The sequence below is a fragment of the Cyprinodon tularosa genome, unplaced genomic scaffold (assembly GCF_016077235.1).
Source record: "Cyprinodon tularosa strain WSP-4 unplaced genomic scaffold, ASM1607723v1 ctg387, whole genome shotgun sequence".
Taxonomy (NCBI): domain Eukaryota; kingdom Metazoa; phylum Chordata; class Actinopteri; order Cyprinodontiformes; family Cyprinodontidae; genus Cyprinodon; species Cyprinodon tularosa.
The window spans coordinates 1,649,534-1,773,786 of NW_024039104.1; the positions used below are offsets into that span (position 1 = coordinate 1,649,534).

Below are 124,253 nucleotides of genomic sequence, written 5' to 3' on the forward strand. Positions count from 1 at the left end.
GATCAAAAGGACCGTCGCATTTCCTGTGTCAGAATATATGATCATGAAATGTATTATGTTAGTACAGGGGCCATAACAGAGGCCAGGCCAGGACCAGAGCCCATGCTTACAGTCTTCTAAAAGCTCACTTGCACTAAGTACAGAGTGATCTGATCTGTGACCTCAAACATTGAAAAGGTTAATATAAGATGCAAATTATAATAATTTTTGGGAAAAACAACAGTTTCCAGCTCTCCAGTTCAGCAACAACTGAACTGGAAAGCTCCTTCATTGACAGACTGCTGCAACCTAAATGCACCAGGGAGCGTTATCATAGATCCCAGCGGCTGTAAGACTTAATAACCACAACTGTTCCCAACAACCTCAATAAAATGTTACATTCATGCTGATTTTTGCAGTTTCTGTCTTAGTCAGTTAAATAACATGCTGCTGTCATTTTTCACAGCTCTGATGTTGCTATTTTCAAATATCCATTACTGTAAGAAATGCCCACTGCTCTATATTGGTTAGTTATTCCCCAGGTGCACAGTTTATATTATAAAAACACTTTACTGTGCAGTATTTATTTGTTTATTTTTATTTATTTATTCATTTAACTCTTCACTTTTATGTTATTTTTATACACTTTTTTCTAAGGTTCACATTTGTGTGACGACTTTTGCTATAATTGCATACATTGTGGGACAATAAAATGATTTTCTATTCTATTCTATTCTATTCTATTCTATTCTATTCTATTCTATTCTATTCTATTCTATTCTATTCTATTCAAGAACTTAAATCCATTCAAATTACAGTTGGTGGCGCTAGTGTACCGTTATGTTACTTGTCAGCCCCCAACAAAAAGCACACGAGGAAGACGAAGAAGAACAAAACAGTAGAGAGTGATTGACTGCCGCGTAGACGATCTTTGAGAGTGTGTCTCCGCGGTGCATTATGGAGCGTGTTCTTGCTGCTGTCCTCATCACCCCGGCTGGCTAGCATGGAGGGAGGCTTGTTTTTGGAGTAGAGCAGCCTCAGCTTTTAACTCATTAGAGCCGATAGTTACCAGGAGCTGTCCACATTATCTTGCTGTTGTTTCTGTTAGTTTATCAGGGTAGTAAGTGGTAAAAGTTAGCACACACAGGCGGAAGTAGGAAACATTTTGGAAAGATTGAGAGGGAGAGCCAGTACATGTACACTGCTGAGCTCTTATTGCAATACTTTAAACTCATTTTTACTACCTGGAAGCTTTGAGATCAAACAAGTTTGGACCACTTAATACCAATTAATAAATGCAGCATTAATAGATTTCTCCTGTATGATCTAAAGCATGTCAGTCTGTGTGAAGCTGCACAGACTGCAGCTGCTGGGAAGCTGCATGAACTCCTCCAGGATGGCATCCTTTGGGAAACCAGTTTTCAGCTCCTTCTGCTCTCTAACCTCTCAATGTGTTCAGAATCAAACCCTCATCCTCGGATCTCAGCAGCTGAACCTCGCAGTGCTCAGCAGAAGACTCTGTGATGTTGGTTCTAATCCCACATGGTGCCAGAGGGCAGGTCTGCACAGATGGAGTCACTCTGCTGGACTCAGGAAGGAGATCCTGCTGCAGGGAGGAGCAGCCTGGCCAGGTAAGATTTACACAGATTACCTCAATTTACCTTGATTACAGGAACCTGTAACACATAAAGGGTCTAATAGCCGGAATTAGTTTAAAAACATCTATAAATCTCCCCTCTGCCAATGATCACCTAAACTCTTAGCAGCATATCACTTATTTAGTGTCACTTTACTAAATTTATTATTATTGCATGCCTTATTTAAGTATAAGATATATGCTTATATCTTATACTTTATTTCCAAGAAATAATTCCCTAAAAGTCTTGATAAATAGATGGGAATACGCAGGGTTCCTGCAGATCCTTAAACAGTCTTAAAAGGCATTGAATTCTTCAAGGTAAAATCAAGGCCTTAATTGGTATTAAAATGTCTTAAATAAGTCTTTCATAGGTCTTAAAATTGTTACCACATCAGAAATAGGATTTTATTTTTGTAAGCCACATCACACATTAAAATACTTGACCGTCCTGATAGCGGAACCGATATAAATGATGTTGTGGCCGGACCTTGGGGTGATGTGCAACTAACTTTTTATCTGGACAACATGGGGAAGTTTTAAATTCAAGTGAAAATAGGCTATTCATCTAAGAGTTTCCTGCATGGCTAAAAGCACTGCCAGGGAATGTAGATGAAGCACAATGGGAATCAAGGCAGTGGAGACACATGTGTGAGGCGTGAAACTCAAAGCATCAAAATTAAGTTATGGAGAAGCAGCAGGTATTGCTCCGTTCTGTTCCACCCTTGTCTCTGCAACGCCTCCACAGCATCTCCCAGCGCCAGTAGAACCAAATCTCCCGATAATGTTTGGCCGTACGCCGACGATGAAAGTAGAGGGATTGAGTAGGGAACAAAAAAAGTTTGTGAATTCAGCTCAATAGTTGTTAGAAATAGTGTTGCACCGATACCAGTATCGGACGGGGCCCCGATCCAGCACTAAAACTGTGGTATCTGTATCGGCGAGTACTAACAAATACGACCATTTTGAGAGCCTAAAGTTTATTCAACTATTGTTGTCACCCATTCCAGATAGGCAATAAAACTGGATTCACTTTGTATTAGTCTTTTTCCTGCTTTACAAAGGTAGGCAGCAGCTTGATAAAGCCATGATGGAAATTATTTTACATCCAAGTAGTATGCAGTTCTTCATACACACATCAATTTCAAACAGATGTTATTGGTATCGTCCAATACTGCACAACCAGATATCAGGTATCATATCGGGGCCAAAAAATTGGCATCGGCGCAACACTAGATACAAATATATCTGTTATTTGTGCGTTTTTAGCTTTCTTCCTTTATGGAAAGTTTTTAAAAATTTTAAACATATCTACCGGGCCAGACAGTAATGGTTTATGTTAAAATAAACATTAGGGGTAAATTTATCGCTACCAGGTTTTGATTCTGTTTATTGTAAAGTTGGTCCTAAATTTTTGTTTTTAAGTGGCATTAAAAAGTCTTGAAAAATCTTGAAGTAAACTTGCCTTATGCTGTAGGAACCCTGGTACGTCTTTCAAAGTTTTTTTGAGTTTTTTTTTTAATTTGTTTTATGTCTCTCCAGCTTCATTCTGCAGTGTTTGCTTTATAAATTAGGAATTGTGAATAAATGAAAAACTAACAGGCTTGAAAAACTATAACATTAAATAACTAGTCTTGATTATGTTTATTTTCAAAAACAAATGCAAGCCCTGTTAGAGTTAATCATCGCCTCTACACCTAGTTTTCAGCTGCTTCCTCAGTAGTTATTATGTTGGAGCCAGAATAGGAGATTTTGTTTTGCTTATAGTGTTTTGGCTCTGACCAATGAATCAACTAGGCATTTAGATAAAACAATAAAGGAAGTAGTGTAGTGCTGAATATTATATTCGATTTTTAGCATCTTATTAGCAGTCTATCACAAGACAATTAATAGACAATTTAATAAACAACTCACAGTTGACAGAAAATCCCAAATATCTTAAAACTCTCTTTTCTGAATCAAGGTCCATATCCACAAACTGACTTTCTGCAGTCATGCAGATCTATCATGTGCTTATAACATGGATAGATCTGCATGCTTACAGAGCCAGTCTGTGGATATGGACCTTGATTAAGAAAATAATATTTAAAAGTTCTGATGACTGAACTGAAGCTGTTTTAAACAGAGCAGTGGATTAGGATTCTTTTTGTGTTTTATTAAAAATAAAAAAAAGGTTAACTGGGGATAGGGGCTGCAAAGACGAAGGCAAAAACACCAAATCATTTCTGAGTGATGGATCAGCAGTTCGCCTCCTCACCAGTTTCCACCCATGTTTTGTATCGCATGTGTAGCCTTTTTAACCTGTGTTAACCAATCATTTTACATAATATATACCCAACCACTGCTTATTATTACTTTTTCTTGATTTTAAATAATTTTTGATGGAGATTTGAAGTGTTTTTTTTTTATAATTATTGGAAATGGTACAAAAAAGCATACATATAAATGTTTAGACTGTATTTTTTTTATTTTTTTGCATAGGTGATTTAAAAGAAAGCACCTCAATCACACCTTATTATTGCTCATCTATGGCTGCAGATGTGTCTTTTATAACACAGCTGTGCTTTTCCTTCCCCAGTGTCCGTGGCACGCTGCAGAGCGACCGATGCTCCTCTGTCCAGCGTGTCTCCAACCTTCATTGTGGTGAGATAATCGACACTTTGAACAGTTTGTATTATAGCTGTTGCTTCTGTTGTGCTTTTAAACTCCACACAATGATTGAGAATCACTCATTGGACCACACTGATGGTAGATCTTGAAGATTTCCGTGTTCTTTGGTGAAATAGATTTAAAAGCAGAGTTCCTCTATTGACATCCTGATCGCTGAATATCAGTAATGATATTTTTTGTTTATTTGACAGATGAAGTTTGATCAGGAGGGAAATGTCACGTCGTTTGGTAAGTGTTAGAAATTGTCTTCCACGAAGACTGTTAATGTAACTTATTGAACTGCGCTGTGCTTCATCAGGACTGAGCAGTGAAGTTATTCAAATCAATGTTTATACACATTTATACTCCATATTTGATGAACCCAGAAATAAAGACTGTTGTTACATCCTAAACTTTCTCCTTTTTTATGTTTTAAACTGCATTTTGTTACGTTGGGTCTTCATTTGATAAAACAACACAAAGTAGTGCCTAATAATTAGGAGTGTGGGAAAAAAATGATTTGACGATATATCATGACAAAACATTTTTATCTAAAACAATGATAAATTGGGAAAATGGACTACCTCTGCACTGCCACTCTGGCAGAGGGCGCCATGAGCCCTTTTTCTGTGCGCCGCCATATCTGTCACCATATCTGTTAAGTCAGTCACAGTGGAAGACGTGGACTGAATCAAACCCCAAACAGCATGGTTACAAGAACAACTCAATAATCAATATCATCTTATGAACATATACAGCACTTCCTTTTTTATTTATACATTTGATTTTGATAGCTGGGGAAAAATATTGCAATATATGGTGATACTGCAATATCGTGATAATATTGTATCGTGACACATATCGTAACCTAACACCACTGCTAATACTTACCCCTAGTAATAATAGCAGTAGTAGCCTTTTTGCACATTCTCCTCCATGGATGGATGGATGCCTTAAAGCTGCAGCCTTCACAGTTTTTTAATTGAATATAAGTGTAGACTTTGACTGAATTAATAGAACAACAAAATAATTAGATCCATTCTGTTTTACTGAAGGTTTCAGATTGTCTGTCGGTAGACGACCCGGCATCCCAGTCTAAAGCTTTTTGCTGCCTTCAACTCTGAACAGTTTCTCTCCCTTCTGAAACAAAGCATTCCCACTGCATGATGCTGCCACCCTCATGTTTCACAATGGAGATGGTGTATTCACTTTATCTTATTTGAAAGGGCTTTGTCTTCTGCTTGTTTCCTTTTCCACCACGAGACTTGTGGAAAATCTTTTAGCTTTCTTTCAATATTTGCCTTTTTCTTCCAACTCTTCCACAATGAAGAGACTTGTTAGCTTAGCCTGGTGGTTTCAGTAGACGGCGATGTTTGGTTAGGAACTGTCTTTTATTCATCATTTTTAGATAGAAAAGAGACTACAAATAAGTGCATAAAGCACCTATTCAGGTTTTTTTTTATATTGAAGCTTTTTTTTTGCTCCACTTTGTGTTATTTTTAATTTACATACAATTCCAATAAAGTATATAATTTGCAGTTAAATTATGAAACAGTCTTGGGAGCATAAACATTTTGTACGATGCAACATATATAATACTAGTATCTGAAATAATATCTCCTTTAATGTGTTTTTATTTGACAGAAAAGAAGAAGACAGAACTTTGTCAGGAGCTGCAGCTTCAGGCCAGAGACCTTCGCTTCCAGCACAGCACCAGCCTCACAACCAGAAACAACTGCATCATCATACGAATGGCTGTACGTAGTCCTTTCCTTTCTAGACATTCTTTCTCAATCCATGTTTATCTGTTTACTTCTCAGATACTCAATACCAAAAAAAGGTTTACTACACCATAAATGTTAATGTCAGGACGTACAAACCTTCATAACTTGAGAAACATCATGAAAGTAGGTGGATCAACACTCTTTAGTTTGACTCACAGCTATCTCTCCACCAGAGGGCAGTCTTGAGAAGTAGAATACGCAAAGCCTGTCAAAGGTCATCATTTTACAGAGATTTCCCTGCAGCTCATTTTTGGTCTGGACCATTTTCACATTGAGGTGTCCACACTCGCTGCCACAACAGGGGAAAAAACAGATACAAAGTTAGTTTAGAAATTATTAGAATGAAGCATCTATCAGGGACAGAGATAGAGGGGGGGCCAGGGGTGGCCATGGCCACCCTTAGCCAATCATTGATCACCTTTACCATTTATTTGCCTCTAACAGCAAAACATTTGAATTTTTCATATATTAAAAATTACTTGACAACAAATGTGACAGAATGTGAGTGTTTTATGGTGTAAAGAGAAACTGTGTCTCTGCAAGTCATCTAGGAGTCTTCAGTGAAATCATAAATAACTATTTTAATAAAAACTTATTAAATGATAAATTTATGTAGATATTAGTATTTGTGAATATCAATTTTATGCACAATAATTACTGATAAAAGTAGGTAAGTATTGATGATGATGGAAAAGATGTTCGCCCCAAAATTCAAACCTGAAAATTTTTTTATCCACTATACATTTTATCCAGAAAGCACAGATATTTGAATATATTCCTCTATTTGTTAGCAAATTAGGTGGGAAAGTATAGAAAATATGGTTGTTCTGCTCATTAATTTTCCTGTTGGAACAGTGTAGATTGACCCTGAGGTTCTGGCCCCTATCAGCTTTTGGCCCCCCCTCAGTGTACATTGGTTAATGCCTGGCCACCCTTATTAACATTTTCTGGCTACGCCTCTGGCATCTGTTTTTAAAAAAACTGTCTCTGCTAGTTTATACAGCAGTGCCAAAGAAACATATACTATAGAGATGTTTTAAGATAAATATCTATTCTCACGTGTCTTTGTTGGCTCCTGTTCCAAACGCTCTGCACTCCACACACGCAGCAAGCTCCTGGCAGAAGCCCTGGCAAGCGGGGCAGTCCTCACATGTCGGGCCACTGTACGGAGGATCACACTGACACTTGCCGCAGTCACATAACCCTCTCCCACTGCACAGTATCTGGTTCCTCCCCAAACACGAAGCGGTTTGCATGGAGCAGCTGCAGTCCTCACCGATCCAGTCACTTTCACACTGACACCTTCCACATTCACACCTCCCGTTGCCTCCGCAGAGTCTGTTAGGCAGAAAGGCTTCAATGGCTGGGTGTTTGGGATCAGTTTGGAAAAGGCAAGAAATTAAAAATAATGATTTGTTGTTTTATACAAAAATCACCTGAGAACGTTTTTGTTTGCCCAAACAATCCCTTTGAAATCAATTCAACCGAAAGTTTTTGAATAAATTGATTGAAAATGCACTTTATAGCAATAGCTATGTTCTTGCATGGGATACTTTTCAATTTTAAATAAATCTACTTAAAGGTACACTATGCAACCGGTGTTGATTTTCCAGCGAGGCTCCCCCCAGAGGGCGAAAGTAAAAGTGCACTGTCGTAAATATGCACAGCTGTTCTCCTGGTTTCTCCGTCAAGTCAGGCGCGGTTGTTTTGAGCTTAGCAGCGAATGACTAACGCTGCGTTCACACTGGACGTAGCTGGCACGACAGAAGCAGCGAGTTTACATGCAAAGTCAATGGTTGATGCGCGTCAAGGCGCAGCAAAAGGTCCCGCGGCGCGTTTTGAGCTGCAGGCGCAGCACGTCTGAGCAGCTGAAGCAGCGCGTCGGGCTAAGCATCTGACGCAGGGAGAGAGACACAGCGCTGATGATCAGAGGCTATGATCACTCCTCTTAAATAGTTTATTGACGCCTAAATTAACTTAAAATGCAGAAATCTGCCGGCAAAATATGCAGTTTGGATTATTTAGATGAAAAACACCTACCAGCTGCCGTGGTGAACCGCGAGGAGGCAACCCGGCCAGAGGCTGCTGATGAAGGGATCCCTACTTTCGGCGCATCCCTGGTATGTGGGGGTCTGAGCGGCTCCGACAGAAAAAATATTGAAGGCAGGATAATAATCTGAATGAACTGACTGCACTGATTACGTTTTCAGGTGTATTTTCTCACTTAAACACATATTAAAACTACTTTATTCCCACTGATCACAGCAAATATAGCTGCAAGGCAGAGAAAGGATAGTGAAGCTCCGCCCAACGCGCCTCAGACACACTTTTGCACCACTCAGCCAGAGCAGCAAAGCTGCTTCAGCCGCGTCAGAACTAACTGGTACAAGCAGCAAAAATGAAGCAGCAGATGCGATTTTGCATCTTTTGCTGCGTGAACGTAGCATAACTGCACAAAGATCGCCACTGTGCTAGCAACGAGCATGCTTTTAACTGGGGCGTGTAGCAGTTCTTGCCGTAAAGCAAGACTGACTCTCACGAGACTTCTGAGCCTGTGGGTGCGGGTCGGTGCTCCTGCAGTTGCAAGTGCAGTATTTCCCCCACAGACCACCAGGGCGGCCAAGAATACCTTTGTTCAACCTGAAATGACTCATTTAATCATCCATAACGTTATGGAACACATTAATTAACTGAAAAATGTTGCATAGTGTGCCTTTAAAATACATTTATTTCTAAATAGGGCTGCAACTAATGATTGTTTTGCAAATTGATTAATCTGTCGGTTATTTTTTCCTTTTAATAACCTGATAGCAAAAAGTTCCTTTAAGAAGAGTTTTTATGAAATTAAACCAGTTGAAGCTAAAAGATTTTCACTTGAAATCTGGATAGACAATAAAGGATTTTTATCTTAAATGCAAAATGTTTACATATTTTTTTTTACAATGCATGTATAATTACACTGCTTTAAGTGGGATCTCTATCAGCTGAAGTCATCGTTTAGTTTTTATACTCTATATACTTTATACAGTTAAGGATAAATTAATTACTAAACTAGTTGACAATTATTACAATTAATCCAATTAATTGTTTACGCCCTAATTTTAAATAATTATTTAGTTTGAGATGCTGCTGCTATAATTATGTGATATGAGGCTTTTTGCAGATATTTATAAGGAGTTACCATAAAAGGATCCCACACTGTAAAAGTGGATATTTTTCATCCTCATCAGGAGTACTCTACCTGTTGTTGAGGTGTGGACAGTTAAAATTGCTGCACTCGCAATATCGTCCACTGTACGCCTCCTTTGGATTTTCCCTTTTGTTGCACTCACAGATGCCCTCCACACAAGAGCCCCTGCCGCTGCAAACTGGCTCGTTCGGCCTGGAGCGGCACCGCTCTTCGTCTTGGTAGGAGACGGCATCGCCTTTAATCTGGCAGCTGACTCCAAAATAAGGCGTGTGGCATTCGCAATAACCATTGACCAGAGCCCCGTGGCCGTTGCACTCTGGGCTGTTTTCAGCACAGTTCCCGGTGCAGTTACACTCACCTGCAGGTAGGAAATTTAATTCAGTATGAAACATGAACCCTTTAGATCTAGTTAAGAAGCAGAGATGCTCTCAAGGCTTACACATCAATGATATCTCTAGCTTGAAGCCCTCGGAAAACCCTCTGGGTGTTATGAGAATAGACCAGGGTCCTTTTCTGTTCTGGTTTGAGGTTCCACTCTTACTGGGACACTGGCTGACTTCCACACTCACCTACATCAGAAAATGGCTATTAGTACTCTTAAAAACCCTTTACACATAAGTATATATTATCTATCTGACCTGTAGGTGTCTTGGGTTATCTGTGACTATGTTGCTGAGGGTGACATTAACTTCAGCTGGTGCGTTGCTGAGGTCCATAATCAGCTCTGGTGTAGGATGGCCTGGTGCTGTGGAGATGGTGAGAGAAATGAGCTCAGGAACTCCAGGCCTCAGGTAGACGGAAACCTCCTGGGGCTCCAGAAAAACAGCTCTGGTATTATGCATCCTAGCGTCCTGGTCAGCCCTAGAAAAAAATTAAAAAATCATTATTCAATAAGTACCGTACCTGGGGGAACCGGGCACACTATTATTACTTAAGGGAAAATTATGCTTTAAAAACGTTTAACCGATATAAACCTGAAAAGAGCAACCTGTGTATCAATTTCCATATAGTCTGAAGCCCCAAATAAAACCGAGTCACACCAAAGGCCTTCAGAAGATTTTTGGAATAATCGTCAACTAATTTAGTGATCAATTAATCGTTAACTGGAATATAGAGACTCTAAAATATGCCTTTAGCTTATGGAGAAACCCACTTAGAGCAGTAATTATATTAAAATTGCACAAAAATATATAAACATTTAGCATTTATGATAAAGGACAGCTCTATCTAGAACCCATCAACTGGAAAAGTTTCACCTGGTTTAATTTAATAAAAAAAGGTCTTCTTTAAGGAATCTATTCAATCCTTTTTTTTTCTTTTTTACTCAAAGAAAAAATGAACAAAGTTCTGACTGGTATTTAAGATCTTAGTAAAATGCATCTCTTTGTAATAATGACAATAGTAAAGTAGTGTGAATAGAGGTTATACAAATCTGCAGTAGGGGTTATAAAAGCTCTTTCAGAGTTTTTCTGATGATTTATTTTTTCCAATAAAAACAATCAGGACATGTTTAGTTTATATCTCACTTGATATGCAAGTCTGTTTTCCTATGATTTGTGCAGCTAAGAAAGACAAAGACAATTTGTCAATGGAATAAGATAGTTCATGCTTGTAATAAAAATAATAACTCTATTATCTTACTTTAGGTGCATATTTGATTATTTTATTCTAAGGAAAGACGTTATTCCATCGGCAAATTCCTTTATGTAGCTGCTTAAATTAGGGACATACCGGGTATATACATAATTTAAGACATTTCTACTGATTTTTAAATAAATTTTGCAGTGTTCTTTGTGTCCATTCATCATGTTTAGTTTTACTAATCCAGGATAACATAGGTAGCATTTGATTAGTGCAGGTTGTATGTTCAAAGAGGAAGTTACAAAGGAGCTGATTTGCTGCTGTCACATAACTAACTAGTAAACTAAGGTTTGCTGCACAAGTTATGATGCTTACCGTCTAACATTCTTTAGCACCCACACTCTGCCAGTAGGGTTATAAATCTGGCTTCTGGGACAGCCACTGCTCTGCAGGTGCTCTGTTGTTGCACAACGAATGCTAACACCTGGAGATGTACACCAAGCACATTCAGAGCCCGCCATGATGCACTGGTCGCAGCTTGAGGCATATTTCAGACACCTCTGCTCTTCAGTCCAGCTGAGACTGAACAGGAGCAGCAGCAGCCAAAGGAACAGCAGCTTCACAGCCATCCTGCAGTCACAGAGGAAGGTTGGATTGATGACCTTTCAGCAACAAAATGATCCAAGAAAGCTATCAAAACTGAAATAAATCAGCATTGTTCTGACCTAGCCATACATAAGAACACAGGGACATTACCTGGCCTGTTGACACTTCTTCCTGCTTTATGAGAGCTGTAGGATCTTTTTCTGCAGAATGTAGTGCATAGATATCAGGAACCCAGAATGCAGAATTCGTTTCTCACTGTTGCTTTTGTTTTCTGAGTCTCTGCTTTGAACATTGACCTGTTGAAGATTTTATTGATCTGGATGCTCACTGCAAATATTTACAGGTTGGACTCGACTCTTTAAAGGACATACTATAAAATGCATTGATTGCCATTATACAACACATTCACAACAAACAATAACATGCAGAAATCCCACCATGCATACGTGTCTGTTTTCTGTATGGTGACAGAGCATGTTTAACTTTTCTCTTTGTAGTCTTTGAAAGTCATCGTGACCCCAGAGTCTCTTCTGGTGTTGGATTTTCGTGGTCTGGGTCTGGAACGGTGGCTGGTCCTGGAGCTGGCCCCACAGCTAGCATCGCAGACACACTCTCTGCCCTTTGAGTTCAGAGCCCTGGAGGCCATCCTGCAGCACAAGGTTCCACATGCCTCAGACTCTGTTTTAAGATAACAGGAAGTGTGTGTTTATGCATGCGTCTCATGGATCTGCATCAACAGGTTAACACATTGCAAACCCGACTGAACGATTTGGAACCTGTCATAATGGACACTTTGGAGTACCTCGTGGATCCTAAAATCCTTTCTGCTGATAGGAGTAAGCTGCATATTCTGCTGCAGAACAGCAAGAGGTAAAGTACTTGATCACAATGCAATGATGGAACTAAAAAACGTAGGTGTTTCATCTTTTGGTTTGATTCATTATCTTCTGTCTGGCAGCTTGTCAGAGTTGGAAACAGACATCAAAGTTTTCAAGGACTCCTTGCTGAAGATCCTGGATGAGGACGAGATGATTGAAGAATTGTGTCTCACAAAATGGACAGATCCAAGAGTTTTGTATGTTTCTATGCCATCTTATTCAAATCTCTGAATGCTTAAATCAATGACTGTGGATTTACATAGAGCTGAGGCGTTGTTTTGGCAGAAAGTTTAAAATGTATCTACCCTGCTAAAGAAAAATGAAAGGTGCATAAGAATAAATCTGAAATGTGATTTTATCCCCCAAATGATAAACACTTGTCTGTGTGTCTGCTTCCCAGTGAGGAGAGCAGTATGGGTATCGACCACTGTGAGGAGATGGAGCTTTTACTGGAGAATTACTACATGCAGGTAGTGGCTCTTTGCAGCAGAAAAAGGGAATATTTAAGCAAATGTTTTATTGATTCATGTTCTGTATCGATAAGCGTTAAAAAAACAGAATCAAATCCACTTAATGTTCTAAAGATTAATAGTCTCTGCATCCACATGCTGTATAAAGTCTCACTGAAGTTAACTGAAGCCAGCCTATCTACCGCCTAGTTGATGATTGAAATTAATAATGATTCCTTTGGGGGTTTCTTTATATGAGAAACATTTTTAGAGGAACACCACCCAAAGAATATGTCCATTTCATACCTTTAGACCAGGGTAACCAAATAAAAATCAGCAGGGTCCGAATAAAGAAAATCAACAACCAGTTAAGGTCTGGAGACATTTTTAATTATAATCTGTTACTTTAGACAGAATTTAACACTGAAATAAAATGAAGTGTTTATGCATCCACTGATTTAAAAAAAAAATATATATATACATATATATATATAAATTGAAAATTTTCCATTTTAAAATCTAAATTGTTTTTTGAAGTAGAGAACAACATTCTTTCAGTTTGGTATATAGAAAATTTCCTGTCTACGGTAACTTTTTTTTATAAAACACATTTTTTTTCTTTCCTGTTTATGGCTTAATGAGAGAAATGAGCTTTAGTTTGACCTGCAAGGCTTTTAAACCTGGGTTTGATTGGAGACAAAGCCATTCTCAAGCACCTATCAAGATGTTCATTTAGAGCCTGGATGGATATTTATTTTTGATTCTGTTCATGGTGGAGAATCCTGCTTCACAGCAGTAGGTTGAGTCAAACATCCTCAGAATGTGCAGGGTCACCTTTAAGCATGCCATTTCATTTCTTTCACCAGTTCACCGCAGTTTTTTCCAGCAGTCCACACTTTCTCTCCTCTTTTTCTCATCATCCTCTCCTTCTTTCCATTGTTTGGCTTGCCACAGGTTTGCCTAATGTGTCTAAAGGTAGCTAGCATCAGCAGCCCTGACTGACACAGCTCATTAGCTAATGCTGTAGCCTACCCCTCTGAATGTGGCAGCGGGAGGAATATTGATGATGAATCAAAGAGACGGTTTATATAAATGGTAACAAAAGAGCCCAGAAAAACTTCTAAAGAGTTTAAAGGTGAACTTGAAGCACAAGGAACATCAATATCTGATTAAACAATATCTTATTAATCTGTCGTTGTTTGAGCCAAAGTGGACATAATGGGAGCTGACCAAGGAGGACACCATATCTGGAAACAAAAACATCTGATCGGAATTCAAACAACATGTTGGCAATCCACAAAGCTATATCCCAATAACAGATGAGACAGAATTTGAATTTTTACTGCACATCAGCTCTATCTTCACAGACAGAAAAATAAAATGTATCAAGAAAAGAAGACTGTCCCTAATGTGAAACATGGTGGAGGCTCTGTTATGCTCTGGAGCTGCTGTGCTTCATCTGACATGGGATGTCTTGAATCTCTGCAGGGTAAAATCAAATCTGAGGACTATCAAGGGATTCTAGAGAGAAATATGCTGCTCAGTGTCAGAAGCCTGGTTTCAGTTGCAGTTCTTTAACAGGATATTGACCCAAAACACACAGCTAGAAACACCCAAGAATGACTAAGAGGAAAACATTGGACTATTCGGAAGTAGCCTTCTATGAGCCCTGATCTAAATCCTACTGAGCATCTTTGGAAGGAGCTGAAACATGGCGTCTGGGAAAGGGACCCTTCAAACCAGAGACAACTGGAGCAGTTTGCTCATGAGAAGTGAAAATACATGCTGAAAGGAGCAGAAGTCTCACTGACAGCTACAGAAAATGCTTGATTGCATTGATAGACTCAAGGTTGTGTGCAAAATATAAAGTTAGGGTACCATTGTTTTTGTGAAGGCCTCTTTCATTAGTTTATTTTCAGTTGTAGATTTTCATACAATTTAAAAATATATATTATTACTTTTTCTTAGATTCAAGTTATGCATGTGACCATCATGGTTTTTCGTTCTTAAATGAGGGGTAACAAAAATTCTGTCCACGTTTGCAGTGCCATTCTTTCAACGCTCTTGAGTAAAGCAGTTTTTGTATGCTTTTGCTCTGGGAAAGCAGCAGTGGATTTCAAGGAGGCACAATGGTTGGTGCTAAAGAAAGATTACAGATCCCAGTTAGATAATAGCAAGCTGTTGAACACCCAGCTGGTATCCCATTCGGTCCAGCGCCGAATCATGACACTAACAGTTCTCAGGACCTTCATAACTTCCAGAAAGCAGTTAAGCTCTTCTGTTTTGCTTTTTATTAACCTAAATTTATTTTTTAGGTCATACCAGATATTTGTTGTGTGTTCTGAAGCAGGAACTCTAATGATCTTCCCTCTTCACGCAGGCTGAGGAGCTTGGCAACAAGGCTAGAGAGCTAAAGGGACTGATAGACGACTCAGAGAGTGTCATATTTATCAATCTGGACAGGTACACACCTTCATTGTACATTATTTTTACATTTCACATGCACACAAGTCTAAAGAAAGAGACATAAAACTTAATTTTATTTTCATTTTGCACTTAATCTGTTTCCTTTTCTTTTTCTTTGACTCTAAAAAATAGTTGAAAATATTTGAAGATATATAAAGATACTTCTGTTTTTCTCGCTGTAGCCATCGTAACGTGATGATGCGTCTGAATCTGCAGCTGACGATGGGTTCCTTCTCTCTGACCCTGTTTGGTCTGATCGGGGTGGCTTTTGGAATGAATCTAACCACAGCATTTGAAGATGTAAGTCCCTGCGCTGTTAAATGTTTATATGTTACATTGTTTGAAATCCAGCCTGTAAGTGTGGGCCTATCTTTTTCCGTCACAGGACCCTCGTGCTTTCTGGCTGGTAACTGGCTTCATGTTTTTGGGCAGTGGGCTGATATGGAGACGCCTCTTATCGTTTCTAGGACGGCATCTAGAACCTTCAATCCCACCATTGGTAATCCAGATTTAATACACACACTACACTCTATTCTATGTGTTTTTAAATGCCTTCAGCTTTATGAATTTATGAATATGCATAAGAATAATGTGTTTTGCACATTGTGTTATGTCACGACCACATCTTGGGAGTAATTCATGGGGATGTCATGCAATAGACTGACACAAGCTCATTTAAAGTTACTAATTAAATGACTTTTGAAGGCTAGTTTTATTTGGGAGTTGCTGTTATTTTATTTGAAAAAAGCTTTGTGTTGATCTATCACATAAAACTGAAGCAATCTGGTTCTTCCGTGACAAAGTGTCGAATAATTTTAACACTTTATTTCCATCCCAGGCAAGATTCCTTTTTATACTCCTATTAGTTTCTGTGCAGACTTGTATCTTGTTATGCCATAGGAATGAATGTTTTTATTCCTCAAACAGATCCCTCCCATTTGGAAAAGAAACATAAAACCATCAGATATGAAGCCTGGAGTCAGATGAGGTCCTGTTTCAACTTAGAAAAAAAGCGAGCAGAGCCTGCAGCTGTGAAGACGATTGTATCACCACGTCTAAAACGGGAGTCAAGATACCAGGAGTCTTGTCTCTTTGTGTCCCTCTCTTGTATTAGTAGAGGTTGTGTCCATGTTACTCTTTATTATTGGGTTATTTTTGATCATCAAATTGATATTTCCATAACTGATTTTATTTAGACTAAAGACACATAGAATATCTCTGAGTTTCTGGTGTTAAAGCCATAGAAGATGAGTGGCAGAGCTGGACCTGAAACAGATTACCAACCTAACCACGAAAGGAGCTGTATTTCAAAAAGAGACTCGTTCAAGAAAACATTTTTATTTATTTTAATATGAAATTTAAGTAGACATGATAAAAGTTTAATGTCAGCCTCTAGCTTATACATAAAGAAAAGCTTTATTTTAAACCAGAGTGTTTACAGTGCTGCACTCACTGCTTTGGAAAGAATGACTTTATCAGATGACAATCTGGTATGTGCAGTGATTGCCAACATGTGTCATTAAAATGTTCTAATGTACAACAACTGGTTTGCCTCATTTCTGATTAAAACAGTGGCTAAGCAGCCTCACCAGTTTGTTCTGAGTTAAAAAGATTAGCAGAGTATTTACATGAAGTAGTTTAAGACTTTATAGCTGCTGATGACTTTGATGTGTCACTAATCGTATCCAGTATGCTAATGGTAAAACATCTGTGGAAACATGAAAATCTCTTTGATTAAAAGGTTTTATCACGTTAGATACGTTAAACCTGAACTTTGCCTTAGAAAATTGAAAGTATTGACCAAAAGTTACTTATGGCTAAATAGCAGGTAATTTTGGAAGCTGATTACATTGTTATTATTTTAACCTGTCAGGATGATTATGTTTGTAAAAAAAGTTAGTTAACGAAGAAAAGTAGTTGCTTTGCAGTAAGTTATAAAACAAATATTTTAATATGTTAAAAATATTACATTTGTGTGATTATCAGGGAGGACATGCAGTGACATTTCATGAAGTTGAAAAAATATATTTAAAAACAAATTCATCTACACTATTTTAATGGTTTGGATTAAAATATTCAATAATATATGCCATTATAACAGTAATTATTTCTATATATTAAAACTGCTGATTTTGGATAACCAAATGTAATATTTTAGTTTGTTATTTCGTTTATTTGCAGTCTTTGAAGTTGAGTACCCTATGTTTTAGTTCAGATGTAATGTGTTCCGATTAATAAACACAGTTTATTATCAAAGATAATACCCTGAGACAATATACAACCATTTTTTTTTTTTTTTTGGATTATGGTTTAGAAATTATGGATGAAAAGCTATTGAAACTACCCTGAACATTTATAGTTATATATTTGCCTCCTTTTAAACTATTAGCAGAGATAAAAACATTTTCCCTGCACTGAGAGACCTTAAGAACCAATGTATGACTTGAATAGAATAGAATTTAACTTTATTGTCATTACACTTTTACAAATACAAAGCAGCAAAATGTAATTTGTATTTATCTAGGTGCTATACAGGATATTAATATTTATTTACCTATATACATATATTTACTTGAATGCATCTATTTATATATAAATATATATACAGGCTTAGATATTTCAAAAATCAACCCATCCCATCAATACTTGGTAGGGAATCCTTTTGCAGAAATGACTGCTTCAGGTCGTGCTGAGAAATGAAATCTTCATCTCCATAAAGCTTTTCAGCAGATGGAAGCATGATATGCTCCAAAATCTCCTTGTAGCTAGCTGCATTGACCCTGCCCTTGATAAAACACAGTGGACCAACACCAGCAGCTGACATGCCACCCCAGACCATCGCTGACTCTGGGTATTTGACACTGGATTTCTGGCATTTTGGCATTTCCTTCTCCCTAGTCTTCCTCCTGACTCTGGCACCTTGATTTCCAAATGACATGCAAATTTTGCTTTCATCTGACAAAAGGACTTTGGACCACTGAACAACAGTCCAGAGCTGCTTCTCTGTAGCCCAGGTCAGTTGAATGTGGGACCTATAGCCCATTTCCTGCACACCCCTGTGCACGGGGGCTCTGGATGTTTCTACTCCAGACTCAGTCCACTGCTTCTGCAGGTCTCCCAAGCTCTGGGATTGGCCCTTCTCCACAATCTTCCTCAGGGTCTGGTCACCTCTTCTCGTTGTGCAGTATTTCTACCACACTTTTCAGAAATCTCTTCCATGTCATACCCACTTGCTTAAGGGTATCAATGATGGCCTTCTGGACAGCAGTCTTTCCCATGTTTGGGGTTTTGAGTGATGAACCAGGCTAGGAGTTTTAAAGGCCTCAGGAATCTTTTGCAGGTGTTTAGAGTTAATTTGTTGATTGAGATGATTAGGTGCATAGCTCGTTTAGAGACCTTTTTCATGATATGCTAATTTTGTGAGATAGGAATTTTGGGTTTTGAGTTGAGCTGTATGCCAAAAACATTATTATTAAGACAATAACAGACCTGAAATATTTCAGTTAGTGTGCAATGAATCTAAAATATATGAATGTTCAAGTTTTATCATTACATTATGGAAAATAATGAACTTTATCACAATATGCTAATATTTTGAGAAGGACCTATATTTTTTTCACATCCTAACTACTATTCATCGCTAGAGGGCGCGGTATCTGTAGAGACATACCATCTGGAAGCACGATGTGATAAACCGGTCTAATTTATGATTGTTTATGATATTTCTGTTTTTGTTGGTGTAAGAGGCTTAACGGGATTTACTGCCTGTGTCTTTGATCGTTTTCCCCCCAAATAGTTCAGCTTTTATACTTTAATGAATGTAACAGGTAACTTTACTGAAGCGGCGGGTTCTTGAGGTTCGGGAGAAACTGTAGAGTGTTTTTTTTTTCTTTTTTATTTCAGTTAAGTTGCCAAGTGTTTAAAAATATTTAGGTCGTCAACCAATTTCAGAATAATAAGCCAACCCAGCACATTGGTTAATGATGAACGTCACGCCGCGCTGACGTCATCGCGTAGCCACGCTACTCAGCCTGTCCAAACATCTCCGCAGTGGAACTTTGCCTCACAACGACCTGGGGAGTTGTTCCAGACGGAGCTGAGATTTACGAAAACTTCACATTTTTCAGAATTAATTCGTGACGAGAATTTACAGCAGTTTCATTTTATTATCCTCCTCCAGAGAATTTTTCATTTTTATCTCTCTTCTGAGTTTAAAGTCAAAGTTTACATTTTTTTTCCTCCACTCTTTTTTCTCTTTCGTTTCTTTTGGTCGTCAAGATGAAGAATCTGTGGGTTTTGTTCCTCGTCGGGTTGTCGACTGGGTTAATCAGCGAAAAGGTAAAGCCATTGTTCTGCTTTCACGTTCAGTACAGCTGCATAGTTACTGATAAAGTAATGACCTTTTTCTCATGTTTTCTTTCCGTTTTAGCCGTTAAAATAAGTTAAGAAAACCTCATTAACGTTTTTTTTTCAGTTAGTTATTTTTTTCCCTTCAAACTTTCTTACTGAAGGTTAATTAAAAAATTTTCAGACCTTCACAAAGTGCTTTTTTTTTCCTCTCCCTCCCCCCTCTATTTTAGAGCTCACTTTCCCAGTTATGTTAATATAATCTTTAATTATATATATATTTTTGGGGGGGGCGGGGTATTTTTTAAATTATTGCCACAAATAACAAACGGTTATAAACATTAACATGGATTACGTTATCCAGTGGTAATGTGAAGAGGACTGATACTAACACAGATGTTGGTTGATAATCCTGTTGTGGATTGGAGCCAAGTTCAAGCTTTCCACCAGCTGGTGTCAAGTTCACAGGTCTGAGGAGCCTCTGGCTACAAGCTTTGACATTTAAACCAAAAGCTAGAGCCCCCAGCGCCCCTTTATTATACTCATTGTTTATGATCAAGATCAAGTAAGAAATCAAATTATGAATAAAAGAAATGTTTGGCTTAGATTACAATAAGGATCATTAAATTCCCTGGGTTGAAGTGACAGATCTCCCTTTATGTTAAATGTTATTTTACTTTTCTACAGATTTACATAGTTGAAACACCTGGAAATAAAAAGCCAAAACACATCTGTTTATTCTCTATTACTAATACAATTCTAAAGGAATTACTTCACTTCCCAAAAATCTTACGCAAGAAAATATTTCCTTTAGATTTCAGAACTGTACATTGTGAAAGAAAGGGAGCCGAAACCTGAAACCATGCTGGTGAATGAGAGGTGGGAAGCTGCTCTAGGATTTGGGGGAAATGCTGTTTGGATTTTATATATATATATATATATATATATATATATATATATATATATATATATATATATATTAATAGCTGCTTTACTTTTAAAGCTGTCAAACCTCAAATTGGTAGTTTTAAAATACTTTATAGACGTTTATAGCAGGGATACACTTTCCTATTTTAAATGTTGCTGCTTTGTTTGTTTTTTCATTCCTTTTTTTTTTTTTTTTCTTAAATCCCACAGTTGGTTTATGAAACCTCTAGTGGCCCCAACCACTACTTTGGAGCCCACTGCTCAATTACTTCTCTTGTACAGGTTTTGCTGTTTAATTTTGATTCATTGGCCTGAAAAGAGTTCAAATTGGATCATTTTACTCCTGTTGCTGCTGATTGATGAACTGTAAATCTTTTACCGGGAAAAAAAAGGTCTAAAGGCTTCAACCAACTGCATTTACTTTGATTGTTCATGCATGTTCTGATAATAAGATATTCTATTAAAGCAGATAGAAAAAACTACACAAATTCTGTTTTAAAATTGAAATAACATTGAACTAGTAAAATAACTGAAGTCTTATATTATTCAAAAAAGAAAACATGAATGGCACAGAGACAGGATCTGAAATCTGTGACTGTAGGAGGTGCTGCTCTTATTACCAGTCATCAACAGCAACATATTAAGTATCATATGTCCAAAATAAAAGCTGAATATGGATGAGAACATATAATAATTGATCATATATAATATAGTACCCCGCATTGGGAAACACCCACCTTCACCATATATGGCGTTTGACATCATAAGTTGATTTTATAGAAATAGTTGAGGTCATGACGGAGGTACAATATATGCAGACTCATTTGGATGCTTATTGATCAGCGATTTTTATGTAACTGAACAAAAATAGTAACGAACCATAAATGAATTTCTTATACGCGTCTGGATGAAAATCTTTGAAAATTTGCTTAAAATTATATAAAAGTGGCAACATATTTACTGCTGCAAACTTGGGGAAGAACTAATTTTCTACCAGGTTTTAAACCGCTACCTTTGTTATACATTACAGTGGAAAAAAAACGTAATCCGTGAAAATATTCAGGTTGCCCTAAAGCAAAGTGGAAATCTGTATTTTCCTTAAATCTGCCTGATGGATGACTGATTTTATTTAATTTTTTCCAGGTTTTTCTCAGAGGCACCAGAAACGGTATTCTCTTCGGTTTCCTCCTTACCTCACATCCCTAATACAAGCTCCAGGCCTAAATTACTGGGTGTGATGGGTTGCATCATATATATATATCCCTGCTTCCCTTCTCCTTGTGTGGTTGAGTTGGCTGAAGTGTAATTGGTTCGTCAGCTAGTGATGCTGGTCTCCTCTGAAAGCAGAAAACAGAAGCAGGCGTTTTTTCGCTCATGCCAGCATGTGGGCCGGTAGTTGTGTCATTTTCTGGATGGTTGACTCACAGTGAGTCCTTCTGGGCTAGTCCAGGCAAGCACGTTTCTGCGTGGAGCACATGTAGTTTTCCACAGATCCACACAAGGAAATAGGAAGACAGTGACACATTTTCACGCTGTTTTTCTTTTTTTTAATGAGTCTCTTTCTACGCTTTAACAGCCGAATCTCAAAACAGTCATGTGGCTGTGAAATTACTTTCCCACTGCTCAATAAAAGACTTCATGCACTGTAGATAAAAGTTGACTCATATTCCTTGCTGTGGTGTGCTTTTTCTGCAGTTTCAGGTTTTGTTCTCAGTAATAGTCCAATTATTGTTGTATAAAGGGGAGACAACCACTGTTTGAACTTGTTAACATTTCCAGTTAAAAATGTGCAACCATATACAGCAGATTGTCTTATTTCCAAACGATTTATTTGCCTTTGTGGACTTGGACCTTTGGATCACATCTTCCCTTTATCACTAGCGCCACGTTGAAACCTATAAACAACAGTTAATGTCACATTTTAGATGTTTGGAAAAATACATTCAACTTAAACATCACAAAGACTTGGTGAGCCATAATTACTCTGTATTTTTTTTTTCATTGCTGACCCGAGCTGTTAAAAAAAAAACAAAACAAAAAAACATATGCCTTGATGTTGAGGAGGGGTTAAACATTTTGTTCTTTGTAGGCTTAATCAAACATACACCCTCTTTACACAGCATTGTGTAAAGCAGGTATCTGGCTGACGACGACAGGCTCTCTGTGTGCTTTGGCTCGTTACACAATCTCCCTCTTGTCCCTACTCACTGGCCTCCCATCTCCCAGGAGAAATATTTAGATATTACCCCCAGAAACACATGATATGGGGGTTGCTCGATTTTATAACTTACTTACCCCTGCTGAATGTTTAAATAGCTGTGCTGCTCTGCTCCAGCTGTTTCCAGTAAACTGCCTTCGGTTGGACAAAGTTTTAGAAAAACCACACTAGTATATACTGGATGTATGTTCTGTATAAGTGTGTTTTCCAGATGTTTGACCTTTGTGACACATCTTCTAGTAAACTCTGACAAAACACTTCCCTTACATGGGATTCACTTGGTTACATTCTGGATAAAAAGTCTTACAGTGTTTCTTTGATTAGTAGAAAAGACAGTGTGTAATATTAAGTAGTGTTCTGATTCTCCCCTAAATTGAACCTTTAGATACCGATTTTAACATTTCTTTTGAAGGATTGCCTTAACTGACTGACTAATGCCAAGTTTCAGATTTCTTTAGGCTGTCTGCCAATTTTCTCTCTAACTGGTGATGACCTTTGTTATGTTTGAAAATGAAACTTTGTAAACGTTGACTCTAGAGGAGAATATGTTCTGGAAATCCCTTCACAGTGGAAGTGTAACAGTAAACAATATGATTAAAAGTCAGGCCTAATTTACACATCAAAGTAGATGATCTTAAGCTTTATTTAATTTTCATCGAGCTAGAATCAATTGCTATGGGAGCATTATATTTATTTTAGTTTATAAAATCATTTTATGGTCTTCAGTTTTCAACTGGCTGATCACTGCTCAGAGTGGATGAAGGAAAAAGTAGGTTTTCTGACAGGGAATCATTATTCCTTCTGGTTTCTTTTTATGGGTCATCACATATGTGCAGCATTATTGGAGTAGCAAAATATAAGGAAAGCAAACAATTTCAATGTTTTTTTTTTGTTTTGTTTTTTTTTTGCGTATTGCAATGATTAGAAGTTTGAACTAATCCACATTCACCCTACCTTTTTTCTTTGTGATGTTTGCAGCACTCTGCAAATTTAAACATGTGATTTGTTTAAACCAGCTTCATTATTAATTTCAGTAGCACTTCTTTTTCAGTCAGACTTGAAAAGGTTCCTCTATTGAGGTCGTAAATTCAGTGTTTTGCAGAGATATTCACACCCACAGAACCATCTCACCCTTTGCCACATCACAACCACAAACCTCATTGTGACGCACGGTAGTGGCAGCATGCTGTGGGAATGCTTTTCTCCAGCACCAACAGGGGAGCTGTTAGACTTGAAGGGAAGAAGTTTTGGATCAAATAAAGGATAATCCTTTAAATCCTCATGGAGCATTGAGACCGGGTTGGAGGTCTCCCTTCCAACAGGAGATCACTAAACCTACTGCCAGAGCTATGATTCAATGCTTCAGATAAAAACACAATCTACTGTATTTCTTTGCATGTTCCAGTATAGTGGGACCAGTGTGTCCAGATTTTAAAACTTAAATTCCATTCAACTGAATCTGAACTCATTTATTTTTTAGATACAAGGAATGTCAGAAACTCTCCAAAAGTCATTGCTGCAAAAGACTGCTGGACAAAGTATTTACTCATTGGGGCGGGTTACAAATGTGTGTCACACTTTACTCATTTTTGTTAGTAAAAAAAAAGAAAAAAGAATATTTGATTAAACCCACATGGGCTTTCTCTCTCTGCACCATCTTTGACTACTTGTTGTTGGGTTACTGAGGCTTTATCTCCTTGCCTTTATCTGCGTAGCCGCTGATTTCTAAAGCCTCCAAATCATTTTTAATCTGTGGCTAAAACTCTATGAAAAGAGAAGCTTCCTGTTATTCTTAATGTTGTGCATTACAATGTAAAGTGGAGTTTATATGCAGGAGCGTTAGGTATGCAGTTACTGTCCTAATGAGTTTCCAACTGTGTCTGTAGTTGTTTCTCTTTTCTCACCAATCTGATGTTGACAGGGAACCATTTTTGCATTAAGGTCTCTTTTTAATGCTAAAGTGAAGTCCTTAACAGTAGTATTAAAATGTAATTGTTGCCCTGTCACACCTTTGTTGTCTATAGCACCTGTCTAATCAAACAGATAACTTTTTCTGTTCCTCTTCTTCCGCTCTCTCCCTTCCCTTTCTCCAGGCTTTCCCCTCTCTAACTCGGCACCTGTGTTAGTGGAAGCATAGTATACATACCAGACATAGCTCAAGTCTCAATGGACCATATTCATCCATGTCTGTGTGTGTGTCTTTCTGTCTTAACACCAACTGTGTGATTCGCTTCCTCCTCCCTTCACTTTTTGATTTGCGATGGGGTCCAGGCGCTATCATCGCTCCGCTGCCTGGGCTCTTTACATGTTAGGTTCTTCAATGCTTTTTTTAGCACATCACTTTTGTTTAGTGGTGGGTTGCTAGGAAGGTTTCCAAAGCAACAACAACCTCTCTGTCTGCTGTCTTTGAAGCTGCTCTATCTCCTCCTCTCTCCCCCACTCCTCTCCTCAAAAACACTTAGATCTTAGCTGTCTGGCTCTGGAGAGTATCACAAAATGCGATCATGACACGTGAAATGAGTCTGAATTCAGCTCAGACCTCCTGTTCATGTAATAGAGCGGCTTCCACACACCGTGGTTTCTCTCACAGTCAGCCGTGCATACTTCCAACATATTTGGCCCGTATACATCATTGGTTAGCAGAGGTATTGTTTTACCCTAGAACTGCAGATGGTTTCAATTAGTGGGTGGAATAATGGAAGTGTGAATTTATATGCATCAGTGTCTCTTGTTTCCTTTTCTTTGCCTTTCTTTGTTTGTCTCCCCTTCAATAAGTACTTTTTTTTTTCTGTTTTCCAGCTTGTTGTCTTGTCCCAGGCGACTAATTTCCAACAAGATGATCTTTATATAGAGGAACCAGGATCAGGTGATCTCCCTGTGGATGATGAAGATGGAGATGATTATGGATCTGGATCTGGATCAGGGTCTGGAGACTATGGTAAGAGACTTTTATTACTCTCTTTTGGTCTCATGTCAATGTAAATTGTTGTAAGCAATTAAATCAGTTTTCTGCAGTGAATAAGTTTATAAAATGATGTTAAAGATGGAGTAGTGAAGACATTTTTAGTAGTTAAACTTATAACCATGGACAAACTAGATGTAAAATTTAAATTCATTTTGTGATATTTATTGTGATAACAATAAGCGTGACAAAAAGATGTCTAAAACAGTTTAGGGGATTTCAAAAGTTATAAGTTGGAATTTATCCATCACAACTTATCAACATTTTTTTTATCTGCATCAGAAATGTTTTTTTTTTTCACAGTAAACAATGTGATTAATGCTTATCAATAGTCCAACACAATATTACTGAACAGACGGTATTTGTCACACTTGGCCATTGAAAGGATTTCTACTGAGACAGAGTCCATTTTCTAAGATTGGGTCACACTGATGTGAACCCAGTTCAGCACCCTAGAACCCAGAAGTGGCTGACAGCAGTGTGAATTAGTAGTGTCAGGATACAGCTTTTTCATTTCCAACATGAAACAGACAGAGCTTTGATTACTGACGAATACCAATACTGACTTTGTAGCATGAAATGGCTTGATCAAGTGATAGTAGGCCAAGAACAGTAGCTTTTGACAGCTGACACCATTATTATTAACCTTTAGGTAGGGCCAGACACCTCGTAAAAATCTGAATAAGAATTGTGAAATTGCAATTTGGTTTTGCCTTACTCTAACCAAAAGCATGGAGATGTTTTGCACCAGGGTTTCAAGACATTTAAAGTGTCCATTGTAGCTGGACAAAGAGTTATAGTTGCATGGAAAAGGGATTACTTCCATTCACATGAATAGATAATAGAGTTCCATTTGGTTTATACATGGGCTGTCATTAACCCCACTCTATAAGCAACAGTGATATATAAATGCACATATGTATGTTGCAAAAGGTATCCTGAGATTAGTCATAAAAATAAAAGAAATCATTTTAGCAGAACAAATCATATATGCAACTGTAATCGTTCACATTAACTGTATTTATTAAACCAAAGACTGATGCCTATAAAGGGATAAACTTGCTGTTGGAGATTAAAAAAAAAAAAAAAAAAAAAAAAAAAAAAAGAATTTCTAACTTATCTGAAATGATCATGAAAATAGATTGAATAAACCTTTGCGTATGAATCTAACTGATTGTACCGATAATATTGGATCAGTGCATCTCTAATTACTCCTTCTTAAAGGACTGGAGTGAGAAAGTCAGTGTCATGATGTAATGTGACCAAAACTGAGTCTCTCTCTGATTGGAAAGTTGGGTTTTCTAATACTGTGATTTTAGTGCAAATGCTATTAAATGCTTGGCCTTACCAATGGGTTACTACAACTCAAAGCAGAAGTAGAGCATATATATCAGAGATATGCGGCTGATTCCCATCATCAATATCTGATTGGGATAGGACTAGGGTTGTCAAAAGTATCGAAACTCAAAAAAGTATCGATACCAAAATGTTGTATCCGGATACAATACTAATTTTTAAAAGTATCGATACAGTGCCACCACCAGTGGCACCTAAGCAGTCATTCATCTAAAGTGCAGAATAGAGGACAATGCACAATCAGAACACTGTGTGATTGAATAATTCTATGCACTTTTCAGTTTCAGACTTTTTTTTTTTGTAACAGGTGCAGCTGCTGAGAATTATTTTTGTTTTTTAACCAGTTTGGCTAGTGTCATTGTTATGTGTGCAAAGCATAGCCAAGGAAGGAACACTTAATTTAAGTTTTTTATCAAGCTTGCTTAATATTGTGCACAGCATACAACCGTTATTGTATTTATTTTTTGTATTTTATTTATTAATGAAAATTTTCTGTAGAATTTTGGAGTCTTTGTTTTTATCCTTGTGGTATCGAAAATGGTATCGAGTATCGAATATTTTCCTTAGTATCGGTATCGAGTTGAAAAGTTTAGTATCGTGACAACCCTAGATAGGACATCCCTAGTGTGAATGCATGCTGGTCCCTAAAGAAGGTCCTAAAGAAGGATGGGAGAGTGTGTATAGTGGACATTTCCATTTGTGACTGCATGATCTAAAAATCTGGGTGTGAAATCAAATATTCCAGCTCAAGATGCGATTTTTCTCATTATTACATTACATCACATGTAAGGCTTTAACGTGGGATATTCATAATCGGCATGTTTTCACTGTATCTTCATGCATTTTGCTTTTAAAAACCAAAAGAAGTCATTTCCTGTAGATAAACAGATCCCAATTTTTCCTCTGCTTATTTTTTCCTACCATGAGTAGTGGTTAGAATTTTTACTTGTATTTTTTTTTTTTTATTAGCTTCTTACCACTGATTTCTTCTTTAATCACAGGCCTCAATATTCTCTCAGATGAAGATGACATAATCAACATACTGAACTTCACCAAGACCAGCATTTACAAAGAGGTGCTGCCACTTCCAGTGCAGCCAACAGTAGGCTTCTCTCCCAACCCACCAACCACAGCATCAGATCCGAAGGATCCAGAACCTACGGCGGAAGACACCCACACTTCCTTATCTGATGACAGAGACGAGTCTGTTGAGGTAAAGCCACCTCACACATCTGGTTTTATTTAAATAAAATCTTCTGAAGCACATGTTATGAGATTTGTTCACTATTTGAAAGGTTTATTTTCACCGTATGTTTTCTTCTTTACGACAAGCCATTTAAAGTTCATCACTGAGGAAATGTCAGTTATTCTGTCGAAATTCAATGCATTATCTTCCTTCTGCATTGTGCAGCATTTAATCAACAGTAGAACTGACACAGTGTCAAATAAATAAAATAAAACACTAGATAATGTATCAGTTTGTTTACAGATGCATCATGTCTGGTATCTTTGTTTTCAGATCCCAGGCGGACCAACCGTCTATGAATCCCTCATTACCAGTGCTACGCCTGTCAGTTCAACTACTGATTTCATTCTTAATGAGATGGAAGATTTAATTGAGGAAAAAAGTATCGACACTGTTGAAAGCGAAGCTTTTCCCAATAATGGAAGAGACAGCCGACGACACGGTCTCAACTCTCCACAAGAAGTCACCTCTGAGAACCTGTGGGAGAGGACAGAGGTTCTAGCAGGTGAGGATGGGTTTTATGTGTTGCTCATATTTCAGAATGTAAAGAATGGCTCTAAATATATACATATATTTTTTAAAGCAACTTTTTATGAGAAACGTAATTTTTCCCATGATCTCTACTCTTTAGCTGTGATAGCCTGTGGAGTGGTTGGATTCCTCTGTGCCGTTTCCCTCCTCCTCCTCCTCGCATACCGCATGAAGAAGAAGGATGAAGGAAGTTACGTTTTGGGAGACACCAAAATGTCAGCGACAGCTTACCACAAAGCGCCTACCAAGGAGTTCTACGCCTGAACTGACCAACAGGGACTATCTAATCTGGAGTGTGGCTCCTGCCAATCAGGACTAAATATGGATCTTTAAACAGCTGAAGAAGATTCCTTCAGATGAAGTTCAAAGTGTCTGCTCTCTTGCAGTACTGCAGATATATATATATTTTTATGCATCCTCATCTTTCCCATCTGTTTAATTGCCATCTTTATTCTGCTTTCGCTACTTAATGCTCAGCTTTCTGTGCATAAAAGGGTCATAAGGAGACAAATGCATTCCTCCTAAAATGCATTTGTTTCTCTCCTGGGAAGGATCATGGCATAAATATTCATCCAGCATAGTTCTTTCAAAGGAATCTTTACTTTTACTATCCAGCTGGACTATTCTAATTTTGCCCACTACTCAAATCCAACACTGTGCCTCCAGACCAACACAGCTGAACAACACTGTATGACATTGTCCCTTTTCTAAAGGAGCTCAACAAGAGGAGGATGAAAGAAACCTGAGGAAACACGATTTCAGTTGTTTTACTTTCACTTCAAACGGTACTACATACATTAGTATTACAAAGGTCTCATTGAGTTCATATTTGCTTTGTTACTTAACATCTATGTATTATATTTCATTTTTTTTGTGTGTATTCTTCTGTTAAAATTCTTATTTTTGTTATGAGAACGAACCTTTTCATAAGCTGCCCAGTATTGCCACAAGAGATTTTCTTACTCTGCAGGTTTAAGTGCGATGTTCTTTACTGTTATTCATTTTCTTTCTCCCTGCAGATATTTGACACTTGTAAAAACTGACCAAATATAAACACCCTTTAACTTTCTTCTAACTATGCTTATTAATGTCTTCAGGTAATATTTCTGTAAGCCAAGAGATTTCCATTCCATAAAGGTCTCTCAGGTATAGCATGCTTTGAGCATTTCCTATATTTTCAGGATTATCCCACTTGGTGACTGAGTTCTGCAGGCATGTGGGACAGGTAGAGCCAAAGCTAATGACTATAATTCAGAACCCACAGAAGTGACCAAAGTGTGTGGTGACAGCCAAAGTACATTCCTTCCTGACTGTCCTGTGCAGGCAGCTGTGAAAGAGAGTTTGGAGTTAAAATAAAAACTTCTCTTGTTACTTATCTTTCTACTGTCAGCCATTAAGGCCTGTTTCCCCATCTTTAATACTCTTTTTGGCTAATATGCATGTACATAGGTTCTAAAGGCTAATTACCTGATTTTTAAAGTTTACCTCAAATGGCCAAAGAAGCATAGCTTCAGTAATAATATAATATAATACAGGTAACAGCAATGACAAAAGGGTGGTATTCTTTTTTTTTTTTTCTTAACATAGATATAGACACACACCCAGCTGATGCAATACTTTAAATATGTATGGATTTTATTTACTTACAAACTATAATACGTTGAGGATTTCACAGATGCTTTTTGGAACATTGATGCCTTTTTCAGGAGGACTAAGATCAGTGATTGTTGCAGGATGGAGCAACTAGAGTCACGCATCGTCCTCAAGGTGTCACCAAAATTGTGGATTTAAGGCTTTATATGGATCTAGTAAAAGAAAAACAGTTACTGAATTTCTGTGTTGGTAATGTCTTGTTACAGTTTTTTTTGTTAAGTTTTAAGTCGAAGGTTGTTTTTATCTTCAGATTTGTGGGGGAGATTTATTTAGTTTTTTTTTTTTTTTTTTTTGCAGTTTGTGTTCATAGAAATGACACTATGAAGCGATCTAAATGCAAACAAAAAACTACCTATTCACTGTGGCTGGGATAAACGGGAGGATGTGGTCACCGTGGTGTCTAGCGAACATTTGAACCATCAGTGCCTCTTGCAGTGCTTTCATTTGCTTTCATCTGCTGTGCTGTTACAGTATTATTGTCAGGCTTTGAACTTTGAGCTGCACTCCGTCAAAATTTGAGGGCAGCTCAAAGTTAGATGTCACTGTGACTGGACTGTAGAAAACATGGTCCATTGAAAAAAGATTAGCATTTGTTACAAGCTTGTTGGTTAAGAGACACAGTTATGTATGTTTCAACTTAAACAGCAAGTAAATAATTCTTTGAATTACACATAATTTATATTATAATATTCTCTTTTAAAATTACCACATTTAGCTGGTTATAATCTAGTTGACAGATGTTTCAGTCTTGATTTGCAGCATAGAAAGCATTTATCTAAAATTTTAGAGAATTAATGAGTAGACCACGAAAATACAGCATGTTAAGAATAAAAAGTGTCCTTTTTGTTGTTAAAGATAAATGTGGTCAAATGAACAAAAGAACAACTGTGAGGACCAATCAAGCGTCGAGTGGCGGGAAAGGCAGATGAATTGTGGAGGAGCTGTGTTCTGATAAATTTTACTGCTTAATAAAAATGTGACTTTAATAAAAAGTTGAAAGTGGCTTTATTATTTATTTTCTGAATAATTCTTAATTCTGCACCCTCTGGATCAGGATATTATTCTGGAAAAGCACTGCTTTTTTGTCAAACCTTAATGTTTAAGAATATCTAACACATTTTATTCCCAAATATAACGAATAAAAAATATATATTTTTAAATTATTCCATTCATTTACATAGAAAAGCTATGCAAATCACAAGACACAACAATACATTAACATGGTGGTGGAGGTATGATGGTGTGATTCCAAATTCCAAGGACAGCAGCAAACAAAGTGGGCAAAAAAATCCTCCTCATTCATATAAAAGACTTGTGACCATTATCATTGTTAGGCTAAGGGTGTAAGAACTTTTCATTTTCCAAAGGACAAAGTTAGTGTAGATAACTTTAATAATTTTATTTTTAAATCTGCATCTTATATTTACTCTGTTTATCTCATACTTATATTAGTTTTACCAGCTTTAATCACTTTGTTGATCACCTTTTTAACAAATGTGTTTCTAAAAAAAAGTGGAAATTCTAAAGTTTCTTTGTTAACTAAGTAAACAGCATTTAGATCATTCCTAAGGATAAGGAGTCTTTTGGTACCTGGTTGTATAAATAATGGGGTAAATGGTGCCAAAAGTCTAACTGTCCCATGTTCGAAAGCAAACATCCAAAAGTAAATTACAGGGTTTAAAAAAACTGCACATAAGCTCACATTGTATAAAAGTAGGTTGTGTGAAACGACGTTAATTTGGGTGGAACACTATAAGTGATTGCAGAGGAATGCTGGAGATTAGTGGTGAAGAAAGCTGGAGGATGTAAACCGCAGCTTGGGATGTGGGCTGATAAGTGCTGTGTTTTTTGCACTGCGGCCACAATCCATTCCAAGCACTGGGCATTATTATGGCAACTGAAATGTTTACAAGTAGATTAAGGCTTACATATTTAACTGTGAAGCAATTACTAAGAACCTTCACTAATCCAGAAGTACCAACACCATATTGAGTTAAACACAGTCTGTTGCATATTGTTATCATGCCATTTTAAAGTTTTCTTCAATTCAACAAAAGCAAATGTTTTAAATTCTTACTGATTATTTTGTTTGTAGAAACTGAAAATGCATATAACTGTATTTAGCAATCACTCACAAGGAATACCATCCGAACAATACCATCCGAACAAGCTAGTCCAACCCAGTTATTTCAATGATTCAGATGCAGCTGAAATAAATTGCGTTTATTGCAATACAACTAAATCTAAATGAACACAATACTGTAAACGTTAGATGATTATTTATAAATAGAATTCCACTTTATTGTCATTACACTGTCACAAATACAAAGCAATGAAAGGAACTTTCTGCATTTGACCCTTGCCCTTTGGGAGCATTGGGTTGCCATTGCATAGCACTCGGGGAGTATTGTGGGGTTAAGGGTTTTGCTCAGGGACCCATAGTGGCAGTCTTTGGGAGTGGGTCTTGAACCCAGAACCTCTGGGGCCCATGTGCAATTCCCTAACCACTAGGCCACCACTCCCCCACTTAGGTACCAATGAATAATTACCTCTTCTAAAGAGTGCCATTTTTTTTTACACATTGTTGACTTTGTAGCAATAGCTCATTTTAAGCAAGCTAATGGCGACAGAAGACAGGAACAACTGTGCTAGTAAGAAAGAAGCCACCAAGGCAGTGGCAAATGTAACCACAGGATATATATCCATATTTCAGGCACGGCTCAAGGCGCCATTATTCTCCGTTTCTTCATTTTTAAAGGAAAAGTTCGGTCACATTCAGAATTCAAACTTCTGAAAGTATTTTTGAATATAAAATTATTGCATTCTGTTCAATAAGTGATAAATGTATTTAATTAAGAGTAATTTCATTTGAATGTGCTTTACTGGAGACATCCATGTTTGTGAAAGAACACTACTGCTACCTTCCAGTTTGTGACGTCACGGTGCGTTATCAGCTGTTGAGCAAGTCCCAGTGCTGTATCTGGTGTTTGTAACAACGCGCTATTATCCAAGTCATCTTGGAAACATTGTTCTTCAAAATGTTGGCTACATATGACGTGTTGTCTCTCTGGCCAGAAGTTCGATGGCAAATCCTCTTCAAGTTGGTAAACCAATGACAGATCTGTCCGTGAAGGATCATGAATTAGAAAGGTGAAATCACTCCAATTTTTTTTCGGTTATACCAGATGTATTACAACATCCAACTGCCATGTACATGGGCATTGTCAGTTGAACTATAGCTCTCGCAAATTTCAATGGTTTATTTAGCATTCACTTATAAATTTTAGGTATAGATAATGAACCAGTCCTTGCTGGCTGGGTTTTTCCTTTAACACAGCAGTAAGATTTAGGTGCATAAAACATGAAGTTATGGAAAAAAAGTGTTTCCTTTGCAGTTTTACGAAATATACTAATTTTGATACAAAGTGAAACCACCTCATCGAAGCGTAAAACCCCTTTTTTTTTAATCGAAAAACTGGAGGTTTTTTTTTTAAAATAGCAGTGTTTCCATTCACCGAATATATTTTCTGAATTACAATTTGTGCAAATTGATTGTCAATAGAACTGTAGCTACTGGCTCCTCTCAGAGAGGAGACACTGCCAAACAAAACGGAAACAAAAGGGTTTTTTCTTTCTGCTGTACAGAAAAGTAAAGAGAGTATACAATTACACATAGAGGCACATAGTGAGGAATGTATTCAAACGAAAAACTAAGATATTGCTTAAAGGTATTTGCAGCAATAATTATGACTTCAACCAGAAAAGAGACACATTCAAACAAAGAAGCACAGAGGCGAGTTTACACAGGAAAAAAAGTACACAAAGTCCATGGCAGTAGTAGCCATCTCAGTCTAGTAAGGGAAAAAAGCATGAACATTAAGTCAATAGAACGCTCCATGGTAAACAAAAAGCACACATAGTGATGGCACCAAAGGGTCCATGACTTATTTAAGTAAAGAGATACAGCTAAAGCATGAAGCCATGAGCCAAGTGCTCATCTACTAAATTGTAGTATCTTCTCCTTGCAGTACTGGTTTCACATGTAAGGAAACAGAGATTACACTTGTAAGTCATAAATGTATGACAAACTGCTGCTCTACTTTTACTTTTGTTTCATTTTCTGTTTGTTTTTTTTGTTACAAGAAACCTACTTAGAAAATTGAACAAATAATTTGACTTTTTAAAACTGTAACGAGATAAAAATGCATTGCATTACTAACACACTAAACACATAACAAAAAGAGAAAAAAGGGAACATCTTCTGGGAACACTTCTTTTCAACAAAACCCATATCTTTAACCTAATCTGAGTTTAATATAGGAAAAGAGGATTATATAGAAAAAAATAGACATAATGGTTATACTTTTATTGTGAAAAACCTCACCGGAAGTTGAGCTGTATGTTAAAACGTACGGAAACAGATAAGGCTGCTGTATCTCTGCGATTCATCCGGTAAATCCGAACTTCTTGTGAGATATTGAAGATAATAACCGCAATGGTTTGTGATTACAGCCTTTTGTTACGGTGTCTGCCTCGAAAATCAGTGCTTAAATAGATACCGAGCTAACACTTTACTGTTTATCATCTTAGTGAAAGTAAAAGCTTTCTGTAGTTAAAAACAGTAAAACATGAAGCCCATCTCTGTTCTGTATCGAGTGTTTTAAAGCTGTAATTACTGTGTCATACTGTGAAAATGCACAGTTACAATAGATGTAATATCGAATATTGTTTTTTTTCTAAAGTATTTTTAATCTCTTTGACATTTCTGCAGATGGAGTTGAGACTGTCTTGTCTCCTTTCCTTCTTTATGCTTCTCTGGCTTTCTGACAGCCATCCTCTCTCTGAGCGCCTTACAAGTTCTGCATCTAATACAACCTTAAAAAAAGGTAATCCATCTTACTTTAACGGGTATTTTTATGGAGAAAGTCACAAATCAGGGGGATCTTAATATTTTATTTCATTGTTTAAGACACAAATTAACAAATAGGTAAAAGTAACCTGCAACCTTTTAGCCACTTGAAGAACATGCCTTTCACCAAGGCAACATAGGCCTATTTAAACCTTTACTGTGTTTAATGACACCATAAAAAGCCAAAAACTACCTTTAACCCTTTAACGCATTGCATGGATGTAATTTTTATTTATTTATTTTTTTTTCAAACACGTGTTTTGGTCCCCTGCAGGTTTTACTATCCAAAAACAATGTTTTGCTACAGTACGCAGACATTTGTCGAGCACTAGGACCAACTGGGAGACCTCAGCTTAAGCTGAATCCCGCTTCCATCAGTTTGGACCGCCCACAAACTCCTGATTGGACCACCGTCCTTTCTTGTCTGATTGGCTGTCGACACGCTGAAGTTAGTTATAGGGGTGTAACTAATAATCGTTTTGTATCGATCCAACAGCCGACGATCCGATGCATTGACACGTCTGCAAGAGTATCGATTCATGCTTTTCATTCTTCCGGTCTGTTTTGATCCATTTGCTCCTGGACGTAATTCTGACTCCCGCGCTGCGGTGAGGCTAAACCGATTTTGCCCTCCTACCTCAATTCCTTTATCCACTACTCTCGTTCCACTTGCAGTATTTTTTGATGCAAGGCAGAATCAGAATCAATAACACAGAGGCATTATTATTTTTCAGTGAATTAGGTTTTCATTGGCCTAGGTGGAGTACAACTTTGCTACTTCTGTTATTGGCTGTTGTTTCTCAAATAAAATGCATAATGATATTACAGCTTTCATTGATTTATTTCAAATTTGAAACATTGTCTAGCCTGTAGGGTAAAACAAAAACATTTCCAATTAATCAAATCGAATCATTCTTGAGTATCGAAAATAATCGCATCGTTGGGTCAGGAAATTGATACTGAATCGAATCACCATAATGGGTGTGATTTACACCCCCAGTTAGTTATATTAAAAAATACTTGCGTACCCTCAACTTTTGGAATCAAAGTTTTGTCCATGATGCATTGTAATGTTAATTTAAATCCCCTATTGTCCCACAATGGAGAAATCTGTCCTCTGCATTTTAACCCTTCCCCTTGTGTGGCGCCCGGGGAGCAGTGTGGAGTTAAGGGTTCTGCTCAGGGAGCCAGAGTGGAGGCTGTCAGGATTGAACCGGCTACTTGCAACCTTCTCAGAGAAGAATCGTACTGCTCTAACCCAATAATGCAATATATGCTGATACATGTAGCGTGGCATTTATCAGTACTCGCACCCTATCATTAAGCAGTTTCTAAAACAACAACCTACTGCATTAAGTTGTCGGTTTCATAAAAGTTTGCATCCAATTGTTTTCTGATCTATTTCAGATCCCTTTTTATCACATCAATCAGGTTTTGGCCCACTGCAAAATTTTGATTTGTTTCCCATTAAAGCCATTTTTTAGATTTTCTCCTATGTTTGAAATTATTATCCTATTTATGACCCAATAAAGCCAAAGCTGGCTAACGCCCAATTTACACTTAGCCCAGCTCAGCCCTGCTTAATTTAGTAGTAGCCTTTTACCAATAGATGTGCTGTGAAAGTTGCTTCTTGTTGATGAAATCTTTTCTTTTTGGGATTGTATCATTTTGGACCATCAGACTGTCAGGGCTGCTGTTATAGAGCCTGTCACTTTATGCTACCTCTTTACTCACCAATTACATTTAACTGTCCTGAATATTTAACAACAGTTTCTGTCTCTTTGGGAATACATCCACATTGTTGTTGATGTTCTATGTATTGTAGAAAATCTTTTTGTAATTTTAGTGAAATTCCTATCATTAAGACCCACTTTGAGTGAACAACTTATGGTGTTTTTGAATCCAGCCCCAGATGTAAGAGCGGAGGTGGGAAGATACTCTGATGTGGCCAAACAGATCATTGAGCTAGCAGTCTTTGGCGCTGCCCAGAACCGCTCCTACAAGCGGCTGGCTGACTTTACCGACACTATAGGGAACCGGGTCAGTGGGTCACAGAACCTGGAAATGGCTATAAAATACATGTACAAAGCCTTGAGTCAGGATGGGCTGGATGTTCATCTGGGTGAGTTTTAAATGAATGACTAAGATGTTTTATAAACACTTTCATTAAGCCTGTGTGGTTTATTGTATTGTTTGTTCTTTTCTCTTGTTTCCTCTAAAAGAACCAGTAAAAATTCCTCACTGGGTAAGAGGGAAGGAGAGTGCAGAGATGATTGCACCCAGGGCCAAGAGCCTGGCTATACTGGGACTGGGCAGCAGTGTAGGAACACCTCCAGAAGGTAGAGATCAGAATTTATTAAGCTGAGCTCCTTTGTGCTTCAGCACCCTCATCATTATTCATCCCCCATTCATATCTGTTCAGGTATTAAGGCTGAGGTGTTGGTGGTTCAGTCTTTTGAGGAACTGAAGCGTAGAGCCAGCGAGGCGGCGGGGCGGATTGTGGTTTTTAACCAACCATTTATCAGCTACGGAGAGACAGTTTCTTATCGCGCTTTCGGTGCTTCAGAGGCAGCTAAAGTGGGAGCTGTGGCCACACTCATCAGATCAGTAACTCCTTTCTCTATTAACAGGTAGTCAACCCTTCTACAAACTATTGACTGTCCTAAATGCAGATACATTCACATCACCGTGTACTGCCTTCTAGTCCTCACACAGGATGGCAGATCTACCAAGATGGAGTGAAGCGAATCCCCACAGCCTGGATCACAGTGGAGGACGCTGAGCTGATGTGGCGTTTGGCTCAGAATAAACACAATATCGTAGTCAGACTCGAAATGGGAGCCCAGACTTTGCCGGATGCTGACTCTTTTAACACTGTTGCTGAGATAAGGGGCTGGCAGCACCCAGAGCAGGTAGCTATCACTCACTCACATGTACCTGCATGGCTCCTTTATCTCTGTAGACCATCAGACTCAAACCACACTGTTTTTATTTCTTATTAGAGGATTTGTGTGTAGGTAAAGCTTATTTGGTAGATTATCTTAGTGACTTCAAAACCCAGAAAATATTTTTATAGTTAAATAAGTGAATAAGTTGATTTAGCACATTAGACTTGCATCTCCAGGTTGTGTTGCCCAAAGATTTCCCAAACTGTTTGGGTAAGCTTTATTTTAAAGTTGCAAAAGTGTCTGATCTTTAGGGGAATCCGGATACCACAGAGTTATATTATAAGCAGTATAGTTTAAGTTATAAAATAATGTAAATTGGCAGGAAACTTTTTTTTACATTTCCATTTTCTGGCAGCTTTTAGGCAAACAACACAGTGAGTCTGGTTGCTTTAAAGTGTCAAAGCAGATTTTCCCTGCAAAAGAGGGAGAACGGGATTTTCCTCCTGTTGCACGATGGACTTTATCTAAATAAAAACACAACTGAATATTTATTGTTGTTGCTACATGGTGGACTGAACAAAATTGTTGTTAAGAGCCATTAGAATTAAGTGCAAACTGCTGGCCAGTATTTCAGCTCAATGAAGTGTACTTTATAGCTGAGCCACCCCAGTGGAGCAGAGGAAAATTATTCATAGAGGTGACAGATTTAAGGTCTCGACATATTGGAGCTACCCAGCGAGGGCCAGGGCATGAATCTGCTAGAGAAACCATGGAAAGAACTAAAGATTAAGGTGATGGCAAGGAGGCTCTCCATCATTAAAATGCATTTGAAAACACACACAAAGTGTTTCAGCTGGTCATAAGAAGTGTTCAGTGCTGAAATGGCAATAAAGATATTACTGTTTTTAAGAAGGGCATGAATAACCAACCAGCCACTTTAATCAAAAATAGAAAAATAAATATACATTTTTCTCTAAATTAATTCTCCTTTTTCTTTTTTTTTTTTAAATAAACAGCGGTCTCATTTCCAAACAGAGACAAACTTCTTACTTTAATCGAAACTATTTTCAGGCAGTCTGCTAGAAGGTAATAATAATGTGGTGCTGAAGTGTCCTAATTAAGACGAGGATCAGTGGTTTTTTAACCTCTTTTGGCTTTTTAAACTTTCTAGAGGCAAATAAAACCAAAGTTTAAACTTTATTGATTCTTAAACCAGATGTGTAAAACATACTTTAAGCATAAACCTACTGTGAAAATAGCTGTTTTTAGAATAGACAAAAATCCCTCTGAAGATCTGAATACATCTCAGTACTGAGTGCTGATTTATGAGAGTAACATATCAAATGCTTTATTTAAAAAAGCAGAAACCAAAAAACAGTCTGATGTTTTAGGGAACCAATGCCTGGTAACAGTGGTGGGATATTTATGTGTTTTTAATGCTGAATGTCAGGACCAATTGGTACATCCATTTTACATAAAGTACCATGATTTATTTGTGTTCCTTAACCTAAAGAGGTCCTTAAATGTTAAAAGTGGTGAGTAGGTTTTAGCCTTAACAAATGACAACAACCCTGCAGTATAACAGTGGACATGAAGGGACTTTTTGTTAAATGAGACCCTGATGTGTCACAAGTGTGAAGTTTTTACTGTGTGATCTGTGTTATGTTGGGGACTGTTTTATTGTGTTTTGTGTGTGAATAATTGAAAAGGGAAACATTTAAATCGTGCAAGAGCATCGTGCTTACCATTGAAAGCTATTATTAGAAAAGGATTTTTTTGAAAGAGTTTTAAAAAATCATCAGTTTTCTCACAGAATCATTAACCGTTTACATGTTGTTTAGGTTTACCAGATTCAGTGAGTTGATTTTCTCTGTCAGATAGCAATAGAAATCCTGCACTACTTGGCACAGTGCAGTAGGCTTGGTCTTAAAAACACCTCTTCAGAACAAACAGCAAAAAATTCATAAAAGTGTTTAATTATTATATATTTAAAATTCCTTTATATTTTTTTAGCAGTGGTGTATTTCCATACATGATTTTTTAAATGTTTTTTTTTAAGTATCCATATTATACAGACATACATTAATTCAGGCAAATAAACTAATTGCGAGAGACTCAGGAATGCAGGGGTGATGCTGATGCTGCTTTTCATTCCTAACAAAAATGGCTAAGGGGCTTAAAGCCAATCATATCTAGAATATGATACTTTTAAAAGTTCAGACCTCTGCAAACCTAAGCAAAATATTATTCGTGTTAAACTGAATACACGCTTTCTCTTTCAGTTTGCATTTAGAGAATAATACTGTAGGCAACCAGTTTTTCTAATTAAACCTGATTGTCTTGTTGAACATGCGTGATCCCTTGCTCTGAATCACAAGCCGGGCCGGTTTCCTGGTTCTTTTGTAAAGAAGGAAAGACTAATTAGATAAACAACGGCTGATATTTATCAATCTGGAAAACACTGAACAGGAATTTCCCCCATAAGTGTCGCCTATTCTTCAACAAGAATCAGCAAATGGTAAGTATTCAAAACAGCTGCAAATTATCCCTGGAAGAGACGTTCCAACAAGCCGATCATAAGATCGGTCTCATCATACCGTCCTCATCAGGCCCCACTTCATACATTTTTAACATATTTAAAACGAAAGCACTTCCAATTTCTCTTCCCCAGTCAGATTAAAATTAACTGCTTGAAATAAAAGACATAAAAATGCTTTGCTTAAGAGATGTCTTGTATATTAGAGCTGTTGTCGTTCTTGAGCCAACATTAAGTCCATCTTGGTAGGAAAGGGAACTGAAACACATGGTCGGGCTGACATCATGTCTGGCCCTGAAACTTTGTGTTCCAGCTCTCTGTAGCAGCAGTTGTGGCTGGACTGTGTGTGTGTGTGTGTTTGGCTGTGTGTGTGTGTGTGTGCGAGAAAAGAGAAAAAAAGAGAGCACTTGCTTAAAGAAAAATGTACATTTGAGGTTTTGTGAGTCATATCCAGATTTAGGTTGCCCTTTTAATTCCTCCTAGACTGCTGATGTGTTAAAAAAAATTTTCCACCCCCTCAGTGTCCGCCTTTTCCATTTTTCTTTGAAATGAAGTTTTAGTTGTTTATCCCCCTTTAGCAATGTGTGCAGCTTATTGTGCATGTAAACAATCTGCAAAGTTTACACTAAAGGCTGCAGACATTTAATGTTTTATCTCTCTGAATTGTTAGCTGTTTAGGATCTCTGCACTCAATTGTTTAACTGCTAATAAGCACGTATTTCATCATTTTTACAACCTTTTTCCTCCTTCAACTAAATTAAGGCTTGCAGCTCATGCTTGGCTTCTGACATGCTGCTAAACGTTAGCCAGGTTTCACAGTTGGACTGAGCCTGCACCAGACTTATCTAGTTGGGGAAAGTTGGCATAGTTGGACAAAAATCTTCTAGGGTGTGAAGGAGTACAGATGTGTTCCTTAATTCTCTGTATGTTTTGTTTATTAAAGGTTTCTTTTCCTCTTTTTGTGCCTTTTTTTGGTGGCTTGAAAACAAGAAACATAGTCTTTTAAATGTCCCAGATCTCAGTTTGCTTTGATTGCCTCTTCAAACTCTGTACTCTCTGGTCCTTTATCTGTCACAGATGTGAGGCCCTGAGTCTGCTGAAACCGCTTTGTTACGATTAACTCCAAGTCTTTTGAACAGCTCTAAATCTAGGAACTTATGTATGTTCCTATCTTTATTTCTATACATAACAATATCTGTGTTGGTGGATCTACAAGACAGTAAGAAAGCTTAGCGAAGCCACCAACACAAGTGAAAGTTGGTGACGTTTCGACTTTATGCAAGCTGAGCATCAATGCTAAAACAATCCATCTAAAACACTGAGCTCACAAATATGATTTGTGCTTAACCTTGTCCAATGAGACAGTAAACAATGTGTGAGAAGCACAGCCAGATGCCCTACCTGAGGAAGTAATGTGCCGACATGCAAAGTGACTGAAAGAGTTATTTCTAAAGTGTAAATTGTTTCAGCTTCCTGGCAGAAATTGTTACTTCTTGTTTTCCCCAGAGTGCTTTGCATTGCAGGCATTGTCTATAGCATGATGTTAGAGATCAGACACAGTTGAAAGACCCCCCCACATAATCAGTGTTACTCGTGAGGGTTTAACTTATTAAAGCACTTTGCACTTAGTATGAATCCTGCTTAAAATAAGGAAGTTAACATTTAAGCTGTCAAAGCATAAATAAGAGGGAAAAGCCCGTTTCTCCCAGCATGTTATTTGGTCATAAAAAAAGCTGAGGGTACATATTTAGCCCAAAGGAGGGAAGTTATAATACATACCGTCATTTGTGCCTCAGACTCAAGTTTTAAAAAAAACATATGTAGAAAAGCTAAAAGTACAGTCAACATCTCTCAGATTGTGGCTCTATAACTTTGTGTGAAAGAACACTCACTCAGCTTGATTGAAGGCAACTGGTTTAAAAGCAAGATTAGTAGATTGAGCTTAAAAATAAAGATAAAGATGGGAGATAAAGTACTGTGTTTTTACAAAAGTCTGCTCATAGGGTGTTGTAAAAAAGGAAACCACAGATCTGAATGCCCGAGTTTTCTCAGTTAATTGCTGTAAGAACATCTCTGCCACAAATGAATAGCCCATAGCTGACCGAAGAGCTGCAGACAACCATAAACCTCTGGCACTTCTTGCCCTTTTTTTCCCTCTGCAATTCTAGCAGCAAAGCAAAGACTCAGAAAGTTTCTTTTTAAAAGAAATGTTTTGACTTCTGAATTGTTGTCCAGATAGCAGATAGTCAGGTCAGCATCTGCTTTTTGTAACCTGCAGCATAAGGTCAGGATCAGCCATCTGACAGGAGGTTCTGTCTCACTTTCAGATTCCTGAAGGAGATAATAACATTTGCAATTATGCTCCTCTACCATTGGGATCTTATTTGAGGGATTGTCTTCTCTTCGTTCTGATTAAAATCTCAGTTTAGGAAACAAATAGTGAATAAAATGTATATCCTGTTAACTGGCCACACAAAAATAACCAAAAACCATTTTGAAACACCTGAAAAAGCATTACTGACTTAAATCCACTGCTGTTGTTTATCCCTTGGGAGGGTCAAGCCTGCCATACATGGAGGCACCACATACATCCTTAGAATGGTAGATGACAGTCAACGGGATGTTGTTTGTTTTAAATATAAGATGTAGCCATAATGAAAAATGGACATAATAAGTATTAGGTAGTGTTTTCTTCCTCTGTGAAGTCACCCGGAATGTGCATAGTTGAAACTGCTGCAGTGGCTCCTGTTGATGTTGACGCTGTTTATCTACACACTCTGACAGGTTGTCCTATTGAGTGGTCATCTTGACAGCTGGGATGTGGGCCAAGGCGCCATGGATGATGGAGGTGGAGCCATGATATCCTGGGAGGCTCTGTCACTTATCAAGGACCTAGGTAACCCTTGGGGAAATATAGAGATGGAAACAGATAAAAGTAGTCATGCTCATGAGTTTTGTTGCAACCAATCCTCCCTCTGATTAATTATGTCTGAGACTGGGAATACACACAAGCCCCTAAAGTACACTGAAGACCACTGTGAGCAACACCAGATGTGCACGCCGAAGCCAACTTTATGTATTAAACATATATATATGTACATATATACCCATCCATTTTCTGCTGGTGCCTATCTCCAGCTGTCTACAGGCAAGAGGCGGGGTACACCCTGGACAAGTCGCCAGTCATCGCAGGGCAACACAGAGACAAAAAGGACAACCATTCACGCATACACTCACACCTAAGGAGAATTTAGAGAAGCCGTTTAACCTAACAATCATGTTTTTGGACTGTGGGTGGAAGCCAGAGTAACATGCAAACTCCATGCAGAAAGACCCTGGGCCAGGAATTGAACCCACAACCTTCTTGAGGCTGCAGCAGTGCTACCCCCTTTTCGACTGAGCATACATACATATATGTACATATATACATATACATATATGTATATATATACACTAGGGATGGAACAGTTTATGAAAACCGCCCGAAGACGCGCCAGCAGCACTTTATAGGTCTGCTGTATGGGACCACTTTGCATTTAGAGTGACCTACGATGACGGCGGAAAGAAAGTTGTGGATAAAAGTGCAACAGTGTGCAAGCATTGTGCAACACGTTTTGTTTATGCTAACAGCAACATGACCAACATGTCATGCTAACCCCGAAATCCCACATACTCCATCAGCGCTCCGCCCCGCTGCGCTCCAGACCGCCTGCGCATAACAAAGCCTACAGCCTCCACTGTGGCTCCCGTCCGCTCCGCTCTGAGTTCCTTGGAGATTGTACAGGGCATGCGCGAGATTATTAAATTCAAAGCAGCAAAACATGTGGAAATGATCCAGGGTTTCTGCGGATCATTAAAAATAATTACAATTCATACATTTTTTTGGATTTTTTCCTTAATTTCATAAAAAAAATACATCATTAATTTAACAATAAACATATACCGAACCGAACCGAAAACCGTGATCACGAAACCGTTAACTGAACCGAACCGTAGATTTTGTGAACCGTTCCACCCCTAATATACACACACACATACACTCATCGGCCACTTTATTAGGTACACCTGTCCAACTGCTCGTTAACACTTAATTTCTAAGCAGCCAATCACATGGCGGCAACTCAGTACATTTAGGCATGTAGACATGGTCAAGACAATCTCCTGCAGTTCAAACCGAGCATCAGTATGGGGAAGAAAGGTGATTTGAGTGACTTTGAACGTGGCATGATTGTTGGTCCCAGAAGGGCTGGTCTGAGTATTTCAGAAACTGCTGATCTACTGGGATTTTCATGCACAACCATCTCTAGGGTTGACAGAGAATGGTCCGAAAAAGAAAAAACATCCAGTGAGCGGCAGTTCTGTGGGCGGGAATGCCTTGTTGATGCCAGAGGTCAGAGGAGAATGGTCAGACTGGTTTGAGCTGATAGAAGGGCAACAGTGACTCAAATAACCACCCGTTACAACCAAGGTGGGCAGAAGAGCATCTCTGAACGCACAGTACGTCGTACTTTGAGACAGATGGGCTACAGCAGCAGAAGACCACACCGGGTGCCACTCCTTTCAGCTAAGAACAGGAAACTGAGGCTACAATTTGCACAAGCTCATCGAAATTGGACAATAGAAGATTGGAAAAGCGTTGCCTGGTCTGATGACTCTCGATTTCTGCTGCGACATTCGGATGGTAGGGTCAGAATTTGGCGTCTACAACATGAAAGCATGGATCCATCCTGCCTTGTATAAACGGTTCAGGCTGGTGGTGGTGGTGTCATGGTGTGGGGAATATTTTCTTGGCACTCTTTGGGCCCCTTGGTACCAATTGAGCATCGTTGCAACGCCACAGCCTACCTGAGTATTGTTGCTGACCATGTCCATCCCTTTATGACCACAATGTACCCAACTTCTGATGGCTACTTTCAGCAGGATAATGTGCCATGTCATAAAGCTGGAATCATCTCAGACTGGTTTCTTGAACATGACAATGAGTTCACTGTACTCAAATGGCCTCCACAGTCACCAGATCTCAATCCAATAGAGCATCTTTGGGATGTGGTGGAACGGGAGATTCGCATCATGGATGTGCAGCCGACAAATCTCCGGCAACTGTGTGATGCCATCATGTCAATATGGACCAAACTCCCTGAGGAATGCTTCCAGCACCTTGTTGAATCTATGCCACGAAGAATTGAGGCAGTTCTGAAGGCAAAAGGGGGTCCAACCCGTTACTAGCGTGGGGTACCTAATAAAGTGGCCGTTGAGTGTTTGTGTGTATATATATATATATATATATATATATATATATATATATATATATATATATATATATATAGAGAGAGAGAGAGAGAGAGAGAGAGATAGATAGATAGATAGATAGATAGATAGATAGATAGATAGATAGATAGAGATATGTATATAGTTTTGCTTGAAAGTTTACATACCCTCCCATTGAAGAAAATGATGAATTCAAACTATTAATAAAAAAAACCCACAAAACTAAAAAAGATATAATAAATAAGAATGTACTGAATGATAATTTATTCAAATAAAATACTGATTTAAAGAAATAATTCTAAAAAACCAACTGTCCCAGACAAATTAACGTACCTTGCTGATCAAAAGGGAACCAACTTATCTGTCAACAGGTGTAGTCTGAACATTTCCTGAACATTACAGAAAATACCTGATTTCACTGAGTGTCTTAAAGTGGGGCCAGTGTCTATCTCCAGCAGTCTATGTCAAGAAGCGGGGTACACCCTGGACAAGTCGCCAGTCCGAGTGCAAAAAAGAGACACACAAAGACGTACAACCATACACACGCAATCACACAGGACAATTAAGAGATGCTAATAAACCTAACAGTGCTGTTTTGGGACTGTGGGAGGAAGCCAGAGAACCTGGAGAGAATCCATGCATGAATGGGAAGAACATGCAAACCCCATGCAGAAAGACCCCAGGCCGGGACTAAAACCTGGAACCTTCTTGCAACACTTTTCTGTCTTTAATGGAAGGGCATGTAAACTTCATCTGTATATATATATATATATATATATATATATATATATATATATATATATATATATATATATATATATATATATATATATATATATATATATATATATATATGTATATATTTACTGTAACTCTTTTGTCTCTAACTTTAACTATTTAATTACACCCTACTTTTGCGCGTCTACTACTACAGATTATATAATAGTTAAAGCATGTCAGGATTATCATCCATAAGTAAAAAAAAAAAAAATGAAACGTCACTAGAATATGAATACATCTGATTTAAACTGAATCTATTTTTCACATCTGTCCTTTTTACTTCTCGAGTAGTTTTCCAAATATGCCACTTTAAGAGCTTTCTGGACGCTGTTTAGATATGATTAATCAAACTAAAACTTCTTTCACAATCAACACTGGATGCTTGAAATGTAGCCCAACTCTCCACAAGCTGTGAGATCTCCTTTGATTCCTCACCTCTAAGAGTTACAGCCACCATATCTGAAAATGTGCTGATTGACCCATGTTTGCATTTTTTCCTCATCATGTACTTGAATTTAGCAAAAAATAGAGAAAAAAAAAGAAAAGTCACACGGAGCATGTTGCTGCTCTGTGGACAGTTGCTACTTAAACTGAGGCATAATACTAAACTGTTCGTTTTAAGTTTTAAAATGAATGAAATAGATTCTAAATGATACAGAAAATGTGTTATTATTATAATTGTTTATGTTGGATTTTATTTTAATAGATTTTCTTGTGCATTTAGCAGTGCGCAAGTGTACAGCTTAGAGGGAACACTGATTGCAACCAAAAGTCTCAATGTACTTTCTTGGGATTTTATGATAATAATAATACATTTTATTTCAAGCGCCTTTCAAAACACTCAATGACACTGTACATGTAAAAACAATAAGAGATAAAAAAACCCAACATGTCATAGTTAAAAAAAACAACACAAACTAACCACAGGAAAGTATCAAAAATTCCTAGTGAAAAAGCAATCTTGAAAAGTTGGGTTTTGATTTGAACAAAGATAAAGACTCGGTATTGCAGATGTCAGGGGGGAGTGAGTTCCAGAGTGTGGGTGCTCTGCTCCCCATGGTGCTAAGACGGGAGAAAGGAACAATGAAGTGAGTAGAAAAGGATCTAAGAATGTGAGAGGGATTTTAAATAGCAGGATTTTGAATTGAATTCTGAACTTGACAGGGAGCCAGTGGAGCTGCTGTAGGACTGGGGTGATGTGATGGGAAGAGGGGGTTCTAGGAATGATGGAAGCGGACAAATTTTGGACTGCCTAAAGTTTGTTTAAGGATTTTTGAGGTAGACCAAAAAGAAGAGAGTTACAGTAATCAATGCAGGAAGTTAAAAGACTATGGAACCAGGGGAGATGAAGGGGGGAAGGCGACTGATATTGCGTAAGTGAAAGTAAGCAGTGCAAGTTAGGTTGTTACTGTTAGTGAAGAAGGGCAGCGTACTATCAAGGATGACACCCAGACTCTTGACCTAAGATAAGGGGGAGATTATGTAGTTATCAAGTGAAAGGGAGAAACTGTCAGCTTTGGATAATGTCAATTTGGTTCCCATAATTCAAGAAAGTTGGAGGTGAACCAGGATTTTATTTTGGCTAAACAGAAGGTTATTGAAGGAGGTGGGAGTGAAAGGTTTGGCTTACAGGAAAGATAGAGCTGGGTGTCATCTGCATAGCAGTGGAAATTAATGCTGAATTTCCTGAAGATAATGCCAAGAGGGAGAATGAGTAGGGTTCCCAGGTCAGAGCCTTGGGGAACACTGTTTGTAACTGGAGAAGAGGAGGAATGATAGGACTTGATCTGAAAAAAACTGAGTGCGGCCAGAAAGATGGGAATAAAACATGGGTAAAGGAGTGAGTAATGCCAGTTGTGGATAGTTGATGGAGAAGGGTAGACTGGGAAACTGTGTTAAAGGCTGTGCTTAGATCAAGGAGAGTGGGAATGGAAATTAGACCAGAGTCAGCTGCTATTAGAAGATCATTGGTTAATTTTAAGAGGGAGGTTTCTTAAGACAGGGATGAAAACCAGACTGCAACTGTTCATAAAGGTTGTTGAAAGTTAAGTAAAAGTGAAGTTGAGAAGCAACATTTTTTCCCCCTGTATTTCTGAGATAAAAGATAGTTTTGAAATTGGGTGGAGATTATTGTAATTGTTGGGATCTGAACTAGGTGTCTTCAGAATAGGAATCATTGAAGAGTTATATGAAAGAGAAAGGAGTTCATACACATGACATAGAGAGGAATTAGTTGATAATTGAGCAAAAAGTTTGGTATACTGTGTGTGAACACATTTGGATAAGTCTTACTCAGTTCATACCTTATAAATGCACCTTCTGGTGCAAATCCTACCGGCAGTACCTCTGTACGACCTTGGTATAGCTGAGACAGAACTTAGCAATAGATTTTCAAGTCTTGCTGCAGATTCCCTGTTGAAATAGTGTCCGGACATTGCCTGGGCAATATCTACACATTTATAGGCTTTGATTGTTGGCTTTCTGAAAGATGAATCCTTCTCAAGTCTTTTGCAGCCTCTAAAGATGCATTCACACCAAATTTGGTGAGTGGAGCAAGTGATTTCCACGCTCAAATGTTGTGTTAGTTGTTGATGCAAAGGACACTTTTTGGGCGATTCGATTGGCAACGGTCGGACATTCAGAGAGAAGAAGCAAGGCGCAGTATATATGTGGATAGGGTGCAGCAGCACTATCAGAAGGCTTGCTGAATGAACTGTGAAATTTCACAGTAATTGAAAAATCCCATGCAATTGACCAATCAGAGACTGGACAAGGTTGTGATTTAGGAGCACGTAGCGCAAAGGAAACAAATGTTTCACTCTCAGACGAGGTGAGTTGAACAGAAAACTGGACCTGGTGTTACACCATATTCTGTGCAACATTGTATGTTTTGACCCATGTGGCACAGAATATGGTGCAACACCAACAAGAAGATGAACAATCCACCTATTTTATGAAACAAGCCAGGCAGGATTACGCCTTGGTGTCTTCAACAACCAGCTGAAATGTCATATAACTGACCCACGGTGATCAACATAGAAATCTCGCCGTATTCTTCGTGTTAAGCTTTGTTTATCATCACACCAACTCTGAACAAATTCTCCTTTCCTGCTGCAGAAAACTATTCCCATAGCATGATGCTGCCAAGACCATGGTTCTTTGTGTGGAAGTTGTGTTCAGGGTGATGTTAGTTTGGTGTGGCTCAAAGAATTTATACTGACATTTTATTACCAAAAGAAGAACTCTATTCAATAATAAAGTAATACCTTGAGGCAGATGGGAGCAATAGATTTTATTTTGTAGTTTTTCTTTTTATTTGTAAGAAAAATATTTTTTCTTCCACTTTACTATGCCCAACTTTGATTAAGTCTCAAATCAAAGTATTAAATCTAAGCTTGAGGTTGTACTTCACTAATGGCAATTTTTTCCAGAAGTATTGAAACTTATTTCCTTATTATTCATCTTTCAATTAATGTGTCTTTGCCAGCATATCAAGCTCAGAGGACAATTTCAGCTCAGACATGTCAATATCACTCTTTATTTCTGCCTTTGCAAGCTTGCAGTTTAAGAGGAATGACCTTTACACACAGTGCTGGGGCTGGTTTGGGCTAGTTTGTACTATCTGCCGTCTGTATAGGGGATTCACCTAAGGAGCTGGGTTTCAGTTGCTTTTAGAGGAAAAGTACATGACAGCCATTATAAAATCTCGACAATTACAGGGGATTTTTGGAACATCTATCTAACAAAATGGTGTTGAAATATGACAGATATTTACTGGGAAAAATGCGGGTGAAATAGGAGTCTATTGTTTTTCATGGGTTTCTTTCACCTCTAGCATCTCCATTGTTTGACTTCGACTGACCTCATTTATAAGCGTAAAAGAAAGGCTGCTATCAGCAAAACCTTTAGAATGACTTCCCATGTTTTATTCAAGTATTACAAAATAATGTGAGCCATAAGGAAGAAACAGCAGTCTCATAGCTTGAGGATCAACTTATTGCACTTCCCGTTTGTCCATTAATACCAGAGAAAGTGATGCTCTATCAGATTGCATAAGATAAGTAAGACTGTATCATCTTCCTCTCATGCATCCTCACCACACTAAAGAGAGCTTTACTGTTAATCCAGGCTTCTGCTGCAGAGTCCCAGCAAAATGAGGTGAAGAGGAAGGGAGGAATTTCCTCTTGATTCCTCAGAAATTTCTATTCATCTGCTGAGCTTTCAGTGCCCTCTGATGGGGTGTTAACGCCTGAGAAGAGACGTTTCAAGTTTATTATATTTCATATTTTAGCAAAACTTCAAAGTTCCTTCAGCATTTTTTTTTTCCAGTTTGATTGTTTGGGTGGAGATGAAAACAAACATAGACTCCTCTTACAGCAGTTAAGACAAAGATTTCATCACTAGGCAATCAATGAAGATGGATCTGAAGTCTTTGCAGGAATGTAAAGGAGTAACTTGCTGCTACAGCGTCATTCAGGACCATCGAATCAGCTCAGATCATCAAGCTAACCTGCATTTCCACATTACAGATGGATTTGATTAGACTGAAGAAACCTGTTGATCATTGATTCGTGAGGTGTGGCAGCAAGAAAACACTTAGAGCAGGAAGGACAGTGGGGCTTAATGAGGACCAGGGTTGGGGAGCTCTGTACTAATAACCTCTGGCAAACTAAAAACTGGACCTACTTATGGATGGCATTCAGCTGCACCTCTAATATTTGCATCTTTAGACCTGAGCTGTGGATCTCCGCAGCTTCTCCAGAGTCACCATTGGCCACTTGTCTGGTTATTTACCGTCCTTGCCCGGCCTGCAGGTTATGGTATACTTCCATATTTTGATATGATTTAAACCTTGCAGCATTATTTTCCAACTCTCTCTTTGAACTTCTTCAGAACAGTATGGTCACTGGTCTGATATGTTCCGCAGTCTTTGTGATGCTGTTCTCCAACAAACTTGTGAGGCCTTCACAGAACAATCAGTTATAGACATGAGCTATCAGTGCATGAATATGTGTACATACAATATAAAGATGGTCCAGAGACCCATGCCCAGTCCAGTACACCCAGTAGACGCAATTTAATCAAACTGGACTAAGACAGAAAGCAGGAGCACCAGTTATAAATAAAACTCCATGCAGCAGCAGTTAACCCAAACTCAGATTCAAACCAGCCTATAAAACTCCAGGTCTAAGCATTACACTGCTATAAATCTCAATTTTCTAATATTCAACATATGCTCTATTTAATATACATTTTGATATTCTGCTCATTGTAAATACATTTGATATATATAATATAAAAACAATTTTTCCAAAATGTAGAAAATAAATGTGATGAATGCGTTCCAAGTGACTAAATGGTATGTTCTTCTGTTTAAAGGTTTGCGTCCAAGAAGAACTTTGAGGGCAGTTCTGTGGACAGCTGAGGAGCAGGGTGGCGTCGGAGCCCAACAGTACTTTAATCTACACAAGGTACTGCAACTTCAAAAAAGAAGAAAAAACTCCAGAAGAGCCTTAAAGAAAATACAATTTGTGCTGAAAGAGAGCAGCAAGGGTCAGCGCATTGTGAAAGCTCTGTGTATGAGTGTGGAAATGTGCTTCCAGCAGACTGGAGAGCACTTGGCCACCTCCCAGGTTTTTGTCTGCAGCAATCCCCACGTTCATTTTTCCTCCTTTAGAGCTTTGGCTGCCCATCAGGCTCTAAAACCTGATAAGCTAAACACTTAAGAACAGATAAAGATTTCATGCATTTTTAAAAACAAACCAGTAATTTGTTTGCAGTTTATCTTACTCCTTAGGGCATTTCATGGTCTTTCCTAACTTGCATTAGTTTTATTTCCATGTATAACAGTTGCTTTAGTGACTCCTAGTGGCCACATACACATATATATATACATTAATCTGATTAATCGAGATTAATCGATTATGAAATAATCATCAACTCATTTAGTAATCGATTAATCATTAGCTGGAGTATAGAGACTGTAAAAGATGCCTTTAGCTGAGAGAGCGACCCACTTAGAGCAGTAATTATACCAAGATTGTAAAAAAAAAAGTTTTCATCGTTCCTCAATTGGCAAAGTTTGAGTTTCAGCTGGATTAATGTCATAAAAAGTCTTCTTTAAAGAATATATGGCTATTCATTTAATAATTTATTAATTGAAAAAATAATAAGCGACAGAATAACTGATTTCCAAAACAACAAAATAATGGTTAATTGCAGCCCTTATATATATATTTCTTCTTGCAGTCCATATATATATATATATATATATATATATATATATATATATATATATATATATATATATATATATATATATATATATATATATATATATATATACATGCTTTCATGTGTTCACAAACCATCAAACAAACTTTAGAGGCTGTCCTGTGTTCCTTCGTTTAATGTTTTTCAGCTTTTTTTTTCATTTTGTTTTGTCCTCCCCCTCCTGTCTCACTTCCTCTCCTCACACAGGAGAACATCTCAAACTTTGACCTTGTTATGGAGTCTGACTTGGGGACGTTCACCCCAATGGCTCTGCAGTTTACTGGCAGTGACGCGGCACAGAAGGTAAGAATGAGTGTAAAACTACAAAAAGTAAACAGCCCAAAATAAATAAAGGGCATTGGGAAAAAACCTCCATAGTGAATTTAATTTGATGATTATGTATCTCAAGTTTTGATGTTGGTATTGGGAAATGTTTATTTATTTTCAGCCTTGGATCCCAGGGTGATATTTACACTTCAGTATTACGGGACATTTTTACAACATTTCTAAATATTTGTTTTATTGTAAATGTGTTTAGTTGTTACAATAATGTTATTTTTACATTTATTGGGTCGTCTGTCACTCCTTTCATGCAGCCTTTCCTCTGCTCCTCCATTTTTTTTCAAGTTAATCCATCCCTCCATCCATTACTGGTTCTTTCCAGCCTTCGATTTAATGATCCGTCTTTAAGTTCATAAACCTTAAACTTAACCAGCTGATTGAAAAGTCAATGCATAAGAATCCTGTGTGATGCTTTATTGTTTTGCAGTGTTAAATATTTTCTTCAGTGGTTATATGATTTTTATTTTGGATCTCATTTCCATTTATAAAAGTGCTATAATAAACCACATTTAACAATTTTGATAGTATGTAAAAACACCAAGTAAGGAAACCGTGTCTGTATCAACAGGTGATGGAGGAAGTGGTCAAACTTTTGGCTCCCATCAATACAACCAAACTGGAGAGAGGTGGTGAGGGGACAGATATCTCTCCATGGATGCAAGCTGGAGTCCCAGGTCAGTTTATTCAATAGTATGTCTGTTTACAGCTAGCAGCATATTTTGATATCAGGTGGATAAAGAAAACATTTAAACATGTAAGCTGAAACCTTACATTGTACATTTTTGGAGAAAACAAAACAAAAAAACACCTGTTGTTTTGTTTTCCAACACTTCTTTTTCTGTTTATCGTTGAACTTTGAACAGTTTGGTTTAATTAGGGAAGTGGAGACAGAAAGCCCATTTTAATAGAACCAAGAAATGAAACTTTAAGATTCTCTAGCAAATAATATAAAGCTCTCAGGGAGCCTCAAAACAAACATTATATCCTAATATTGATGCCTGGTGATAAAAAAATATGCCATCTCTGCCTGATAATTTCTATTCAAATCAAGCTGTATTTTCAACTTCAGTTAAAAAAAGAGACTCATAACAGCAGATTCCTCATACCGGATTGTTTAAAAGCTGCAGTGCAAAGCTGAGAGTTCAGGGTCACATTCAAAGGATGTTTTCCACCATTACTTTCCTCAACAAAGCTCCAATCAGTTTTTTTTTTTTACTTACACAAAAAAACATGTAATGTGTGCCAAAAAGGACAAAACCAATCAGCCAAATTGTATAAATGCAGTAAGATATCATTTTCAAAGGATTATAAATGAAGATATGTGGATCTTTATCCCCTTTGAACTGTAAAAAAAATGTTTTAGGTTTGATAGATGTTCCGTTTTGTTTCTTTTCAAGGAGAAATAAACTTTAGAAAATTGGAACAATTCCCACTGAATTAACTGCTATAGATAAGCAGCCGTCTGTGAGGCGTCTCTTCTGGTCCGCTCCTGTGTTATTGTTGGGTGAAGGAACAGTTCTGGAAAGTCCAACAGGAAGGTGGGGAACAAACACCACCTTGTGTTCAGATCAGTTTTGTTTGGTCAGCTTCCATCCGTCTTATACACCATATTTATGGAGCATTTTATTCCCATTTGTCAGTTATGTTCCATAAAGGAGGGAAACATTTTTTTTAATGTATAATGCTAAGAAAATACAATTAGACCCCAAATTATTCATCTTTTGTATTACTTTCATCAATGAATTAATCTTTTAATTTGTAATCTATATGATTTATATCAGGGCCCAAACAAAGTCCCAATTTGCCATCTAACAGCCACACATCTTGACACTGCCACTCTAATGCTTTACAGCTGGGGATGGGGTTCTTCTTCTTGTAATATAAAAATACTGGCCTTATGGATATTTCTTATTTAGTGCTTTAATTGGGGAAAAAAAGCAAGGGGAGGTACTCCACTTTATGCTACACAAACATACAACAGAAACGTTGGTAGTATTTTGAGATAGATCTATCTACTATGTACAGAAGTGAAAAAGATCAAAGCCAGTTCTAAATTTAATCCAAATTCAGAGTGTCATGCAGTCACAAAAAAACATTAAGATTTTAATAAGCTCATTACGGTTTCCTCTCTGTATTAGGCCTGTCCTCAACAAACTAGCACTGGCCCTCCAGCCACAAGTGTCCCGCACTGTGGCTAGGGCTACAGTTACTAGCTCTATTTATCATAATGATAGATTTTTTTTTATATAATACTATGTAAGATGTATGCAATGCAAAAATATTTGCGTAAGAAAAAGATGGACCTCCCTCCAGTCTCTGCCATTATGCACCATTGTGTTAGGTTTCTGTTTCTGTTATGTTTTTCTTTTGAGCATTCAGTCTTACTTTACTCCTTAATTTCTAGTGTTTAGTTTTCTTTTCACCATGTTTTATATTCCTAGTTATTTGATTATTATTTTGTTGTTATTTCCAGTCTTCCAGGTTTCTATTTGTTGCTCTCTGCTGCCCTCTTATGTTCTCCTTCCTCCCTAGCTCTTTCCCTCTCTTGTTCTTTGCACACCTGCTCCCAGTTTCCTCGTTAGCCCCCTCTTTGTCTCAGTCTCCTTTAAAAAGCCCTCTCTGTTCAGTTCCCCTTTGCTGGGTCCTCGTCAAACACTGTCTACATGCTCCAACTCCTTCTCTCTGTGCCTTCCTCGTTATGTTTGTGATTCCCCTGATGTCCCCACGGTTTCTGGTACGTTAGACTTGTTTTCATGTTTTTGATTTTTGGACTTCTGGTTTCATGTTTGTTTGACCTTTGTTTTCCTTTTGGATTTTTGGATAACCAGCCTCTGATTTTTTTTAAGTCATTATTAAATCCACAACAGATTCACCTCCGCCTCTCTGCCTCTGCTTTTGGGTCAACAAACCATAGTCAAATCGTGACACATTGCAATATGCAATATTTGTTTTTAAAACCTTATGTGTGTTAAGGACCTTCTGACTAACTCCTGACTAAATCAGGAAATAAAACAGCATGATTGGCTGTAAGGAGAGAGAGAGGACACTGATCTGAGTTTACTGAACAAAACCCTCTCCCGACCAGGTTAGCACTGAGGAGAATGTTACTATGGCAACAGAAACAGATGTTGAGTAAACCCTCTTTGTAAAACAGAAAAATTAGAGTTTCTCTTGTTTCAGGTTTGGAAAACTTTGAGTTTTCTGAAAACATGCTTATTGAAATGGACTACTGTTCAAATCTGAGACACAGAACCTGTCTCCTTCCTGACCCGGACAGAATGATGGCTGTGAACATTGTTATTTCCAATGATAAAGATGCTGTCTGTGTGCAGTGGTTAGTGCACAGAGTTACAATGCTTAGTATCCGAAGAAAGAAGGGAATATTTTACAACATAAATGAGAATATAAACAGACTGACTCTAATGTCAACATTATCGATCAAACCAGACTGTTGGACACTAAAGAAAGGAACTCCTGGATTTTTTTTAGGCATTCTTTCGTTCTTGTTAGAGATTACATTTTCAAATTTGATTGTGGGTGTTAGCGAAAACATAACATAAAAAATTAAATAAGCAAACCTCAGATGGTACTAAAAAAAGAAAACATTTCTAATATTCAGGAGATATTTGGTACCAAAGAGACATTATAATTGGCTTTATAAGCCAAAATGGGAAAGAACAGGAACTGAGAGAGGAATAATGGTTTCACAAATCCCAATTTCCTAACTTGGTCTAAGGCCATGGAGCAAGAAACCTTTTTTGGCAGAGGTCTGAAACCAAACTTAAGTTTCTCATCTATTTTAAAGCTTTGTGTCGACATATAGTGTGATTTCTTTCCCTGGGGCAGCAGTTCATCAGGAGTTGTCCCAGACAAAAAAAAGTCTGTGAGATTAGTAATCAGATCAAGGGGACAGTGATGGGTGTTCTCATTTCGAGGAGCAGATGAGCAGGCATGAAGTGTTGCTAGAAAAGGTTTTACAAATTTTTTTGTTTTTTTTTAGAACTTAAGAAAAACTCATTGCCAAAGGATGTGCTACTCTCCATTCTGATCCAAAATGTCCTCACCATACAGACATAAAAACAGCTACAGCTCCTCAAACTTCCATAGTTTAATGGTAGTTTTTGTCCTGAGATATTAAATCCATTTTCCTAAAAAAATGGAAGCAGTGCAGCAAAGATGGCAACATTATGCTTCATGGCTGTTTTCCTTCAGCACTAACAGGAAGATGGTCAGAGTTAAAATGAAGATGGATTTAGCCAAGCAAAGTTCAACCCTAGAAGAGAACCGATTAGAGGCTGTGAAAGACTTGGTTCTTTTTCTGGCGGAGCGATCCATAAGCATACATCTAAAGCTAAAATGAAGTGGTTTAGATGAAGGCATATAGGTGAGTTAAACTCTCCCAGTCAATGGTGCAGACCTAAATCCAAATAGAAATTTGTGGTAATACTTGAAAATCAAAGTTCAGAGGCTCCGCAGCTGGTTTCTAAATGGGTAAAACTGCAGAAGTGCAAAACTAAATACCTCAAAAGACTTCTTTCACAGCAGAAACTGAAGATTTGCTTTAGAAGGGCTGAATACCTGTTTTACAAACTGAGAAGTGTTCAATATAACAGACTTAATTTGATCAGTAACCACTGCGTGTCAATATTGTTCTCCATGTTCCACCCAGGTGCCAGCCTCCATGTGGCCGACAGTCGCTACTTTTGGTTCCATCACAGCGAGGGAGACACCATGACAGTCCAGAACCCTCGCGACATGGACCTCTGCTCAGCATTGTGGGCTGTGGTTTCCTATGTCATAGCTGACCTGCAGGACATGCTGCCGAGATAGCGCTAAGGTTCATCAAGTGCTTATCACGATCTCAACTAGTTTTACTGATTTCAGTTTCTGCTGTAAACATCAAGAACTGACTGTTTAGGTGAACGAGGGAACATAAAGCCTGATGCACATTATGGAGACATTAAAAAAACTACTTGAAGCTGTTTAAATGTTCAAACTATACAAATAAATCCTCGCCCCATTGTTATTGCTCTTTCATTTAGATACACTTTTCCACAGTATCTTTTCCAACTCTAATCCTTTTTTTGTTTTTTTATGGAGAAATGCCTTCTTCCTAAAGGAGTGGCCTTTCAGCCCATGTTGGTATTGTCATAGTTCTGGTTCTGTTATGTTTTCTTTTGAGTTTTCAGTTTTACTTTGCTCCATGTTTTCTTGTTTTAGTGGTTTAATTCTTATTTTGTTGTGTTTTCTGGTTGTTTTCAGGTTATTTGTTGCCCTCTGCTGCCCTCTTGTGCTCTCCTCTTTCTCTAGTTCTTTTCAATTCTGCTCTGTTCACACCTGCTCCCAATCTGCTCGTTAGTCCTCTTTTTGTTTCAGTCTCCCATAAATACACCCTCTGTTCAGTTCCTCAGTGCTGGTTTCTTGTCTAACTTCCTCCAACTCCGTCTCTCTGAGTCTTTCTCCTCAAGATGGTTTCCCCCAGATGTCTCCATAGTTTCTGGTTTGTTTGACAGTTGCTCTGTTCGAAATCCTGGGACGCGACATTAGAAGGCCAGATTCGAAGGACGATTACGTCATAGCGCGGCACGGAGGTCTGGTCGGATTCCAAGAGTCCTCGTTATGCAGCCTTAAAATGCGTCCTTCTTTTTGCCTGATTTGAAGGACAGGTCCGATGTATCCTCGGTATCCTTGGTTTACCCAGCATTCATTGCGAGACCAAGCAAGCCATGATTTGCTCCGTGATCAGAGCAAAGGTTGCTTGGCGCTGAACAGTGGTGAAAATTGGAAGGTCAGTTTAATAAGATACAACTCTGTGAATAGTTCCATCTGATGTGAATGAAAATAGTTGTTTTAATGGTTATTGAGGCAGATATGTGGCGGTAATGTTTGGTTTATCTAAAGGTTTTTATCTGTTACTGTGTAAATTGGTTTGGCTGTAATTTAAGGACAGATTATAATATATCTGCAGTGTGGGGACTATAAATCTGATAAATTTTTTTATTGCTGTTTTGCACAATATGCTTAACTAAGTATTTTTTTTTGTTGAATATTAGAGATTTTGCAGATATATATTTTTTATACATGCATTATTTAGATTTACTTATATATTTCTACCCCTTTTATAGAATAGAAAATCCCCTTATTGGCCCACAATGGGAAATTTACAGCAGCAGAAAGATTATTAAAAATGGTCACACAAATGTGGACCTTAGAAAAATGTCTAACAATAGGGAAGAGTTAAAATATAAACAATGCAATTCAGTAAAGTGTTTTAACAATATAAAGCTGGAGAATAAATAACCAATATGCAGCTATGGACATTTTTACAGTAATGGATATTTGAAAATGGCAGCGACATCAGATGTGCAAAATGACAGCAGCATGTTATTAAACTGAAGGTTTCTATCATTACATTTGATTTTATTTGTTCATGCTCCTGGTGATTGGCACCTTTATTCCACTCTGGATTCTTGTGAGTGTAGTCTTTGTTCACTTTATAATAAAAAATAAATAAATAAGCAAACAGTTTTAAAAACTTCGGTTGTCTTTTTTTTAATTCCTGCTTTGTGTGTCAGCTTTCACGGTTGCTAAGCAGCAGAGCATACGGCGGTAAAACCCGTCGAAGGGTAGACCTGTTCGAATTCACAGCCAAAACTCTTCCGGTCTCCTTATTTTCACGGACTCCGAAGGATCCTACAGTGGCCGGGAAGTGCAAACCAACAATACAAAATCTGAAACACTTTTACAAATCTTGAAACAAATTTACCTTTCAGAAAACAAATTTACAACAAACGAAACACTTTTACAAATCTCGACCGCGTCCTTGGAGGATGCAGCCCAGGATTTCAAACAGAGCCTTTGTTTTCATTGTTTGGATTCCTGCCTAGTTCCTGGTTTGTTTGGACTTTTTTCATGTTTGATTTTTTTATTTTTTTATTCCTGCTTCAGCTGTTTATCTGTTAACATTTCATTAAACCAACAACAAACTCAGCTCTGCCTCCCGGCTCTGCATTTGGGTCCTCAAACCACAACCAAATCCTGACAGGTACAGCTTTTGCTTCCCTGTGGATAACAAAGCTCCATTGCAGTTTGAGCCTCCATTTTAGTGTATTTCTGGAGTTTATTCCCACTTGGCTGTATTTTCATCTCTGAGACAGGGAACCTGTGTCAGCTTCTTGATAAAGATGAATGTGGTGAATTCAGTTATCTACAAGTTTTCTCTAAGACTTGTGAAGGTCAGCAGTTCTCTTCCTTATATCCTGGCTGATTTTATTTGAACAAGTTTTTTATGTTTTGTTTTTTTTTTACACTCAAATGTTTCTGTAAATTAAGCTATCAGAAACAGAATCATGTAGGGCTGGGTGATATGGACCTAATTTTTGTTTTTTTTGGTACTAGCACAATAAAGATAAAAGTAATTTTAACTCCACAGTCATGAATTTTACTCTTAAAAACTACAAATTTGAAATATGCTTCTTTATGACACCTGTTACATAAAGAAATGTGATATCACTAAATATCCCATTGTAACAACATAAAATCATATTTTCCAATGGAGCAAATGAAAGAAATGGAAGAAAAATAGTAGAAATAATGTTTTTGTTTGTTTTTCATGATAAATAATCATAATTTATCATTTAGACAATAACTCAAAATGCTTATTTTGACTATAGATTCATAACTATAAACAATGGATACCAGCCTTCTGATATGTTTTTTTTTTTTTTTTTTTTTAAACAGAATATGTATCTAGTTTTATTAGTTTGTAAATGTCTGACTGCTCATTGATGAATGCCGAGTTGAAGGGTTTCTCTCACCTTGCACAAAAAAATAAGGGGCATCATCCCCTTCCACTACATTTTCATACAGCAGCACAACACAAATAATCTGGAATAGAAACAATTGGATATTTTACAAGCTAACAGAATCTGTACAGACCTATTTCAACACAAATCCATCAAACCATTTTGTTTGCTCTGAAGACAGAAACTGGGTCATGCTTTCTCATCTTTCTGAAGAGATTCTAAGAATTGGCTGTCTTCCATTCCTGTTTAAGTTTAAAATGTTCTATTTTGTGTGCCAAGAAAACAAGTGGATGTGAAGAGCAGACAGAAAAAAGATTAAGCAGCCACAGGCATTCCTCTTCCTCAACCAAGCACTAAAGGAAAACTGCTAGTGACTTAAAGTCTGTTCTCCAGTCTGCAGCACCTCAGCCTCTCGTGGTTCATGTTAGATTGTTTTCTTCTTGGTTTACTGTGGATCTGATGCCCTCTGAAGGGTCCTTATCCTCATCTGCTCGAACGAGTCGAAGTCCTTTCTATCGTCTTTTCTCAAGCATCAGGAGCAGGATGCCTTGAAGAAGAATTTTTGCGCAAATACCACAATCTCTGCTCTTCAATCCAACTTGTATAGCAGCAACACAAATAGTAAGAAATTTGAAGGAAGTCATCTAAATGAATACCAGCAAGGTTAATAATTTCTATTTATTTGTTTTGGAGCAATCAAACAAACAAAAAAACACCATAAGATCTTGGCAGATATTTTTGTGTAGGTTGCAAAACATGGAGGAAAGAAAAGAGGAAATAAATAATTTCTTTAAATTATTCTAGGTGTAGAAAATACTAAAATCAAATTCCATGTTTTTTCTAGCTGGTAAAAACCCTGTGCATTCATTTATGGACCATATAATAGTTTTTGTGAGACTCTACTGCAGTCCAAGAATGGTATAAATTTGGACCAACACCAGATAATTATTATAACTTTATTGTACTAAGAATTTTCTTTTCTGATTTAATCTCCCAATTTCTTAAATGGCTAAAATTTGGAATTACTGAGCGCACCACTGGCACCACTTTATTTAAGGTCATGCTGTTTGCTATGCATAGAATAAATATGGAGCCTTCCTGCACTGGTATGTTTCGCCATGGCCCATATGTACTTGACTTCTAAAGTAGTAATTCTGTAAAAATAGAACTAAGAATACAGTGTAGAGATGGATAGCCCCCTGTATCCAACTGACTTGTTCTCACCCATTCATTAAACTTCACTTAAGACAGTAAATTGTTCAAAGACTGGAAACAGAAAGGTAGGAACCATTTTGTGGTAAGGTTCTCTACAAATGGGGACTAGAAAGCTGATACACAACTATTGAGAACTGTGAAAGAAGTTCACATGTGTAAACTCAACATGTGAAACTGTGCAGACTAACACTACCAAGACTTGGTTAAGAAATAAAACCTAAAAACAATACTGTGCTGGACATTGTTGCTTCAGAAATGGTTCTATAATTAATGCAGTTAAAAAGCTAATTGCTCACCGATGTGTGGCCCAGACATTTCTGATTAATAAGACTTTGTAGGGCTGCAATTGCAATTACAGTAAAATCTGAATTCAACAAAACACAATTTACAAATTAAGGAAGCTCTTAATTTTTTTTCTTACATTACATTTCAATCTGAAAAACTCACATGAAGAGAAAAGACAATTACGAGAAATGTATTGATACAATTACTTTGTTGTTGGTGCTCAGACCTTGGCAGGAAACATAACGCTGAATTTTGATAGATATGCGTGAACAGGAGCAAAGAATAGGGCTGTTTCCCCCCCAGGCCTGAAACTAGTGGTGGAGTGGAGAGAGATGAAGTTGGTCAGTCTGTAGACTGCTGGTTAGCGAGACGGTCTGCTGAGCTTTATGGGGAGATCCAGTGGACTGCATGAGCTGACACTAGAGCTTCACTCAGGGACCTGGAAGATGGAAGTCCAGCTGGATAACACAGGTTGAGAGAACCTGTCCATGATGAGCAAGCATGGAGCGATAGTGGAGAGGAAAAACTCCCCGTTGGGAAGAAACCTCTGGCAGAACCAGGCTCAACATGGCGGTCTTCTGCCGGACTGGTTAAGATGAGACAGGGGACATAGTAAGAGTTTGGGAGGAATGACACTGATGAAGCTTTAGCTACGATGGTGGAGGAGGGGCTGGAGGTGGGTTGAAATGGGGTCATCTGAATGAAGTCACACAGCGCATCCGCCGCCTGCGCACAGGAGCAGACAGGCGCGTATCGGAGGCCTTTTAAGATGAACTTTGGATGCCGATTGGCTTTCTTGGAGGTGTGGTTCAAAGCTGATTGGCTGTGTCGCAGGTGGATGTAGGAGAGCAATCAGTTTCTTCAGTTTAACTTCTGCATGGGTTCCATTTAACAAGAGTGTCAATAATAAGCTTATAAGTAGAAATAAGTTTATTTTTCACACAAAGGTTACACTAAAGTCCCGAAACAATAGACTCTAGAAAAAAATGTCTTTATGGTCATGAAAAACTCAAACTCTGGAGCGAAACGTCTACAACCTTGTGGTTAGTGCAGATGAAAGTCAGAATGACAAGATTGGTTGCAAATAAACTTTAGCCCTATATCTTTACATTTAGATGCATCTTTAGCATTTGTTTTTTCTTGCTATTTAAAATAAAATATTTGCTACTATTTGCTTTTTGAATACATGTTGTGTATTAGCGATGTTATTAAATAATGTTAGAAGTACTTTTACAAATTGTTTAAAAGTTGGTTAGGAAGTACTTTTGTAGATTTTAAGGATAGACATAATTTGTCAGAAAGGATGATTTTTGATTAAAAAAAATGTATTGAAGATTGGTGATCTTTAGTAATCAATAGACTGACTTATTTACTATAGCTATGTGGATGTCTATCCCTTTAAAGTAGAAATAAACACAGAAATAACTCAACAGTAATGTCAAATGAAAGAGAATTATGTTAAATTAAGCACTTTAAATCATGTCTCTTCTGTCTTCAGACTGCCTGTGTGCTCTGCTGCTTCCTCCTTAACACAGGTCCAGGGGCTCTGAATTTTTGGATAGCGACATCAACACACAACACTGCAGCCAGTGCTGCAACACACAGGGACTGTTTATTTTTGTATTTTGACCGATTTTGCATATATGTGTGTGCATCTGTTGGTATCCACAGCATAACTCTGTTCCCCCACCTCAGATTCAGAAAAAATAGCAGATCCTCCTTTTGCATCATATCAACACCATCTTTAGTACCTCACTGGAATACATAATATGACCTTTGGAGAAAGATTTTTATTTAACCAGTTACAAATCATTACTAAAAGATATGTTTATTGGTTGATTGATTTTCTGGGGAGAACACATTTGGAAGATATTTCCCTACTGATCTATAATTCCATTGACACATACTGTCCCTTTACTTTTAATACTGACCACCCATCTACTTAAATATAACTAATTCAAATTAATAACCATAATTGAAATGATATTTGTGGTTTGCATCCATGGCCCCCCTCTTGACGGCTTGATTAGACAGCTGACCCATCAGACTAAAAAAATGTGGCCTGTTTGTCAGTTAGATCATCATTGATCGAGGTGATTCACTTGTGATTCATGGTTTATTATTTGGGAATCCTTTCACTGTTCTTGTAGGGATGGTTTTTATCTACACAGAACTTTATGTAGTCAGTCACAAACTCAGTCATTGCACTGCTGTCCTCTCTATGTGGGTGACACAGTGTACCCCAGTCTGTAGCCTCAAAACTACCCTGCAGGGCTTCTTCAGCTTCCTGTTATCGTCTTCTTTCGGTTCTTTTTAATGCAGGTTGTCTCTTATAAGGTGGCTTATATGCTGAGGAGAGAAAAACAAGATTGTGATCTGATTTCCCAAGAGGAGGTCTTACTGTACGTCAGAGATGTAGGAGTCATTGACATTTGCATAAAACAAGTCCAAAGTTTTTGTTTTATCTTGTAAATTAGCTGATAAACTGCCAGCTACTGTGTAGCAGAGAGTGAGGCGAGTTCTTTAAAATCATATTCAATCAGTTATTCTTCTCCACAAGCTCCTGTTCAGTTGATGATCAAAAGGATAATTTGCAACAAAAACCTAATTTTCCTTAAGATTGGTCAATAAGGGAGTAGTTTCTCTTAAAAACTTCTTAGATGTTAATGGAAATTTTTGGAATACTTAACGAACCTTAATAAGCATAGCCTTAGGTTTAATAAAATATGCAAAACCATACTTAAAAGCAGTTGATTAATGTCCACATGTTTAAATTCATCACATTTTCTTACCCTTTCGAAATAAATATTCATGGGATATAGGCTACTTGTTAATAAATGTATGGCTTAATAATTAATAATTTAGTCTTTTAATGAAACCTATTCCATTCAGTTGTTATAAATAAGGAACTTTTATGGAAAAAAAAACACATTTAGTCACCAACAATAACATTCACTTTATATTTATTAAATGGCCTATTTCTCCAACAAATAAAGAAAATTCCTTTAAAATACCAAATCCATCCATTAATCTACTCCAGTTTATTCCGTCAGCATCACGGTGGGATGGTGCCTACCTCCAGCAGTCTATGGGCGACAGGCGGGGTACACCCTGGACAGGTCGCAGTCTGTCACAGGCCAATCCAAATACATGTAGGAAATTTTAAAGAATATATTTAAGTAGAAGAACAGAAGAACGGAAAAGATCTTCTTTATTTCCTGTCTGTCTTTGGAAGTATTTGAAGACTTTATGAAGTAGGATTAGGGTGGTGATTGATAGAACATTAAACCTTAATAGAAATGCCTACCTCACTTTTCAATCTAGAAATATTTATAGTTTTCCTTTATTGATATATTAAAGTTTTTCATTGCTAAATGTGCCCAGCTTCAGTAGTAGGAATGCCTTTTCACCATGTTTCCCATCTGTCCTTACATAACTCTCTAATTCAGCTGAATATGGAACTGGTGAGAAGTTACAGACTAGGAAAGATGACCACAATAAGGAAGAAAAGGGAACTGAGCTTTATGAAGATACAAAAACAGGTTTATAAAGAAGAAAGGAAGGAAGTCAATTTAGAGGAAGTTTGAGTCATGCAGATGTTAACATTTAAAACCAGCACAGCTGAGACCTCTGACCTTAAATTTGGACAAGTCAGCTGTTCTACTGGGTGATGTCAGTCTTAGTCAGAGAGACACTGCAGATAAAGTCATTGTCTTTGTGAATGGAGAGACACAGAGATGCATGCTTTTTGGTATGAGTCTGGTTAGCTCTTCCTGTCCCCCCCCCACACTAATTCAAACCCCTTCTGAGAATGCGTCAGAGGAACATACAGTATCTCTGCATTGCTGTCATGTAAGCAAAGGTTTTTTAAAATAGCATTTAGCAGTCTTATTTACAGTGTCTTGAAAAACTTTCAATACCAAATGAACTTTTTAATAATTTCACACAGTACAACCACATATTTTTGTGAATTTATGTGAAGGAATTGGACAATGAAATCTGAAGAAATGGGGATTCATGTTTGTGCAACAGTACAGCTTTTACTCTGATAACCATCTCAATGATGAAATTAAACACAAACTGCCTTCAAAAGTCACCTTATTAATAGCTGTCCTGTAAATAAGTTTTATTCCAGAATAATGTCATGAAGTGGTGACTTCAGCTATGAAAGAACAGTACGCTTTGGTTTAAAAAGGTCAAAATGAATATTTTCTGATTCTAAACACTACGTGTGGAACATTATCCTAAACGCAGCACATTCAACTGTTTCTTAACTTTTATATAGTCTTAACATAAGTGATCTTTTCAAAGAATGTGTCCAGATCCAAACCATCTTTAAAATTTCTCTATTTGCATCTTTGAAAGTCCTTCCCAGTTAAATCTAGCTGCTCTTTTCCTTGTAAAGAAGTCCAAATCAATAGTAAACAGTTTAGGGTATTGTTATCCATCTAAATTATTGAAAAAAAAAAAAAAATTGTAATAAAACTTTTCAAACAGGCCAGCATGCTAAAATATTCTAAAAATGAAGTTTTCTATTACTTCAAGTGTTGGTGTAGTCAGATTTTCTCCTTCTCTATGGGAGTTCCTAAAGTCATTCCATGGATCCTAAAGAGTCTTGATTAAAATAGAATTATATAAAGGATTATTTATTCAAAGCTTCAATAAGATTATAAATGTTAGATTAGGAGAAAAAAATAAAACTCTCCAAGGAACAGAAAGTTTCAGCATATCTACAAATCTGGTAAAAGATCAGCTACTAACTTTTATAGAAACTACTTCTAACAGTTTTACGTCTACGTGACTATGACAGGCAGGGGTGGATTTAGGAAATTTAGGGCCTGAGGTAAAGACAGGCAGGGGGCCCTCTGAACTGAGAAGACAACACATAAAACAGACCCATCATACAGGTACAAAAAAGTTTATAGAATAGACATACATAATTTGTTTTGTTTTGTCCCTCTCCTTCGTCTTCTTTTCTTGTTGTTTTTCCTCTATGTTTTGTACTCAGCTGACTCTTCAGGCTGTCCCAAAAGGAAAGATTTTTTCCAAGCACTAAGGTCACAGCTGAATCCTCCTTTCTGTTTCCAAAAGGGCGACGGCAAAACTAAATAACACATTCCTTCTTAGCACTGTAGGCAAGCCATGATCTGCTTATCTGTTCTCCATTTTCATTTTTATGAAATAATAGCTGCATGAATCATGATAGCATACAAGAGAGAGGAGAGCAAGAGATGGGGTTATGAATCTACTTGCTCTGGAGAGCAGTTTGGTGCTTTTATATGTTGTTGTCAAAGTCTCTCTCTAGTAGCAAAAAAAAGTCGCTTGATTTGGAGCTAGCCGCTATTTTGAGATAAAAGTGCTAGAGGGGTCTGAAAAGTCGCTAAATATAGCGACAAAAGCGCTAAGTTGGCAACAGTGCTCTTTCCATCTTTTGTTTTCTGCTGTCTGTTTGGACCTTTCTGAACATTTGTAGCAAATGGACTGATCCACTGTGGTGGACACTGAAGCGTGGGGGGGGATGAGACACTTAATATTACCGTATAAGCATTCTGATGGCATTTTAGCGAAAGGATTTTTTATCAAAAACATAATGTGCACAAATAAGGAATAGCTGTATTAACGAAACATGTAAACATAGTTTTATGGGGCTCCCAGGAACTTGGAGCCCTAGGAAACTGCCTAATGGTAAACCCCCCCCGATGACTATAACAGACCTGCAGCAATCTGATAGTCTTCCGGAACCTTATGTACCATTAAAATTGCCAGTAAATCAAAGAAATCTGTTTCAAGAACAATTTATATTGAATTACAAAATAGAGCAGGATTGTGTTTTCTAAGTTAACCTCAAACTAACAATAGTTTGTCAAAGTCATGCATAATAAAAAACAATAAAGATCAACCTCTAATACAAACGTCCTTTATTAATATTTTTAACCTCTTCTGAACATAGAAAACGTCGAAGCGGATTCAAAATCTGTACAAGTTTGCTACTGAATAGCATTTCAGGTAAGAGGATTTCCTTAGTATACATAAACATTCTAATTTAGATGGATCTCTGCTCCTCTTGGAGGCTTCAAGTGGCCACAGGTCTTCTGGAGTTAAAGACTTTGATTCCGTTTTGCACAGATGACCGAGCATATTTAGTGAGCAGGGCTCCGGTGGTCTGCTTCTCTCCACAAAGGTCTCTGGTTATATAGAAGAAAAAAAACAATATAAATATTTAAATAAACCACAAAGGAAAGAGAAAAATAAAGAACAATAAAATCAATAAATAAATAACTGATTTTATTATATTTGTCCAACAGAAACCACTGACTGTATGTATGGTGTGATGTCATCCTCTGTCCACTTCTCTCTGAGTGAGAAGAGGTGATTGAAGCGCTCCACTGTGTCCTCTGGGAGATCTTCCACTCTCAGCAGGCTGATGGTTTCTGGGCGGGAAGTTCGATCCACTAAAGCGACTCCCTGGAGGAATAATAAAATCAGCAATCACAGAAGTCAGAAAGTTCTCCTCCAACTCCTCGAATACAGCAATATGTGAGAGAAAAATAAAAAGTAAAGTTCACAACATGACAAATAAAACAGTATGTCTTCTAGAAAGGTTACCAGCAAAAAGCATCCTTTTTTTGTAAATTTACAACTGAATGAACCTCAACAATTCTTTGCACAAATGAGACCAAAGACCGCAATCAGAGACCATTAAAGTTCAGGCTATATTCAATCACCTTTAGCTGCTCCAGTCTCGTGCTCATGCCCTCCGGCACACTCTGCTGCCAAACGTCCTGAAACTCCTTCAGGTTAAATTTGATGGCGTTCTGCAGCAGCATTAACGCCAGGCCCCGGCACACCTTATCCTCGTGCAACGCATAGAACACCTTCTCTGTGCAGACGAAATACAGCAGGAATGAAAACCCAACATTATGGTGGAGGGAATCACCATGAAAGCAATGAAATGCTTCAGTCTCTGCATTTCCACAAACTCTTTACCGTTTTCAGTGTAGCGTTTTCCATAGCAGTTCAAACAGTGCTCAATCATCTCCCTGCAAACAAAGACACTGTTATGATTCATGTTTGGAGATTATAAAACTTACAGCACGCACTCAGATAGCTTTCACTAAAGAGAAAGGTCCAATTCCTTTAAAAATATCAACAATCTTAGTTTCCTTACCGGGGCTCCAGAGGAGCCAGCTCCTCCAGACTGCTTTGAAGGGGGACCTTGTCGAAGGACCATGACTCAGAATCCACCAGCTGGGTCACGTGACCGAGAAGCTTCATCTCATAGTCGAAGTCCAGAACACGCCAGTATCCTGAAAGACACATTCTAGGTATATAATTCCCAACAAAAAGAATGTAAACACTCACACGCCTCACTGCAAACATTCCAAATAAGACATCAGTGTTTACTATCTATCTGGCAGGCGTGGATGGTCTCCAAGTGGACCTTTAATTCCTCCTCACTGGCCTGTATACGATCCAATAGATCCTCCATTGTGTACTGTGTCAAAAGAACAACGATTTACCGACAGCTGGAAAAACAGTTAGGATCTCCCCTTAGAGATCTTTAATCAAAACCATAATTTCACCCTGTTCTCCTTGTTTTCCTCTTGCCCCCCTAAAGCAGGTCCTTCATAAGGATTCTCCATTAAAAGCCTCTTCAGCTTCTTCAGTTTGGGTCTCTGTTTCCTCAGCTCCCAGTAACTGTTGCAGAAACCCCAGATCTGAGACAGAAGAATGAGAAGAACAGTAAGTAGCTGTGTACGGATATATTACTGAAATATTATTCTATTTTAGTAATTGAACATAAAAAACATATATAGGAATATCGCACAAGATTTCAGGTGTATATTTTGGTAGATGATGGTTTATGAACTATTATGATGGCTAAAAGTTGAGTAGAAGGAAAAAATGTGGTTAAAAAAGTGCAGGGAGAGCTACAATCTTTAAAAAGATCTATGTAATAAGTAGTTTCACTTTTGGAAACTAAATGAATGTGATATTATTTCTATGTCTGCATGTGTAACAGAGAACCTGGATTATGTTGCTAAAACCTACTTGAGGTGATATTTTGAATACCTGAGCGTGCACCACGTGAGAGCCGTCCTGGCTGCTGGTTAGTTGGTCTGGTGTTTTGCAGCCGGGTACAAACAGCAGCAGGTTGGATGTGTCGGCTATTTTCAGGTCGTAGGTCTTGTTGCTGCTACAAAGCACGGCACGCTCATCTTTATCCCCTCGGATTACAAGACTAGGTACAAGAAAATATTGGTTTAGGTTGGTTTGATCACTTCTATGTATATTTGATGATCTTGTGTGTTTATATGTTTAACCAACATTTTTATGTGGAGGTTAGACAAAAACCAATGCTATGGTTAAAATATAAGAAAATACCTTTGTATCAGAAATTAAATCAGAATCAGAAATAGAATAGAGAGTGCCTTTATTGTACCATAATGGGGAAATTGTGGTGTTGCAGCAGCAAAAGGTTATAGCAAAAGTGCTCACACAAAGTGTATAGAAATAACAGAATAAGTAAGAAAATAAACAAATAAGTACTGTACTGAACACTGTTTTACGATATAAATACTTTGTATATGGAAAGTAAATGATCAATAATCAGCTGTGCACATTTTTACAGTAATGGATGTGTGATGAATAGCAGCAACATCAGATGTGCAAAATGACAGCAGCATGTTATTTAACTGACTAAGACAGAAAATGAGCAAAAATCAGCATGAATGAAACAACTTATTAAGGAACAGTGATGGCTATAGAGTCTTACAGCTGCTGGGAGGAAGGATCTGTGATAACCTTTCCTGGTGCAAATAAATAATATGCAAATAAAGAGGAAAAAAGCATTACAAAAATATATGCATTGTTAAAAAAACAAAACAAAGGGATTATCCCTCATATAACACATCCAGGATCTGAATGATAGAAATACTATCATTTGTTCTGTACAAAGCTGAATGTGCAATGGAAATCAAATGTATTAATTAATGGAGGCCTGGATTTTGAGTCACACACAAAATTAAAGTGGGGAAACTTCCTGAAATTCTAAATAAAGCAGTTCAAAGCTTTGTTTACAAAGTTATTCCTAAGCAGCTCACCTTTCTCCAGCTTCTATGTGTTTGCACAGCGTCTCATCCAGCTCCATCAGGCAGTAATCTGCAGATGAAACGTTGTCTCCAAATGATAAACACTGGATAGTTGGGAGTAAATCCTCCTCCTTCAGTTTGGCGATCTCTAACGTGGCCTGTACCTCCTCTAAGGTCCTCATTTTCTCTTAGAGCTTTGTTGCAGCCTGGAAAAAACTAAGAAATTCACGGTTTTTGATGGAGTCTGTTAAAATTCCCCGCGCTCTCTTTCAGTCGCAGACAGGAAGTGAGATAATAAACACTACCGGGGTTATGGTTTGGTTTGACCGCCAGAGGGCGCTGATGCTTTTTGAACGAATAGCACACGCTTTAACTGGAACAAAAACGTACATTCTTCTTCTTCTTGGACTTATTGGCGGTTTGCAACAAACATTTAGTAGCATTATGGCTTCCTCAAAATATCTAATAAATTAATATTTTCCTTAATACATTCAAACTCTCTCCTCATATGTCTTCTCTTGCTTTCATATTTATGACATTCCAGTATAACATATTTTATTGTTTCATATTTTACACAGTAATCACATTTGCCAGTAGTATGCTTTTGAATTTTGAAAAGTGTATAATTAAGTCCTGTATGCCCAAATCTTTACCTTGTTATCACTCTCTCCTCCTTTCTATTTCATCTTCCATTTCTTCTTTTTCCTACTATCTTCTGAATTTTATAAAACCATCTTCCTGTTTTTTCTTCATCCCACTTATTTTGCCATATTTCCACCAGTTTTTCTTTAATAATACTCTTTCCCTCCGATTTACTTGTTTTAACTGTAAAATTAATGGGATTTTGAATTGCTCTCTTTGCCATTTTATCTGCCCTCTCGTTTCCTTCTACCCCAATATGTGCTAGACCCACACAAATACAATCAAACCCCTATTTTTTTTATTGTTTATAATGTATGAAATACATCTACTATCTGATTGATTATATTTTAAACTTAATAATGCAGAGCTTGAATCTGAACAAATTACTGTTTTTAATGGTTTTATATCCAAAACATACATTTAATAAAACCTAACAAATTATGGAACAGTAGGATTTAAGAGAATTATTGTGCTGTATACTGGATAAAAGTCTTCCCAGGTTTCAACAAATAAAATGAAATTTCTGCAGCACAGTTCAACAGAAAACAAACAAATCTCACAAAGAAACAATAAATTAAGTGGCAAATTAACACGGTACATATGTGTGCACACCCTTAAACTAATGTTTGCCTTCATTCAGCTTTACTTTTCATTACAATGTAAATTCTCATCATTTTCTAGGCCTGCATGCCAAAAAGTATCCATATTGTTCAGTTTGTGATGGCATTATTTGCACACATCTCTTCTCAGATTACTAAACAGATTTTCTGATAGATTTAGATCTAGATTCCGTCCCCTAATTTTTTTTTAAGAAAAATAAAATATCTTTTTTTACTTCAACTTTCCTTCAGACACCTGGAATTTAGAATAGAAATGACTGGTGTGTAGAGCTTTTCATGGCTTTATTCAGGAAGGATCTATCCAGAGCAGGAGTCAACACCAGATTTGACCTTGAGTAATGTATGTACTTTAAGAGATGTGTAATATAGTTTTATCTGGTTAATAAGATTTTCTAAAATAAAAGAATAATAAACTCTAAACATTTTTGACAGGGAGTTTTAACTAAGAGCTTACATGTGTCTTAAAAGGTGTTTTTTTTTTATTTTTTTCTCCTTCCACAAATTTGTAACTAACTTTGTAATTAACTGAAACTATACACAATAAATTAGCTGTGTGTTATTTTAGGTCAGTTATTACATTTATTTATTTATTCATAAATGTTTTTAATTAATTCATTCATTTCGTCTGTCTATCTATTGCCTTATTTGATTTCAGCAGGGGTGTATACACTTTTTAAAACCTTGACAATTTGAGAATCATAATAAATAAAACATTTTAGATAGCTAACTTTTCTCCTAATTTTTACAATGATAAAACTACGTAATTGCACCCCCCCCTTTTTTTTTGCTTTAAACATTGTGAGGCTCAGATAAATATTGTGTTGTAGCAGGAACCAATGCATACGGGAAACGTTTTTATCCGTCACAATTTGTTAGACGGACTGCGTCTCACATTGCACTGGCAGGTCAAATGTTTTGAGGATGCGTGCATAGCATCGTAAGAAATGTCAAGTTTTTCCAGATCGGCTCAGGTAATTCATCCTAAGCATTAGCGCTGTGTTTATTAAAATCTTGTTTGAAGGTCTTGTAGGTAGAATGAAGGGGTTCAGCTGAGCGATGCTAAAGAAAAAGGCACAGAGCTAGCAGATGCTAACAAACCAACACTGGCCTTTTTGTTGGTGACATAAGTGACATCACGCCTCTATTAGATAAAACGCTTTTAATTTAATGTTACTGCTGAGCTGTTTTCCAGCGAGTATGAAAATACTTAAAAAAAAATCTTTCTAGAGTGTTTCACTGTTTATATACTAAGAAGTAAAAACGAAACGTCTAAATGCAGATATCAACTAAATGAGGGTTTATAAGGAGGGTCCATTATATTTGTGTTTTTACTTGTTGGAAACTACTTAACAAGTAAATAATGGTTTTAAAAATAAAATGGAAACATTGCTTATTATAAACTAAATGCTGAGAAGTGTATAAACCAACATGGCGAAAAAGAAGATAAAATCTAAAATATTGTATCTGTTTCATTTCTGCCTGGTTAGTTTAAGAGTTAAGTGTAATAAGAAAAAATATTGCTATTGAAGTTAGTCTGAAAGTTATCATAGCAGGAACATTGTGGCCACTTTCAGGAAACTGTATAAACCTAGACGAATAGGATTAACTAAGAATATTGGGTTTAAAGTAAAATAATCTGAAAATAAATCCAGAATATAGTAGATGGACCCATTTAAAAGTTCTGCAGTGTGTTGTCTGTGTTTTCTTACTTGTTGCAGAAATTGATTCAATCCACATTGTCTTAATTTTTTTGTATTTATTGCCTTAAAGGGTGTTTATAACAAAGGTCATTGTCTAAATCAGGCCTCAACCTGGTCCTTGAGGTCTGGTGTCCTGCATCTGTTAGGCGTGTCTCCCTTTCAATACTGAGTCAAATAATCTGGTCATTCGAAGAACTCTGGAGAACTGGACTTCATTCCAAGGAAGCAATTTAGCAATTTGATTCAGGTGTGGAACAAGGGACACATCTAATTATGCAGGACACCAGAACTCAAGGACTTGAAAAGAGGAAACCTGGTCTTCAGTTTTGTCCAGTTCTTCTGTCTTCATTTTGGCCTCTTGCTCCTCCACAGCAATGGGCCACCTTCGCCCGTTCGTGGTTCCTCATCGATGCCAGGATGCAGCCGCCCGGCAAGATCGCGACCATGTGTTCAGTCAGACTGCAGGGGAAACACAAGCCGATCTATCATGCTCTCAGTGAGTAAGGGCTCTGTTAGGGGAATCTTACATAGGCTGCATCTGCAAAGCAAAAAAAAAAACTCTCACAATATTTACACTGTTCGATTTTCCTCTGTGAAATACAAAAAAATCCAACCAAATTTATTTGTTTGAAGAAGCCACAAGGTGGCAGCAGTGGATCAATTTTCAAAAATAGCTTTGCTCTCTGTACCTCAACTGATTTTATTGATCTGTATGTAATGTATAATTCATTGTAGACCAGGAAGTGTTTTCTTTATGATGGAAACCTTGTATGTCTAAAACCATTCCTTTATTGTACATTTATACATTTTGCTATATTAACCAATCTGATGTGATGAACTAGATCTGCTATTTTCACAGCTTTTATGAGACACTTTTTTTCATAAAGAAGGGCATAAAGTTTATTTGAATTCTATAAATCAAGGTTTTCTGCTCAACAGCAATGATGAACTGCAGGGCAGCATTCTATACCAAGCTATTGTAGTATCTAGGCTAGAGCTGTCAGTCTGGTAAAGAATCTGGTCGTTATTCGAAATTATAAAGGCTAACTTTTTTTTGTGCAGCATAAATTAGACTAAAACCAACCAAAACCATCACATATTGTAATGACGAAATTGTGACTAAGAATAATAATAGTTTTTGTCCTGAATTCTAAGATTAAATCTAAGATGGCTGTCAAAAACAGCACTTTGGATGGCTAAATAACTCTTGCAATCTATTAAAAAAAAAAGTCAAAATTAATTTCCAAAATTAGAACTAGTTTTAGTGTAAAATCGATCCCATTTAAAGCTTTGATCACAGAAGCATCTGCTTATATCAGTCTCGGTGAGTTTGAATATTTAGTTTTGAACCAGCTGACAATAATCAGCCAGAGAAACAAACCAACAAACTCTGTGAACTGTTTACAGGTGACTGTGGGGATCATGTAGTGGTAATAAACAGCAAACACATTGCTTTCTCTGGGAACAAATGGGAGCAGAAAGTCTACTCGTCACACACTGGGTGAGTTATTCTTATCCTTCTCTCTTTTGTTTCCTGTTTTTCTTTTTTGCTTGTACTCTTATTTTGTTCTTCCTCTTTATTCCATGACCTTATTTTAATAATCTTGCTGTTTTTAATTTCGTACTTCAATTTCATCTGTGTAAACAAACCTTTTTGAACTTGAACACGTAGTATTTATATGATTTAAATGTGTAGTGGAGGATGTTCTTTTTTCCGGGTGGATCACCTAATAAGTGGTCCTTCTAATTGTCAATCATTCCGGTGATATGTTTACATAAGGCCGTCCTACGTGCTCATCCCCATCTTCACTTAACGGTGGTGAGTCTGACATAGTGGAAAAATTGCAAATCCTCTTTTGAAAAGTAAGCTTGTATTATCGATGCAAACAGCAACTTTTAAAACGGAGCGTGCACGAGGAGAAATGGGCTGGTGCACGCTCTCACACGCGTTTAATAGGCGCTCCCTTTTGGGAGCGGGTACAAGGTTGTGCATCTGCATTTTTTTAAGGTGGAGAGGGCGGGTCTTTTCAAAAATTTGCGAATATCCTCCACAACACCTTTTAAACAGATTAATTATCATAGAAATGTTCAGACTTTTCACTGAACTCCACAGCATGACTGTTTATAATTTGTTTAATTTTGTTGGTTTATGGCGTTTTGAGAATGTACACAGATTAATTATTAAATGATTGCTGCAATGATTTCTTGAAATAAAATTGTAACGGACGAGAAAGTTGCTGTTAAAAGTCGTTTCTATAGTATTTAATGTTTTTCTCTTGGAGAATACAGCACCACTCAAACTGTTTTGTTTGATTTATTTATTTATTTTGTAATGCACTGTTAGACCTCAGTTCATGTTTAATATAGCTCATCCAATATGGTGAATGGCCTATTGGAGAAACAACTTCTACTTCCTTTTTTAACAATTTTTTTGCACAACAAAATAAAAGTAGGGTCAACATGTAGCACACAGCCCGCAGTTATTTGCCGTCTTCAGCTTTCCATAAACGGGAAACATATTCTGCAGGATTTATAGAGCATGTTGAAGAGCAGTTGATTTACACATTTCAGGAAAGTCTTTAAAGATAATACTGAATACATGGTGCTGAGCTTTTATGGTGGTAACAGCAGCGGTGGCAACGGCCCTAGTGGTGGATTAACATACAATTCCTATACAAACAGCACGATGAAGCGGCCAGCGATGCTAGTAGATAGAAATTAGATGTTGTCAAACGGCAGCACAACATGTAGAGAGTTGAGCGTTGATCACTGAAGTTGAAACTATCTGAACTTTTCTATGAAATCGTGACATGTCAGCCTATCAGAGACTGTTTGTAGGTAAAGCTTTACTCACTTTTGAATACAGAGAAAATATTGTTAAAAAGAAGGGAAAAATAAGGAATGCTGTCATGAGGTCTTTAGGTGGCTTAAAAAAAGCCGTTTTAATTCCTTCAAGGACTGTTAATCGTCTTCTCTTATCTCCAGCACAGAGCCCGGTCTGTCACTGCTCAGCATCGGTGCTTTCTGGTACCTATAAAACGGTGATGACCTAACAAATAAGTAGGGTTCACCGATCTGATATTTTTATCGGTATCGGTCCAGATATAAAGAAAGAAAAATACATCGTATCAGTGACAATTGACTCGATATAGGGGCCGATCTATTCATCCTAACTCTATGCGATGCTCTGCCGTCATGCAACAGCACAACATGGTCATATTGTTTATGATGGAGCGAGCGAAAGGTTTATTTGTAGGAGAAATGCTCCGAGGGGCGGTGTTAAATCTTCTATAACTATAATGCTGCGTTCACACCGGACGCAGCTGGCGCGGCAGAAGCAGCGAATTTACATGCAAAGTCAATGGTTGACACGCGTCAAGGCGCAGCAAAAGGTTACGCAGCGTGTTTTGAGCAGCAGGCGCAGCGCGTCTGAGCAGCTCAAGCAGGATAAACTGACTGCAATGATTAAGTTTTCAGATGGATTTTCTCACTTTAAAACATATTAAAACTACTTTATTCCCACTGATCACAGCAAATATAGCTGCATGGCAGAGAAAGGGTAGTGAAGCTCCGCCCAACGCGCGTCAGACACACTTTTGCACCGCGCAGCCAGAGCAGCAAAGCTGCTTCAGCCACGCGTCAAAACTAACTGGTACAAGCAGCAAAAATGAAGCAGCAGACGCGATTTTGCTGCTCTTGCTGCGTCCGGTGTGAACGTAGCAATTACAGCACCAACTTAATGAAACGCCTCTAGAAGTTTCATAACAAGGAACATGCTGAGATTATCGGACTCGGCAAACAAAAAGGAAGCAGCTTACTTTGATGGAAGCAAAGGACAGAGATGATACTTGATAATGATAAGGACACTTTTTTTTATATGTTGACCAAGTCAGATATAAATAAATGAGTCATAATATTTATATTATTCAGGTTGTTTCCTGTTTTTTTTTTTTTTTTTTTTTTTAAAGAAAATGGAAATCAAATCATATGCACAGAAGAATGATCCCAGTTTTTTTTTTTTTTTTTTCACACAATAAAACCATTTTTAGGTAATAATTCAGTGCTGTTTTTGGTATCAGATCGGTATCGGCCGACATCAAACTTCAAATATTGGTATCGTATCAGAGGTGAAAAAAGTGGATCGGTGCATCCATATAAATAAGCTTTAATATCTCTGAAATAACATTAGGACATATTATCTTAATTCTTATTATGTGAATTTTTTTTTTTTTTTTTTTTTGAGGATCATGGTTATATGTTTAATTTTTTTATATGAACAAAAATCTGAAACAAGATAGAAGTGTTTAACCCTACAGTCAATGCTTTTTTGCAGCCTTGAACTGTCTCTTCTAAAGGGAAGCAAACTAAAGAACTAAACTTCTTCTAACTTTGTACTTATGCGAACTTCTAAAGAGCGATTAGTTGCATAAATCTTTATTTGGGGGGTAAAAGGTCAAGAAACACTGGATGTTTGTGCATGCAAATGTCAGAAAAATGCCTCATATCATTCCATCTCATAATTACTGACCACTTTATGTTGGTATATCACAAACAATACCATTAAAGTAAATAGAAGTTGTTTTTATTTAAGGCTCTTTAAAAATTTTCAGCTGCGTGTGTTAAAGCTGACGGATTTGTCATCTTTTCAAAGGTATCCGGGAGGATTCAAGCAAGTCACAGCTGCTCAGCTTCATCACAAGGACCCAAAAGCTGTAAGCTGCGCCTCTAACTTCTAATGCTTGTCTGATGCGGATTGAATTCTAGGCAATCAGAAATGTCAGCATAGGATACCTTGCACCACCTTCTTTTTCCTATTCGGCTTTGAAGATTTAAGCCTCACACATAGATTAGTACAATATCAACATGTGGCGGACGCTAAGCTGAGGTGGCATTCTCTGATCTGACACTCAGCCCTTTTTTCAGTCTGGCTGCTCTTGCATATTATTAAGCATTGCAGGGGGGGATGGGATTAGATGGTAGTGGATTTATAATGGAGACTTTTGGTATTTTCTGAAACTCAGTAATTTTAGAGGCTAATACTGGAGATGCAGGTTCTTCTGCATAATCATGATTCCAGGATTATGCTCAGAGTTGTTAGACAACACTTTACAATTGGTCTTACGTTAATAAACGTACAAAGTATATTCAGCACACCATTAGGAACTTCTACCTCCCCTTGTTCTACACATGGGAACTATAATTTGAAATGTTCTGTTCTTGAAACTTTTCCCCATTAGTGGTTTAAATATTACAAACCAGCCTTAGATGAATCTAGAGTCTGGTATTCAGAGGGACTTATGAGCTGTCAGGAATATGATTCCTGACAGCTCATTTAGCAGTAAATTAGGTCAATGTTGGAGCAAAAGGAGGAAACGGGTTTTTTTCCCCCTTTATCTATTTGACTTTATGCTTTAGGGCTCATGAAGCCACGCCGGTAAAGATGCTGTGAATGTTCATAGAATTTTCTTTAGTTTTCTTGTGTCCATTAGAGCTGAGCAATATATTGAATATCACTATTGGGATCTATTAATAAAAAAACTTGCTTGGATGCAACATTTTGAAGGGCTTAATATTCTCATTGTTATACAGTATATTTGGCCAAATGATTGAGTTTTATTTCCACACCTAAACCTAGAGCTTAGTGACTGAGTCGCCATGACAATAGAAAAGGGGGGAGGAGGGTAGGATATGTGGGTTAATCACGTTTGTATCCCATCGCTATAATCAGCCGTATCCCTGGTTGCTTCGCTAAACGTGGGCAGCTCCACCGCGCTCTGCATGGCACATAGCGGGCTGGTACGTTTGAACTTAGTTCTGTAAGAAAGATAAATCCTGCTGTGATGAAACGTTTGCCCATCACTCTAAGATTAGAGATTCTACATGAATAATCTCAGATTTTCATTCAGTATATTGTCTTAAAGAGCTGAACAGCAAACCTGTCTATACCTTGAAACGCCGACTACATTTTATTGCTGCTGTTTAGTTTTATGAAATAAACAATAATTCTCAAAAAGGTTATTAGAGTGTTAGAATAATAATCAACCTTTTAAAAGAAGTGGGAATGCTGGACCTAATTTACTAGAACTATTCCCAAAAAACGTTGCTCTGATTAATCTGAGCCGCTTCTCTAAACGTTGCTCCTCGTCCTAATTTGATACCAGCCCCCCCACCCAGCTGCAGCATCAGCCCCTCAGTGAGATCTACTGCTAGCTTCCCCACATGTAGCTAGTGTAAGCAAATAAGAAACTCATAAAAATTGCTCCTGTCCAGCGGGACACATTGGGATCAGGTGAACGACCTGTTCCGTCCTCCGGTCTGTAGTTGACGGCCTCAGAGGAGGCAGTGAGTCGACTGCTGGCTCTGCTGCTGCTGCAGGTTTCAGGCGGGGAGTCCTACCGGTGATTTAGCTGCAGTGAAATTTGGAGCGAAGTGGGAGACATGGAGGAGGAAAGGAGAAGAGCTTGTCAGCACTGTCCAATATCTCTCCCCAGAATCCGTCCTGTGACTTTTTAGAGGCCAACAAAGGAAGAACACAGACATGTTGATCTGAAGGAGAAATTTTGTAGAGTTGCCGTCTATTTCATGGTTTGGATTTTTTTTCTCTTCCCTTTGCAGATTGTGCGGTTAGCAGTTTATGGGATGCTTCCTCGAAATTTGCAGCGACGCACAATGATGCAACGATTGCACATCTTCCCAGAGGATGTAAGTGGACGGACACAGACACTGGGAGGTTATTCTAAGATATACGACTATTTAGAGAAACCCCTCTTTTAACCAATAGTTCATTTAAAACATGCAAACATGATGGTTGCCTTTAGTTTCTTCAATTTCAGCCCCTACTTCTAAATATTTTCACAACCTCCGTTTTAGTTTCACAGCCAGCATCTTCAGGTAAACTGAATGGATCACCTGAAGCAGGCATTTTAAAGCTCTTATAGCTTTGTTCTCATTATACCTTCTGCAAAAATCTCTTAGCAGTCTGATCAGAATCAAAAGTGAGCAGAAAATTAGTTGTGCTCTGCTGAGCTAAGCTGGGATGTAGCTAAAGAGACTAATTACATCCCTCTGGGGGTTGTGTGAACCAGAATAGAGCTGCAAGCAAGTTTACTGCTATTCTGGGCAGTAGGAGCTACATGCAGGTTTCAATGTCTGGATTTTTTTTTTTACTCTGCAAGAGCATGGAAAATAAAAAATTAGGTTGGAGGATAAATACAAATTTGTTCTCTATACAATTAACAGTTGTATGCACGCATGCATGCAGTGTGTTTCCATACTGAGTAAAACATGCAGCTGCGAGTCCTTCAGACAACACTGTAATCAGTTTAGTATTGAGTTGGTGAGAAGAGGCGGATTTAAAGAGGCTGCTGAATTTCTGGGTCTTTCAAACGGTTTAACTGATCTGTGTTTTTATTCATTGAAATAATGTTTATCAGAAAAGCAAAATCCTGTTATTTCCAAAAATGTGACAGCAGAACATTGAATGTGGGTTGTGCATGAATATTGCAGGAAATGAGAGAATTTAGCAGCCAAATTTATGTTGTTTGTTTTTTTATTTCTATACCTTTTATTTTTTTGGAAGTTTGGAGTTTTTTGATCACTGCTTTTGACTTCTAGTCTGGGCTCTTTCCTGCTCCTTAAATGAACTGCAGCCATACCCGTCTGCAGTGAATAACAATGAGACGTTTACACTAGAGACACTAGAGAGTAATGCTGTCTTTAGGTGTTGTGTAGAATATCTGATTTGCTTCTGTGGTTGAATTGATTGCCCTTTTCTTCCCTTCTTCTGGATGTTTCCTCCTCTGGGTTTTATAGCCTAAAACTTTGTCCCTCTCCTGTGTAGGAGTTGCCAGATGACATTCGGGCCAATCTGACAGAGGAGCTTCCTCAGCCCAGAGAAATTCCCAGGAAGCTCAGCGAGTACACCCAGGAGGAGATGGACGCCTTCCCCAGGCTGTGGATCCCGTATGTAGACGCCAGCAGTCATTCCATGCTTTTTAAAACTTTGCTCACTTAACAGTCAGGGATTTATTCTCTTCCTCTATAGAACAGCAGCAGTGATCAAATGAACTTTGAAACAACCTGCGTCCCACTCAACAGTTGAATATAGGCGTGAACTTTGACTAGGCCTCTCTCACTTATAAAATATGCTTTTTACATGATCCATGCTGTTTAGGGCATGGATCTTTCTAGCTTGTTGTCTTTCTGAAAGATTGAACTCACTTGACCTCAGTTTAAAGATTTGGCAGCTTTTAATTGTCTTTTCCTCAATTGTTACCCTTCATTTCCCAGTAATGCAAGACTTTTTTTGTCTTATTAAATCCCAGGAAGCAAAATGTGCTCTAATTTGGATGTAATTATGACCCCAAATTAAACAGAAATTTCCTGCTGGTAGATATTATTAATCGGAATAATGACCGATTTATTTTGGACCAAGTAGAATATAGTAAATGACCTTAAATAGTTTTGAACACACAGGAAAGAGATGACACTGTGGAGTAGGGCTGAAATAATCTATTGCTCTGATTGGAATAATCAATTATTGAAATAACAGGTTTAGCAAAGAATCGTTTAACTTTGGCTCTAAATTAGCTCACATTAGTTTGAAACAAAATTTTAGCCAAAACCGCAAAATGAAAACAACGTTAAGAGACACCTTTACCATGTAGATTTTATCAGTATTAACATCAGATTACTTTCTAATGGGCAGAATCTGGGCAAAAGTATGATGGATGCAGGGCTTGTTCGACCGTAGACGCCATCAGCAACCAAACAAAAAGGAAAACAGGAAAAAGGAATATTTCTGGAAGGCCTTATAGATTTTATGCATGCGTAGTATCAGGAGACTGGGACTTTCTCAGAGTTATTCTGCTCAGAGCTGTGCACCCCTGAACAGTCCAGGTGCTCTCACACATCCAGCTGTCTGCTGTTTTTGTCCTGCTAAGCAACGAATGCCTAAACAGATTCGTGTCAGGAAGCGTGCCAGCCACTGTCTTGTGGCCGTTTTGACTTGGACAGCGCTGCTCGCCAGCAGGATAACTGTTAGATGCTGTTTTTGTATTTTAACCACAAACACATGTGGGTTGAGGAGTTGTCAGATGTGACGGGACATGCATAGAAAATAATGACTGACCATGGACGGCTGATGGCTTTATTTATAGGGATCCTGTTGTCCTCTGTGGCATAGCAATAAGCCTTTGTTTATGGTGGTGTAGGTGCCCTTTGGGATTTCAAAACCAGCTTCAAACTGAATGAAAACTGATGCACAACAGCAGCTTGCTCAAAGAAGGGGATTCTTCTCTGCAGCTTGGAAGCAGATATAATCAAATGTCACAAACACACACAGAAAATTTGGCTCTCCTCCCCTTCAGTCCCAACCGGGTTGGTTTATGGTTTGTGTGTCTAAGAGAGTCAGAACATCTGTTGCTCAGCATAATCATATTCATGGCTTTTCTGGCTCAAGTATTTTCAGGTTGGAGATGAGACTGACACTGCGACCTACGGCTGGCATCATAATGTCATGCTGTTGCCCCCCCAAACCCCCTGCATCTCCGTTCTAACGAGTTAGCAGAGAGGCCTCTCTGTTCAACCAGGCCACATGCAGACGTTACATTCATTAATCTGCTAATCCATCAATTTATCCGTCCTCCTGATGCTCATCCAGGTCAGGGTTCCTGCTCAGTTGCTTAGCACCCACATATTACATGAAAATCTAGACACTCTAGACGCAGGTGTTCTAAATAAATCATTTATAGGATGAATAAGTTGGATGACTTCATGGTATAGATGTGGAATAAGAATTGTAGCTACAGTAAAAGATGGGTCCTCTACCTTTTAGTGAATGATCATTAGTGAAATTAAAATGACAAGATTTTGCTTTGTTGCATGTAAATACCCATCTAATGCCCAACATATGGGGTATTTCTCCCTTCCTGGATTTATTTGTGTTTTCAGACACCTGTCTCTGGTATCCCAGTGAAGCAGAGACAAATTGCGCCGTCCTCAGGGGGCTTTCTGTTGCTTAGAATCAATTATTCTGATATCAACAGAGACATGAAGTACTGTATTGATCCCCTGCAGCTTTCAGCCTTGAACCGCAGTTTTCCAACCAATCAGATGTGATAATATAACCCTGGTTCATGCGGAGCAAAAGTCACATCTGCCAATTCACTGCTGCTCTTTTTTTTGATAAATTTTTTTTAATCAATTTTCTAGAGCAATCAATGTCTGCTGTGTGAAGATCAATGGAAAACTTATACTCAGATTTGGAAAAAAGGCAATGTTTACTATGAAAGGATGTAAATGTTCCAGAGCTTTTCCCCATTTTGTCACTTGTTATTACTGTTGCACACAGTTTATTTTATTTTTACTCCCTGCTGTTCAGAGGTTTGTTGGTTTGTTGGAGAACAAAGAGTTTTACAAAAAGGGCGCAACTCTCAGCTTGTTTTCTTTCGCTGACGTTTAAACTGCAAGAGCTTGAAAAGTTTATTTTTCCCTTCAGCTCATTTTGTTGGTCCATACCCCCCACCCTAAAAATAACAAAAAATAAAAATATACGTTGTATCAAAGCACAATGAAATGGTCAGTTTTGCAGCACTAATTTGTCAGTATTTGAAAATAAGCTGCCTATACATGTAGCTCAAATATTTACTGTTATATTTAATCCAAAATGACTAAATTAAGTAAATTCATATCCATTTAGTTTATGTTTTGTTAGCATAATACTAATAATCAGAAAACAAACCCTTCCTTGCTGTCAGAGTGCGCGTTCAGTGTGATGAATGTGCCCTCGTTTCATTGGTTATTGTCTGGGCGTCGTCATCCTGCCGGCTCATGCGTTAGTTTCAGGTCGACCTGCGTGCCGCTGTCAAGGTCAAAGCAATCCTGGTTTATTTAGAGATATATCTCAGCCTAGTTAAAATTCACTCACACTCTGACTTAATCATATTACCCATCTGATGTGTGTGTGGGTGAGCGTGCGCGCCAGCATGAGGGGCAACAGGCTTCAGGTCACAGAGGGCGATTCAGTCATTACCCTTCATATTCAACACTTAGTTAATATTCACTCTGAAAAATACTGAGGCAGAGGCGAGATGATTAGATGAGCCACCCCCTCTGTAAAACAAACGCACACCAGCAAGCACCCAGAGTCAAGATAAACATACTGCTGTGCTTGATAGCAGAGTTATTACAGCTTTCCCACTTTGTAACACAACCCATACAGCATCCTCCGATAACATTCGTCAGCTGCAATCTCTTAAAATTAAAGGGGAAGACGCGAAAGCAGGATGCTGCCTCTGAACTCATTTTGAAAGGAAAGAAGGAAAACTTGATAAAATCTGCCCAGTTTCTCATTTGTCACTTTTCTGTCGGTGTATTTCCTCCAACTTGCTTCTTAAACTAATGTGCTGCTTCTTTTTTTTCTCTTTTTTCTCTTTGCAGACCTGAAGACTACAAGATGAAATGAAATCAAAGTTCCCTGAAGCAACTAAAGCTGGATTTATTTAATATTAAACATAGAAAGCAGCAGGCTTTAACCATTAAATTGTTTTCATAAAAAAATCTGACTTCACCCTGTTGTGTAAATTTACAGAAAAGCTTTCTTTCTTTTCCAAAAACTTGCATCAAAGTCTGCCTGGACTCCCACCAATAAGCCGCATCTTCCATGCCAGCAGTAACAACCCGGCCCCCGTTGCTCTGTTTCTGTAGGGCCGCTCACAAAAGCTCCACCAGAGCGGTATTAGCCATGACGGAACCACAGCAGAGACGATTTATCCAGGAGCAGCTTGAGATTTCTCTGCGCCGCTTGGATCCGATCAGAGAAAATCCAATTCTGTGGGATCTGCTCTGACTATGCTGCCATGAATCGATCAGGCCTGAAACGTGACTCTGTTAGAGCAAGGTTTTGCTTTCTGGAGGTTTCACACCAAAAACTATTATCTTGTTACAGTAACGAGATCAACATGCTACAAAATGTTTTTCTGCTGTCTGAGTGCTGTTCAAGTGAACTGTAAAAACAGACCAATAAACCATTTGTTCTTAAAAACAGTGTTTTTATAAATGCTGTAAAATATTTTTTATTGAACCAGACTCTTGTAAAAAGTTATTTACTTAGACTTAAAATAGTTTTGTGGTTTTAAATGAAACAAAACAAAGTATACATTCAGTTGTAACTAAGGGTGTAACAGTGTATTTGTAAAGTAAAAAGTATTCACACCCCTTTAGGTTTTGCTCGTTAGTCTCAACCTTCAGTGAATATAATGTTGGAATTTTATAGTTTCCCAAAAGAGGAAATTATGCTTAGTTTTATTGTTTTATGTTAACAAATCAAGAGTGATGTGCGTTATTGTTCACCTCCGAGACCATAGGAGGTACACTGCAAACAATTGAAATCTAAATAAGTAATTTTTTCCATAAATAGGTGTATTTTTTTTTTTTTTTTTTGAGGAGGTGAGACATTTTGCCAATGGAGCAAGACAATTTACAATTGAAATAATAAACAGTTGCATTGTCATATTTCAAGTGCATAATATCTAATTATCTTATTTTAGGAGTAAAAATACTCATTCAATTGGCTAATCATCTTATTTAGCAACTTAAATTAAGGGTAAATACAATTAATAAAAGACTTACTTATTTCTTGATTGTTTTTGCAGTGTAGAACCACCTTCTGATAAAATCTTTTATTTCTTTCATAGCCTTGAACCAGTTTGAATAGAGAACATCAGTGAGCATCAGTCTTTAATCATGCATCAGATTCATAATGAGAGAAAGGATTGCTTTGGACATTGATTCTGATGTGCAGTGATTTGCCCCACATATCGGTCACAAAATCTAAAATGTTTTTATATATATATATATATATATATATATATATACACTATATTGCCAAAAGTATTTGCTCACCCATCCAAATTATTGGAATCAGGTGTTCCAATCACTTCCATGGCCACAGGTGTATAAATTCAAGCACCTAGGCATGCAGACTGTTTTTACAAACATTTGTGAAAGAATGGGTCGCTCTCAGGAGCTCAGTGAATTCCAGCGTGGAACTGTGATAGGATGCCACCTGTGCAACAAATCCAGTCGTGAAATTTCCTCGCTCCTAAATATTCCACGGTCAACTGTCAGCTGTATTATAAGAAAATGGAAGTGTTTGGGAACGACAGCAACTCAGCCACGAAGTGGTAGGCCACGTAAACTGACGGAGCGGGGTCAGCGGATGCTGACGCGCATAGTGCGAAGAGGTCGCCAACTTTCTGCAGAGTCAATCACTACAGACCTCCAAACTTCATGTGGCCTTCAGATTAGCTCAAGAACAGTGCGCAGAGAGCTTCATGGAATGGGTTTCCATGGTCGAGCAGCTGCATCCAAGCCATACATCACCAAGTGCAATGCAAAGCGTCGGATGCGGTGGTGTAAAGCACGCCGCCACTGGACTCTAGAGCAGTGGAGACGCGTTCTCTGGAGTGACGAATCGCGCTTCTCCATCTGGCAATCTGATGGACGGGTCTGGGTTTGGCGGTTGCCAGGAGAACGGTACTTGTCTGACTGCATTGTGCCAAGTGTAAAGTTTGGTGGAGGGGGGATTATGGTGTGAGGTTGTTTTTCAGGAGCTGGGCTTGGCCCCTTAGTTCCAGTGAAAGGAACTCTGAATGCTTCAGCATACCAAGACATTTTGGACAATTCCATGCTCCCAACTTTGTGGGAACAGTTTGGAGCTGGCCCCTTCCTCTTCCAACATGACTGTGCACCAGTGCACAAAGCAAGGTCCATAAAGACATGGATGACAGAGTCTGGTGTGGATGAACTTGACTGGCCTGCACAGAGTCCTGACCTCAACCCGATAGAACACCTTTGGGATGAATTAGAGCGGAGACTGAGAGCCAGGCCTTCTCGTCCAACATCAGTGTGCGACCTCACAAATGCGCTTCTGGAAGAATGGTCAAAAATTCCCATAAACACACTCCTAAACCTTGTGGACAGCCTTCCCAGAAGAGTTGAAGCTGTTCTAGCTGCAAAGGGTGGACCGACGTCATATTGAACCCTATGGATTAGGAACGGGATGTCACTTAAGCTCATATGTGAGTCAAGGCAGGTGAGCAAATACTTTTGGCAATATAGTGTATATATATGATTAGAGCACCTTAGTTTTTTATGTGTCTTCCTGTGAGGGCAAACTGGATTTTATTTTAGGGGTTGAAGATAAGCATCTCTTACATTTTGAGATCTTTTTTGTAAAAAAAACAAATATTGCATAAAATCCAAATAATTAGACTGAGGTTTGTGGCCGCGAGGTGGTAAAATTTGAGCATATTTCCAACTTCATTATTTATGTGAATGTTAACATGCCTCTTATTTAATTTCTGCAAAAGGTCTAAAGTTAAATCCATACTTGGAGCTAAAATAGTGAGTGGGCTTAAATTTGCATAAAGAAATGCAAGATACAGTCGTTTTTTTTGTTTAATTTTAGTATGAAAACGTCGTTCATTTTGAGACAACAGAATGAATTATCCAGGACAAAATGTTACAGCCTTCAGTTTTTTTTAAAAAAAAAAAAAAAACAAGGTTCAGAAATGATACAGGATGCTCAAAGTAGAAAACGCTTTGCACGCAGAGGCAAGTTCAACAAACTGCAGTCCAGAGGACGGGTACAGGGGTAGTATGGTGCATTATAAAAAGCAGTCTGTACAAATGATGCCACTTTTGTTGTCCTCTGTTTTTTGCTTCTTTTTTTTAAAAAAAAAAAGGAAATTTTCAGGCTACAGAAACGAGACGCATGTGTCCAGTTACACACTCGGTGGTCGGCTGACAGGAGACATGCAGCTTCACTGAGCTGTAAGATGGAAAAACACAGCTTTAAAGGTTTGTAGTATCACTGGACGAAGCGGACACAGATCAGGCACTTTTCGGACCTCCCTTTTACACACATATACAGGTATCAGAGATATTTACATTTTTTTTTTTACTTGGAGGAATCCCACTACAGAGCAGAGGCTCCTCACCCCAATTTCAGATGAGTGCACAAGTTCATGGTGTCTAGGTTTTGTCTTTAGGGGCTCAAGCACTTATGGTGAGTCCGCTCTTCCTCTTACTTTGTCCTCCATGACCACGGTTTGTGAAAACCTGACGACACCCGGGGACCTCAGCTCCACATCCTCAGAGTTTCCTGGGTAGTAGCCACTCTGCCTGTAGATAAACTGAGAGGGCTGCTGTGGGTAGTACTGGGAGTGGTAGCCATCATAGTAGGCCTCCTCTTCCTCGCCTCCTCCTTGGTCGTCGTCGTCATACGGCTGTCTGTGGGGGGGACTGTAGGGCTGGTAGCTGCCCTCGCCATGGGGGAGGGGCTGGACTGGAGTGGTGCGGAGGGGATATTTAGGGTCAGCACTGGAGTGAGGCTCAAAGAAACTAAAACTAAATGCCACAACCAAATAGAGTGTTAAAGTAAAAGATTCAGCAGGAAGGTGAGGCATGCAGACAGATATGCAGCGTCGCATGATGCACTACTTTAAAGGAATAGTACACCCAAAACAGGATTAGCCTTCATTTTCTACTCACCCCCATGCTGAACAACACTCTGGAGTACTTTTTTTGATATCTCAAATGCATCTGGAGATCTGGGAGGCTTCTTGCTGTCTGCTGACATTCAAATAATGGAGGTCTATGGTGACCGAGACAGAAAGGTCCATAAAAGTCCACAAAGAACGTGTCAATATTCCTCCATACTGCTCGTCCAATGTATTCCAAGTGTCCTGAGTGGGTAGCATCCAGAATTTACTCGAAACGAAGTCATTTCGAATGTTTTTAGAGCATAAACAGTAGTGTATAGGATTTCCTGAAAGCGCGCACACGCGCGCTCACGACGCTACGGAAGCCGGCAGACCAAACCAGCGCATTCAGCTCGGCAAAGAACTCATGCTCTTCCAGTCCTCAGACATTTTTCTTTCGTTGTTTCTTTCTTTGCACAGGTAAACAGCACATTTCTTCTTCTACGCTTGCATTATTGGCAGAGCAGACGCTGAATGCGCACTTTCATCTGGTTTGGTCTTCCGGCTTCCGTAGCGTCGTGAGCGCGCATGTGCGCGCTTTCAAGAAATCCTATACACTACTGTTTATGCTCTAAAAACATTCTAAATGACTTTGTTTCGAGTAAATTCTGGATGCTACCCACTCAGGACACTTGGAATACATTGGACGAGCAGTATGGAGGAATATTGACACGTTCTTTGTGGACTTTTATGGACCTTTCTGTCTCGGTCACCATAGACCTCCATTATTTGAATGTCAGCAGACAGCAAGAAGCCTCCCAGATCTCCAGATGCATTTGAGATATCAAAAAAGTACTCCAGAGTGTTGTTCAGCATGGGGGTGAGTAGAAAATGAAGGCTAATCATGTTTTGGGTGTACTATTCCTTTAAGTTCGGAGTGGTTAAAGCTTAGAGGTGTTAATTTTCTCACTTTTTAAATAGGCAACATTACTCTAGGGGTAAAATATAGATTTTCAGCACATCTCAGAATCTGATTTGCACAGGTGAGGCAGGCTGCTCAGTAGTGAAAGCAGACAATCAGAAAGGAGCACTATTCATCACTATTTCGCTGATTGATCGGCCTTTGAAAGAAGTGATTAGATCTAATGAGATTTGAGTCCAAAGCAAGCGATTGCAGAGGAAAATGAGTATTTGTTGATAAATGACAGAGCAGCCATTAGTGGGAGCATTGTGAATGTGTTTTTTTTAGCTGGTTTATGAGTTTTTTTTTGTATTCAATGTTCTGATAGTAAATCTGATTTTCTAACAAATGAAGACTGAGCATTGCTTTAGAAATCTGGCACTTAAACCACATAGGGCAGAACTTTGTAAAACACTCATACATTGAAGCTTTTTTTTTTTTAAATGGCAAATTTTCTTTTTTCTACACAAAAAATAGCCATATGTTTTAAGACTGATGTAGAAACTCAAAAGAGCAGGAATTAAGAAATCCCTTAAAGATTATAAATGCTTGTGTTTTGTGAGCTTCTACTGTTTGGCGTCTTGGGGAAAGACTGGATGTTGTTGAACGAGGGAAAAAGGAGGTGAACCCAGCAGGGGGAGAATAAGGAGAGATGGCGGGCGATTTCTCCTCAGTAATCATTCCTGTAATCCTGTTGAACTTTAAATCAGAAGAAGGGAGAAAAAGGGAAAGGGAGGAGGAGAACAGGAGAGAAGATGTTACATGAGGAAGAAAAACCCAAAGACACCGAAGATTTTCAGACAAAGAAAACTTCTCAAACTTCTGGGAAAGGATTTAAGAATGAGAAAAAAAATCCCACAACCATCTGCTCTTAAACAGAAAGGGACCATACAACATTAAAAACTCATTCAATAATTCCAGAAAAAGGACGTTCAATGTGTCACGTTTTTTACTTATTGGAGAGCACAAATAAAAACCTCTGATGCTGAAAAATAAAATCAGGGAAACGCGTTATAATTCTGAAGACATTTGTTAATTCTAAACACCTCTATTGTTTAATCCTTCGTTTTAGTTTAGGAAACAAGCAAAAGCTTGATACCTTATGCTTTCTCTAACTGGTCAGATGTTAACCCTAACCCTATACTGAATAAATCTGAGAAGGTCTTTGTTATTATATTTTAAAATAAATTTAGATACCGGACAACACTAGACAAACACCCATGATGGTGTCAGCACTTTATATGAGGTTTATTTTTCATTAGGCTGAAAGAAAAATGATTTTTTTTTCAGGATAAATCTGTAAAATGCTCTTGTTATTCTTAGCACCATGTTATTAACCCAGGCTTACATAGAGTATGGGCACATGGTCTCAAATATATCTTAGAACCTCTTGGCTGCAGGCCTAAACTTAAAGTCTGCAGGAAAAGCTACGCTATAATCTTGGCTGAGAAGGGGGTGTGTTTTGACTGAGCTTTGTTGGGCAGAGATCAGATAGACAACTCTTACTATTTTTTTTTAAAGATTTTCTTTTATAATCAGTCTATTTCTGGGCCTCCAAATTAAGGTATATTTTGGCAATGACTAATAACTGTGATTTATTTTACAATCGATTAAAATAATTTCTTTATCACAATGTGTTTTACTGCTGTACATATGGATTTTGCTTTTATTTTCTCCTATTCAATGTTTCTTTCCTTATTTCTAAATCATGTCTTCCGAAGCAATTAGATGCTGAAGTTTTGAAATACAATATTAATTAAATAAAAAATAACACATACCAACAAAATAATCTTATGTAAACTTCTGAATTTAGAAGTAACTAGCTGGCAGAGGGTCAGTTTCATGAAGCATGTTCAACAAATTCAGATTCAAATCTGCAACTCTAAATTGATCTGGCCGAAAGTCGAGAACTCAGAGTTTTCGGTTTCCCAACGGCTGCTGTCAATTAGTTTAATCAATTTTATCTAGATCTACTCAGAGTTAAGGGCGTGCGCAACAAGTATGAAAAACCATTATCAGTGGAGCATGACGCGTTCACCATGAAAACAGGGAACAGGAAGTGCCTATTTCACCTCACTGGAACTAGAGATTTGAATACAGAAATACAAAAAATAAAAATAAAAAAGGAGAATGTGTTTAAAAAAAAAAAGAGAAACAGTGCCACAGCTACAAAGGAGAGGAAAATGGTGAAGGAGATGATTGTTGCTCGATTTAATGCGTAATTATATGAGAAGTGGGCTATGGCAGGCCGTTTTTACATTTATTAAAAGCACTCCTCTCTGTTGTTCCATTTGTAGATCACTAAAATAAGTCTTACTGATCAAAATCACACTCCTAGACCTAACTGTAATAATATATTTTTTAAATTACATTTTTGAAGCAGAAACTGAATTTTAGAAAGTAAAAAACAAACTTATACTAGTAAGAATTGAGTTTTATATATATAGAAATGTTTACATATTCTAAGTGTCCGTTCTGACATATCAGCTTGAATGAAAAGGTATTTATGATATCTGAAAAACATTTTTTCATAGTTAAAATGATACAAATGCTGAAAAGTAATATTTGGAATATGGGGATTTAGAATTAATTTACAGAAATCCAAAATGTTTATTCTAGATGTGGAGAATGAAATTTTGTTTGAAATTATAATTTAGACAAAGATTTTTTTTCAGATATCAGAAATACATATTCAGTAAAACTAGTACATAAATATCAAAACGGCTTGCCATAGTGTTGTTATCGTGCAAATTTTCTGATTATTTCTTGAATGGTGGTAGATCAATGTATCTATTTAGATGAAATCTTCTGGCAGCAGGTAAGGATGAAAAATAAAAAATTTTTTCTGATATATAGAACCTGTGGATCATCTCATGCGTCCCTCCTCATGTTGATTCAGTCTGCTTTAACACAGTAAATCAGTGGCTGTTTGCAGCCGTGCTTCAGATGTTATCACCCCAATAAATGGCCATTATAAGCAGCTATCAGTCCCATAGAATGCCTTCAGATTGCAGTAGGCTCATTAGGTTGTTATCATCCAGGGAATCCTAACCCTAAAGTAATTAATTTCCCCTGTGGAATTAATGAATCTATTTATGTGTAATCTATAAATAATTTCAGTAATTATTCATGTACTTTAAATATAACTAAATAAAAATAAAATTATTGCTCATATCAAACAAACCAAAAACAAATAAATCTAATGCCCTGTCAACTGACTGCTAGAATCCTCTCCTATAAATATTTAATTCTCTGTGAAAAGTGCCGATCATTCTTTAATAAGATCCTCGCCAAACGGACATTCAACGTTTGTTTTTTAAACCTAATGTGTCGAACAGACCTAGTGAATGATATATATTTTTTCTATGCACAAAAATCTGACTTAATCAGGAAATAAAACTGCCTGATTGGCTGTAAGGAGAGCGGAGACAGAGGACACTCTGAGTTTACTGGAAATAGACCTGCTACCGACCAGGTGAGCTCTGGGGAGAATGTTACTAAGGTGACTGAAACAGAGGTTGAGGAAACTCTCTTTGTGAACTGGTAAAATCAGAGTTTCCCTATTTTCAGGTTTAGACAACTTATGAGTTTTCGGTAAACCTGCTTCATGAAACAGACCCAGAGTGAAAAATGTTAAGCTGTCATTAAAAATAAGACAAAAAAATGAAAAACTGAAGGCTGCCTTTGAAGTGGCCAGGCAGGGAGGCTCAGTTTAAACCTTGAATTGTTGGGAGGAACAGACGGGACTTGAATCATAAAATGCAAAAAAAAAAAAAAATCAACACTTAGGAGTTGAATCCATTTAAATAAATCTACTTTGATGGATGAAGTAATGTCTCATCCATCAGCTACTTTTCACAGATGATATATGACGTCTTAGCAGCAATGGCTTAAAACTGTGCACTTTGCAGAGGCCTGCAAGATCCTCATCTGTATGAATATTCAGGGAAGTTCTGCTCGCCTCTGTGTTTGTGCCTAAATCTGTGTACCAGCATATTTTATTAGATTTCAACACAGGCAAATAGAGTTGACCTTGTAAGTCCTTAATCCGAATGTGTGGGCATGAATGAATAAACTTCCAAGTGGAAAAACAATAAAGGTCTGATTATTGTCCAAGTCTGAGAACTTAACAGGAACAGTAACTATCTGAGGGCAGACTGTCGCTAGGGGGGGACACCAATTTTAACATTTTACCAAATGGAGAGACACATTAAGCATGGATTGTTTACACTATTCTGAAATAACAGCAGCAGTCAGTAACACTGCTCGCTGACAAAGAAGAACAAATTCCAGAGTAAAGAAATGTTCTGGAGCTTTTTATAATGTCTGCATATTTGATATTTCATCAATAAAATCAAAGAAATTAAACTAAAGAAAATGTTCCAGCTAAAATGTTATTTCACCTTCAGCTTGCAGATCCCATTCTGCTATGTACACTGCCTGTCTGGGTGTTTACACATCTACAGAATTGGATCCAAACCTTATTATTATTAAAACCATGTTTCTCACACATTTCTGAAGTGGGGAATTGAAAAATGGCACAGAGAACCATCCGGTTTCTATTGTCTTCTCACATAAATCACATCCACCCATACTTGTCATGACGCTAATCTGCTAAGGCACTCTCCCCTGTGATGCATACAGCTGGGAGAGTCTACCCCAGTAATCATCTTAAGTATTTAAACCAAGGTCTGTCAATAGAAATTGAAACCAGTCAGTTTCTCTAATGTTCCACAAATGTGAAACAGAAATAAAAGTTACTGTCGGAGATAAGAACAGACTTTGCTCCCACAGACTTCCATTCATAACCTCCTTCTTTAAGGACATATAAACTCTTTGCATGATTATTTATTGTACTACTGGGTAATAATAGTGTTGTGTAACACCAACATAATACCAATTAAACTATTTATTGTCGTATGAAGTAATACTAATTAAACACCAAGTGTTGGAATAAATGGAAATGATTTACCTCCAACATTGTATCCCAGACATGAGCTCTGGTCACAGTATCCTGGCTGTCCAGCTGGTCCTGTAGCTCCTGGATTTCCAGGCCTACCTGCTGCTCCTGGGCTTCCGGGCCTTCCAGGTGGGCCCTGGCTGCCTGTGCGACCTTCACCAGGCAGACCTGAAGATAGAGAAAGAGCCTCTATTTAAATTTGGGTAACTCATTGTGTTTCCAAAGTGGTTTGACATTTAGTGAAATGACTCCAGCTGAGAGACACCTGGTGAGAAAGAATGTAAAAGGAAGTTAAAAAAGCAGCAGAATACGTCCTGTAGCGATCATAAACTGCTTCCGTCTCTGCAGCATTTACCGCAAGACATACAAAATTAGTAGCCTACAAATGCTTGGTTGTCATTTCTGGATAAAGGCTGATAGATACTGCCCTGAGGGCAGGTCCTAGCTGAAATCTAGCCCCAGGCATCTGTTTGATGTGTCCACAGCACACACTGCTCCACCAGGACTGCTCAGGGGTCTGCAGGAAAAGGATATCGGTATCCAAAGGTAGTTTCTTTTGCCAAGTGAACAAATTATTATATTTATATAATGAAAGCTCAGAGAATACAACCTCCTTTTAAAAACACTAACGCTTGATATATACGTTTAGCTTTTCTAGTTATGTAATGATGGAAAAGCTTCTGTTGAGATTGTTCTCTTGTATCGATCACAGCAAACTGAAAATACCAACACTGACATTCTTTTATAACACAAACCTCAAATTCCACCTTGCATGCAGGAAAAATCAATACAGACAGTTATATTCCTGGGCTGAGCAGTCTGCTCACCTTCCTCTCTTTGAGAATCACTACAGAGAGAATCCTAAAAGCCTTAGCAGCTGTGGCTAACTTTATTTGCTTATTCTAATATTTCTGACTGGCTTCTTTTAGGGTTGGGGTTTATGGTTAACCCCTTTAGCTAAGAACTCTGAGCATTTCATCTGTAAATTATAGTTAATGTTCATGCACAGAGTAATTTCACATGGTCATGTTTTGGTGCAAGCCCAGGTCAATAATCATGCTTGTGTCTTACCGGGTGGACCAGATGGTCCTCGAGGTCCCTGACTCCCAATGCCTGGATTCCCCCTCTCTCCCTTTTCTCCTGGCAATCCTGGAAACAAAGATTTAAGACATGCACCTTTAGGGTGGAAGTCCATCTCTCTGAGGTGCCCAAACAGCTGGAGAAGAATTTTGTAAGCAGTTCTGCAAAATCAGTGTATTGATTAATTTTAAAAGTACAGATTCAGATTCAGAGGTTTATCTCAAATGGCAAATATATTTAATATCTTTGCATCTAAATAAGCAGTGTTTTCAAAGCAGCATGTTTTAAAACACATTTCTGACACAAAAATGGATCTTTGAGAGACACCCCTTTAAAAAGGTAGATACACTACCTTATATGGATAATCTTCATAAAACTATTCATATTTAACCAAGACGAAAATAATTTGAATTTTCTCTTCAAAGGGAAGCAATGCAATTTAGCTGTGCACAACACAGCTGAGGCCACAGCACAGACAGAAAGGGATAGTGGAATCAACAGCCAGACCATTGTGGTTTTTGCAGATGTTTTTTTAAATGATAACGTTTCGCAGGTTGGGAAATACATTTTTCTCAGTTATATATATCCTCTGTCACAGTAAAATACCTGCTGATATCCCTAGAACCCCCTATGTATCACCATGGCAACCTTCAATAGTTAGAGAGTTCATAATATCTGTTTATTCCAAGTGAAGCATTTTAACCTTCCTTCCAGCCACAACAAGTAGCATTAGCCTGAAATGATTTTTAAGGTCTTCTCCTAAGTTTAACAATGCTGGTCAGAACTGAACCTGAAATGAAAACAGTTTCAGCTGTTTTAACATGATCATTCACCATGCGGTGAATTGCATGGTTGCCGAACGCATAGATAGATTGCATAGATTGCTGGTCTGTTCTTTCTCAGTTATCTTATTTGACTTCCTTCTCCAGTAAAAAAAAAAAAAAAAAAGAATAGCCTAGAAATATTTGTCTTAGAAATTCACATCATAACTGGTAGATTCAAGCCATCACTGCTTCCGCTGAAGTTATTGCGCCATGAGTTAAACTGAACGCTTTGGTTTCATACTATTCTGTAACTCTGGCTTTGTTCTCCTCTGCTCATTTTCCTCATCTGTTTTTTGGGGATGGGGTAGGATTGAAAACTCAAAAATGGTTGCTATGCACCCTTTAACTTGTAGTCCCTTTTTGGGTCATTAAGAAAATCTAATCAAATTTAATCTGCAGAAATCAAAATCTCCTTATTAACAGACTTAAACGTCTGAACCATGCTGAACCAGTGATTAGAATCTTTCCATTCCAAATGTTTATTCTTTGTGAAAATGAGCTGAGTAAATCATGTCTGAAGCCTATGTCTGCTTTTTTTTTTTTTTTTAGAAAGCAGCTGCTTGAATGATTTCATGTGTTATTTTCAAATATTAAAGAACCACAGTAAAATCTGATCTGTGGATTTTATTTGCTGCTGCTTTTATGGCTGTCTTAATGTAGAAAATGAGTTTCATAACCTCGGATAAATGGCTGTTCTCTTTGTCTTGAAAGTCTGTCCATTAGCTTTTTGAACTGATAAAAAAATAAACAGGTTTCTTATATTCCCCAGTTAAGCTTTTATACTGTAATGTGGTTTATGTGTGCATAGAGGACCAGAGGCATCATATTCTCTATTTTACTTGAAATACTGAAAGGTCTGAAGCCCTGATGAGGACGAGTCATAGCTGGGCAGACATTCAGCAGTTCTTTAATTGTTGTTCCTCTTTATGTGCATCTAGGCTGCATTCAAATATGGCTCTTCAGCGTGGGTTGTATGTTTCAGTGATTAAGATGAAAAACTCATAAATGGCGTCTGTCCTCTCCAGGCCTTGTAGCAAAGGAATGACCTCATGGACACTGAAGTTACTGTGTTTAATGTGATTTGGGAGGACCAGACCACCAAATACAGAAAACAAGCAGAATGGATCTCAGACAAATAATCAGTGTGAGCAGAAAGGCCTGCAAAGTTTCTCCCAGCGTATGCATAGCTTATTTTTATTGTTCATCCAGCTAAAACACTGTGTTTAAGCTTTAATAGTTGTTCTCCAAACCAATTCTTCATTCTGGCAGGCTAATTCAAGTTCTACTCTCTAGATTTTGTTATTTTTTTCGAATTTTTTGGGGGGAGTTAATAGGTTAACTTTTAATTAAAAAAACGTTCTGTGGAGAAGGTCCACAGCCATAAGGCGCTAGCTGACTGCTCTTAACTCCCATATACGGCGGTTCTAATGGCAACCATCAATAAATACCTGAACTAAACATTTTTGATGAACAAAAGAATAGAGTCAGATCATTATTTTAGATTATAAAGATAAATCACACTCATAATTTCCCCATTTTTATGCATTTTCTGTTTTACTCTTAACAATTTATATATTTTTTTTGTGACTGACTCACACAAAACTAATGTCAGTGCTAGACTGGACTGTTGATATAGATTGTTTTTTTAATCAAATTTTAATCTTTTTACTATTTTATTAATGTTTATTTTAATATTTAATTTCCTATCATAAGAAAATCATAAAGTTATTATTGGTCCCGAACCACTGTGTGCAGGAGGAGAAAGTCAGTAGCCCAGGGTACAGCTGCTGAGGTCAGTTCTCCTTTAGTGACATCACATCCCAGGATAAGCCAATTGTAAAAATCAGATCAGATGGTTTCGATATAAAATCTGAATAACGCCCAGGACATGTAGAGACATCACTATAAGACATCTATTCATACACTTTACTAAAAGGTTGATTTAGGGGTGAGTAGTGCTTTAAGGTGACGCCAAATGAAAAAAATGAACCTATTTCAGCAATTTTTGTGCATAAAACCATTTGAGGATGAGCTTTAATTAATTTATCTAAATAGATCTGTGAATGTCAGCAGGTATTTTATAGGGGTAGAACAGACAAAAGGGGATATTATAATTAAATCAACACATGTCGAATGAAAGACAATCGAAGTTGATTTAATGATTTAACTTCTCACTGCTAGAGCTTTCTGTCATAGCAACACAATCCGTGGTCTATGCCTCATCCCTCAGCTGATACTCTTATAAAGCAGAGATTCTGCTTATAGAAAGTGCTTCTCAGTAGCCTCCAATTGTAGATTATTTCCCAGTTATTCCAGTGGGTGTTTTTTCCCCCAATTATTTTTAGACCTCTTCAAATCAAGTGCCAGACTCTTAGCAGGCTGTCCACTGTCACTTTAACAGTCAGGAGCACAAATGATGACATTTGTGAGAGTTTAAACAAGGCAACCCTCCTTCAACATACAGAGTAACATTGTTCTCATCATGTTCTGCTAATATGATAAGCCTGTGTACATATCAGCAGTTTAAACAGAAATACATGTAGAGGTGTTCTAATTTATTTCTAACCACAAAGAGGTTAGAGAAAAACATTCCTGTGTTAGATGGATGATTTTATAATAATATCATCAATATTTACTTATTGATGACTGTTAAGATGTGTGTTTATTCTGCTATCAAAACATAATGAAATACTATTCACGGTCCATCGAGGGAAAAATGTTCATTTTCTTTTATTTTCCATGCCAGCATCTTCTCATCTCACCTCTCTGACCAGGTTGGCCATTCTGGCCATTAGTACCGGGAAAACCGGGCCTTCCAGGTGGACCTTGCTCTCCCTGAGGACCAGGAGGACCTCTCCTTCCTGGCTCCCCCGGTGGGCCAGGAACGGTTCGGACTGATACTGATGACTGTTGGGGGATCTGGTTCAAGATGGAGTTATAGCGAGACAGATGGCCTACATTTAGCAGAGATGGGGGGAAAAAATGCTTTTTAACAATCTTTTTAAAAATCCATTATTGATGAGAATTAGAAGGAAAACAAACACAAAAAAACACTAACTTTGGATGATTTGTTCACAAACTTGTCGTGCAATCGCTCTCACGGCTGCTTGGGACTGAACATCACCCTAAGGAACAAATGAACAGCAGACTGGTAGCACTTTTCCATTTGAGCAGCAACAGGGATATTAACCGAGACCAGAGGTTCATAAATAGGAGAGGTCGTACTAGGGGTAACTAACACAGCCAGCCTTTATTCTATACTCATTGGCTAATATTTATATTTTCCAAAACAGCAAATAATTTTCAACCACATGTCAGAGCTTATTATTTACCCAATTTTTATGTACATTATTTTTTATGAATCAAACTTGACCTTCAGAGTAAATGTGGAACTATAATGCAGTTTTTGAAAAATCTAGTTTTTTATTTGTAATTTTTCAGTAAAATATTTGTGAAAAAGTGTAGAACAGAGGTTCCTCCCTTTACTATGACTTAAAATGAAAAGTTAAGTTATGTAAGATCTTTCATGGGACGCAGAAATATTTAACTCCAAGTCAGACTTCAGGTGATTGTATTCCTTTAGGATAAATATAAAATTGGACGACTTCTTGAAGTCACAAGAGAGAGGTCCTAATGAAAACGGCCATTCCTTTTCATATATCAAAGAGCAAGAATTCAGATGTAGGGTTGACCAATTACTTTGAAAAAAATCCCCATCAGATTATCACTATCTTTGTTCAGAACTAGGCCACCTCACAGAGACTCGCAGGAGAAAATCCTCTTATTTTCTTTTTCAAAAACTTTCATCTTCCTTCTTGAACTAAAATTAGCTGCAGCAAGTTACAAACGTCCCCGTCGTTCAGGTTTGATTCAAGTCAGTGAGCAGTGTGTCTCACAAGCCCCTGGCAATGGTGTCCTTGCTTCTGTGTCAGCAAAAATCCACATACTGCTCCATGAACACCGATTTCATTCGATTGACTCTAAACACGATGTTTGAGTGAAATAGCAAAAACCAAAGGCTCTAACAGGTTAATGGGATTTCTTCCAAATAGGAGCAATTTCCAGAAGGAAAAACATTCCCAGTGGAAGATTTTAACAGCAGCACAAATGTAAAGATGGAGTATCTTACTCGTTCTCCTTTATCGCCTTTGGTACCAACAAGACCCTAAAAGAGAGAAGCAGAGGAAGAATAGGACCTTTTATAAAGATCTGGAGTTTTAAAAACATTTTGATTATTAAAAAGTTTATGGGACCAGACCAAGATAACCTGAGTAAAACTAGAATACAGACTTAAACAAGGATTGCATTTATATATATAAAAAAAAAAAAAACGGCAATTCAAACCAGGCTGGGCATTCATTAAAAGAAAAAAAAGATGTTAAGTTGACTTACTGAGTTAACTAAGTTAAACTCACGTATGTTTACGTAAGGCCGTCCTAAGTGCTTGTCCCTGTCTGATATACTGTACAGGTCCTTCTCAAAATATTAGCATATTGTAATAAAGTTATTTATTTTCCATAATTTAATGATAAAACTTGAACATTCATATATTTTAGATTCAAACTTTAGATTGTCTTAATACTTAATAATTCTGAAAAATATCTCAAATATATATGAATGTTCAAGTTTTATCATTACATTATGGAAAATAATGAACTTTATCACAATATGCTAAAATTTTGAGAAGGACCTGTACTGGAAAAATTGCAAATCTTCTTTTGGAAAGTAAGCTTGTATGAGTGATGCAAACAGTGACTTTTAAACAGAGCGTGCACGAAGAAAAATGGGATCATGCATGCCCTGGCACGCGTTTAATAGACGTTCCCTCTCGGGAGCAGGTACAGGACGAGCATATTTTAAGTAGAGAGGGTGGGTATTTTCAAAATATTCATAAAAATCCTCCACTATACTTTGTATGGAACCATGGCAATCACAGAAGAGTTGTAAAGGAACTTCAGAGGCTTTGGGACTTCAGTGAATCACAATGAAAGCCACAAACAGAAAAAAAACAAACCATGAACCCTCCTAGAGGTGGTCGGTGTGTGAAAATGACTCCAGGAGTTCCCTGACAAGTCATCCAGGAGGTCACTAAAGAACTAAATTACAGCACAGCTCAGCTGTTTCAGTTAGGGTCAGATTAATGATTCAGCAATAATAAAGAGACTGGGAAAATGCTATCAATAGAGTTCCAAGGCAAAACGGACTACCACAAAATGTTAATAGGGTGTGCTTCCATTTACATCTAGACTTTAACCTTCATAATGTCATGCATGCTACACCCTAAAACTCTTACAGCACAGCACACAAATGTATACTATCAAATACTGTAAAGCCAAATTGTCTTTTAAAAGGGGTAGAAGCAGTCGGCCATTGCTCTAGAATTGAAATAAATCCTTGTGGCCTATCCATAATTCCTTTATAAGAGGGTAAAACAGACTGTTCATGGTCAAAGTGCTCTAATGAGAGAAAACAAGCCAAATTTCCTCCCACAACAACACAAAAGACTCATTGCCAGTTATTGCAAATGCCTGATGGCAGTTGTTCCAAACATGAATATTAAAACCAGTTATTAGGTCTGGTGGACAATTGTTTTCAAATACGGCCAGCTTGGTTTGAAAAGCCTTTTCTCCCAAATAGATGAACCATGTCTCTAAAGCACAGTAGAAATACTCAGGTTATCTCTGACTCATACTAAAATGCATCTAATGATAAAAACAAAAGCATATGAGATGTGTAAAGGGGAAGGGGATAGTCATTCACAGCACATGCCTCTTAGAAATAGCCTCTCTCCACCAATTTCACCATTTGTTACTCTTATCTGACATTTTCTGTATGTCTTGCGATCTCTTGTCTAACTAAGATTACTGAAACATAAAAGATTGGAACAGATTCACTGCAACAAGCCTCAGAGAGTCACAGAGGCTGACGTGTGCTTTGGATGAACCTGCCTTCTGCTTTTTTTCAACAACCTAAAACCAAGGAGAAGAGGTCTGAATGTGCCAAGCATGAGAATATCCGAGTCGTTGTAATTCAGACGTGTATAAAGGACAAATATTTGCTCTCCATAAACCTCTGACTGTTAAATAAAAGCTGTAACTTTTTAACACTCTTAAATGACAGCTTGTTTATCTTCTAGCAGATACAAACGCCCTTGACCACCGCCACCAACCGTCTGGTTGTACTTGTGGGCGAGGGTTTGTGTTTGGTAGGAAATTAAAGACATATTATTCAGCCGATGATAGAAAAAGTCTTGCCAGTATTTAACACAGCTGCCCTGGATAGTAAAACTTCTTGAACTTGAACCTCTTCTATGAGCCAGAATCCTATGAGTCTTTCTGGGCACATAAATGTCTGTCGTCTTACCAGGGTGACATGAAAAAACCCAGCTAAATAAAGTTGATGGGACAACTGCTCATAAAAATCTGATTTATGATTGATCAAATCTGACCTCCTTTTTTATGATCTGCGTGTGCAGGGTTTCTCCAATGAGAGGATATGGAGTATTATTACCATTAACCTTGAGTTTAAAAATGCAGAGGGAAGAATCCCTCTGCTGACTCACTTCTCTCTCAGCATGTCAAACGTGGACTGATGAAGCGCTCCCGAGAAGATTGTTGAATTTCTTTCTTTCATAGTTGGCAAACGTGATCACTATCAAGTCAAGCAAGATGAATTTCAGAAAGACTCTCCTGTGGTTGGATGACTGGAAACCACATTTAGATTCAGACTCTGGACCAGGTTCAAAAACTCGGCAGATGTCAGCGGGAGCTTTGACAATCTGGCAAAAGTATACATATATCTAATCGCAACCATAGTGAGCTATGGGTAAAAGGAGCACTGACAAAACAGTAAACCAAGTCTGCTCAGTTCATCTATTAAAGGTTAATCCTAAAGTTTCATCATTACTGATCTTGATAAATGAAGCACAGCATTTCCAGATGCACTGTCTCGTCTCTAAAAACAGTCGTTTGGGTTTCATTTTAGCCACTCAAGTCAAGAAACTGAAGCTCTGCTGCACTCCGGATTTAAATGCCATTAACCTCTGACTGATATAAATCTACTGTCATCTAATTAAGTTCTTAGTGGGGTCAGATATGGGCAGCCCAGATGACCTTGACAGGCAAACCAGATTCCAGGTTGGAATTTCAGATTCAGCTGGATGCTGAGATTTAAGATAAAGAAAAAAAAAAACATAAAAAATAAACCTTGTGCACTTTTGCTTCATACAGAAAGCAGATACAATCTAATATAGAAACTTTTTTATGGGTTTTGTGTCCTTTTTTTAAACAAGTGCGCAATGGTGAGGGTGTCAGTGATTTATAGATCAACTCTCTAAGCCAAACTTGCTGCTGGCTTGATGAGCTGACCCAGGACTAGGTAATCTGTCCCCAACACCGCAGTGTCATCTGTCATGGTTACACATAGTTTGAATCCAAAAAAAGTCTATTCAGCATCCTTGTCTGTGTTTAAGTGGCTTGCACTAATTCTTTTTCTTTTTAACAGCAAAAAAAAAAAAAACATGAGGAATAAAAGGTGCTGCAACTCAGATTTTAAAAAGCACGCTACACTAGAGGTCTGCCTATTAGAGTCTAAAGCCTGATGACTAAACTACTGTCAGATTGCAAAAGCATTTATATCCCATTTATTGTTCACTTTTTTCCACATTACAGTGGAAAAATTTTAATAGCTTTCATTAGGACTCCGGTATCCCTATGAGAATGTATCAGTTAGATTAATAATTAATAATGTCAGTGTTAATCAAGCTGCTCTTTGAAGGTCTCAAAGGATTGTTGCCTCTGCAGAGATTCAAAGCCCAGAGGTGAGAATCTGTCTGCAGCAGATAGATTTTATACCACTAATCTGACCTTTATGAAGGAGTGACAAAAAGGAAGATATTGCAGACAGGAAACCATTAGATACATGTAAGCCACAACGTTCAGGTTTTTATCTATATTTAAAATAGAAAATCATGCAAGATTTAAAGTGATTTTGCAAAGTAAGAATATCTTAAATTCAGCCTGAAAAAAACAACTATATATTCATGTATAATAATATATGTCTGATCACAACATGTAGACAATAAAAAATAAAATAAAAACCATAATGCTATAGATTAAAATTCCTAAAAAAAAAATGATTAAGTCTTCATTGGTAGACCAATTCATTTGGATGCGTTTAATCAGTGCATTTGAATTTTTTTTTAGTTGGTCTTATGGACTATCTTTAGAAATAATAATACAAAAAAAAAAGCTTATCCAGAAGTGTCTAAATGTAAAAAAAAAAAAGAAAAAGGTTGATGGAAGGCATGTCATTTAAAGTAAGATGATCTCAACTCACAGGAACTCCTTGTTCGCCTGTAGGCCCTGCTGGTCCTTTTGGTCCTGGAGCTCCAGGAGCTCCCGGGACTCCCTGAGACACAGAAAATAAAGGGAAGTGAGTGAAGAAAGGACAATAAAATAACACGACTGTAATAAAGATAGACTCACAATAGGTCCAGGAGGTCCTTGTCTTCCCTGAGGTCCGCTGTTACCTGGCTGACCCTGAAACAGAGATTGTGAAATACATTCAGCATCTCACATCATGTTAACCTTTCTTTTATTATGAGTCTTTTACTTCCATTTTCAGAAGTAGTTGCTTAAATTGAAATTGGTTTGACCGGAAATAGAATAGGGTGGAGAGAGAAGGGGAAGAAATGACAGGGTCTCATGGGCCAGGACTCGGTCCTTGACAGAACTGAAGCCTCACTACCTTGGTGGGCAGCTCCACCTCTACTCCACAGCCCAGCTGTGGTCCAGATTTGTTTTTTAATATTGTAATAGTAAACAATAAGGCTACAATTATTGTGTGCAGCTTCATTACTGGACTCAAGCAGCCTTGATCAAACTTAGATTATTTTAAGTTTAGACAGATTGTCTAAACAAGTTAATTCCTTCTAACTCTAGCATTAGTAGCAAATACACTATGTTCATGTGAAGATGTTCTCAATTAGTATACATCTAATCTAACAAAATGCAACTGCAACTTTAATCCCTACAACAGATTGTCATGTAAATCAGGCCAGCTCTCAGGTTTTACAGCATATTAAAAATAAATTGTTTCTAATACTACGATGGTTTGTTTGCTAGAATGATTATTGGTTGTTTAAACTGAGCTATATCTTTGTTTAATGTAGAACTTGGACACCAAATGCAGCCTCAAATTACTGGAAAACAGCTTAAACCAAAACCCGGCTAATCCTTTTAATTTAGATTGAACTTTGAGGCTGATTGCCTTTCAGTATGGACAACATGTGGAGCATGTCCTCATTATGCCTTTGAAAGAAAAGAAACTAGAAGAAAAACATAATGTTTCCAAAAACTGATCAGTCAGAAAGGAGAATACGTCGTAGAGACTATTCTATATGATGAAAAGATTTTTGTGGGAGTATTCTTTTTCTGAATTTTGTTCTCTAGCTGAAATGAATGATGCTATCTATGACAATGCAATCACTGTAATATACAGCATATAGGACAGCAACAGCCTGAGCTTCTCTGAACTGCCTGAGCCTAAAAGAGACTAAAACTTAGGTTTTAAAGGGAAAAGAGACAACTAACACCTTGAGGCAAGGCTGTTAATAATATTCACACCAGGCTGGTGCTGCTACAACTGAGATATGTATAAAGGCCTTAGTAGCACAGCTGCTTTGTGTGTTGTGTCTTTGCATTTCTCAGTCTGCAACCAAAATGACCTCAGCATGCAGCTGCAACTAAGATGACTTCCTTGTCCGTATTGGATGGATTCCTGCTAAATGACCAATCATGAAGCAATTTCAGCTGTTTTCAGAAGCAGGAGGCACCTTGTCTGCTGAACCATTAATCTCAAGCTACATCTGTTCATTCTATATTTGCAACTATGAACACAAATACTTAAGGCATACTGAAGGCATAAGGAGTTAATAACCACTTATTTGCAGCTCTGGTACATTGATTGTCTCATAACTGGCTCTTGTGTGTCCAGCAGTGTATCATGGCTTAGAACTTATTAGCTTAGAAATATTAAAAACAGCAGGAAAAGCTGGCAAAGTTCAGGTAACCAGATGTTAGCATTGCTATAATGATTTGGTCTTTCAACACGTATTCAGAAACCATCAAAGAAATTGATGAAAGTGAATGGTCTCTATTTGGTTTTGTGGTTAAAGGTTTCCTAACCACTCTGTAATGTATATACAGAGCAGTAAACGCAGGCTTTTATTTCTACACTGTTTCATAATCAGGCCATTTTCTTACTGAAATCATTACGTACTACCCTTCGTTTAGAGGCAGAGCAAACACTGATTGGTTAGACATGTGCCAAGTTGTAAGAGTTGTGATTTTTTTGTGTTACACCAGGTGCTCAAATGCTTTTAAATAGGCATCCTAGCGTGATTTCAATCTGAAAAACTCACACGGAGAGAAAAGACATTTAGAAGAAAAAAAAAAAAAAAAAAGAAAAAAAAACAGCGCTTGCTTGACTGAGCATAATGGACAGTTGTGACACTGCAACCCAGATTTGAGAAGATCTACAGCAAAAAGCAGGCTCACTACAGCCACTGAAAAGATGGGAGGATTAAAGTACAAAGAAAAAACTCTCAGGGAGCTGTTAAATGTTTTCACTCCATTTTGCACAGAGGCTTTTTTAATGTATAGATTATAGCAAAGTTAAATATTGTTACAAATAAAAAAAAAGAAATATGTTTAAAATAACACAGACAACAAAGAATCCTCTTCTAATCTACAGTATAGAACTATGAAAAAAATACAGTTACACAAAAGTGTTCCACTGTAAAGATGGTGTAGTTTGTTTTGTTGCAACCTGAAGTGTGAAATAAACTTCAGTGGAGTTTGAAAACAAAATATGTGTATAGATAGATTATATCTGGTTGAACGATGTGTGTGCCCAGTTGTTTCTTTTTTTTTGGATTACATTTTTTTGTAATCCAAAGGGGGGCCCAGAAGAAAATCTTTGGGAACCACTGACTTAGGCGATTACTTAAGAAATCGGCAGGAAAATTAGTGCTGAATTTTGATGGATATGCATGAACAAGAGTAAAGAACAGGAGTGTTTCCCCCCAAGGCCTGAAACTGGTGGTGAAGTGGAGATAGATGAAGTTGGTCAGTCTGTTGACTACTGGTTGGCGAGACGATATGCTGAGCTTTATGGGGAGATCCAGTGGACTGCGTGAGCTGATACTAGAGCTTCACTCAGGGACCTGGAAGATGGAACTCCAGTTGGATAACACAGGTTGAGAGAACCTGTCTATGATGAGCAAGCATGAAGCGATAGTGGAGAGGAAAAACTCCCCGTTGCGAAGATAACCTCTGGCAGAACCAGCCTCAACATGGCGGTCTTCTACCGGACCGGTTGAAATGAGACGCAGAATGCAGTAAGAGTCCGGGAGTAATGAAACTCTGATGAAGTTTTAGCTACGATGGTGGTGAAGGGGATGGAGGTGGGTTGAAACAGGTCATCTGAATAAAGTCACACAGCACAACCACCGCAGGCGGCAGACAAGTTGCAGATCGGAGGCCTTTTAAGATGAACTTTGGGCGCTGAATGGCTTACGTGGAGGCATTGTTCAAAGCTGATTAGCAGTGTCATAAGCGGATGAAGGCGAGAAATCAGTTTATTCAGTTGAACATCCGCCTAGGCTCCATTTTTAGACATGAGGAGTAGAAAAAGCAGCAAAGAGTATGAGCTATGGCTAACCTTTCCCCAACCTTCTGCTTCAGAGCCTTGATCATTACCAATCAAATTTTAAAGTTTGGGATCATTTGTGTTCTTCATCCGTTTTACTGTGATTTTACAGACATGTGTTCAAATATCATTCTGCATACATAGGAGACTAGGTTCCATGTTTGTCTCTGCACAGCAAAAACTTTCCCTGCCAATCTTTCATGCTGCTAATGATAAGTGGGGGCCATCATCTCATACTTTGCATAGTCTTGATTGATCAATCTTTGAATGAGGTCTTGCCAAAAAAGGTTGCATTTTTTAAGTAACCTCTTGAAGGAAAAGAAACATAATTAATAGTTCATTGAATAAGAGAAAATTATTTATTTTTTTATTATGGATAAAAAAAAAACATATTTATTTAATTAATGCATGCATCTCAAGTAACATTTAAATATTTACATTTACAAATAGAGATCTTTCCAGTATGTGTCACATTTGGCTTTCCATACCTGCGCCAGTTGCATTTGATCCAATTTATAGATTTTTACTTGTGTGACATGTTTAAAGTGGACCACAAAATGTTCTGGTCAAAATCTTTCTTAAGCAGATACTGTATGGCTATACAGTAAAATTGTCTACTTATTTACTTCAACCACAGCATTGTTGCAGCCGCCGAAGGGTGATCTAGTTATGTCAGTGAAATTCAAAACATCTTAACCTCTTAACAATACCCATTGCTCCGGTTTTTTGCTCCGGCAGAGCGCTTTAAGCTATGACCACCTTCTCAGGCTTTTGTGGGTTAAGGTGATCTGAAGTTCTGTTCTTTCTAAAGCTGTTCCTGTGGCTTGAGGCAGCTTCTTCAGGTGAGAGCTGCAGTACCCTTCATGTCAGGTGGGGGAGCTGCTGCCTGACTGGGTACAGAGGGGAAGACTCAGGTTCTGTAATTTCCTTTCTCTACTTGCAGCACAGCCAGCCTTATGTACAGGTATAGCAGCTTCATAAACTTCAGAGAAATGTCGTCAGCAGCAAAACCTAAGGACCCACACTGAGCTTCCAGTGTGGGTCCTTGGGCAAGACCCTTCACGCCAATGCCTGCTTTGTGGAGTGGCAGCCTAGCCCACACTGCTCCCAGGCTGCCGCACCATGGCAGCCCACTGGTCCCCAAGGGGATGGGTTAAAAGCAGACAGTTAATTTGGTTGCTCTGTACTTGTGACAGTGTGATGACAACAAAAACCACTGGAAAAAAGAAAAAGCTGGATAACCAGTTAGAAGGAATGGCTGGAGGGGGAACTTCCCAATACTGCAGTGGATCTAAAAAAAAAGTATAAATAGGAAAACATTTGATGAAACTTAAGAATAAAGTTTAAATTCCCTTGCAAAAATATTTAAAAAATGCTAATATTTGTGGCCAATTATGTAAGGGGCTGAAGGGGCCATTCAACTGGCCCTGTTGTCCCCCCACCCCCCACCCAGCCATCGGCGGCCGTGAATTAGACCTTTTTTGGATTTACCATGTCTTGGGCAACTGAATATCCACCATCTTGACACTTAAAGTACTATTATCCCCTCCTTTTAAACTTTGTATGTAGATGTTTCATAACTAAATAGCAAACACTCTCTGTTGCAGCAAAGACCATCTAATAACATACACACATGTGAAAGCGAGGATGATTGAAACAACCTGTCAGCCAGCTTTTTATAAACATATAAAACATTGGAAAATTCTCTCGTGAACAATAAAACAATAAAACGAAGATTCATAGCTTTTCCTTGATCTATTCCACTGTGATATGGGTAAATAAATTACCCAGGATACAGCTACTGTTGGTGATCTAATCTACCTGACTTTAGCTGCACACTTGGAGTAATGCTTATTTGTGCATTTCAAATAACACTCAGAGAAAGCCTGTGCTCATAGCATGATACTGCACAATAGTGTACAGTATAGATTAAACTGTGCTTAATAGAACTCAATTTGACTAGAATTACGAAAGCAAGACTGTAACTGTTTGTTTTAGAGACCCTTTAATTATTTTTTGTGTTTTGCCTCCTTGATTGGTTTCAAATGTGTGTTTTAAGTAGTGTTGCGCCGATGGCATTTTTTGGCCCCGATACCGATACCCGATACCTGGCTGTGCAGTATCGGCCGATACCGATACCATAATAATGTAAAATAATTAACATCATGGCTTTGTCGAGCTGCTGCCTACCTTTGTGAAGCAGGAAAAAATCTAATACAAAGTGAATCCAGTAGAACTTTTTATTGCCTACCAGGAGTGAGTGACAATGGTTGAATAAACTTATGGCACTCAAAATGGTATCGGTACCCTATTTGTTGGTACTCGCCGATACCGATACCACCATTTTAGGGCAGTATCGGGGCACCGTCCGATACTGGTATCTGTATCGGTGCAACACTAGTTTTAAGCATTGTGTGGTAGCACTGGTAATACAGTATCTGTTTACCTGATTTTTTTCCAGCTTTATCTGCTGTTTTTTCAATATTTTCAGCCCAGCCAAAGTATACAGCTGGAGACCTAACAGCAATTTGTTCAACAGTTAAGAGCATTAGTGATATTGTGTTGAAAATTGTGTTGCAATCTTATTAGCTCCTTATGATTTCATATTTGCATGCACTGTTGACTTTATTTAAAATGTTGTCTAAAGTTTTACATATGAAGACACTAGATCTAGCAATTAATAAGTTAAAATCCTGGAGATTGGTTATTCAAAAAGCAAGGTGCCTCCTGCTGTCGAAGCTAAACTTGCATCATGACTGGTAAATTCTAATGCTGCGTTCACACCGGGGGCAGCAAAAGCAGCAAAATCGCGTCTGCTGCTTCATTTTTGCTGCTTGTACCAGTGAATTCTGACGCGCGTCTGAAGCAGCTTTGCTGCTCTCGCTGCGCGGTCCAAAAGTGGCTCTGACGCGCGTTGGGCGGAGCTTCACTATCCTTTCTCTGCCTTGCAGCTATATTTGCTGTGATCAGTGGGAATAAAGTAGTTTTAATATGTTTTTAAGTGAGAAAATACACCTGAAAACTTAATCAGTGGAGTCAGTTCATCCAGATTACAATCCTGCCTCCCAATGTTATTTCTGTCGGAGCCGCTCAGACCCCCACATACCGGCGGTGCGCCGACAGAAGGAATCCATTCATCAGCAGCCTCTGGTCGGGTCGCCTCCTCGCGGTTTACCGCGGTAGCTGGTAGGTGTTTTTCATCTAAATAATCCGATCTGCAGGCACCAGAATAATAAAAGCGAACATATTCTGCCGGCAGATGTATATATTTTAAGTTAATTATGCTTTAATAAACTGTTTAAGAGAAGTGATCAGAGCAGTCTGTGTCATCAGCGCTGTGTCTCTCTCCCAGCCAGCTCCCAGATCAGCTTCTCTGATTGGTTGACGCGGCGCGTCGAGCAGCAAAAATTCAATTTTTCCATCTCGAGCAGCAGCGCGTTTGCGGCGCGTCACGCGCGTCAGATGCCAAAACGCGCCCGACGCGCTGCTTCAGCTGCTCAGACGCGCTGCGCTTGCTGCTCGAAACGCGCCGCGGGACTTTTTGCTGCGCCTTGACGCGCGTCAACCATTGACTTTGCATGTAAACTCGCTGCTTCTGTCGCGCCAGCTGCCCCCGGTGTGAACGCAGCATAATAAATATAATCAATACAGACATTAGTAAACAGGCTGTGTATTCAGTGAACATTGTACAGTGACGGTAAAGGCAAAATATGAGACATGATTAGGTTTGGCTTTTTTTGGAAAAAACACAAAACACTGAGATAGTTAGGACACTCCAAAAACAACAAGATAATAAGATTGCAACACATATAGCAGTGTGGTTTTGAATAAGTAAATATTTGATCTAATAAATTAGATAAATAAATTGTGTCAATCCTGTAGTCATAGGTGTTTTCTTATTCAGTTCTGTAGGAAACCTGGGATTAAGGGCCCAGCAAAACATCAATGTGTTGCAGAAGAGGAAGCTCAAATCAAAACCCATACCTTTTAAATCGCATGACACCCATCCTTCAGTGGATCTACAGAGGCCCCCTTACTTATGAGTAAATAACTCTTGAATTGATTATTGGGGACAAAAACATTCTAAATGGGAGATATTTTACAAAGCATACAGTAACAGTTCTTTCCATTGACCTTTTGGTGGCTTAACCCAATGAACTCATGATACTGTTGAGGAAGAACTTGCCTCAGTTTGGTCTTCGAACCATTGCCAAAACAGACCTGCAAGCACCCCAGATCCATCCAACCATAAATCTTTTATGCCTTATTATCCATGAAAGATCAGGTTGTGGGCTGGTGCTTAACTCTCGGAGTCAACAGGTGAGTGGTGGAGCTAAACGGGATGGGTCTACTCACTGCATTGCAAAAATGAACAGGATTAACCTAGGATGCATGTCTTTAGACTGCGGGTAGCCACTACGGTGCCCAGAAAGTACTTAAGTGGCTAAGGGGTGTAAATACCATGAAATGAAATTAATTCACAGCAAATAAAAAAATAAAAATAAAAATACAGCAAACACGAAAACAAGGCAAGCTAACTCTAAAATGCTGATGCGCTCATAGTAAAGTAATATGGTACCCGGCTCATAGTAAAGACATAAAGAGGCCTTTTGAAAAATTCAGTGCTAAAAAATATTCTTCACCCCAAATGTCGCATGGGAAGGAATCACATTTATGTTTTTGTAATGGATCTGACCTAGCCTGACGTGGTCCGACTCAATTCTAGTCAGAATATGAGTCTGATACTGCTCCATAGAGCTGTGATTATGGGGCGTGTTTTGAACGGACCAGGAAAAAAAAATGCCTCTGCACTCAATTGGATAGACCTACAACCAATAAGAGCAACGGAGTGCGTGACGTATCTTAAGCCAGGCATAGTTGTTGTCCACAAAAATCAAAGCGTGCAGTTTCACGCCTAGAATAAGAAGGTGAGCCTTGATCGCGTTTCTCTGTTCCTCTTTTAAAATTAATTTGCTGTCGATATCTTCTAGAACAGACCTAATAGCAGAATCTACTCACCCAAACTCTCCAGCGGCAGCCATTATTGTTGTCACCCAAGCGCGCTTTGGTCACGTGGTTGATTACGTTACTGTTGATCATCTGTCCATCATCGTATAAAGCCCGCCCTGACAATTTGATTGGATCGCCTGACAGTGGGCTTTAATACTCGCGCTACTATGGAGCAGAGCCAGACCGAACTTCCCCGACCTCAAACCTTGTGGGCGGGACTAAGTTCGGACTGGCACCCAGGCTAGATCTGACCCATAGACATTGGCCGAATCCCAAAGTGGTCCCTAAACAGTTCTCCTAACCACTAACCCGTCTTTGCTTGTTCCTGCTGTGGCTCCGTCGCATTAAGGGCCATCCCAAACATTTTAGTGGGTAGGGGGCGTGGACCGCTCAGCCCTAAATTAGTATGCATCAGTGCAGCCTCACTGTTGTTTTACAGTTGGTGTTATGGCAAACTAATAGCTTGTATTCAAATTTAAGTTCCACTGGTTTGCTACATCTTTGTCACACTGACAGAAAATCATAAGTTAGGAAAAAGAAAAAGGAAGTTACTAATTCCTAAAAGGAATGTCCTTTTTGAAACAATTTTTATATGACTATATACAATTATTTTTAAGAAAAGGGCAAATGATTGATGTCACGTAAACCTGCTCCACAGAGTTACAGCCATGGGCATAGGGTGCACTGTGTTACCAGGGCAACAACTGTTTTCCTTTTCCATTAGAGAAGAGGCTGTCCCATTCTCATTTATACCCCCAACCTTCAATCAAAGCGCCCTCCACAGCTGTGAGTGTGACTTCATTGGGACTGACACTCGATAGTGGTGGAGCATAATGGGCAGTTTGGGATTGGCCCGTAGGCTGCACTATTTAATCCATTAAAGCTGGAATACCCTCTATTTCTTTTTTGCAAAACAAGCAAAAGAATAAGTTTTGTGCCTTTATGGAGGGGAAAGATGCTTTCCTTCCAACCAAAATTTGGGTTATCAGATCACTCTGCTAGTTGCAAAACAAATCAAGAATGTGATACAGTACGTTACAGCTGCTAATGTGATGGGCAAAAAGCCAGACATGGGAGACAGGTTCTACTTGGTGATTAACCCATCAGCTTGAGGAATTGTATTGAATGTCCCTCCCTTTTCCGAACACTTTCTACAGGAGTCAATCCAGATGCATATTGCATAGAATTCAAATTATACTACGTGTATAAATCTGGCTTATGCTAGATTAATGGTATAGCACCATGTGTGTGGAGGACCTTCTTCCCCTACTGGTCAAGAGCACTTCTTTTATGCAGAGCTAGTTTGCAGCTTTTTTTTATCCTGCAATTTTCTTTTTTTCTACTTGCACAATTCTTCCTTTACATAAGTTTTGTGTGGTTGTGTTAGCATCATGTATGTATTTGCAACAGGTTTCGTACTTTACTTCATTTCCCCTTTTTTTGATTGCAGCATCTGGACTTTGCACCTTTGCAAGCGTGTGTTTGTTTTGTGTGTTTGTGTGGTAATTTATAAGTTTGCCAGTCTAATATTTGTGATAGCAGTAGTTGTTGTACCGGTAATTTGCCAGGAAATAATGTAGTTAAGAACCTTTGCGCCCATTTGCCACTGTAAAGAACAGGTTTGCATGTACAGATGGAAAAATGTAAACTCCAAGATTCTGTCAGGAATCCAGTTTGTGTGGGTTGTGTTTTTGCGTCTTTCTCTCCCTCCATCACCAGGTGGTGCCCTGTCCTCGTTGTTCCTCTCACACACCTGCGTCTGGTTTACTCATCACTGAGGACTATTTGAGCCATGGACTGTCACGACCTCGGCGCCAGAGTGTTTGCCAGTTTTGGGTACTCTAGCCAAGCTGAGTTTTGCTGAGTCTAACTTAGTCTTTGTTATTTTTCCGTTGAGCCTAACCTACTTTTTGTCTTTGCCTTTTCAGCAGGAAGCCTTCCTGCAAGCTTGATGTTTAGGCCTTCTCCCCCTGGAAGGATTGTTTGAGTCTCACACTGGGCAGGGGCTAAACCTCCACAAGTTCCGTTCAAGTCCTTCTGGATACCCAAGTGACAGTCCGCTCTATAGCTCCTCTGGGTCTAACCAAGTCTATACCTGTCCGCCCTCCAACAAGTATCAACCTCTGGAAAAAACCCACACGGACTGGATTCTGGGAGGAAAGTTTTCTCCACTTACGTGAGTCCTGTTTTCACTGTCTCTCCAAGTCATCGTTCAAAGTTCCCACGGATCCTGAACTAACCACTGATACTTCCCTTCCCTCTTCCAGTTCCGGTTCACCAGTTCACTGTGTTTCCTGAATCCAACCCCGCTGGTTTCATCAATAAACCTGTTCAAACTTTTACCCTGGTTCTCTGAGCGGTTTACTGCATGTGGGTCAGATCTCTTAAGAAAATCATGACAGATTCCAGCTGGAATTTCAAACTTCTTGTTGCAAGGCAAATTTTACTATCAGCTTGATGCACCAAAAATACCAAGTTTAGTTATTCTTCAACAAGTATCAATCACAAGAAATAAAACTTATGAATTACTATCAGAGTGCTGTGTTGCTCATCCAGTTAGGTGTTTAGATAGATAATTGATCGATGGGAGGATGACAATCTGGCGATCAACTATCTCTCAGTTTTTATGTGATGCTTTAAAAGGAGTGGCGTTCATCCAAGGCAGCTTACCGTAAACACAAAGTAGGTATACAATAGTGTGACAGAGTTATTGCAACTGAGTAACTACTTAAATACATCATGAGTAGGTTGTTCTGAAATCCAGTTTGACATCACAATAAGATGTATTGATTTTAAAAGTGAAACAAAAATGCTTAAAAATGTCTTTAACAATCATTTATACCCCTGAAACACATTGAATCCCACATCGATCATAAAATATCTATTACAAAGCCAAAATAAAATATGATTGTTTTTGTGACTTAAAGTCCTAAATTTATCTGGTACATCAGAAAAAATGCTTTAGACCATATTAATGTGTCATGAAGGAAGCAACGTGGCAGGTGGGAAAACTGTACATGAGGTGCTCTAACGAGCACAACTAAAAAGATGAGCACCAGCACTGCTGTCAGCCAACAGAAAGCAGATGGATTACGCTCAGATTCATCCACCTCTCCGGGAGCACAGCCAGGACAGAACTCCTCTGTTATCATATTACAAATTTGGACAAAACCTTTATTGCAGCCTGCTGACTCCCTACCCTTTGGCTGCGCCTCTGTTTTGCTATTTACAGCTCAGTCGGGTATTGTAAGGCAAAAATTACGCTGCCAACATTTGCCGCAGCCAGCTGGTATCACTGAGCCTTTATGAATAGGATCTTATTTGGTCTGAATGTTGTTTTCAACAACCCAAACCTGGGTGGGATGCAGTTTTTTGTGACTCAGGAAGATCCGCAGTTTTATGAGGAGACATAAAACCAAAAAGGGAAATGCAGCTGGGGATTTAACAGATGGAAAATACACAAGTACAGTGACATGTAGGAATATTTCAAGACAGAGATTAAAGTGTCTGTTTATCGAAAAATCCACAAGTTCCATTTGATCTGATAGATCTCAGAATTAGCAGGGAGGCGAGACCAGCTGAAAACCAACAGTTTGATAAATTCCTAAAAACCAAACAAAACAGACAGCAGTGAGCTCAGCAGTTAATAGAAGCCTCGGACATTTACAGAGTGCGGTTTTTGGTAGGTGATTACAGGATTTGTCCCATGAAGAATTACAAGCAACAGCCAAGAGACAAATCCCCTCCAGCAGGTAGACATCTCATTATCCATGTCTACCACAGAGAGAAGACTTCTTAAGGCTCCACACAGAGGGTTCACCGCAAGGTGCAAGCACACATAAGTCTCAAGACCAGAAAGAATTTTTGAGTATTTGCCAAGAAATCTAAAAAAAAAAAGAAAAAAAGAGTCTGAAACAGCAAACCAAGATGATATGTACATCTTCAAAGGCAACAACAGCATTTCCCTTATGATGAATAGCATATCAGGTAAAAGTTAAGTATTTAAAATGAATATACTATAATGCATGGTTTATACTGACCATGTATTATGAAAACAAAAGAAAGAAAATAAATAAACCAACCAAAATCAAACCAGAGAGGATTTGATGAAATATCAGTGTAATATCTTACCCTCGTTCCAGGAGGACCATCTCTGCCAGGGGAGCCAGGGCTTCCAGGGATACCCTAAAGAAAATACAAATATACATGTTTAAATCACCAAATCAACCAAAATTCAGATTGTATTGCAGTCTGAAGTACACAAAATGATTAAGCTTACACTGCAAGCATTTTATAACAGTAACTCAACCTATGCTGCTGCTGAGCTGGGATGCTATTAGGCAGATTTCTACCATGAAAACGTGTTTGATGTTGTTTCATATTTATGCTTTAAAGGACTTGGCATCAGACTACTGATGATTTCAACAGACATCTGAAATATAATACATGGTCGAACTAACTTCTAATGCTTCACAACAATTCATACTACCACACATTCAAGAAAAGGTGTACACAGCTAACTCTTTTGTCCCTACGATCTTTTAGCAAGGGTACATAAAATAGATTTATAGACAAAAGAACCCTCTAAGTCTCAGGACACAGCCTTTTCTACGTGCTGCTGACCCTGCTGTGCCATCTCCTGCCTCATTTTCCCTCCAACCCCCTCCTTGCAGGTCAAAGCACGCAACCAGCTCCAAAGACCAGTCATAGATTAAGTGTTGAGGTGATTTATCTCTGCACTTCAGTATTAGTAGAAAGCTCATAAAACAGGACAGCTAACACTGTTAAAGATTCTACAAATTACAGACTGGGGTTGCAGAGGACAGGCCCACAGTGATTAATAACATGCTGTTGTTCAGTTCTTGGCTGATGTACAGTCTCCCACATCGTCCGGAGAGATAGCTCTTCTTTTTTTTTCCACACACACGTCTGAATACTCCAACATGCATGGATACCAGGGGATAAACCCATACATCTGCAGGAGACACATCGACTATAAAACAATTGTTGAAATAAACTGTTTATTATAACTAAGCTGCCAACACAAAAAGCTTACTCTAACCTGGAACAATAACAAATAGAGACCACATCTTTAATCAAAATAGATATTTGGAGATGCATTCAAGTGCAATAAAGTCCTGAATTAAGTTTTAACAAGTGTTTCTAACTATTTATTTTGGTTAGTTCACAGCTGGCTTCCTTTTTAGTTTAGTACTTGGGGAAAAAAACAATAAATCATACATGTGGGCATTTCTTTACTGGGATTTTTTAACGGTAAATCAATTAGTAAAGCCATGGAAACAATAATCCTAATTGACATATTTCAGAAAATACACAACCTAAAAAAATGTAACTTGTATTTATCATATCACTTTATAGATTTCTATTTGTACCAGAGTTTTGGGAGAACTCCAGATAGTAAAGTCTATTCATTGGAGAGTTAAAACTGTTTTCCTGTGGTAGAAAAAGAAAATGCATTGATAGGTCAAAATTTTGGGGTTTTGATGTTCGCATAAAATATTACCATTGCAAGTTGTCTCACTGAAAAAAACAAGTGTGCTCAGCCTTTTTATAAATAAGGAGTACAGTGAACTATTTGTTAGAAATACAATATGTACAATAGCCAGGGGCAGATCTAGAGGGGTGTCATGGGGGCCTTAATCACCCCTAGCCAATCGTTGGCCACCCATGTAGCCACCCCAACCAGGTGATTTGTTTATTCACAACAATATACTAGAATTAATAGGACTTGGAATCTGTTATTGTGTTTTGAAGTGGAAGATTCGTCTCTGCAGTCATCCAGGAGTCTTCAATGAAATTGAAGATTAAGAACAACTGTTCAACCCCTTTAATGTATGTATTATGTAAAAATCATAAACTTCTTTATATAGCACTGATGTTAAAACTTGTGTGTAGCTTTTTAGCAAGGGCCTCTTGAAAATCTGATCTGTCTTTAATGATTTATGTGGAAATTATAGAAGTGCACATTCATTTTCCTGTTTGTTCAATCATGAATATAGATTAACTTTGAACTGGTTTCACCTATCAGTTTTCCATCATCCCTCAGTGCATATTGATCCCTACCTAGTCACCCTAGGGACCTTTCTAGAACCACCACTGAGTAAAACTAGATTTATTGTTTTTTAGATTGCTGTAACTTGTTCTGACTAGCATCTCTATCTCAGGGACTGAAAATCTATTTATCCACCTAAAATATTTCACCCCCGTCGAATCCTCTCATGGTTGTCACTGGATTTGTAAACTGAATCAACTGAATTTAACAAATGTTGCTGTATCTACTCATTTAAAAAGAAAATAGTGGAATAATTTGACCATCATTTACATGGACTTATTGATCCTTCATAAGCACTTTCTAAAAATGTGAGGTATTGATAGCAGCGGAGCTGGAAGCGCTGCAGCTGAAGGTGCATTAATATTTAGGTCTCGTTCCTGCAGGTCTAAGCTTACACACACATAAATCTGCAAGCCCACACTCCTGCTCACACAGTTTAGACTTCCTAAAATTAAGTGTTGTGTTAAAATGAGACAGTAAGACTAAAAAGGAAAACAAAAATCTGCCCTATATCTTCAAGTAGACAACCAATAAAGCCTCTACGTCTCTCTTTGCTACAAAGAAAAATAATATTATCTAATAAATTACAGAACCGCACAAGAAGAAGAGTAATAAAAGAACAAAAAAAAAAAAGAAAGATGAGAGAGACTAACACAGACCTAAACTCACACACTCGCTGTCATCCGCTGGAGCTGCTATTTTTCCAAAGTCAAACAGAAACCAAGGTGGAAAAGATGCTTGAGACAAGGTTACTCTAAATTTACTGCAGCAGGGAGTGAGAGGGAAACAGGAAGAGGTAAAAGAGACAGGGATAACTGATGCTTCATAGTGGCCATATTCTCTTTGGCCCCCTATATATTACAGAAAAGCCATAGAAGCTGCTGTATTCCCTCTCTGGTTCAAACACAATCATTCATACTCCTCACTTTAACACATTATTACTCAGCGAGAGAAAGCAGCACAGGATAGGATTTTATTAATAGTACTTCACTGTCCAACCCCCCCCCCCCCCCCCCCCCCCCCCAAAAAAAAACAAAACACCTCAGTGCTTTATATGTGCTCTGGTAGGAGACATTTTGTTCTTTCTGCATATGAGGAGCTTTTATTAGACTTTTTATTTTAAAAGAAATTAACATGACGAGCAGAAAAGCATTCCTAAGGGTAGCGCTCTGTTTGCTAGTGACACAAAAATCTAAAATATTCACAGATTTAAAAGTAAAAAAAGAGAAAACAAAAGCCAACAATCCCAAATAAAGCAGCATAGAGTCATGAGGGACATCATTATCTGCAACAGCATATCAAAAAGGTCTTGGCTGACAACTGTTTATCGCCCATCAGCATCATGTAAACACCTGCTCAGTTCAGGCGATGCATTTGTTTTTCTGACAAAAATCTTTTGGCTCCAAAGATTGGCACAGTAAAAATGAGTCATGGTTGAACAGAGAAAAAGAGAAGCATAGATAGATAAAGCATCTTGCTCTGAAGGTGTATAAATGGTCCACTTTGACTATCACTGACTGACAGATGGAAGCGATGACTGTAACAAGTCATGTTCAGTAGCCTGGAAATCTTTGTTTTAGCATTTTCTAAACAGCTTAGCTTTGCTATCTGCCTGTGACTTCTTCTTTTAGTACAAACCACTTTACACTATTAACTATTGTGGAGCTTTTAACCTCTTAAAACCCACCGGGTCGCTGGCGACACCAAAAGTTTAAAGCCCCACAGCTCTGGAACTGTTATAGCTAGATGTCTGAAATTTTCTGCATTCGTGGTTGAAATGATGTAGAACAAATATAATATAATAAATACTGCATTTTCCTCAAGAATGTCTTTATTGCTGCTGTTCAAAAAAGACCTATCATTTCCGAGAATAAAAAAAAACGTTGTCATGTTTAAACTGATGCAGCTTGGTCTGTGTTCTAGTCACCCAATTTGAATTTATATATATTCAGAAACTAGAGGGTGTTAGCTTTCAAATAATGTACTGCACATGTAATTTGGGCTTAGATTTCCTAAGTTATTTGCTTTTCCATTTGGGTATGCAAAATAGGCGAGGATTACCCAAAATGAGGTGGATGTTAAGAGGTTAACTATAACTAGAAAATTTCTAAAGAAATTTTGAGGGGGGCCACCTACTGCCGGTCTGGGTAACTGGGCCAATACGGCCCTGGCAAGTGACGTCGGGGCTCCCCAGACCAACTGCTTACGCCTTTGAGGGCTGCTGAGGGAAGGAAAACGGGCTAGGTCATGGGCAAAGAGAGCTGTGTGCCACTTGTGCTGAAATCTGGGAAATAGACGTGCACAGCGTATGATGCACAAGGGTAATATGGTTTGTCCATATTGAACCGCAGTGGGTAAAGCGCAGTTGGCGGGCTCCGCCCGCCTGCTAGGAGCCCTTGCAGCGATGAAAAAAATCACCAATGGCGGGCTTCGCCCGCCTTTTAAGAGCCATTGCAGTGATGAAATCACCAATGGCGGGCTCCGCCCGCATGCTCAGAGCCATTGCAGTGATGAAATTACAAATGGCTATGAGCAATATGCCAGAATGTATGAGTGTGTATAAGGAAGAGGCTTTTATTCTGTAGAGTCCCTGTAGTCTTATTTTGAAAGTCTATCATGGATGTGCATCAAAAGAAGGGTCATGCCCAGCAGTGATATAGAATCCATTTCCAAATGTTAAATCACTGGTTTTCCATGTTATTAGGTGAATAGCTGCTGTATTACAGAGTAAATGGGAGACTTTTATTGTGAAATTTGCTCTGGGGTGTGTTTTGAAAAGGTCACTAGAGTCTAATAAAAACAACCTGGAAGAGTTTGGGTCATAATGTTGAGCCATTTGCATCAATTATTGCATTAGTATAATCTAGAGGCTTTTATTTTGTAGGGTCCCTGGATTCTTATTTTGAAAGTCCAACAGAGTTGTGTTTAGAGAAAATGTTCAGACCCAGCAATGATAGTTGATGACTTTCCAATCGTTAAATCACTCTTTTTTCCATGTTATTAGGGCAGTAGATGAAGATGAAATGGGAGGCTTTTATTTTGAAATTTGCCTTAAGGTGTGTTTTAAACAGTCTCCTAGAGTCTATTCTCTAAAATGGGGTTGAGTTTGGGTCATAATGTTGAGCCATATAGGGCAATAAATATATGTAAAAAATATAGAGGCTTTTATTTTGTAGGGTCCCTGGAGTCTTATTTTGAAAGTCTATCAGTGTTGAGTGGCAAGGGAAGTGTCATGGACAGCAGTCATATAGTATCCATTTCCTAATGTTAAATCAGTGCTTTCACCCTCCATTAGATTAATATGTGCTGTTTAAAACAGCAGAGGTAAAATCTCT

At 38.1% G+C, this 124,253-nt stretch overlaps 7 protein-coding genes across 9 annotated transcripts; 4 read left to right on the forward strand and 3 right to left on the reverse strand.

Annotated features, from left to right (window-relative positions):
- The first annotated feature begins 876 nt into the window (after positions 1 to 876).
- mrs2 (magnesium transporter MRS2) lies at positions 877 to 16,761 on the forward strand. The gene is made up of 12 exons (XM_038297373.1): positions 877 to 1,610; positions 4,194 to 4,258; positions 4,477 to 4,513; positions 5,909 to 6,021; positions 11,923 to 12,084; positions 12,165 to 12,295; positions 12,384 to 12,500; positions 12,704 to 12,773; positions 15,133 to 15,215; positions 15,401 to 15,518; positions 15,604 to 15,717; positions 16,146 to 16,761. Exons 1-12 carry the CDS (start codon positions 1,313 to 1,315, stop codon positions 16,203 to 16,205), a joined length of 1,368 nt encoding a protein of 455 aa, XP_038153301.1. The 5' UTR covers positions 877 to 1,312; the 3' UTR covers positions 16,206 to 16,761.
- LOC119791331 (integrin beta-1-like) lies at positions 5,861 to 11,729 on the reverse strand. Of its 2 annotated transcripts, XM_038297374.1 has the most exons (7): positions 11,576 to 11,728; positions 11,195 to 11,449; positions 9,877 to 10,099; positions 9,678 to 9,807; positions 9,290 to 9,596; positions 7,108 to 7,386; positions 5,861 to 6,346 (listed from the first exon to the last, which is right to left on the reverse strand). In XM_038297374.1, the coding sequence occupies exons 2-7, from the start codon at positions 11,446 to 11,448 to the stop codon at positions 6,181 to 6,183; spliced, it is 1,359 nt and encodes a 452-aa protein (XP_038153302.1). In that variant the 5' UTR covers position 11,449; positions 11,576 to 11,728; the 3' UTR covers positions 5,861 to 6,180. The 2 variants fall into 2 exon arrangements, with proteins under 2 accessions (XP_038153302.1, XP_038153304.1); XM_038297376.1 differs by lacking the exon at positions 7,108 to 7,386 and having other exon boundaries at positions 11,576 to 11,729.
- A 2,502-nt stretch (positions 16,762 to 19,263) lies between the features above and the next one.
- On the forward strand, positions 19,264 to 31,457 carry LOC119791332 (syndecan-2-like). Its single transcript, XM_038297377.1, has 5 exons — positions 19,264 to 19,556; positions 25,510 to 25,648; positions 28,030 to 28,241; positions 28,548 to 28,779; positions 28,906 to 31,457. The coding sequence occupies exons 1-5, from the start codon at positions 19,497 to 19,499 to the stop codon at positions 29,067 to 29,069; spliced, it is 807 nt and encodes a 268-aa protein (XP_038153305.1). The 5' UTR covers positions 19,264 to 19,496; the 3' UTR covers positions 29,070 to 31,457.
- Positions 31,458 to 34,831: 3,374 nt separating this feature from the next.
- Positions 34,832 to 58,476, forward strand: LOC119791329 (carboxypeptidase Q-like). 2 transcript variants are annotated; one of them, XM_038297372.1, is made up of 11 exons: positions 34,832 to 34,910; positions 35,230 to 35,344; positions 37,274 to 37,489; positions 37,590 to 37,706; positions 37,790 to 37,997; positions 38,072 to 38,279; positions 43,576 to 43,687; positions 52,219 to 52,310; positions 53,320 to 53,415; positions 54,023 to 54,128; positions 58,124 to 58,476. In XM_038297372.1, exons 2-11 carry the CDS (start codon positions 35,230 to 35,232, stop codon positions 58,282 to 58,284), a joined length of 1,431 nt encoding a protein of 476 aa, XP_038153300.1. In that variant the 5' UTR covers positions 34,832 to 34,910; the 3' UTR covers positions 58,285 to 58,476. The 2 variants fall into 2 exon arrangements, with proteins under 2 accessions (XP_038153300.1, XP_038153299.1); XM_038297371.1 differs by having other exon boundaries at positions 34,855 to 34,956.
- A 10,184-nt stretch (positions 58,477 to 68,660) lies between these two features.
- On the reverse strand, positions 68,661 to 72,136 carry dscc1 (DNA replication and sister chromatid cohesion 1). Its single transcript, XM_038297389.1, has 9 exons — positions 71,864 to 72,136; positions 70,833 to 71,001; positions 70,343 to 70,477; positions 70,164 to 70,254; positions 69,928 to 70,066; positions 69,747 to 69,799; positions 69,485 to 69,639; positions 69,076 to 69,224; positions 68,661 to 68,944 (listed from the first exon to the last, which is right to left on the reverse strand). Exons 1-9 carry the CDS (start codon positions 72,031 to 72,033, stop codon positions 68,833 to 68,835), a joined length of 1,173 nt encoding a protein of 390 aa, XP_038153317.1. The 5' UTR covers positions 72,034 to 72,136; the 3' UTR covers positions 68,661 to 68,832.
- Positions 72,137 to 73,947: 1,811 nt separating this feature from the next.
- Positions 73,948 to 86,858, forward strand: mrpl13 (mitochondrial ribosomal protein L13). The gene is made up of 7 exons (XM_038297359.1): positions 73,948 to 74,084; positions 75,186 to 75,309; positions 76,221 to 76,314; positions 79,465 to 79,525; positions 81,429 to 81,515; positions 82,654 to 82,775; positions 86,253 to 86,858. The coding sequence occupies exons 1-7, from the start codon at positions 74,058 to 74,060 to the stop codon at positions 86,275 to 86,277; spliced, it is 540 nt and encodes a 179-aa protein (XP_038153287.1). The 5' UTR covers positions 73,948 to 74,057; the 3' UTR covers positions 86,278 to 86,858.
- Positions 86,859 to 89,552: 2,694 nt separating this feature from the next.
- Positions 89,553 to 119,493, reverse strand: col14a1a (collagen, type XIV, alpha 1a). The gene is made up of 10 exons (XM_038297420.1): positions 119,458 to 119,493; positions 118,977 to 119,030; positions 106,610 to 106,663; positions 106,461 to 106,532; positions 102,253 to 102,288; positions 101,182 to 101,248; positions 100,886 to 101,077; positions 97,291 to 97,368; positions 96,232 to 96,387; positions 89,553 to 90,162 (listed from the first exon to the last, which is right to left on the reverse strand). Exons 1-10 carry the CDS (start codon positions 119,491 to 119,493, stop codon positions 89,879 to 89,881), a joined length of 1,029 nt encoding a protein of 342 aa, XP_038153348.1. The 3' UTR covers positions 89,553 to 89,878.
- Positions 119,494 to 124,253: the final 4,760 nt, after the last annotated feature.

Coding starts and splice junctions, on each gene's coding strand:
- LOC119791329 (XM_038297371.1), top strand. Junction 53,416..54,022: donor GCAGTGACGCGGCACAGAAG/GTAAGAATGAGT, acceptor CTGTATCAACAG/GTGATGGAGGAAGTGGTCAA. Junction 54,129..58,123: donor GATGCAAGCTGGAGTCCCAG/GTCAGTTTATTC, acceptor TGTTCCACCCAG/GTGCCAGCCTCCATGTGGCC.
- dscc1 (XM_038297389.1), bottom strand. CDS start 72,033: ATGAGGACCTTAGAGGAGGTACAGGCCACGTTAGAGATCGCCAAACTG. Junction 70,478..70,832: donor CTCACGTGGTGCACGCTCAG/GTATTCAAAATA, acceptor CTTCTGTCTCAG/ATCTGGGGTTTCTGCAACAG. Junction 70,067..70,163: donor CCACGCCTGCCAGATAGATA/GTAAACACTGAT, acceptor TGTGTCTTTCAG/GATACTGGCGTGTTCTGGAC.
- mrpl13 (XM_038297359.1), top strand. CDS start 74,058: ATGTCAAGTTTTTCCAGATCGGCTCAG. Junction 75,310..76,220: donor GCCGATCTATCATGCTCTCA/GTGAGTAAGGGC, acceptor AACTGTTTACAG/GTGACTGTGGGGATCATGTA. Junction 76,315..79,464: donor GTCTACTCGTCACACACTGG/GTGAGTTATTCT, acceptor ATCTTTTCAAAG/GTATCCGGGAGGATTCAAGC.
- col14a1a (XM_038297420.1), bottom strand. CDS start 119,493: ATGAGGCAGGAGATGGCACAGCAGGGTCAGCAGCAC. Junction 106,664..118,976: donor ATGGTCCTCCTGGAACGAGG/GTAAGATATTAC, acceptor TCTCTGTTTCAG/GGTCAGCCAGGTAACAGCGG. Junction 101,078..101,181: donor TTGTGAACAAATCATCCAAA/GTTAGTGTTTTT, acceptor TGCTAAATGTAG/GCCATCTGTCTCGCTATAAC.
- LOC119791331 (XM_038297374.1), bottom strand. CDS start 11,448: ATGGCTGTGAAGCTGCTGTTCCTTTGGCTGCTGCTGCTCCTGTTCAGT. Junction 10,100..11,194: donor GTGCTAAAGAATGTTAGACG/GTAAGCATCATA, acceptor ATTTTTTTCTAG/GGCTGACCAGGACGCTAGGA. Junction 6,347..7,107: donor ACAGGAGCCAACAAAGACAC/GTGAGAATAGAT, acceptor TTTTTTCCCCTG/TTGTGGCAGCGAGTGTGGAC.
- LOC119791332 (XM_038297377.1), top strand. CDS start 19,497: ATGAAGAATCTGTGGGTTTTGTTCCTCGTCGGGTTGTCGACTGGGTTA. Junction 25,649..28,029: donor ATCAGGGTCTGGAGACTATG/GTAAGAGACTTT, acceptor CTTTAATCACAG/GCCTCAATATTCTCTCAGAT. Junction 28,780..28,905: donor GAGGACAGAGGTTCTAGCAG/GTGAGGATGGGT, acceptor TCTACTCTTTAG/CTGTGATAGCCTGTGGAGTG.
- mrs2 (XM_038297373.1), top strand. CDS start 1,313: ATGTCAGTCTGTGTGAAGCTGCACAGACTGCAGCTGCTGGGAAGCTGC. Junction 1,611..4,193: donor GGGAGGAGCAGCCTGGCCAG/GTAAGATTTACA, acceptor TTCCTTCCCCAG/TGTCCGTGGCACGCTGCAGA. Junction 12,085..12,164: donor AGGCCATCCTGCAGCACAAG/GTTCCACATGCC, acceptor CTGCATCAACAG/GTTAACACATTGCAAACCCG.